This window comes from Plectropomus leopardus, chromosome 1, assembly GCF_026936395.1.
Source record: "Plectropomus leopardus strain MGB_pleo_1.0 chromosome 1, ASM2693639v1, whole genome shotgun sequence".
NCBI lineage: Eukaryota > Metazoa > Chordata > Actinopteri > Perciformes > Serranidae > Plectropomus > Plectropomus leopardus.
The window spans coordinates 16,259,744-16,384,428 of NC_142176.1; the positions used below are offsets into that span (position 1 = coordinate 16,259,744).

Below are 124,685 nucleotides of genomic sequence, written 5' to 3' on the forward strand. Positions count from 1 at the left end.
AAATGACCAAAAAAAAGCAAGGCTATAGTATGGCAAAAATGTCAAAAAATGATATTTCCCAAAAATTGCTGAAAACTGCTCAAAACAACACTAAAGAGCCTGCCAAGGCAAGCCATAGAATAGAATGTTGCAAAAAAGCCAAAAACAGCAGCATTTGACATGTCGAAAAAATGACCAAAAAAAGCAAGGCTATAGTATGGCAAAAATGTCAAAAAAGGACATATCCCAAAAATTGCTGAAAACTGCTCAAAACAACACTAAAGAGCCTGCCGAGACAAGCCATAGCATAGAATGATGGAAAAAGAGCCAAAAACAGCATCATTTGACATGTCGAAAAAATGACCAAAAAAAGCAAGGCTATAGTATGGCAAAAATGTCAAAAAATGACATATCCCAAAATCAGCTGAAAACTACTAAAAACTACATAAAAGAGCGTGCTGAGTCAGGCCATAGCATAGAATGGTGCAAAAAAAAGCCAAAAACAGCATCATTTGACATGTCGAAAAAATGACCAAAAAAAGCAAGGCTATAGTATGGCAAAAATGTCAAAAAAGGACATATCCCAAAAATTGCTGAAAATTGCTGAAAACTGCTCAAAACAACACTAAAGAGCCTGCCGAGACAAGCCATAGCATAGAATGATGGAAAAAAAGCCAAAAACAGCAGAATTTGGCAATGTCGAAAAAATGACCAAAGAAGCAAGGCTATAGTATGGCAAAAATGTCAAAAAATGACATATCCCAAAATCAGCTGAAAACTACTAAAAACTACATAAAAGAGCGTGCTGAGTCAGGCCATAGCACAGAATGGTGCAAAAAAAAGCCAAAAACAGCATAATTTGACATGTCGAAAAAATGACCAAAGAAGCAAGGCTATAGTATGGCAAAAATGTCAAAAAAGGACATATCCCAAAAATTGCTGAAAACTGCTCAAAACAACACTAAAGAGCCTGCCGAGACAAGCCATAGAATAGAATGATGCAAAAAAAGCCAAAAACAGCATCATTTGACATGTCGAAAAAATGACCAAAAAAAGCAAGGCTATAGTATGGCAAAAATGTCAAAAAATGATATTTCCCAAAAATTGCTGAAAACTGCTCAAAACAACACTAAAGAGCCTGCCAAGGCAAGCCATAGAATAGAATGTTGCAAAAAAGCCAAAAACAGCAGAATTTGGCAATGTCGAAAAAATGACCAAAGAAGCAAGGCTATAGTATGGCAAAAATGTCAAAAAATGACATATCCCAAAATCAGCTGAAAACTACTAAAAACTACATAAAAGAGCGTGCTGAGTCAGGCCATAGCATAGAATGGTGCAAAAAAAAGCCAAAAACAGCATCATTTGACATGTCGAAAAAATGACCAAAAAAAGCAAGGCTATAGTATGGCAAAAATGTCAAAAAAGGACATATCCCAAAAATTGCTGAAAATTGCTGAAAACTGCTCAAAACAACACTAAAGAGCCTGCCGAGACAAGCCATAGCATAGAATGATGGAAAAAAAGCCAAAAACAGCAGAATTTGGCAATGTCGAAAAAATGACCAAAGAAGCAAGGCTATAGTATGGCAAAAATGTCAAAAAATGACATATCCCAAAATCAGCTGAAAACTACTAAAAACTACATAAAAGAGCGTGCTGAGTCAGGCCATAGCATAGAATGGTGCAAAAAAAAGCCAAAAACAGCATAATTTGACATGTCGAAAAAATGACCAAAAAAAGCAAGGCTATAGTATGGCAAAAATGTCAAAAAAGGACATATCCCAAAAATTGCTGAAAACTGCTCAAAACAACACTAAAGAGCCTGCCGAGACAAGCCATAGCATAGAATGATGGAAAAAGAGCCAAAAACAGCAGAATTTGGCAATGTCGAAAAAATGACCAAAGAAGCAAGGCTATAGTATGGCAAAAATGTCAAAAAATGACATATCCCAAAATCAGCTGAAAACTACTAAAAACTACATAAAAGAGCGTGCTGAGTCAGGCCATAGCATAGAATGGTGCAAAAAAAAGCCAAAAACAGCATCATTTGACATGTCGAAAAAATGACCAAAAAAAGCAAGGCTATAGTATGGCAAAAATGTCAAAAAAGGACATATCCCAAAAATTGCTGAAAATTGCTGAAAACTGCTCAAAACAACACTAAAGAGCCTGCCGAGACAAGCCATAGCATAGAATGATGGAAAAAAAGCCAAAAACAGCAGAATTTGGCAATGTCGAAAAAATGACCAAAGAAGCAAGGCTATAGTATGGCAAAAATGTCAAAAAAGGACATTTCCCCAAAACAGCTGAAAACTGATAAAAACTTCATAAAAGAGCATGTTTAGACAAGCCATAGAATAGAATGATGCAAAAAAAAACAAAAGCAGCATCATTTGACATGTCGAAAAAATGACCAAAAAAAGCAAGGCTATAGTATGGCAAAAATGTCAAAAAATGATATTTCCCAAAAATTGCTGAAAACTGCTCAAAACAACACTAAAGAGCCTGCCGAGGCAAGCCATAGAATAGAATGATGCAAAAAAAGCCAAAAACAGCATCATTTGGCAATGTCGAAAAAATGACCAAAGAAGCAAGGCTATAGTATGGCAAAAATGTCAAAAAATGACATATCCCAAAATCAGCTGAAAACTACTAAAAACTATATAAAAGAGCGTGCAGAGTCAGGCCATCGCATACAATAATGCAAAAAAAGCCAAAAACAACATAATTTGACATGTCGAAAAAATGACCAAAAAAGCAAGGCTATAGTATGGCAAAAATGTCAAAAAAGGACATATCCCAAAAATTGCTGAAAACTGCTCAAAACAACACTAAAGAGCCTGCCGAGACAAGCCATAGCATAGAATGATGGAAAAAGAGCCAAAAACAGCATCATTTGACATGTCGAAAAAATGACCAAAAAAAGCAAGGCTATAGTATGGCAAAAATGTCAAAAAAGGACATATCCCAAAAATTGCTGAAAACTGCTCAAAACAACACTAAAGAGCCTGCCGAGGCAAGCCATAGAATAGAATGATGCAAAAAAAGCCAAAAACAGCATTATTTGACATGTCGAAAAAATGACCAAAAAAAAACAAGGCTATAGTATGGCAAAAATGTCAAAAAAGGACATATCCCAAAAATTGCTGAAAACTGCTCAAAACAACACTAAAGAGCCTGCCGAGACAAGCCATAGCATAGAATGATGAAAAAAAAAGCCAAAAACAGGATAATTTGGCAATGTCGAAAAAATGACCAAAAAAGCAAGGCTATAGTATGGCAAAAATGTCAAAAAATGACATATCACAAAATCTGCTGAAAACTACTAAAAACTACATAAAAGAGCGTGCTGAGTCAGGCCATAGCATAGAATGGTGCAAAAAAAGCCAAAAACAGCACGATTTGGCAATGTCGAAACAATGACCAAAAAAGTAAGGCTATAGTATGGCAAAAATGTCAAAAAAGGACATATCCCAAAAATTGCTGAAAACTGCTCAAAACAACACTAAAGAGCCTGCCGAGACAAGCCATAGCATAGAATGATGGAAAAAGAGCCAAAAACAGCATAATTTGGCAATGTTGAAAAAATGACCAAAGAAGCAAGGCTATAGTATGGCAAAAATGTCAAAAAAGGACATATCCCAAAAATTGCTGAAAACTGCTAAAAACAACACTAAAGAGCCTGCCGAGACAAGCCATAGCATAGAATGATGGAAAAAGAGCCAAAAACAGCATAATTTGGCAATGTCGAAAAAATGACCAAAGAAGCAAGGCTATAGTATGGCAAAAATGTCAAAAAATGACATATCCCAAAATCAGCTGAAAACTACTAAAAACTACATAAAAGAGCGTGCTGAGTCAGGCCATAGCATAGAATGATGCAAAAAAAGCCAAAAACATCATCATTTGACATGTCAAAAAAATGACCAAAAAAGCAAGGCTATAGTATGGCAAAAATGTCAAAAAAGGACATATCCCAAAAATTGCTGAAAACTGCTCAAAACAACACTAAAGAGCCTGCCAAGGCAAGCCATAGAATAGAATAATGCAAAAAAAGCCAAAAACAGCATCATTTGGCAATGTCGAAAAAATGACCAAAAAAAAGCAAGGCTATAGTATGGCAAAAATGTGAAAAAAAAACATATCCCAAAAATTGCTGAAAACTGCTCAAAACAACACTAAAGAGCCTGCCGAGACAAGCCATAGCATAGAATGATGGAAAAAGAGCCAAAAACAGCAGAATTTGGCAATGTCGAAAAAATGACCAAAGAAGCAAGGCTATAGTATGGCAAAAATGTCAAAAAATGACATATCCCAAAATCAGCTGAAAACTACTAAAAACTACATAAAAGAGCGTGCTGAGTCAGGCCATAGAATAGAATGGTGCAAAAAAAAGCTAAAAACAGCATAATTTGACATGTCGAAAAAATGACCAAAAAAAGCAAGGCTATAGTATGGCAAAAATGTCAAAAAAGGACATATCCCAAAAATTGCTGAAAACTGCTCAAAACAACACTAAAGAGCCTGCCGAGACAAGCCATAGCATAGAATGATGGGAAAAGAGCCAAAAACAGCATAATTTGGCAATGTCGAAAAAATGACCAAAGAAGCAAGGCTATAGTATGGCAAAAATGTCAAAAAAGGACATATCCCAAAAATTGCTGAAAACTGCTCAAAACAACACTAAAGAGCCTGCCGAGACAAGCCATAGCATAGAATGATGGAAAAAGAGCCAAAAACAGCATAATTTGGCAATGTCGAAAAAATGACCAAAGAAGCAAGGCTATAGTATGGCAAAAATGTCAAAAAATGACATATCCCAAAATCAGCTGAAAACTACTAAAAACTACATAAAAGAGCGTGCTGAGTCAGGCCATAGCATAGAATGGTGCAAAAAAAAGCCAAAAACAGCATAATTTGACATGTCGAAAAAATGACCAAAAAAGCAAGGCTATAGTATGGCAAAAATGTCAAAAAAGGACATTTCCCAAAAATTGCTGAAAACTGCTCAAAACAACACTAAAGACCCTGCCAAGGCAAGCCATAGAATAGAATGATGCAAAAAAAGCCAAAAACAGCATGATTTGGCAATGTCGAAAAAATGACCAAAAAAAAGCAAGGCTATAGTATGGCAAAAATGTGAAAAAAAAACATATCCCAAAAATTGCTGAAAACTGCTCAAAACAACACTAAAGAGCCTGCCGAGACAAGCCATAGCATAGAATGATGGAAAAAGAGCCAAAAACAGCAGAATTTGGCAATGTCGAAAAAATGACCAAAGAAGCAAGGCTATAGTATGGCAAAAATGTCAAAAAATGACATATCCCAAAATCAGCTGAAAACTACTAAAAACTACATAAAAGAGCGTGCTGAGTCAGGCCATAGCATAGAATGGTGCAAAAAAAAGCCAAAAACAGCATAATTTGACATGTCGAAAAAATGACCAAAAAAAGCAAGGCTATAGTATGGCAAAAATGTCAAAAAAGGACATATCCCAAAAATTGCTGAAAACTGCTCAAAACAACACTAAAGAGCCTGCCGAGACAAGCCATAGCATAGAATGATGGAAAAAGAGCCAAAAACAGCATCATTTGGCAATGTCGAAAAAATGACCAAAGAAGCAAGGCTATAGTATGGCAAAAATGTCAAAAAATGACATATCCCAAAATCAGCTGAAAACTACTAAAAACTACATAAAAGAGCGTGCTGAGTCAGGCCATAGCATAGAATGGTGCAAAAAAAAGCCAAAAACAGCATAATTTGACATGTCGAAAAAATGACCAAAAAAAGCAAGGCTATAGTATGGCAAAAATGTCAAAAAAGGACATATCCCAAAAATTGCTGAAAACTGCTCAAAACAACACTAAAGAGCCTGCCGAGACAAGCCATAGCATTGACTGATGCAAAAAAAGGCCAAAAACAGTTTAATATCGCATATTGAAAAAAATGACCAAAAAAGCAAGGCTATAATTTGGCAAAAAAAAGTCAAAAAATTACATTTCTCAAAAATAGCTGAAAACTACTAAAAACTACAAAAAAGAGCGTGCCGAGTCAGGCCATAGTATAGAATGATGCAAAAAAGCCAAAAACAGCATAATTTAGCATTTCGAAAAAATGACCAAAAAAGCAAGGCTATAGTATGGCAAAAATGTGAAAAAATGACATTTCCCAAAAACAGCTGAAAACTGCTAAAAATGACATAAAATAGCATGCCAAGACAAGCCATAGCATTGAATGATGCAAAAAAAAGCCAAAAACAGCATCATTTGACATGTCGAAAAAAATGACCAAAAAAAGCAAGGCTATAGTATGGCAAAAATGTCAAAAAATGACATTTACCAAAAACAGCTGAAAACTGCTAAAAACTACATTAAAGACTGTGCAGAGATAAGCCACAGCATAGTATTATGCAAAAAAAAGCCAAAAACAGCATAATTTGGCATGTCGAAAAAATGATCAAAAAAGCAAGGCTATAGTATGGCAAAAATGTCAACAATTGACATTTCTCAAAAACGGCTGAAAACTACTAAAAACTACATAAAAGAGCGTGCCGAGTCAAGACATAGCATAGAATGATGCAAAAAAGCCAAATATAGCATAATTTTGCATGTTGAAAAAATGACCAAAAAATCAAGGCTATAGTCTAGCAAAAATGCCAGTAAATGACATTTCTTAAAAACAGCTGAAAACTACTAAAAACTACATAAAAGAGAGTGCCGAGACATGCCATAGCATAGAATGATGCAAAAACAACAAAAATCAGTTTAATATGGCATGTCGAAAAAATGACCAAAAAAAGAAAGGCTATAGTATGGCAAAAATGTGAAAAAATTACATTTGCAAAAAAACAGATGAAAACTGCTAAAAACTACATAAAATACTGTGCCGAGATTCGCCACAGCATAGAATGATGCAAAAACAGTTGAACAGCGTGCCGAGATGCGCTATAACACAGAAAGTTCCAAAAAGAGTCAAAACACCATAATTAGACATGACTAGCAAGACTATAGCATAGCAAAAAATGACAAAATTTGACATGTCCCGAAAAACAGCTGGAAACAGCTCAGAATAGCCTGCCAACACACGCCATAGCATAGAAAGTTACAAAAAAGGGCCAAAAACATGTTGGAAACTTGTTGGAAAAATTACCAAAAAAAGCAAAAAATGTTAAAATTTGACATGTCCCAAAAACAGCTGAAAATAGTTAAAAGCTGCATTAAATAGCGTTCCGAGACATGCCATAGCGAAGAAAGTTGCAAAGAGGGCCAAAACCATCAGAATTGAGCATGTTGAAAAACGACCAAAAATGCAAGACTATAGTAAGGCAAAAAATGTCAAAAATTTGACATGTCCCAAAAGCAGCTGGGAACTGCTTAGAATAGCTTACTGAGACACGCCATAGCATAGAAAGTTGCAAAAAGGGCCAAAACCACCATTAATTCAATTCTTCAATTCAAAACTTTATTAAAGACTCAGCTCAAACAGTATACAGTACATACACATATATACATACATACATACATGCATACAAACATACATACCACAGTGAATCAAGCATCAGCACCAGTGGCTCTGAATGACACACTTAAACCTCAAATAGAGCCAAAATAATGCCATTTTCAGATTTTCCCACTCTACATATATACCTATAAATCATCTTATTACAGCAGAATAAGTAAGAACACCAACACTGGCGAATATTTGGCTCACACTAGAACTCCGAGCAGCTTTCAGCAGCAGCCTCATACTGTCATTACAGGCCACAGTCAGTCTCTGCAAGCTGTCTTTTTTGTAGTGACGCCACAGATGGGCCGTATACAGAGGCGTACAGAAAGCTTTAAACAGAGAGATTTTCACAGGCTGCGTACACATACTAAATTTACGAGCCAACATGTTACCTTGTGCGTATAACTTACAGCGCTGTCTGAGTATATCCCAATCATCTGAGCGATCACTGCTGATGTAATGGCCCACGTATTTTATCTCATCACACACCTTAAAATGTGTACCCGACAGGAGGGAGTCAGGGAATACCAATTTTCTGTCTTCCTTGCTTCTGATAATCATGATATTACTCTTATTTGCATTATATTTGATGTCAAAATCTTTGCCATGCTGGATAACTGTTTAAGTCCAGCACTATACGGAGACAAAATGACCAAATCGTCTGCATGCATAAGGTGATTGATTAGAGCTACCTACCATAAACCCAGAGTCACATCTGCTTGACTGCATTGACAATTCATCCATTCATTCAGTCAGTATTGTCTCTAACTGCTTGTCCTCGCAAGGGTCACGGGGGGGTGTCATCGGGCGGACAGTTTGCCAGACTATCGCAGGGCCAACACATATAGACAGACAACCTTTCACGCTCTTTGACCCCGGAGAGAACCCACGGAGACACAGGGAGAACATGCAAACTCTGCACAGAAGGACAGCAAAGCAAACAGTGCTAACCACGATGCCACCATGCCGCCCCACAATTCATCCACCAAGATATTAAATAAAAACGGAGATAAAATACCACCCTGTACTCACTTGAAACGGGGCAGATACAGAATGTCACCATCTTATTTGCATTGTCTGATGTGCATACCAAAACACCAGGATTCGTACCCAGGAACCATGGAAGCGCTCTTCGCAATTTCTGCAGTTCTTAAATAATTTTTCATGATTTACACGATCGAAGGCCTTCGATGCATCAATAAAACAAACAAACACTGAGGAATTTTGCCTGTGATATTTGTCAAGGATTTTCTTTACAGCAAAAACGCACATATCAGCGCCATATTCACGCTTAAAGCCAAACTGATTATCGGTAGTGCAGGTGTCCTGCTCTGGCCTGGACAAGAGGACTCTCTCCAGCACTTTGGATGAAATACTGGTCAGGGCTATGGGCCTGTAGTTGTCTGAGCTGTTCAGTTTAGCAGATTTATCTTTGATAACAGGCACTGGTATGACAGATAACAGAGTCTGGCAGGATTCCATGGACTAAAAAACCTGTGATGCACAAAGATAACAGGATAAAGATTTTTACATGCAAATTGTAAGTGCTCTGCAGTTATGTTATCCATGCTGCACACTGTATTATCTTTTTTTTTTTTTTGGCATTTTAGCCTTCATTAGATGGGACAGACCAATAGCGTGAAAGGGGGAGAGAGAGTGGGGACAACATGCAGCAAAGGGATTTGAAGAGGAGCTGAACCCGAGGCTGCTGCGACAATGACACTGCCTTTACTCAAGGGGCAGCTGCTTTATCCACTCAGCCACCAACGCCCCACACTGGATTATCTTTTAGCTTAAAGACCGTTTCTTGTATTTCTTGAAGAGTAACAATCACACCTGGATTTCTCTCTATGTTTCCCACCCTAAGTGTATTGCTTTTGATACAATTACTGTTAATTATTTTTTGGGGGGGGGGGCATGTACAACTTATGATTTCTATTTGGCTAAGTAGAGGGGCACACAACTTTGAATGGCTGTATTTTTTAAATTTATTTTACATTTTCTTGTCTATTTTAAAAGAAAACATTTTCCAGCATTTTTTCCCAAGGATTTTGCCATTTTTTCTTTTATTTTTCTAGTTAATTTTAGAGATTTAATTTCTTTAATTTAAAAAAAAAAAAAATCCGCCCTCAGGTTGGTGCTCGGGCTCTCATAATCATTCCTTCAGTTTTAATAGGGGTGGGCAGCACTAATCATTTTAGCAATTTTAAGAGGGTCTTTGCTTCGCTGACGGAGAAAAAAAACAACCTTCTGCATAAAAGCCAGTACCATGAGGATGTGCTTTTGCCGTCCATCATCTGAACATTGTAGTTTGATCACAGCAGACTCTCATCAATGAGGTGTGGTCGTCTTTTCCTACGTCCTGATGAAGTCTCCTCATATCTTTCCTTGACCTCATGATGTTTTCGGTGGAGAAGAAGGTTAAGTGGAAAGGAGATTATTTAAACTTTTTGACCGTAGCCGAACACTCTCTACCACTCTAAACAGAGAGCGTTTGCGGTCCCTACTGGGTAATCAAGTCAAATTTATTTTTAAAGCCCATTAAGACAAAACATGGTTTTCCTCAGAGGGCTTTACAGCATACGACATGTTTTGCCCTCAGACACTCACATCACCTACGGAAAACTTCCAAAAAGAACCCCTTTAACAGGGGAAGAAAAAGGAAGAAACCTCAGGAAGAGCGGCAGAGGACGATGAGGGATCTCCTTTCCAGGATGGACAGACGTGCAGTAGATGTCGGAAGTATGTAAAAATGTTGTGGTGTCTACCCGCAGTACCTGAAAAAACAAAGTATTTGTTTTGGTATGCGAGGCAGGCACCGGCGACCTTCGGACCACAGCTTTTAGCAGCCGCTTCCACAATGGAGGTACTGAACATGGACCATGTTCACATCCTCCCCGGGATGCACGGGATATAGCCCCTCAGGAGGAATCGACGATGCCAGGGATCAGCATGCCCAGGGCACCCTCCCCTTCATGCTGCATGGCTGCCCAGCCCTGATTACAACCCTGCGGGCCATGGACCCACTGGGTGGTGACAGCATGTTACTTATTCGGGGTAAGCCCGACTGGGCCCTGTGGCCCTTCAGCTAATCCTTAAAGATACTGCAGAAGTAGAGAAGCGTCTTTCAACCTACCGTTGAAGCTGACGCTGCGGATGTAATTGAGGAGTTTCCTCCCTCCTGTCAGGTCCATCTCGGGGCAGATGCTGGAGTTTTTGGGACACAGGTCACTATGCATATTGTGGAGGGCGTGGGCCATGGCGCACACCTCGTCAATCACACACTGGACCTTCCCCTCCTGCTCGTACTGGGAAACGACGCCGATACGCTCCTGACCTGAGAGACACACACAGAGAGGACTTTTCCTCATTCCTGTGGAGCTCCCCCAACCCCGCAGACAAAATGGTACAAAAAGTTAATACTGAAAAAGTGGAAATAAACTGTCATACAAAAAAAAAAAATAAAAATAACAGTGACATGAAGATTGTCATCGACTTCTGGAAAACCTCCCGCTCAGCCTCCCCGGCTCTGAGGACTCACTTGTTGAGACGGTAAGGTGCTACAACTACCCGAGAACAGCGACTGACACCCTGAACTTTTACTGTTAATAAAATTTAATTAGAACTTCAGTAAACAAGTATCTAAACCACTGACGGCCAAGTGTTTAGAGAAGTCCGTCTTGTAATTCTAACATGAGGTTTGTGCCTTTTCTTTCTCAGTCAATTTTCTTTTAGAAAAATATCACAAAATTTGTCATCAACTGCCCAAAAACCCTAACAAACTGTCAATTGTTCGATGATTCATTGATGCCTCAGTTCATAGGACACATCATGCTTCATCGACATCGACGGGTCATGCATTCGCATATTAGACTGTAATTTCTTTCTTTATTTTTTCCAGTATTTTGTTCATATTGCGAAGAATGTTTGATATCAAAGTGACGGTCAACAGGCTGCGGAAATAGTTTCTTTTAACTTTTGCCTTAATTTTATACATTAAGATTATAAGAATTTCCCCCTAATCCTCAGACAAACGGTAAAGGTTTTTCTCTGACTTTTGATAGCTTGTAGAAATATCAAAAAGTCCTAAAGATATTTCCTGTTTCAGTGACCTGATGTCATTTTGACAATAACAGGTATTTTAAACTGTTAACTGAAAAAAAAAAATCCTACCTCCATTACAATTTTCAAATATTCATTCGTTTCAATTGCTTTTTTGTTTTGTACTTAAGAGTATGAATTTCACCATTTTGCTTACACAGTGTATTTTAGACTTATTGTTTGGAACCGAGCTGGAAATACCAAGATTATACAAACATACATAATCCTTAAATGTAACCAAAATGCATGAACACAGCCAACATTATAAAAAATAAAAAATGAAAAGCGCATAACATGCACTGAGCAGTCCCTAAGGGGTTAACACAATAACAAAGCAGACACTGCGGTTTGAAACATAAGCACCAACAAACAAGGCAATTTTTGAAACACCAGATAGTCCACATCTATGAGGAGTTTTACTAAGACAAATAATTAATATTTAACAACTTACCCACGATGTTTTCATCCGGTGGCTGTTAGCTTGAATCCAATCCAGCAAAAATGACACCAAGTCCACTGGAGCCTGTGTGAATGTCCACAATGTCCAATGGTTGAACACGAAAACTCCCAAATATTCCCAAAACTGTCCATGGCGATGTCCTCTTCTCTCTGATTTAGCGCACTTCAAATCGTCTGACTTGAACTTTTTCGTTATCTTTGCTAACACACGGCTAATTTTAGCTAGCTTACCCCCTACATAAAACACACCCAACCGCGCTTCAAGTTCCCCAGACACGATCCGGGCTGACGTCGGTGACGTTAATTTTGCCTCCGTTTGATTTTAAATCGACTTCGGAATTATTATTTTTTTGGCGTTTTTACCGATTAGCAGCAGTGAAGCAAACAGACAAACACAGCTGGCCTTTGAGATTTGAAAACTTCCGTTTCCCGCGTTACGTCACAAAGGGGTGGGGCCCGTTAAAGGGGGTACTCCCGCGCTGGAATCAACGACAACAGTTAAGGAAGCCCTTCACTGCAGAGAACTTTATTTGTCTTTTTTTTTTGCAATCAAGACACAAACTTTAAGATATTTAACTAAACAACAAATATGCTTGTTCAGTCAGACTTTGAGTGACTCCGAGAAAATGCATGAAGTGTTCATCCCATATGATATGTTCAAGGACAATGAAATTTAAAAATTCAGCGACAAATTCTTGTTTTTACAGTCTGTGGCTTTTATAACTGATACAATTTTGGCTTAAAAATTTTGGTGGGTTCACAGGTTTGGAAAGCATGTTATCTTTGAAAAATACCCAAAACATTTTAAAAGAAAAAAAATCACAAAAAATGTGATGGAAATAAAATCCCTATTTTTTAAATCACAGAAAGGAAAGAACAAAATTAAAAGAAAAAAAAATATATACATGCCAAATCATGGTGTTTTTTGCTCTTATATATAAGAGCAAAAAACACTATAATTTGGCGTATCAAAAAAATGACCAAAAATGCAAAGCTATAGTATGGCAAAATTGTCAAAATATGACATGTCAAAAAAACAGCTCAAAACCAAATTAAACCATATAAAATAGCCTGCCAAGACACACCATAGCAAAGAAACTTGCAAAAAGAGCTAACAACACCATAATTTGGGATGTTGAAAAAATGACAGAAAATGCAAGGCTATAGTATGGCAAAAATGTCAAAATATGACATCTCCCAAAAACATGATTATTATGGTGTCTTTGGCAGTTACTCCAACATACTATGCTATGACGTGTCTTGGCACGCTGTTTATGCTGTTTTGAGGTGTTTTCAGCTGTTTTTGTGAATTTCAACATTTTTCGCCATACTATAGCCTTGCCTTTTTGTTCATTTTTTCAACATGCTTTATCGTGGCGTTTTGGGCCGTTTTTGCAACATACTGTGCCATGGTGTGTCTAGGCACGTTATTTTATGCTGTTTTGAAGTGTTTTCAGCTGTTTTTTAGGACAGGTCACATTTTGACATTTTTTGCCTTTTCGGTCATTTTTAGAACAGGCATGCGAAATGCTACATTCTAAGATTTGGCGCACCTTGGCAAGTTGCTTCATGCTTTTTTGAGTTTTTTCAGCTGTTTTTGGGACATGTCATATTTTGACACTTTTTCGCCATACTATAGTATTGCATTTCCAGGCCTTTTTTCAACATGCTATATTTTGTATTTTTGCCTGTTATTGCAGCATTCAATTATATGGCATGTCTTGGCATGTTATATTACGCAGCACTCACATGGAAGAGATGTTTTGCTCAGCAGGAGGATCTGACGGCCAGAAGAATGGTGATCTCTCTCGATGGAGCTGAAGCAGTAAAACACCACACAGCCACAGGCAGGTGAGTTATGGACGTACTCCGCCCACAGGAGCTGCTGTGACCAGGAGGATGGATCCAGAGAGACCAAGCAGCGAAGAGCTGTATACATCTCCTGGTTCTTGCCTTCGGTCTGCCCATTGGTTTGGGGATGAAATGCGGAGAAGAGACTGGCAGTGGCTCCAGTGAGGCTCCAGAGTTCTCTCCATAAGACAGAGGTGAACTGGGGAAACCGGTCGGACACCCCGTCTACAGAGAGACCATGCAGGTGGAATAGCATGGAGCAGGACCAGTTGGCAGCTTGGGCAGAAGCACGCAGTGGGCCATCTTACTGAAGCGGTCGACCACAGTGAGAATGAACGTTTTGCCGCTGGATGGAGGACGGCCTGAGACAAAGTCCAAAGAGATGTGCGACCACGGATGATGCAAGACTGGCTATTTTATATGGTTTTCAGCAATCATGTCATTCTTTACTATATTATATACTTTGACCTAAGTATGACATTTTTATAAGATTCTGGATGACATGCTATAGTATGACATTTTTATGAGATTTTGCACGACATGCTATAATATGACATTTTTATGTGATTTTGGATCATATTATACCTTGTTTTTCAATGATGTGCATGATTTTTACATGACATACCATACTATGTACTTTTTATTTTACTTTGGACTACATGTTATAACCTCACTGTTTTCTGCAATTTTGATGGACAAACTCTACTATGACTTTTTTATGGTATTTCAGACAATCCCAAATTATACTATGATTTCTGTGTAGTACATTATATTATGTTCTGCCCGAGGACAGCTGGGATTGGCTCTGACCTTATTGCAATGTGATATTTATTTTTTTGTAAATTAAAGGTTGAAAGATGTGCTTCAGTTTTGCATTATATACAAAAGTGCTTGCAGAGGACTTTAGACTTCAGTCTCTTTGTTTACATGTTATTTCCCCTATATTATATTTGTTACGGTACAAGGTAACAACTCTGTGAAACAGCGTGTTTCTTGTCAGTAACATCTTTACTATCTACTCCTAAAGGCAAAAATGCCCAAAGAAGACAAACTAAATGAGCTATAGGGTCCTAACAGATTGAGATATGTAGTACATGGAGTAAAAATGATTAGCAACAAATTTTGGGGTCCAAACCGAAAAGTGAAATTAAGATCCCTTGAGCCTTGATGCTTAGATGGCTAAAAACAGACAAAATACTCATTAACTGTCATCAACAGTTTATTTCACAGTGAAACATGACTGACTAGATTGAACATTTAACAGCTAATGTATCTCTCTCTAAAGTTAGAGTCACAAGTAAGGAATGCAATTACAGTGTTACAAAACTGTGCATTAGTGACCTCTACACTTCAGCATGATGAGAGTAGGAATGTTTTGAGTATCATTAGAAAAAGATTTTGACTCCAATGATGCAAACTGTGAGTTAAGTGTAGAGAGCATTTGGAGAAAAGCAGAGGCGCTCAGTGGTGGAAGAGCCGCATTTTGGTGTGCACCAGAGTGATTCCTTGCTCATTACAGGCATTAATCACAACCTCGTCAGCAGCAGAGCCCGCTGGAGCTGCAATGTACTCGACACCACTCTACAGACACACAGAGGTGAGAAATATTTGTAACAATGGCTGGAAGGCTCGTCAGTAGAGTTTCCAAAACATAGACTTTAGCAAGCGTCCGCAGGATCATTCCCATGCAATTTCTTAATAAACAGCATACATTACATAAACATTACATTTACTTTGTGTAAAATGTGTTATATTATATTTACCCGTTTGGCTCGATCTATGTTGTCCCTGAAGGGGAAGAAGGCGTCCGAGCTGACAGCCACGGCCTGCAGGGAGCTGATCCAGTTCTTCTTCTCAGTCTCTGACAGACGCTCGGGCACCTCCTCATACATCGACTTCCAAACGGCCAAGTCTGGACCCTGTCGACACACACATTATACACACAATACGGGAATTTTCATTTGTTTTCAATATCTCAAAAACTGAACTAAGCCAGTGGTGGACAAAATACACAACTCTATTACTTGAGTCAAAGTATTCCTGGTCAAATATTACTACAAGTAAAAATTACTGAGTCAAATTATTTTTTTGACTTAAGGTACTGGAGTACTTTCTTTAAAAACACCACTACGGTAACAGAAAAAAACATGTCTTTTTGAATTTTGGGTTGAACATCGTTACCTCTCCGATGGTGTCGCTGACATACTGGTCGATTGCGTTGGCCATCTCCGCTCGCTTCACACCACTGCGAAACTTCATGTTCAGGACACAAGGGTGATGTCTCAGCCACCAATTATCAGCTTTGTCACCTGCCAGTCGTGTGCAGTGGATACGAGACTGCTGACCCGCTCCGATGCCAACAACCTGCAAGACAAAAGGACACATCAGACAGGGCTCCCACACATTTTCGTGGAGACAATATTAAAACTTTTCCATGACTTTTCAAGGATCCAAAATATTTTTCTTTTCTTTTCTTTTCTTTTCACACCTGCTGTTTTTTCAAACATAAAAGATTCAAACTCTATTCAAACATAGGTTCTGCATCCTACATGATGTGTTCAAGGACCACTGGAAATGTGAAAATCCAACAATTTCCGTTTTTACGGTTATGATGAATGGTGTCATGACAGCATGCATTTCAAAAATTTGTTTTTTTTTATGTTTTAAAAATAAGACTTTTCTACAAAATCAGCAAAGAAGTTTAAATTTAAAAAATGGCAAAAAAAAAAGAATAAAATAAAATTGCCCCAAACAAGAAAAAAAAATCTCAATTTTTAAAAGTTTTCTATTAAAAAAAACTGCCAAATTGGTTTTAAAAATATCTGCCATGCTTAGTTGGTATACACAAAGGGAAAGAATAAACAGGCATAAACATCCAAAACACTGTCCCACATCAACGCATATTAACCCTACATTACATCGTCAGCTACAGAAAAAAAATTCACCATTATGTTACATTAATGTTATCTAATTTATGCCAAAAAACATATTTCCATGATTTTTCCAAAACTCTCAATGATTTTTACCATTTCATTGACTTTTCCAGGCCTAGAAAATATGATTGGGAAATTCTGTGACTTTTTTTTTAGGTTTTCCATGACAGTGGGAAACCTCATTGGTGGAAAACTTACGGCTCATTCAGATCCCACTCTCCTTTTATCTGCCTGTTCTCACCTGTCCGTTTTTAGCGTAGCACACAGAGTTGGACTGAGTGTACTTGACAGCGATGGTGGCCACAGTGAGGTCACGCACAGCTTCCTCGGACAGCTTGTGGACACAGAAACAATCAGAGGTATGAACACTCGTAGCTACGGTGGGACTGTATCCATTATGAGAGAGAGATTCAAAACGACAAAGCAGAAAAAGGAAGCAAAAAAACTACAATGCCTTACCGAGCCCTTGGAAACAACATTGCTGAAGAACTCCTTATTGATAAGCGCTCCATTCCTCTTTTGTTTGAGGTAGAGACCAAACAACACTCTCACCTCGGCCTCATCAGGCTCATAGTCTGGATCCATCTGAACAAACACACACGTTGTTAATGAGAAAATGTTACTAAACTCTCAAAAATAATGACTGATATAAAATCTCTCACCTGAAGCACACAGTAGTTGCCGTTCTTCTTTTTGGAGAGGATCTTGAGTGCCTCCTCGTCATAACCAGGAGCGATGATGCCATCTGACACCTGAGAGCATTCACATTAAATCATGGTTAAAACTATGCTGCAGCAAATAAAACCACTCATTCTTTTTTTAACTGTATTTCTTCTTCTGCATGTGGTTTTACCTCTCTTGATATAATCCTGGCGGTTGGAACGTCACAAACATCTGACACAGCAATGAAGTCTCCAAATGAAGACATTCTGTCCGCCCCTCTTGCCCTGGCGTAGGCCGTGGCCAGCGGGGTGAGATCCTTCAGCATGTCATGCACCATGCACACTTTGGCTTCCTCCTCAGTCAGAGGAACTCCAACTGCAGCTCCTTCAGAAGAAACACGAAAAAGAGTGATATCAGTTTCAAGGCACGTCCAAGTCCATATATATGTTATATGTTATATATGTTATTAACGACTAATTTCATAACTAATCAAGTAATAATGTAGTTAACAAAATGTCAGAAAAATGTTTATTACAATGCCCCACAGCACAAACCAACATCATTAAATAGCTTCTTTTGTCCAACCAACAGTGCACAAAACAATGACTCATCTTAATATCATAAAAGACCATAAAATTCAGCAAATTATTACATTTAAGAGGCTGGAACCAGTAAACATTTGACATTTTTGCTTGAAATGTCTGAAAGAACTAAAATAGTTAGTTTGTTTAATATTTCATTTTTGTCTGTAAGACTATGTATCAATTTATGTGTCTTTGCTGTGATGATCTATGCATATCTTGAAACCAATTTAAAAAAAAAATCATAAAAAAAAGATGACAGTAAATTTTCTTTCAAGTGACTTATCATTGCAGCTCTACTTTGTACTGCTAAGAGTGTGTTGTCTGCGTATGTCTTTTGGTCTCACCAGCAGGGCTGACATGTTTGAAGGACGTAGCAGCAGACATGCCGAGGGCGCTCTTTAACTCTCTGACCAGCTGCCAGGCGTTCAGAGCATCACACAGGTTGATGAAGCCGGGGGAACCATTGACCACTGAGAGGGGGCAAAATGAATGATGTTTAAGGACAAACATACTGTAGTTTTCTCCCTCTCCTCGTATTTTGCTGCTCTCTGACATGGTCATTTTACGATGGCAGGGATATCAACTGTCACTTCAGCTAAAATCCCCGCTGTTTTTTTTTTCATCTACACTAAATCTGTTTCTGGCAGAAAGTTAAATGAGAAGATCACTCTCATATTTTTAAATCTGTCTGTTGGCTTTGTAAAGGTAACAAAAGCCACTTACCAGCACGTCTAACGCTGACTAACTCTCTTGGTATATATTGTTTGTTTAATTCAAAGTGTAGAAATGACAACTTACCATCTTACCGATGTTAATCTAATGGACTGTTTCACCGCTCCGAGACGTTGCCAGGTGTAAAATGGTAAATTGTCATTTGTCAAATTGTCATGTGCTGGTAGGTTGATTTTGTTACAGAGCCAGACCAGCCATTTCCACCAGTTCCAGTCTTCATGCGACGCTAACAGGCTGCAGCTTCATATTTAACCGATGGATGTGAGAGTGGAATTTATCTTCTCAACCACATCTCTGCCAGTAAGCAATTTCCTAAAATGTCAAACTATACCCTAAAAGACAAACCGCTAAACAATGCGCCGACACAGTGGCACATTCAGTTCAGTTAGGACAGCTGTGATGTGACGGGGGTCTACCTTTGAGGGGGAGGGCTGGGCGCAGGGTGTAGAGCTGAGCAGGGGCTTGGTGAGGGTTCATGCCGTAGCGCAGAGGCAGCTGGGAAACACCGCGGCTGTACTGCCCACGAAAGTAGTCTGATATGGCCTCATCGTACTGTGCTGTGTGTGTGAAGGCCTGAGCAGCAAAGAACATCAAACACACTCTGGTGACAAAAAATAACATAAGACCATATTCTATTGTGTACCAAAACACAAATTATAAACCTCAAAGAATTTACAGTTTAGCACGCCACGATGACGAACATAATGCAAGTTAATTACTATTTTACAAAGACTGTATCCGCATAATTTATTTAGCAAAACAACCCAATTTCTGACCTTAAACAGGTCTAATCAGCTCAGTTTGACCATAAGATGAACGTTTAAACGTCCTCAAATGCTGAACTCTGTAACATAAACACACATTCCAACACCTGTGATAAAGCGCCCACTCCGGACTTTGTCTCACGCTGACCCTCATCTCTGAGCAAACAAACAAAAAAAGGAAAAAAGAGAGGACAGAAGCAACACTGTTGAGCTCGGTGACACCATCAACATGAGTGGACTTTAATTAGTGCTGTAAAAGATACCGGTTGATTATTATAAAGAAGAATAGTCTAAACTGGCCTTTCCTTATGTTTTGTAAGAATCTAACAGATTACTATTATGCAATCATCACTTTAAGACCTGCTCACTCTCACTCAGCCACACTTTAAAAAGCCAAAGGCAAGATTCACCTCTTATTCCAAGACTCAGAGTCTTTGCTTACAACTCAGATTAGACCGGAACAAGTCTGAACAGCGACGGGGCGGGATTAAAGGTAGATGTGACTCCTGAAGTCTGAGAGTTACACACAATTTACACCTTCCAACTTTAAACTGCCTCTTTTAAAAAAAGTGTCCTGATTGTGACAGTCAGTAAACAGTCTGTCCCCGTCCTTTTCTCCAACCTTGTCAAACGTGTTGTTGTTATACTTGAGGAGGTGCAACAACAGATTTTAATGTTGGAGGTGAGAAACAGACAACGCAGAGACCGAATCCTGGTTTATATCTGATCAGCGTTGCTTAGTTTTTCAGTTTGATCCCTGTTTCTTCAGCCTCCGTTATCACCGTGCAGGAACGGTGATAACGACGCCCGCTTTCTGTTCACGAAATAACACTATTACAGCTAACCAGGGTGTTAAAATATGTGTCTGAAAATATTTTCGGAGAGAATTGGGCAGTGCTGTAACATAATCTTAATTTATATTCGATCAGCACTGCCTTTCCCACTGTTAATCTCATCTACATATCGCTGCTGTCGGGCGCAAACTCTCAAAAATTGCTATTTTTCAGGAATTAGAAAAAACGCAGTGTTTTTAAAAGGATCGAATGGAGAAAGGAGGTTTAGTCACAAGCTTTTTTATATACATTTCATTGGTTAAGAAATGGTAAAACCCACTGATAGATGTAGAGGTTGACCAATAGAATTCATTTATATAGATGTAATGTGGTGAAATGTGGAGGTACAAAGTTTGTGCCTGAAAAGGACGATATGCTTCCCTTTTAAAAGACCCTCACGTGTTCAGAAATTCCTTATTTTTTAACGTGGAACCCTATTTCCTGTAAAAAAAACAATGATTTTTAAAACTGGTCCAGTATTGAAAGAGTCTGCTGCTGACCGCAGAGGCAAATCAGAATAAAATGTAATGCACACTGTCAATTTATGTCCATTAAAAGTTTTTGCGATAAAAAATATTTAATTTCTCTACAGGGTCATTTCCAAAATGTTGTCAGACACAGTCTGAGCCTGTCAGTAGCAAATAAAAGCACTTTTAATGGACAGTAACAATTGTCCACAGGGATTACATTGCAGCTTGTTTCTCCAGCACTGGACAAATGTTGTCCACACCTCAGTCCAGACCAGTCAGTTAGACACAAAACATGAGTAAATAGTGTTCAGGTTTAAAAGTTTCCTTTTAGGGAAGAGGAAAATATGTCAATCTTGTGCATGAACGCACTCCAGAAAGTTTGTAGCACAAATTCCATTTAAACACTTGTAAAGTTGAAAAGAAATGAAGAAAAGTCACTTTACTTTTAGAGCCAGAGTCCTGCGTGTTTCCAGGTTTGTATCTTTGTCTCCTGAACCCTCCATCTCCTCGGCAACCAGCGAGTAGTCGGCAGGATCACACACTATGGTGACCCGAGCATGGTTCTTGGCCGCTGCTCTCAGCAGAGTCACACCACCTGGGAAGAAAGAACGAAAAAGTTAGAAAAACTGTTTAGGTACATGCTAATGAGCACAAGATTTTTCTTTCAACATAATAGCTTTATTTGGATTTTAAACACACATCACAACCTTAAACAATCGACAATTGGGGAATCAGAGGAAATAATTTAATAGTAAATAAAAACGTATAACATAAAATAAAAGGACGGTTACCTTATTGTGAGAAGTTTCAAGGGCTTTTAATGAGACTGAGGAATCTGTTCAATCTCATATTTTATCTATCAATTTCTCACAAGCTTATCAGCTACGAGAATCACACTTGTGCTGGAGGTAAATCAACACATTTCTTCTCTTTAACATTTATCTTTCTACCCAACATAATTGCTGTGTGAGTCATGTCCGCTAGAGGTGTTTGCTTTGTGGCGATGGATCTCACAGAATATACAGAAAAGGTGTGTAAGAAATATCTTGGCCTATGATCTGCCTTATATTTTCATCGATAGCACGAAATAAAGCCTGTACTTTGGGATATTCCCAGACTAAATTAATAAGTGTACCATGATCATCCCAGCATAGAATTTTCAATGAAATGTAACACATTTGTCTTTGGTCTGATTCGCACAACTCACCGATATCTATCTGCTCCACGGCATCTTCCACGGTAACATTCGGGTTAGAGACAGTCTTCACAAATGGGTAAAGGTTGCACACCACCACTCTGAAATAGAGCAAACAAAGAATTAATGTCACGGTCTGCATAAAGATTGTTGTCTGTCTGAAAGAAAAAGCCCATAACAATAAATACATTACCGAAATATATGCATATGTATATACATACATGCTGACTGTACTTTTAACAGTCATTTTATTGAAGTTTTAACAAAAAAAATGCACATTTATGTACAAATATTCATCCCCTCACATTTCCAAAGACAAAAAATAATAGTAATAAAAAATGAACAATGACAATAACAATACTAGATTACAAATAATCTGAAATACCTAATTTACTTAAATTGTATATAAAGATAAAGAAATAAAAAAAAAATAATAATGATGAAATAGAAAAAAAAAAAAAGAATAGCAAATAACATAACAATGACAATAACTCTTTATCGCATGCACACAAAGCTAAAAAACACTCCATACTAATGTGGAAAGACAAAGAAATAGATATTCCTGTGTGTCTATCAGATTTTTAATCAAGCGTGCAGTTAAACTCTCTGAGGACAGAACTGTGAAATCTCTAATCTAATCACGTTCTTGTCCTATGCAAATAAGAGTCACAGGACGAGCTTTTAGCAGGAACAGCACTTTTCCAATTAACCAGCTGCTAAATTAAAGACACATGCTTCTCAACGGGACAAATACAAGTCTACACTCTTAACTTTATTAGCTTATTATCTGCCTCAGGTCGCACGTGCTCTTTGATTCAACTGCTTTGTAGTTATTACTTAAAATTCAGCTTTTTCATTGTTTTTTTTAAGTGAATTTCCATTATGTTACTATAAACCTCAGACTATTTTAAAATGTGAATTAATTAGGGGTGGTGGGAAAAAATTGATACAGTTTAGTATTACAATATATTGTATGGTGCAATTCTATCAATATTTCATTACAGAAACGTTTAATGTTTCAAACACAGATTAAACTTTTGGTACCCACTAGAATAATAAAATTGTTTTTTTCAGTCCACTAGATACATGTTGCTGCAAATGAAATGACTGAAGCAAGAAAAACAGACTGAAAACGTAATATTATTGGATAAAAAGGGACGCTGAAAAAGCTTTTCCTTAATTTAAAGTTGAAAAATGGTAATAAATTGCAATAAACGCTATTGCAATATTCTGCTTATAGAGAATCAATTAAACTCTTAGAAGTGGAAACTCGTGTACAAATTCAAAAACTTGATGTGTTGGAGGAAATTGTCCATGGGTGAAGAAAAGTGAATTCCTTCACACTGATCTGTTACTTGCAATTAAGTTAAATAAGCAAACAACACTGCGATCATCAGACCTTTAGCCAGACATTGTTTGTTGAGTAAAGTTTATTACATGTAACAGGACAGTGTGCAGGAATTCTCTTTTATTCAGCTAGAAAAAATTAAAATCAAAATAATGTTTTATCGTGACCCAAGTAGGGGTCGTCAGATTATTTGGGCCGATATTTGGCATTTTGCTGATCATCTGTATCTGCGTTTTATTATAATAATTGCTGATAAAATTAATTAAAAAGCATGGGAAGAAGCTTCACTTTGTAAAACCTCAGGAAGCTATTTTCATTTATTCACGTTTTATTTAAATTTGCACATGACTTTATAAAAAAGTTGCTGGGAATTTGCTGTACATGATGTTGACAGTTTCAGTTTGGATTAAGCATTTGCTAAAGAAATTTAAACAAAGTTTTGTGCTGGAGTTTTTTAAATTCCAAATTAATTTCATTTTTTATTGTAGATGCATATCGGTTCCAAATATCAGTTATCGGTCTCATCAACTACTAACTACTACTCTTTAATATCATATTGCGGGGTTTCTGTGGATTCCCACTCTGAGGATTTATGTGTTTAAATGTTTTAGATTTGTTCTCACCTGACCAGGCTGTAGCCCAGCTTCTCCATGTCTGCAGTGTCAGTGGGGGTTTTCCTGGCCAGGATGCCTCCATGCACAGCGGGGTGCAGGGTCTTCACTCTGCCCCCCAGCATCTCTGGATGTCCAGTCAGCTCAGACACATCCCTGACACACACCAGAGGCACGCACAGGTTAGATCCGCCATCAACAGCTAGCTGCTAGATATGGTGAGTTTGTGAGGGACAGAAAAACTAGATTTCAGCTTTATTTTTACGACTATTTCTGCACCCACCTGACAGCCAGCCCAGCATCACGCAGGGCTTTAGCTGTGCCACCTGAGGCGACCAGAGACAGTCCAACATCCACCAGCTTTTTGGCAAACTCCACCAGCCCAGCTTTGTCTGACACACTCAAAAGTGCTGCGAGGACACATAAAGACACTTAACAAACATCTTCACTCGTTTTTACAGACACTAAAGAGAAATAAAGATGCGTTTTAGCGAGGCAAAGCTGACCACGCTGGCTAATGTTAGCCAGAGAGCTAGCATCCTGCATGTCGCACCAAACTTAATGACGACAGCGAATTAATTCAAATCTGAATTAAAAAACAAAAAACCTCTTACCAAGCTGTGAGGAGGCCATGATTACAGTCACAGTGTTACTCTGCAGGCTGTGTGTGTGTGTAACGATGGTTTCAGCTCTGGTTTCACTCAAATGAAAGTGTAAACTCTGCAGCGCGAGACTGAGCAGGTTGAGTCAAAATGTGCAAGCTTTTCATGACTTCATCATGTGCTTCAAAACTAGAAAGACCCGCCCTGCTCAGGTCGCCCCGCCCCTCACACACAAACGCACCCAAAAGAGCCACACGGCGCAGAAAATGCGCATTTTCACTCGAAATTGGATATATAGCTATAAATTTGAAGTAGCATTCAAAATTATTATTATTATTATTATTATTATTATTATTATTTGAATTGTGGCTAGAAATCAAATTGATATCTTCTGTGTAGTTCTTACCATAATCAATTATAATTTAACATAATAGTGCACATTTCATTCTCATATTTTTTTTATAGCACTAGGGTACTTATATAATAATATATTTGTATATATTTATATTTGTATACATTTTACTTTTTTTACTCTACTAGCTTGCATTTATGTTACAACATTAGTCAAGGCTACTTTTCAGACTGAAATTATCAGTAGCTACAATGCATTATCTAGATAAAGATAAAACTTGACTGATTACTTGGAGATATTTTAAGGCTACCCATTAGTATACACTGTAAAATAATAATAATAATAATAATAATAATAATAATAATAATAATAATAATAATAATAATAATAATAATAATAATTTATTTTAAAGCCCAGTCTTTACCAGGTGCAAAAATGGAGCAATGTTCACATAAATCTATCAATATAAAATAATATTATATAGAATATATATTATATAGAAATATAGAAAAACAATAGCCTCTAAAATATTCTGAAAGGGTCCACTCTGCATTATGAGTACTTTTACTTGTTGTTCTTTGGGTATGTCTTGATGTTACTATTTTTGTACTTTTATAAAGGGTAAGTAAGATTTTGAATGCAGGACTTTTACTAATAACAAAATATGTATATACTGACATGTGGCTGTTTAATTAATATCACTTTACTAGCCTACTTGTTATTGTTGCTATCTAATTTTGACTGCGTATTTTACAGCAGCCATTTTTGTCCATCAACCAATTATGAGTGACAAATTGTGGTTTTGGACAATTAGATTAAAACTCAGTCAACTTAGAGCTGCAGAAGCAGCCTGTTCAGACAGTTCATCATCCTTTCTAATGACTTGCACAAACGTGTCGGTATTTGATCTTTTAGAATATTCAGACGTTAGGTAAAATGTGCTCTTTTATTTTGCCACAAGATGGCAGACATGGGCTTGAACGTTTCTTTCTCTCTCCAAAATGCTTCTGGTGACATTTGTGCAATATATTCTTTTTTCTTCCTTCACATATAATCCAACACTTAACACGTTACCCTATTGACAAAACAGGCAGAATACATGTAAACAAAAACTCTGAACAGGATATTTTACTCATAATTACAGAGTTCTGTGCATATTTTATTTTAAATGATTATCTGATTATCCCTTGCTATCGCTTTGCTCTTATATATCACAGAGAATAATAATAATACTAATAATAATAATTAGAATAATAATAATAATAATAATAATAATACTGTATTATATAGATATGTTGTCTGGATAATACCTTTTTAAAAAAGCCATTACCAGATGCAGAATTAGAATGATGTTCATATTGATTAATCAATTTAAAATTCAATATACCTTAGCCTATATAATATTCTGAAATGGGCCAGTCTACATTTAAAAAATAAAAATAAATAATAATAACTTAAAAAAAAACAAAACAGGTATGGTTTGTGCATTATTTTGTCTATTTTCAGATGAAACTGATTTACAATAAAATGCCTCTGCCTTTGGTATTTTCTTTAGTTTGATGCAGGTTAAATATTTTTTCGCTGAACAGCAGAATTGAAGGTTACACTGACGCGTGACACAAGAAGTGTCACGCGCATCACTACGTCCACATTCGGTATAACACCTGTAACATACATTTCCTGCAACAATAAATGACGCTCATGAATACACGCCACGCCTTTTCAATAAACTTTATTGGCAAAAAACGGTGCGTTTTCCCTGCTTTGGAACAGCGTTTTAAGTCGGACAGATGCGAATTTATTGGGCCCCGTCAGTCACTCCGTCACGCGCCCATTAGTTAAGTGACAGGACAGGGCGCGCGGAAACCTGCACCGATATGTGTGATTACGTTAAAAGATCGCACAATCTGTTCATATTTACGTAATGAGCCCGACATTTTCCTGATTGATTAAACTACAGGGTGTAAATATTTTAAGGGCTCTCTGATTTATAATACCACAAAGAAAAAAAAAAGCGGCGGATTTTTTGTCTAACTATGAAAAAGGGAGTTTCTGGTAACTGCTCTGTGTTTGAGAGGCCAGGCTGACATCTCAGGGGCGAGCTGAGTGATTCAATAGACAGTGAACCATTTTTATAGAAAGACACAGGCTTCACTGTGCATTATTGGTTCAAAAAAAGAAAGATGTAGGAAGGCCGTCAGCACTTTAGTCGAGCCGGCTGCTGAGAAAACTGACAGCATTATCAGCAGCCACTGTAATTTACGCGGGGAATTTTTAATCAACATGACTGGTGTATTCAGATTAAATTAGAAGAGGAACGGAATCAATGACCTCCATATATTGCTATCAATTAGCTGTGATTTTTTGTACTGTGTCAGAGGGGCCTGTGTCATAAAACAGGCCAAATGGTATTTGTCATGCAGCTGACAAGTCACACAACTAAATGAGCTCCTATTGATTCGCATGATTTTTCATCAGCCAAATTAAAAGCTGCAGTTTGATGGCGGTTCAGTCTGCGCACTTGTTATGTATTCTATCCAAGACCTATTAAATCAAGCCTGAAAAGTTCAGTGAAAACTCCTATGAAGCTGTTTAAGTTAAACATGTACAGGAGCCGTTAACAGTGCCGGACCTAGTACCTTTGGCGTCCTAGGCAAACCCCCCCCCCCCACCCATAGTATGATTATGGTTATAATGATTGTTACGATTATGATGACTATTATGATTGGGATTAAATATTCTTGAATTTATTACACAAAAGCTGAAGAGAAATCAACATAAAATAAACATCTTAGCTAACAAACAATAACAATAAAAAAATAAACTATACAAAATACAGAATGTACAAATTTCTGGTTTTCTCTTTTCTTTTATTTCTAAAAATTATTTATTTTTTTGTTTTTGTTTTTTGTACTGTCTCCCAGAAGGGTTTTGCCTTTTCATTTTGTTTTACTCTTATGTTCTCTATTCATTCATTTATTTATTTATGTGACATCCAAAAATAATAATTTGACAAAAAAAATACAAACTTGAATGGGGACAATAATTATTTTTGTTGTGCAGTTCTTCAGAAGTACTGTCAGATGGTATGGATCAAATCCCAATAGTGATTTACTTTTTACAAGAGTTGTGACAATCAAATAAATGTATCCACTGATTTACAGATGTCGCTCTCACAATGTAAGTCTATGGGGGGTGGGGGGGTGGGGGAGTATTTTGGTGCCAAATGACATCACCTGACATATGCGGAAGTTGTAATTCTCTGTTTTGCCACCATATAAAATTGGCTTTAAGTAGCCCATGGTCTATAAGCCAAACCCTAATTTTAAAGGGCCATTTATATTTTTGCATCGCCCACTGCAGTTCTCCTGTTGAATGAAGTTTCAGTTGGTTGCAATTTGCAACCTCATCACTAGATGCCACTAAATTCTACACACAAGACCTTTAAATGACAAAATAAAATGAAGCACATAGACTTGGGAATACAAATGGGGGATGTTGCTGATAAAATTAATTGAATGAAAATAACAGTACATAATCGTATTTGCCTAAACCTCCAGATAACAGAGCCATCAAACTAGTCTCTTGCTGTTTATTTTCAAACCAATGCAGCTTCTTTTAAAATAGTTTGTTGACTTATTTATCTCGGTTTGGTGGCCATTGAGCTGTAATAAATGTCTATGGAAACCTAAATCTCATATCTGCGTAACAGCAAGCTTGTAAAATCATAAAAGTGATACTTCAATCTGCTTTTGATGGTAAATTGAGTTTTGAACTCTTCACTGGAAGTCATACATTCTAAATTAAATCTGGCATTATGTTTATTTCTGTTAGTTCAAATCCCCTCCATAGATATATTTCGACTAATTTAATTGATAAAAGCTGATGTAAATGGACACAAATTATGCATAATAACCTTGAGACTCAGTTTCTATCAGAAGAGACGTAGTCTCTCAGTTTCTTGTTTTTGAGCAAAGTACATGATAATTTAAACAAAGTCAGTTCTAAAAGTCCTATCAGTGTTTAAAGACACCTTTAATCCTTTCACTGCTTTGGGGGTTTTTTTCACCAGAGGGGTGTGAGTGTGTGTTCAGTCAGTTAAGACTGCATTTTATCACTATATAAACATGTGACTGTGGTCTGAGTAGGGGCTAAATGACACTATACTGCATGTCCTCCAGTCTGCTCTTTAATAACAACCCTTACATGGGTAGCCATTAAAACGCCCCGCCGCAGTTACACACACTCATCATGCTGTTGCTCTTGGAAATTAAAATGGGCCCGAGTGACATCACCATCAGGCTTTTGATTGCTTTACTTCCTCTTCATTAACTTAATTATTTGGCTATCAGTAAACCCCACCGAGTAATTAATATCTGAGAGCCTTTGCAATAAATTAAAACTGAATTGCTTTTGCTACCAGAAGCTGCACGGTAGCCAACAGGGAGGAGTTAAGAAGAGGAAAGTTTGTCTTGTCCATTATTTCAGATTGTTAATTTAAGCAGATCTGTCTGTCTTTTGCTCACAAGTTACATTTGTTTTTATAAAAGTTTTGATGGAAATGTTGGTTTGGCACTTTGCTCCAGACTAAATGTTTTGTTCATCGGCCCCAGACAGTTAATCTTAATGTCTTTAGTGGTCCTCTGACTTTTTATCTAGGGTCACCAGCAGGTTGACGTTTATAGTTGTTTTTTGTCCAATTTTAAGTGAAATTTCTCTACAAGTCTTGGATGAACTGCAAAATGACATTTCCATCAGCCTCAGCTTTGTGTTTGCCAAATGTTAGCACGCTAACATTTGGCAAACTAAGATGATTAACATGGTCAACATTGTACCTGCTAAGTATCAGCGTACAGGCGAATTCACAGAGGATGGATAGCAGCCACTGATAGCATCATGAAATGTGCATCACCTACAACTGCTATCTAAGGTCTAATTCACTAAAAAGAGTGCACTAATAATATGACAGTACAAACACGCCCATGAAGTTTTGCAGATAGGTGCAATTTTCTCCCTTTTTAAATTCAGTTATCCATAAGGCAAAATAAAAATGTTGCCTTTGTGCCAAGAAGGCAGAACATTGGAAGAAAGAAAGAGAAAACTAAAGTTTTCAGAGCATGCACTACAGTTCCTGACCAATGAGGTGCAGAGGAATTCCTCAGAAACTCAGGTAAGGAATTTAAATATGACAGAGAAAAAAATTGGGATGTAATATCCAGTCTGTCAGGGCTGTTGGTGTTATCAAACGCACACCATCAGACTGTGAAAGAGGATGGTTGTAACACACTTTAGAAATATGATTTAGTTACCTCCAACATTCTGAAGATGCTGATCGGTTCACTGCATGAGCCTATGAGCACTGATCCTTGTGAATTGGACTGTTTTTATAATGAGGCTCATTTGCAAAGAAAAGAGCCAGTTAGTAACTTACTTACCCTTAATGTTTGATCTTTTCTTCTTTATCTCATGAACGCGTCTCAAGAAGAGCACGCTAACCTCAGCTTTGACTTTGGGGACAGCTAGCTATGATATAAAGTCTCATTACCAGCTGCACATACTTGCTTTTTGGCATGGTAAAGTTATTCTGATCATCAGGGGCTTAGCACTAAATTTTGTAGCCTGCACATGTCCAAAGACATTCTCTATGGGCCTCTCCATAAATGCACAGGTATACGGTCTGTTATCTTTATCCTCATTCCTACCAAGCAGTCCAATTCAGTTCAGTACATTGTAAAAGTGATTTTGGGTATTTCCATTGTCAGGAGTTGTTGATGGTAGCAATAGAACAGTTCCACTCAGTCCTTTTTTTTCTTCACCTCTCTGTTCAAGTACCTAGCATGCTGATCCAACACTAAAAGGTGGAGCAAGAAACACTTCAGTTTGCTGATTAGTCAAGAGAATTGTCATTATTACTCGACAAGGACTCAATGCAGAAACTTGTCTATGGATAAACAACAAGGTTGACATGTTCCTCTGCATCGCCGGTGACACAGAAATACAACAAGACCTCGATGGAGCAGTGACGCAGCTGTTACCATCTGGTAACAACCCTGCTCATACTGAGGGTCCTGTTTGCGGGGGAAATGCAAACAGGGTTGAGGTACATGTCTTTACAGGTTACATACAGATTCTAATAGTATTATTCTGGCAGTGTTTGTTTGAAACATGGCTTTTGTGGACCCTCCTCACATCAGGACCCTCTGTACGCAGCCCCTATTACATCCTTCCTTATCTGTAATTATTTTTATCCATTCATCAGCTTTTAGTGGGACATACTAATCATGAACACTGATCAATAATTTCTTTTTTTTCCAGTTCTTTTTTTAATTTCTTTTTTCTTGTCACATTTTTATTTCACAGTTACACCACAAACAAGTTTAAGATAAATACAAGTATGATTCATCTTTTCAGTCCTTCAAATAAATTAAGTTCTTTAACATGTAAGTGACGAGAACAAATTCAGAAACATCCTCAGGAACAAAAATAATAACAATAAACATCAATATTTATACATTAAATGCACAAAAGTAAATGTAATACATGGGATGTTCTGCAAAGTATTTGTCCCCAAAACATCTGGAGCAGCAGATGTGTCTAAGCTTATTTCTTCAGTCTCATCTCACAACTTTAACTTACATCTTCATGATGCAGCGACAGCTGCACATTCTCACGCTGTCTGAACGTCCGATAGTAAACTTGTTTTACTTCATCCATGTGGGTTCACTGGGTGGAGCTCCTGCTGTCAGTGGATGGAGCAAAGATGATCAGAAGGTGTTTGGCATCAAAACAGCTAAATTTAGGGAGAAAATGAGCACCTTTTTTCTTGGCATGCTATGAAATGTACAGTACTTAGAGATGATTTGTTCACAGATTATTTATACAGTGTGTTTGTGTGTGTTTTGTGTCTTCTCTACTGACCACAAACAACGATGTGTCCCAGTATTATCTCTCTGTAACACTCAGGAAATCAAAGCGACATCTCCTGAGTGTCTGTTCACAGTCCTGCCCCAATCTTCCTGTCACCTCCTCCTGCTTGCACCCCGTCAAGCTCCTCATCAGAGAAAGGGCTGTGGGGATTATAGCCAACGTCGGCACTGCGCTGCAAGAAGTCCGTGGATCGTGGCATCCCAACAGGAAAACCATGCTGGGCTTCCTCCTCTTCTTCCTCCTCCTCCTCCTCCTCCTCTTCCTCCTCTTCTCCATCCTCCAGATCCAGATCTATCCCTCTGTCCTCTGGGTTGACAGCTCTTCTGTTCTCGTCTGACTTGTCAGTGGTCGTTTTTCCTCCACTGCGTAGTCGCTGTGTCTCAGACTGGGCTGAAGCAGTGGCCTGCTCCTTTGCCTTCCTGCTTCGTTTCCACTTCATCCTGCGATTTTGGAACCAGATCTTGACCTGCCGAGAGATGGCAAAGCAAATGTGTTCAAATGATGGTCACATTTGGGAAATATAGTCGAGAGTTTGTCTGAACAGATTTTTGTTTTTTTTATATTTAAAATATCTTCTCTTAATATACTCATTGTGGAACAGGTTTCTACCTTTTTCCAGTTTTGCCAAAGCTGTTCTGCCTGTAAAAATGTCTGAGAAAAATAAAATAAAATATAATAAATGAATGAATCAAAAAAATAGAACTCACAATTTTCTTTTCATTTCTAACTGACAATAAAAACCAAATAACTAATTTTGTCTCCAAAAATTCCACCACAACTCAAAAATGATTGGTAATTCACAAAAAAAAATCCCTCTTTTTTCTTCTGCATTTGTTAAGGACATACAACAATCAAAGCACCCTACTTTTAAACAATTTCCTTGAAATATATCACTATTCATGATTAATTGTACTGTAGTTACAACTGATCCACACTAGTATCATGAAGGAATATGCAATAAAAATCTAAACTCAAAGCAAAATTGCACTAAAATCTTTGTTCAGTTCTTTGGGAGATAAACCCTCGAAATCGTCACAGATGGTTGACGTCACAGCAATAATCAAATAACATAAAGTTGTGACACATAGTGATTTGTCTGTTGTACAAAGTGCACCTCTAGATGACTTATTTGACCTTTATTTCATTTAAACTCTGTCATCACAGTTTTCAAGTTTGTTTTTATTTAACATTTCACAATACAAACTACACACTGCTACTAAGACTTATTTTAGGCCTTTAGACAGTTTATGGTTTGTTTTGTATGTTTTTTGGGGGGAACACAGGGGACAAGTTTCCCTCAATATTTAGAACATGGGCATTTGTCCCCCTGATTAGAAACATTAAAAAAGCAGAGGAATTTTATTTTGACAAAATTGAATACATGGTCACCTCAATGCAGAAAAGGTATAAATTGGTGCAAAAACATTTACCAGAAATGCAGTGAATCAAGTGTTTGATGATCAAAATTTTCTGGCAAAGGACCCTAAAGCAGCCTGTTTCACGTGTGTCCTGCACCCAATGTTGAAACAAAACCTACACCCTTGTTGTAATCTTTTACATGATTGTATTATAAATTGTGGCGTATTTTGTGTTATTTGTCTTATGCTGTTTGTATCTCATTATCAATGCTGCATACATCAGCCAGGACAGATAAACAGAAAAACAGATTTTTGATTTCAATTTGGCTTTCCTGGATGAATAAAATAAAATAAAATAAAATAAAATAAAATAAAATAAAATAAAATAAAATAAAATAAAATAAAATAAAAACCCTGTTATCTCTAGGAGTTATCCCAAATAATGTGCTTGCTCTTAGTTACTGAAGAGCAAGTCTGTTACACTCCAGATCTCCTGCTGAATGGGTGTGCTGTATTTGTTGTCTTTTACTTTGATGAAAGCTGAATCAAAATATTAAAACAAGTTTGTTTCTGGCCTCATTCTTGTTTCTATGAATAACCTGTTTTTTGTTTCTACCCTGAGTTAAACCTGTTGGCTGATGAGGTGCACTGCTCTCTTCTTACCTGTGTCTCAGTCAGCATGAGTGAGGTGGCCACCTCAAAGCGTTTGGGTCTGGACAGGTACTTGTTGAGCTTAAACTGGTTCTCCAGCTCCAGCAGCTGCTGACTGGTGAAGGCGGTACGGGGCCTCCTGCACTTCCCCAACAGACCAGACTGAGGACCTGCTGGAGGAGGAAGAGCAACATTATCAAACTGTGACTCTTACATTTACAATTACTATTGATTTTATTACAACTTATTTCTTTTTGATATCAAAGCATCATTATTATTTTTTAGTGGACTTTTTTGATGGACCATATAATGTTTAACACACAATGCCAGAATATTTTGATATCTGTCATAATTCAGCTTATTATAAACTATCCCCCCTTTAAAGAAGATTCAAGTCTCAATGAAACATTTTTGCCAGCAACTGCTTCTAGTCTTATTTAATACCAAGGACATAGGAAGTTCAATATAATTTTGTGGGTGGGAACAGGCGCACATATGCCCGCACTCTCCCGCCATCATTAACTATAATAGCTTTACTCCAGTTTATTGTTGACGGGGGGACACGGCAGCAGCGGGCGCAGAGGCCATAAAAACACAGGCATGCCATTAACTTAATGAAAATTCAATGAAGGCTTTGGGGATTTTATTGATGAACTACAGCACGTTTTAGGTGTTTGTTTATAGTTTCTTCGTCACACAAAGACAATTTTCATCGGGTTGGCGTTTATAGAGAAATAAATGGGCCAAAATTAAATCATGACAAGCAGTGCGGAGCAGTGTGTTGTAAGGGACAATGTGCGGCTGCTACTGATAATATATTAAGATCCCTTGAATTATCTTGAATATTATACAAAATACACCTCTGAAAACAAAAATAGGTTGTAAATTATAATCATTCTGAATGAAATGAATGGAGGACAGACTACGTTTCTTTATTGAATAAAAAATAAATTAAAAAAAACCAAACACTTAAGCTGCCTATTTCTGTGTCGGATCTTACATGATAAAATCTAAGTTATATTTAATTTTTCTAATAAAAAACCCCAGAAAAACAAAAACTTGCTGATATATTGATTTGATTTTAATATTAAATCAGTGGCTTTGATTATTCTGGACAAATATGAAAAGAAAACAAACAAGGAATATCAAAGAACAAAGAACTAAAATAAAATAATTCTTTTGGCCTGTTAAATTCTCTATCATAATTGCATGTAAAAATACACATACAAATAATGAAAAAAAACAAAGACAATAAAATAATAATAATAATAATAAAAATAATAATTTAAATATAACATAAATCGAGTTTAGTCAAAACTTAACTTTGTTTCATTTGACAATAAGTGTCTGTGTTTATGAGTTTACAACACCTCAGCGGCTTTTCAAAGGTCAAATCATTTGATCAAAAACTGTAAAACCTGTCAACGGAAAACGGTTCATGTGTGTCTGTCAACTGAGTCTTGGGAACATAAAAACAACACTTTTACAATATTTTTTTGGAGAAAAAAAGAAGAGAGAAGACAGTGGATATTTTATACCTGTAAAAATAAAATAATATTATAACATTAAATACTTACTGCTGTAGTCTGGCAGTCGTGGCATCATGATCCCGGCGCGGATCCAGTGCTCCAGGGGCAGAGACCCCGCCATGGCAGCCGCCTTCAGGTGCTCCGGGTAGGTCTGTGTCAGCTGTGTGAAACCGGTGTATGCGAACGCGGGGTGCTGGCCACCCAGTGCGGATAACGGGTACATGGGTGCAGGATACATGCTGGGAATTGAAGCGAGTCCTGGATGCGGGAGGTTTAGGACACCCGGTTTGTGGATTATTCCTTGAAGTTGTACGGCCCGCGGGGACGGTGTGTCCGCGCGGCGGCAGGACACCGGGCTGCCTGCTGGGCTGTCGCTGCTCAGACCCGGGGAAAGGTCTCTGCTCACCCGGTTGGTCTCATCAGCGAGCAGCGCGTCAATTCTGAAGTTTTTCGATTTCTCCATGATTGCTTCACTCAGCAGGACTGCAGAATCTTCAAAAACAAACGCGTGGAGGTTGGTGGGTGCGCACCTGTGCCGTGCGTCAGCGCGCGGACAGCGGAGCCTTTTCCAGTCACAAACTCATACGTTCTCCTTGTGTTTCATAAAAGTTCAGCACAAGTTCTATTCAATGCAAAAACAAGCATTAATGCGTTTTCAGCTTAGAAAGACTTGACAGACTCTACTGATGTTTGCATCCCTCCATCTATTTCCTTGAATTGCACCTGCACATGTCACTCTGCAGCATCGCGTCCGTCCCGGTGTTAAACACTAACTTCACAAAGAGGCATGTGTCTCACTCCATCAGCCGACCTTCTCCACCCCTGCAGGCCGGTGTGAGCTGGGATTGGCTGCAGGCTGAGCTGCTCTGACGGGCCTCTAATCAGCTAATTACTCGCTCGTTTCTCCCCCAAGAAAGCATTCAGAGTGAGGTAATGTCCAACCCTTGTCCCGCCTGCAAACACCTTCAACTGCATCAAAGCGCGGAGGTACATTAGAAGATTAGGCGATTGTATTTGCAGTATCTATCTTACTGCCAGCTCCTCATACCCACCACAGACTGCAGCTACCTTGCCATAAACAAAGAATTATATCCACTGATTTGATTGTCTAAACTAATTATTAGTGCTGCAAACATCCTGCACACCTTAGGCCCGAATACTGGCTGCAGTCTGGATGTTTCTGTGTGGCTTAATGGATGATATTTAAAATACCAGTGTGCACTCCAGTATTTAAATCATTAATATTACTGGATTGTTTCATTCTCATACTCAGGCCATACCAATGCCATTAAATTTTATGACCAAGAATTGCACACAAACCATATAAAAGTGTAATGACTTGGCAGAAGAGGCTATAAGTTAATTGGCCTTCTGCATAAGGTGAACTAATGTCATTTTAAGACCTGAAAAGGCGGGGGTGCATCAGTTAAAGTTGAGTCTGACTTTTTCAATATACCTACATGTCTGTCAGCTTAATGCAAACTTCTTGTTCTTTCACAGATATAAATAAATAAATAAAAAATATACTCAACTTGCATTCCAAAATGACAGGAGGCCATGAGCTAATAAAACAAATTTAAATAATATTTATCAATATATATAATAATGCATTGCCTTTATTCAACTTTTTGTTTGTTGTCCTCACTCCATCTTTGTCAAGTGGCAATTCCTGTCAAAGCAGCCCTGCACATATACAGGGGTGTTTCTAGGTTTTCAGCACTTTCAGGACCCCCCAAGTGAATAAATGTGTTTTTATTGTGAATTAGAAAATGATCGGTGGGCCACCCAGCACCCAATAGCAGGCCACAGCCCCTTAGTTGAGTTTCACTGGGCTAAAGGATAAAGTCCAAAACCCTAAACTGTGCTGACACAATCAGTTTTTTAGAAATGTGAATTGAGAAAATGCTTCTTATCTGACACTTTTAATGTGAATCTGTATGTCTATGCAAATAAAAAGGGCCAACAGTGATTTGTGATTTAATAAGATAATTAACTTTTTCTTGTTTAAGAGAATTATTCTGGATATAGTGAGTTTTTATGTATTCTTATTTACTTACTTTTTGTTGAACTAAAAGTAACATAAAATCTGAATAGTATAAAAATACTGTTATCCTGGAGGCTTATACCTGTATATAAGTCTTTAGCTATAGGCCTACTGTAAAAAGAATGATACAATAAAAAATAAATGAAATTTGTATTAATTTATCTATACAGTTTAAAATAACAAGGAAAGTGTGCATTAATAAAAAAAATGCTGTAAATGTGTCACAATAGCCAACTCGGCTAATTTTCACCTGTAGTCCCTGACATGACCTCCTCGGACCCTGCACATGTGTGACATTTTCTTTTGTATATTTAGTTTATTTAACAGAGGCCATGCACAGCAACTGTTGAGCCAGAGGTAGCAATATTTCTAATTTGCATCTGTGGTCACTGACTTTAATTTCTGGAAACATGGCACAAATTCACTGGTTCAAGCTCCTTGAATGTGAATATTTTCAGATATTCTTGGTCTCCTTTGAAAACAGAATATCTGAGTTTTGTATTGTTGGTCAGACAAAACAAAACATAATATTAAGCTCTAAGAGTTTATGACAAGCCTATTCTACGAATATTTACCAAGATTTTAGAAAACCAGATGATCAATCAAAAAATAATGATGGCATGAATCGATAATTCAAATAATTGATCATCGCAGACCTGACAGTATTCACTATAATTAAAAATTGTTGCTCAACTGCTGTGGGTATCACTGTCAAACACCGTCCTGTGTCTTCATATTAGTACTCTCAAATATATTAAAAAGTGAAAAATAGAGTTCTACACAATACAAATATATATATACATATATAGTAATTAAATAGTCACAGTAGTATGTCATTTGTAAAAGTCATTAAAAATGTCAGTAAAATGTCATAGTGTGTGTGGCCCTCAATCAGATGGAGGCTCTCTAAAATGCCACTTAGTCATCAAAACTTTAAGAACCTCTAATCTAAAATTTTAGCTCTAAATCCTCTGAAAAAAAAAAAAAATCACCCAGACTCCCCTTAGAGAGTTGAGTTACAGGAGGTGTGGTCCCCCCAAAATCAAATCGTGATTACAACCCTGACTAAATGTCTATTGAAGAAATATCTGAAGCTGCTGTTTGGGCTTGACGACGAGTTTTAACATTTCTAATCGGCTTCATCTTTTCATCTCCCCAAATAGCGTCAGTAACAAACATCTGGTGCGGAAGTCACAACCTAATCCAGCCGCAGCTCCCGCCTCCACCCAGAAACCCCCCTCTAAATCGTGTCTACAGAAATTGGTATCCATTCTGCAGATATGAATAAAACACTAAACGGGAGAATCTGTATAAGACCTCCACTCATGATATGTAATTGGCTGGTGCACGTGCGTGTGTGAGCGCGTGTAGTTGACCTCCAGAAAATTGGAGCGGTCTTTGAGGCCCGCCCACCTCTCTGTCCCTCTCACTCTCTCTGTGTCTCTCCCTCCTTCAGCAGTGCGTCTCTGTGTCTCTGTGTCTCTCCCTCCTTCAGCAGTGCGCCTCTGTGTCTCTGTGTCTCTCCCTCCCTCAGCAGTGCGTCTCTGTGTCTCTGTGTCTCTCCCTCCCTCAGCAGTGCGTCTCTGTGTCTCTGTCTCTCCCTCCCTCAGCAGTGCGTCTCTGTGTCTCTCGCCCTCCGCCTCTATCAGCAGATTACCGCCTGTCTCCGGCGCTGATATAGAGGTAATTTGCTCCAGGGAAATCAGTGCTGCTTTCTGCCTGTTTCTCTCAACCTCTCCCCCTCTGAAGCCTCGTTCCCTTGCTTTTATGATTTGAAAGTAATTTAAATAGCCAGGCCACGGGTAAATCCGTCACCCGGGCCTGTTGACAGAGGCGCACAAATTAAATTGAATGGGTGCCTGAAACTCCGCTCCGCCTCTAGTGTCAGCTGCCTACTGAGCAGCCCTTTGACTCTCTCCTTGAAGAGAGCCATGACAGTCCAATACTGGTATTTCAGTAAATTTAAAACAGCAAAAAGCAAATGAATGCCTTTAAGTCTTTGAAAGGGTTATTGAGATGAACAAAAGAACCTGCTTTTGTCTCAACTTGTAGGGGTCAGCAGTAAGAAGGGTCAATGGTTAGGTTTAGGCAATAAAACTACTTGGTTATGGTTAGAAAAAGATTGCATCCGTTGGTAAAAAACACCCTAATTTGTCATGGCTGTCAGCAGTTAGATTTAGGCAACAAAACTACTTTGTTAGGGTCAAGAAAAGATTGCAGATGTTGTGTAAGAAACAACACTTGAGTGCCAGAAATGTCACAACCAATGTTGTTTGGTGGTCTCAAACACTGGTATATTGGGTCAAAGTCTAGTGTTTTGGGGCGCCAAGCTCAGTTGGTGGAGCTGGTGCCCCATGTACAGAGGCTGCGTCCTCGCTGCAGCGACCACAGGTCCGATTTCAACCTCAGCCCTTTGCTCCATGTCATCCTCTCAATCAAATAAAGGCAAAAAGCAAAAAAAGTCTGCTGTTTGCTCGACCTTGGACTTTCAAGCTCTTTTAATTAGGTTATAGCTCTAAGTGTTGAAGTATGAGTTTAAATTGAGGTTGGTGGAAAGACTGGTGCTTCTCACACAATTGTTAAACGAGAGGAGGCTAAAAAAAAAAACAAAAAATAAAGCTCCTGAAGACAACAGTTTACAGTCAGGAATTTGCGTCTATCACTTCTTTTTTAATTTCCCTACATGCTAGAGTTACATGTATGGACATCATTTAACCGGAGAAGCAACTTGCCATTCAATGAGAAACTGAGGGTTCATGACTCCATTTTTCAAGCCCAGCATTTTCAGCCACGCTAGCGTAGTGGCAGTGTTGGTTGGTCGACAACTTTGGTCCAGAGTGGAATATTTCAACAATGTGGCTATTGGATGGATGGTCATAACATTTCTCTCTTATGCATCCAGCACCATCATTAGGTCAAAAGGGTTTAATTTCTGCAAAACTAATGAGGCATGTTGATATTTTGCCTGACAGAGCTGCTAGCATGGTTGCGGACTCTTTATTTTATTTTACGTTTGCTTCACATCCATAAATAGCAGAGATAGTAATGTGATCCTATTGATCCATCAGGCAAAACCTTTCAAACGTCAGGGTGAGCCACAGTCCAGCACAATCGGACCAGTCCAATTTACTGTGCTGCAGATGCACACTTCAGCAGTGTGGATGGTGCTCACAACTGAGTCAAAAAACAAAAAGAGCAAGATGCAGTTCATCAGATGAATTATCTGAAAGTCTGATGTATTGTGATATTGACTCTGATCTGACCAGCCTAAACTCTCACAGTCGTACCTCCTTTGACTTCTCCCAAACATGTCCTCACATGCACATGCCCTCTTGAACCCTTCGCAGAGCTCTCAAAACGCAGCACACACACCCTTCACACCGTGAGAAGACAATCGGTTCAAAGGGGCCGCCGGCCCTTCACGTCGCACTACAAAGCCAGAGTTTATTGAAGATTTATGCGTCAGTAAACTCAGAGGCCAACAGGACTTTACTGAAACATTAAAGAGCTTATCAGCAATTACAGGCATATTTTTCAATCATTACCACAGCTCTGAGACAGCCTGCCCTGTCCTAAAACTAATCCCGCTGTACACTTGTGCTCTCTGTGTATCGTATGAGTCTGAACATTATTGCCTCCCACTGGGTCCCTGATTCTCACTGGTTTATTTAACCTACTGATAAGACCCTTCACACTGTTGATAAGTGAGACTAAAGAACGCTCAGTAGCTCCTACAGACCGTCAGTCTGGTAGTACAAGTCATATGAAAATATGTCGACACTATATAACGGATCATGAAAGATTCACTGTAGGACGACTTTTTTAGATGTGCTGAATCATCCTAACTTGCTCCCTATGTGAGCATTTTCCTGCACATGTTCCCATATCTGCTCTTCCTCCAGTCTTGTCACATGTAGCTTTCAGGGACGCTGTCCACCAGGACCAGTATTCCCACCTGGACCAGTATTCCCACCAGGAGAACAACGTCCAGACCGCGGCTTTGATAAATGATTCGTGTGCACAATGGGCTCTCTGTGCAGTGAAAATCAGCTCTCTGTACCCCTGGTAATTAGACTAATTCCCACAACGTAAAAAGCAAACGATTAATCAGATCGCTCTCTGCCAGACCTTGAGACCAAAATTAATGTTGTCTCATTAAGGAGATAAAAGTAATTTATTAGAGTTTTAGTTCTCTTCTTGGTCTCCGTTCCCTGTCCCCATCATTTATTAACCAATATTGAGCTTTGCCATATGACATCCAGCCCTCTGGATGTGAATCTCCTGTCTGTCTTCGCTACTTTGGCCTCTTTGCACTCCTCTCATCAGGTATGTATCAGCACTTTCAGGAGCTGCTGGTGGAGTGAGAACGCACTTGTTTGCTGAGCCTGGAAGTATTTTAAGTAAACAGTATCACAGGTAAACAGGTTAATAGGTAACAGATTAAGTATGAAAGGGGCATCCTCGAAAGGTTCAGTCTTTCACAAGCAAGGATGGTCACTCTGTAAATGTGTGGACAAACTGTGAGGGCAAACCAACAGCTTGAGAAAAACGTTTCTCAATGCACAATTGCAAAGAATTTAGGGTTTCAGCATCTACAATACAAAATATCAGCAAAAGATTCAGAGAACCCAGAGAAATCTCTGCACATAAGGTACAAAGCTGAAAACCAACAATGAATGCCCATGACTTTTGACCCCTCAGGCTCCACTGTATTAAAAACCAACGTGATTGCATAATGGATATTACTACATGGGCTCATGAACACTTTCGAAAACAGCTGTCAGTAAACACAATTCATCTCTGCATCTGCAAATGCAAGTCAAGACCCCACTATTAAATTTGAAAGCAAAATATCAACAACATCCAGAAACACCACCAACTTCTCTCAGTCCAAGCTCATCTGAGGTGGACTGACTCAAAGTGGAAAAGTGTGTGGTGGTCTGAGTCCACAATTGAAACTGAAGAAGAAAAAGACCATCCAGATTATTGCGAGTGCAAACTTCAAAAGCCAGCACCTGTGATGGCACGGAGGTGTGTTGGTTTCCATGCAATTATGGGTAACTTGCACATCTGTGAAGACACCACGAATGCTGAATGGTACATACAGGTTTTGGAGCAAAGAGGTAAAGATGCTGCTGTCCCATCTTTTTATAGAATGTGTTGCAGGCGTCAAATTCAGAATGAGTGTATATTTACTACTCACTACTACTTTTTCTCTCTCTCTGTATATACATATATATACACACACACACAGTATATATATACACATATACATGTAAACTTTCAAAACCATTTTAACTAATCTAACTTTCAAAGATGTACATATTAATCTGATTTTAAATTTAAATTAGATAATTTTAAAAATACTTATATAGGAATGATTTGTCTTCAAGAAGCTTCAAATAAATAACTGCAGTGTATCTTAGTATAATAAAAACATTAAATGCTTTTAATACTTACTCGACTTTAAGTGGCACATATATATATATACATAATATAATATATAACATAATATATATATAAAATACAATGATTGTACATTGAATAAAACATTACAAAAACACATTTGCACATATTAAGATATTTAAATGAATTGTGTCTGCATTAAAGTTGCCACTTTGGTGTGTTCATCTAATGACAGATCATCTGATCTAAATTTCTCCCTTGCACCTTTCTGATATGATCTAAGCATATCAGCGGCAGCTTAATAAAGTGGACACATTTGATAAACCACAATAGAGGCAGACCAAATAAAACAGCGAAGGGTCCAGAGTCTGCTTTGCATCTAAATTGGGGAATTCCACTCCTGCGACTCTCCCTGATCCCTTTCCCAGATCACCTGTTTATTTCTTCCTCACTGGAAACAAAAGCTTCCTTTCAACATAATCCAGTCCAGTGTGAGTTTTATGACCATTTAATGGGTCCTTCCATCTAACAGCCCTGTGTTTTACCATCACCAATACAAGGGCCCCATTGTGCACAGACATGGGAGATAGGAGATAAATAGACCTTATCAGTCACAACAAGAGATCATTACTTTCACCCTGCTATCTTACTGGCCCTCTCCACCATGCATTATCTGCCCACTTATGAGGATATTCAGAGCCATCAAGTGCTTTGAAGATCTCCGCCAGTTGGCTGTTTGGTCTCACTCTTTCTTCTTTCTAAATATCAGCTCAGTTTCAGTGGTACAGTGTTATAAATGCAATGTCTTTCCATCATACTTTGCTCTCAAAACTGACATTTAAATCTGCGCCTAATTGCTACTTTGGGTTTGCAGCTTATTGCTCATGATAGCACATCTTCGTCCATGCTTTCCGCTTTGAGCAAATCGTCTACTGCCATTAGCACTCAGGTAATGTCCTCTTATTGCCCAATTTACACGTTAACAGTAACCAAAGGTTACTGAGGAGAGAAGGACAGACAAGCAGTGAAAGATAGAGAGAGCAAGACAAGAGCAGTTTTTTTTAAAACTTTAAAATAATTATTCCACTTGTAATAAATGTACTAACAAAATACATAAGAAATTTTAAGACACATCAAGCAAACACTCCGCCACCAGTTAGCATCTGTTGGCCTAATTTTTGCGGTGTGTCCTGCACCATTGGCAAAAGTCGGCTCTTGCCTGCTTTTGTTCAGTCAATTCAGCATTTTGAATCGACTTCAGCCACTCTGATTGGCAGTTCAAGTCAGTGCACGAGAAGAGAAACGGATGTCAGGAAAGCAAACAAACAACTAAAGTCAAGAGTGCATGAGATTGAAACAAACTTCTTATATTAGCTGAGATTTATTTATTTTTTGCCACTGAGCTCTTCAGCAGAAACAATCACTGTAACTGATCACTAGCGCATGCCTATATCGTTGTGTTGGTAATGTGCTAAATGGACATCTAGCATCAGTCTATCTTGTTGGTCTTCCCTTTTTGAAAGACAAATTCAGACTACACACACCTGCTAGTATGAAGAGTTCTGGGATGTCAGTTTGGTGTGTTTGGGCTTTGGTCCAAAGAGTGTTTTGAGTATTTTGCATTGCCTGGGTTTGACTAGCACTCAAGGAATAATACTACTGCTTTTAAACATGTGATAATGCTGAGAAAAAGTTTTTCTTAGTCATGTAGCAAAACTGTAAAGAAGGCAGTCCATCTGTTGACTCGTCCACCACTGACAACCATTGGATGGATCACCCTGAGAATTTGAAGATCCCCTGACTTTTGCACTTTAGTGCTACAACGAAGTTCACATTTGTCGAGGGATAACCATGAGATTCACTACATAAATATATGTCCCCCTCTTTAAGATTTATAATAACTTTGGTGATTGCATAACTTTTCACTCAATGAAATTTTAAAAACTTTTTAAAAAATATAATACTATTATATATTTGATTTTTAAAAAGCAATTCAACAGTTAAACACATGTATAGTAATCCTGATGTGACTGTGTGCTTTTACCGTGGCTAAAAGTTTAGAAGAGCCTCTTAACATAACTGGGAAATTAAAAGAAAATAACATAAAATATAATATTTCTTCACTTTCAGTTGTCAACTTAAAAGTTGGCTTTTTAGAAAAAAATTGACACAGCATCCCTGTTAAGACTGAGGCTGCATGTTCACTGGTGCACTAATGCAGAATTAATTTTTAATTCATTTTTATGCTACCTGGTGGCTCTTATCCTTTAAATCCAGTGTTTTTATTGTTTTGTTGATACTGAATCTCTGTTTCCTCTTGTGCACACAGAGCAGCAACTCATCCACTATCGACTTGTGGAAGTAAAGGATATAAAAACAAATGCTCTGACAGCACTGACAGCTGCTGATTCTGAAGATGTGATGATTCTGAAACATGATGCATCATTAATAACACGTCGAATTAAAATGATCAGAGGAAATTTAAGATTTTTTTGCTACTTCAAGGAGCTGTCACACAGATTAGAAAACTAATTCAATCACACATCAGGCTAATCTTTTAAGTAAATGAAAGCCTTTGTGGTAATAGTGCCACCTCCCATCAGATAATTTCTGTTAGGACGCAGTCAATATTCCAAAAAAATTGAAATGAATTGATCAGTCACTTGACTTTGTCAATAGACTAATGGAGCACTGCTAAAATCTGTCAATCTATGAGATTGTGGCAGAGGTAAATCACAGCGTTGTGGTAGATTTTAATGGCTCTCAATTGATCAAAATGTCATCAGAGGTGTAACAAAGTGCAGCCAGTCCGGCTCTTTGACAGCAGCTCTGATGAAGTGACACAACAGTCAAAATACCACCACAGAGTACCAACGCTCGCCATCTAAGCACAATACCACACATCCAGGTAAAATCAGATCTGTGAAAAATAAACGTAGCCTTTTTCTAAAGCACTTTTTAATTTGATGTTTTAGCCCTGATTCACAGCGCAGTATACTGAACCACTGACCATCGGGGAACAATGAAAGTTTAAATACAATCGTCTTTGCCTCATTCACTCCTCTTTTCTTCAGTCCTTGTTCAATTTGTTTGTTCTGTTTATGGCTACAAGGGTAGAGAGGTCAGGGAACTCATCCTTCTCTGTCAGTGTGCTAATTGGTTTAAATAAGCTGCCCCTCCTGCCAATAAACTATGTGTGCTCAATCTTTAAGGTAACCTAAATCATTTTTATGTCACAAATAAATAGAGAAGGATAAATCCTCACTTGGTTGAAATAAAAAAAGGCTTTGCAGATGTGAAAGAGTCAAACTTTGAGTCTAATCTCTGCTTATTTTGTTTTAAGTAGAGAGAAACAAAAGCTCTGGGTATATTGTTATATTTAAAGTCCATATTCATTCAAAGACATGGAGACAGTTATCATGAATTTAAAAAAGACAAAATCTTAACCAGTGTCAACACTTGCATTTTACAAAATATATCAGAGAAAATCTGAACAGGTGAATTTGATAAACCGTCCAAATTATGTCAGAATGGCAGATCTTTGATATTACTGCACAATTTTGCTGTTTCAAACTATATTCTTATTTTAATATTATCATTACACATTTAAAATGATGTCACAGAATTATTATCATTTTTAAGAACTTTTCAAGTCTTGTTTGCCTTGCTTGTTTTTTTTTTGTGTTATTTTGATTGTTTAAGATCTTTTTATGGCGCTCTCAAGGCTCTGCTTCTTCCACATATGCCTTCTCTAATTTGGGTGTCATACTTGATTAATATTTCCTTTAAAGGGTTGTATGAGCATATTGTATTTTCTCCAATTTACTTTATGGCCAAAGGTAAGAGTTTTTCAACTTTCACAGCTGGTCATACACACATTTATTTTCTTTTGTTATTCAGTTATAAGGGAATCTCTCAGTTGACCCAAAAAACAAAATACAAAGAGAGGAGAATAAGCGTGCATGTATTTGTGCCTCCTCTCACTGGTTGTCTGTAAGTTTTAGAATAGATTTACAAGTTTCTTGATCCTTTTCTTTCAGCACTGTTCTAATATAACCTAATGATTCTCTCTAATGACCTTAATCTTTGATATTGTGCTTTACTGACGTTTGGAGTTTTTATGTCATACAGTACTTTTTAAAAAAATAAAAAATGTTCTATAATTTACATCCTCTTTCCACATGTCCCAAAATGATCCTGGGACACAGAGTTCTACATCTGACATATTTACACAGCTAAATCACATGTTTATTGACATTTGGTCTAGTTCAAATATCCTTATGAGATTAGCACTGTTTGAGATATTCTGTTTGCTCTTGGTGCACTGACATGTGGAGTTTCAGGAAACGTTCCAGATGTGCCAAGCCGAGACTGACTCCGAGTGAGCTAACTGAGGAATTAGCAATTCCATAATTGGCCGTTCTGTCAAAGGTTCTGACAAGCCGAGATGATGAAGCGGTCACTAAGTGATTTGTCTCCCGCTCTGTCTCGCACGATGCCCGACACAAAACTTCAGTCCATAATTAGAGTATCCACATCCTGCTTTTCAGACTTCTTTACTCTATTTACCTAAAATATCTGATGCTGTCCTGAAAAGGACCAGACTCGTCTTCAAAAATGCAAACCCAGCTCTATCACGACACCACCCCAAGGCTGGGGTAGAGATGCATGGCCAAAAGAAGCCCACATTTCTGGTCAGTAGAAGAAACACATCTATTTTTAAACATCATGAAAAACTTGATTATTAGCAAGATTTTGATATGCACAAATACCACAACTGCGACCCTTTCAAGAAGGCGGTTGAAGGAATTAAAGAGGATGGTGGGAATGACCAAGGATGATAGAAAGATTCGCAAAAATTTGTTTTATTGCAAAGAAACAAAATGGCACGAACTGCTCTAGCCATTTCACTCGTCTACATTTTCATTAACCATGTCAACAGCTTAGTATGAATATTGTCTTTTTGGAATTAGGGCAAAAAGCGAAATATTTTGTGCATGCAATCATACTCAGTGATGCATTTGAACTTTTAAACTGGTGAATGAAGTGTAACATTGCTTTAAGCTTACTTTTTGAAGTGCCCCTATCTATGTGATGCTTCATATTTTGGTCAAACAAAATATTTCTGATCAGTGGTGTTCAGCTGGGTATAAATCATATTTTAACAGCTTGTTCCCAATCCTAAGTCGTCAAATACCGCCGCTTGGTCAGTTATTTCGGTATAAGACACAGACGTAAATAAGCACCTTTTGTGTCTGTATGATATGTCACCGGACAGCATCAGTTTATACTGCCACCGACGGCATTAGTATGAAACACAGGAAACTCCAGACTTTCACCTGAGAGCCCGCTGTGCTGCCTGTATGAATGTTGAGCCAAACCATGCTGTATTTTTCTCATATATATCTAACCATGTGCTTGTGTTAGACATGGAAATAAACGTACATTTGAGGTGCTTTATCTACATTGAAGTGTATTTTGAAAAAGACCCTATGCATCTCACAAGCAGAAACTGTATATTGAAACCGGAGTGTATTTTGAAAAGACACGATGCATGTAACGGGCGTAAATTGACATGTTGTCCTGGAACGTCAACAACAGATGCAGGAGGATACATAACGTGGATGTATGTACCAAGCAGCGATATTTGACGAGTTGGGATGAGAATGTGATTCTGTATTTTTTTAAAAACTAAGGACACATCTGGAACAATGAGCCTCCAGCCTTAAAAAGTTCCATTTTATGATAGGTGCGCAGTGTTTTTCCCACAATAAACTGAAGTTAAAATGTCAATAAAGGTTGGCCTCAGTTGCCACTTAACGACTTTAGTGCTGTAAAATGGGGATGGTTGCCACTGGTTTGGTTTATTGTTGTACAGTTGTTGCCGGGATTCCAGATTAAGACTGCAGAAGCATGAACATTAAAATTACAAGATCCTAGTTCATCATCACTCTGTCCAGTCATTAAATATCACTATGGATGTACCCACTATTTTTTTCAAAACTCACTGAATGTGCCTTTAATGCCCTTCACTGTCCTTTCTGTTTTCTTGCACCAGCTCCCTCGCTCTCCTGTTTCCCCTCCCTGATGCTGTGCGCTTGCCCTGACAATGCAGCATTATGGAAATAAATTGTTCCATTAGGTGCATTGTGTTCTGTCATCAGGCCAACCATACTGGGTTATTAATGGACACGGCCTCTGCTTTGATTAAGACTGAAGATTTTTAAATAAATAAAACTACAACTACTGCCTCGCAGTTGTATGCCTCTGCAAATCAGTCAGTTACAGCTTACATCCATTTCTGTGAAAACATGGATGCTTCACAAGCATCAGTATCTGACCAAATGTCTCCCTTTCTGTTCCTAAAATATAACGATGAGCAATGTCCAGAAAAGCAAAAGATTATGATGTCAGAGTAAAGATGAGCTTTGACCCTTTGGATATAAAATATCATCAACTCAACATTTTATCATTTTATTATTTTTCTGAAATTCTGTCACAATGAGTGTATGAATTTCATTACGGATTACATTTCATTATTGACCTTTGACCACCAATTCTAATCAGTTAACTCTTAAGTCCAAGTGGACATTTGTGCCAAATTTGAGAAAACACCCTCAAGGCCTTCTTAAGAAATAACGCTCACAAAAATGCGACAGGGTCACATTGACTTTAGCCTTTGACGTCTAAAATCTAATCACTTTATTCTTGAGTCCAGCCGGATGTTTGTATTAACTTTAAAGAAATTCCCTGGTGTTCTTGAGATATCGCATTCACGAGAAAGCGACTAACGGGTTAACAATGACCATGACCTTGGACAACTAAAATCTGTCAGTTTTTTCTTCCCACGCATTTGTGCAAAATTTGAAGAAATTCTCTTAAAGTGTTCTTGACATTATCAAGCTCACAAAAATGGGACATACAAATGGACAACCCGCAAAGGTAATGCCTCCGGACACAACAATCGTCAGCATAATAACATGCACTGGCGACGTATCACCCAACATACTTTCCTTCACTATGTTATGTTACACCACACAGGAAGTGACCTTATGAATGGAAGACCCTGGATATAAATATCTATATTTGACCAAGAATCTTTGGGGCTGAAAACAGAGCCAATGCAGAAGTGCTAAAAAGTGCACTTTCTTAAATGATCTATCCCCACGGACACCCATGTAAACGTATATGTATGTGCATGTCTGTATGTATATGCATTAAAGAGTGCATGTAAGTGCAAGTGCTTACTGGTTATATGTATGTTCAAGTAAAGGATTCAATTTTGGCCTAGGCTGCTTCTCATACTTAGTAATTTGCTCTCTACAGCACAGGTAGGTGTGTGTTTGTGTGTACAGTTGTGACTGATCCCATTCATCAGGCCAGTTAACCCTTGGCAGCAGGTAGTAATACTGAGCAGGAAACCAGAGGGGGATGCAGGCACTCGCTCTAATTAAATCCCCCCTCCACCTACCCACCTACACAGACTGCCTCCCCTCCTCCGGCAGGAGAGACTCTGACCTTCCAACCCAGCCTTCACCCTGCTGCCTGCATCTCCCACCTCACTTCTGCAAGCTGCAAAGTGCATGGAAACAGCTTTCTGTTCTAATGGGAGTTTAGACCTCAATACTAAAACAACACAGTTTAGATCATGATTTCATTTAAATAACTAATTTGTCACATCCCACTTTGTCAATGAGAGACATGTTTTGTCATTCACTGCTCAGAGTTGAGAATAATAATAAAAAAAATCATGTCTACACTTAAAGGATCAGTGTGGGGGATTTAGGTGGATGTATTGGCAGAAATGGAATATAGTGTAATGAGTATGTTTTCTTTAGTGCAGGGGCCATCAGCATCAGAGAATCGCTGATTTGTGATGTGAAACACTGCTTTATTCAGTGTTTATCAGTTCTATCCCTTTGAAACCTGAAGCAAGATCACTTTTTAGGGCTGCTTTCAGAAATCTTTTGCAAATATTTATATCTTTGAACCCTATTTTGAGATAAAAAAGGCAATGAGCAACTCAGACATGCTGCAAAAATGGCAAGAAAGTAACAGATTTAGAAAATTAACTTAAAAAAAGCTACAGAAATGTCAAGAATACATAAGCTAGGTGAAAACTATATTTACAATTATGATAATTTCATAGATAAAAGTATGTTACAGAATGTATATATTTGTAAGCACTTCTCCCAGGTAATTTATGTATTTGTTTGTTTATTTATTTATTTTTACTTATTTTTCTCATTTTTTTTAACCTCATTTTCAGGCCATTTCCTTACTAATTAGGTTAAATCACTGGGTACACTTCCCTTGGAAAGGAGTGACCTTTGCAGATAATTCCAGTAAAATCCTCTTGAACAATGAACACTAAAATAATTATCAAGTTTGAGCTGGTTCCAGTCTGCAATCCTCACCACAACGAAATCCTCCTAAATCTTATGCGCTTCACCTTTTAAGGTCATAATACCCCGTTATAAACATAGTAAATACATCAAAATCACTGAGACCTGATCAGAAATAACCATCATGACAAATGACAAAGTAGTCTAAAAATTATGAACACTATAATGTGTTTAGGTTTTCAGCCATGCTAGTGGGATGGAAATGTCAGACAGTCCAGACTGAAATATCCAAAAAGAAAAAAATTGGATGGCTTGTCATTACATTTTGTGCAGCCATTCATGGTCCCCAGAGGATGAAGCATGGGAGCCATAAAGAAAACTGGAGACTGCACTGGAGATGAGGCTTCGTTCATTCCTATGGAAGTAACTCAGTGGTGCATGAAACAAAAAATTTCGATTTTCCTCTGTGTAAAATTAGCCAGATTTTCACTTTTTTAATGTCATCAGACTAAATGGATCAAACCCTGAAATGAAATGAGACATTTTTCTGGGGTTGTGGGGATCATAAAAAAAATATCCATTGATTTAGAATTTTTTCTGTAATTTAAATCTATGAGATGAACTCTTTCTTTGGCCCACTTGCATCACGTGACGGACCCGAAAGTGGTAAATCCACTGTTTGGCCACTACGAAAATTGGTCTCAAAGCTTGATGCACTTCCTAAGGACCTGGAATAAAGCCTACAGACTTTTGTGATCGTCTGTCCTTTACTCTAGCGCCACCAGGAGGTTGACATTGGGACACAATGTAAAACATTCCAGCTCAATATCCCAACCATTTGGTGGGGTTTCTGGAAATTTTGCACACATTTATGTTCCCCAGATGATAAGCTACAGCAGCTTTGGTGAACCCTTATCTGGTGCCATTAGGAGTTCAAAATTTCCATGTGTTTAGTGCGCGTCAGAAATAGTTCGTATGCTAGAATCATAGGAATTAATAAAACCATTAACATATCTCCTAACAATCAGCATGAAGGTGTTGTCATTGTGAAAATGTTAGTACACGGACGTGAACATTTAACACAAAGCATGCCTATGCCAAAGTACAGCCTCACAGAGCAGCAAATGAAGCCTTTTAAAGTCTTCCTACATTGATCGTTTTTTACTTTTTTGTTGTTATAACTGTATTTGCTTTCCCAAGGCTCTTAGCTAATCGACATATGATGATGATGCTTTTCCCCTTTCAACTATGTATGCTTTCACTGAGCTGTTGACCTTCTCTAATCCAGGCTGTTTTCAGTGTGAGTGGCATATGATCTTAATGCTGACTCAAAATAAATGTGTCCTTTCTTCACTTGTGAAGTAATGACAGTGAATAAAGTAGCATTAATGTGAATAAGTGTTTGCACTGGTGTGATGGCGCACAGCTGGCTTTTGTGTGGCACGCAGGGTTCAAAAGCGGGTTAAGAGCAGGGTAATCTGTCTGGCTGACAGCATCAAAGCGGCTGGCATCATTAATACAGTCACTGGCGGAGGCGTAGTCACAACGGCTCCATCCACTATTTGTGAAGGTTACACATGAACTTGCATGCCCGTATGAACGTACAGGTACTTGTATTTGTGTGTGCAAATTAGAAGAGAAATCCAGCCTTAACTGGTTAACAATGTACTGTGTATATATTTTAAGATAATGGTGATTTGCATGTGTGGGCTCATTTGACTTTGGTATTAATGGTGGATACCATTTTAGTAGCAAAAAAAATAGTGACTATTATTAAAACTTAATTAGCCATTACAAAATGTTATTGTGCAAATGGCTGCTCAAGACTTACATTGCACTTTGACACTCTATTTAATACAAATATCCATGACAACTGTAATAAATGTTGCAGAAATTGGTACTCGGACTTACAAATTATATACTGAAACCTAATGTGTTTCTCATTGACGCTAAATAATCATTTTTACATATGTACCCTGAAGATTAAATGTAAGAAAATGCAAACTAATCTGATACAGGGCAAACATGTAATTGCATTAAACTGTAAGGATATTACAATTCTATTCAATGCAATGGCGATGTCTAACACATGGCATTAGAAAACCAGCACGTGATGTAGAGGATAGAATAAAGGTATGGGTGCCACTCTAACAAACAATGAATTCATAGATATTGTTGATCTGACAAAAACTTAGTACTATTGTAGTCACTATAAGGTATTTGTATACTTGCACTACAACAGCAGTAACACAACTACGAACAGAGAGAACAGGATGATGCCCAGATTGTACAACACATATATACGTATTTTTGGTTTGGATCATGCGTCTATGCTTCCATTTCATTTTTTATGATTCTACATCTATTTGTTTCTTTTTCCTCCCTTGTAATTACTTTTTATATTTTATTTTTTATTTAATGCTATTGATTTTTGTTTCTTTTACTGAGAACACTGAATTTCTGAAAATGTGGGAAGAAATGAAATAAACAAAATTCAATAAACATTATCTTTTTTTAAGAAAATGGCAGCTAATTAATTTCTTCAATACACTACAAAGCAGTACAACCACAACACTGTGCACTGCCTTCTCACTTTCTTATATGCTGTAACTGTCATAGTGGGTGCTCTGCTTCAGCACTTGACCGTATGAAACATCTTGCAGACTGTCAAGTGCAGAGACTCTAATCTCCATCAGCCAGAAATTAAACAGGAGCAGGTAGAGTGGCAGAGGAAGTGGTACCAACTACTTGCAGAAACACTTATCGGGTAGAGCAATCTATTAAAAGATTGTTTTGGTTTATATGAAGCTTTTGTTCAGCCCCATTAAAAAAAGTCTTTGGTTTCATTTACATCCACTGATGAAGTGTTTCTCAAACAGTGGGGCAGGCTCTCCTGAGAGGGCACGTAGCCACTGCAGGCGGATGACCGTGGAAAAATCTGGAGTGAAGCAATGAATGGATTTATAGAAGAAAAACAATCAAACAAAAGTTTGCTAATGCTATCATGTTTACCACAATTTCACCAAAACTCACCATGGATCCTTTTTTATTACTAGCTTCCCCACTGTTATCAATGATTGGTAAAAAAAAAAAAAAAAAAAATTGTGGGTTGAGGAGGCATGAGTGCAAAAGTTTCAGAACTACTGTGCTTAAGTCTCCTTGCTACTTTCTCATGATAATATAACACAACTACTTTAGGAACAGTCTCTGGGGTGTTTTGAAAAGTGTCTCAAGAAATATGGAACATAAGTCAATTTAATATTAAATTAAAAATACAGGTTTTGGGGGGGGGGTTTAAATGAAAGCAAACATGCCGAAAAATAACATTTGTGACAAATTTGATTGCACTACAGAGAAGTGTAGAAGTATCCTATTATAAGTTTTTCTTGTGGAAGATAAAGGTAAACTCAAAACATAAAGACAAGTAGTTTTTTAAGCAATCCTTAGCTTTTGCTGTAAATTGATGAAAAGAAAACAGACGCAGTCAGATTCAATTTAGATCTGCTGCTGTTGGACGTTCTCGATGAACAACAACTTAAGTGTTTCTTTCAACAGCAAACATGTTGGATTCAGGTCATTTGCTAGATTTGTATCCTATTTACATAAAGCCAAACACATAGCAGTGTGTGTGTGTGACTATGTGTGTGTGTGTGGTGTGTGTGTCTGCATGCATGCGTGCATATAGAGGGTCACGTCAACATCTCATTTATGTAATGGCTCCACATTTATCGCACCCTGACATGACTGACAGGTGGAAATGACATCACTAACATTTAAATTGTTGTCCTTCTCTCTGCAGAGTAATACATCCTAAGTGATGCATATTCAACCAACAAGCTATTTCTGCACTCATCTACACCATCTTCACTCCACCTTTCTCTCTCACACACACACACGCTTTAATCCCCCTCTCACTTTCTGTGTTTCATTTTACTGTCCCCCACAACCTCACAGTGTCACTGCGCTATCCAATTGGCATAATTGAGCCAGGTCAGATGATAAAGAGACCTATAACAATCAATGCAGGTGAAATAAAAAACAGCTCCCACTTATTACTTTTGTCCTTTTCCAGCGTCAATCAATGCCCCTCCCCTACATCTATTTAACACACTGGAACTGCTGCTCTTATTTTGAGGAGAAAGGTTTGACATCTCAGACGGAAGGGTGAAGAGACGCAAGGAGGTGGAGGCCGCAGAGGAGTGAAGACGAAGAGGAAGAAGAAGAGGAGATGGAGGTTCGGGCAGTATCAGAGCTGAGATAGATGAGATGTGACAGGCTGCCACTCTTCTCATCAGCATGACACAGCTGTCACAGCCCTATTTCAGGAAAATTAAACAGCCTTACGGTAAACTGGGCTGCCTGGAGGGAGGGGCTGGAGCAGTGTGTGTGTGTGTGTGTGTGTGTGTGTGTGTGTGTGTGTGTGTGTGTGTGTGTGTGTGGGTGGGTGTGTGTGTGTGTGTGTGTGTGTGTGTGTGTGTGTGTGTGTGTGTGTGTGTGTGTGAAAATGAATAAACTCGTAGTATGCAGATAGGCTTTCTGCTTCTCTCCTCCCCCAATCTGTTCCCCTCCTTCCAGCACCATCCTCTCCTTTTGACATGGTAATGGCTCCAAATTGATGAAGACACTTCACTCATTCAGTGACAACTCTACTGGCAAGCGACATAAACACTTCCTCTACGCCTCCTCATCCATCACTTACGAAGCCCCTCCCCCCTGCCTGCTTAGCATTGCCTGGGCGGGAAGTTGTTCAATCAGCTAATTTGCTCTTCTTTGTCCGCTGTTAATGACCGCGTCACCTCTGGATTATCTTGTCATCCCATCCTCTTAATCAGCGCTGATGAACTGCTCATCAAACTATTAGCCTCCGCTTGCCCTTTGTCGTGCTTTGCAAAGGTTATGTGCCTGTAATTAAAACTAATCTGTTGGGTCACATTTCTCTCTTTAATTGGCAGAATAGTTGCCATTCCAGTAGTTTTTATACAGGGACTGAGGAACCTCAACGCACAGCAAATTCAGAAAATAAAGAAAATGTCTGGCAGCATATGGGGGATATAATGTCTTTAGTAATGTCCACATCATCCATGTTTTCGCCTTGTGTAAAGGAGCCACATAAAATCCAGTTATAAATTTTGTAGCAGAGGATGACAAAAAGTTTTAACTGTTTCAATTAGGGATGTCCTGGTCATTTTTTTTTCAGAGTCCTGATCTGATACTTTTGTCTTCCTAGAAAATACAGCTGCACAGTGTAAACTTTAAGGCTTCTTTAGAAATACTTAAAAAATACCTGCATCCAAGCTGTTCCTTGATGTTTTTTTTTTTGTTTTTATTTATTAGCTTATTACTTTACTTATTTTACAAAATAAAAATGACAAACCCTCCCTTGAATCTTGTTGACCTTCCTTCTATCTCATGGGAATATCTCTGTCCATTTAAGAGTCCAGTGATTGTTGCTGCAGTGCAGCCTGTGTCTCAGTAACCAGAAAGATCTGGATTCTGTTGACTGTAAATTTTCCTTTTCTGCCCATCTTTTGAAAGGAATTACCTCCTCATTAATAAATAAGCCATGTTAGTTTTTTGCTCACAGGGCTTTTGTTTCACCTCACAGTGGCGAGTTCGGCTGTAGTACGCTGCGCTTCGGTCTCCTCTGCTCTCTCCTCTGAGCGGATTGAGGAAACAACACGCGCTATAGCTGAAAGCAAAAAACGAGACTTGCAGTGAGCTAAATGAAACGGGTGCTCATAACTTTGGTAAATAACATAACTAAACAGTCTCATAATGTGTTTTAGTTTATGATATGTGGTGTTTCGCAGCTGGCGGGGCTCAGCTGCTGCTCTTAAGTTCAGCAGAGAGAAGAGACAGACTGCTCAGTGGAGAGGTGGTGACAAAGGCTGCGCTCTGCGTTGCTCTGCATGAAAGTAAAAAAATCTGTGTGATAGCTGACATAAAACAAAGGATTGGATGCTCTATAAGCTAAAAATCCCTGATCCCTATCAGTCAATAATTGCCTTGATCAGTCCCCAAGTTGATGTTTGAGATTGGATCAGGACATCTCTAATTTCAACTTCAAAGAGTAATGCCGTCTACTGCGACCATTGCCAAATTATTTTTTTTATTTTGTCCACCCTCCAGCTTGCCATCTACCATCTCCCTGATTCCATGTGAATGCAGCATTGGGTGACTTAATTAACTATAATCTATCACTATCATACAATTCAAAACACGCACTAATAATTAACTGCAACAAGGGGGTGATGTGTGCAAGAGTCAAGGTTACCAGTCAGGGCTGCTGGATCAGTGTCAGTGCCAATACTATCGTTTTTATGTAGATCAGTTATCGGCCATGACAGAGTCTCGTGTTACTGTAATAAAAATGATCACACACTGTTATACACATTTTAAACCTAGAAATAAAAGGTGTGATTATCAAATGGTGACTGATAATCACATACCCAAAGTTCAACCAAAAAGTTGCACCCTCTCTTGCTCATGAGCCTGCATGATGACCACATTTGATATACATCCCAATATAGGTTATATTGATCATTTTATGTACCAAGAAACCTGTTTTTCTCTACAGAAAACTGCAAACATTTTGATTATTTTTTTGACTGGGGGCCACATTTAACAACAGCAAAACTATATCAAACATCTGATTACAAACTCTCACAAAACTCTGCTGTATAATCCAAGTCATGTGTATTCAGTGGTATGCTCAGCGCTTCCCAAACACATGCATTTTCACTACAAAAAAACAACTTAGTATGGGGGTCTGAATTTGAAGAGAGCACAGATAAATTTCATTTTCAAATCAGTTTTAGATAGAAAGGTTTTTCTTCGTGAATTCAATGTAACAAATGGTTATTTTGTGGGTGAAGTGTTTTCTTAAACTCCTGGAAACATGAACAAATTGGCTTATTTTTTTTTTTTTCAAAAACATGGGAAGAAGCAATGAGCAACAAGAAATGACCCAAACAAATAGTGAGAAATTAGTAAAGACTACAAGAAAATTACCTGAGAATTAGTTAAAAAATAACAATAATATTAATAATAATAATAATGAAGAAAAAACAAAAAAAGGAAGGAGGAAAGGAAATTGTTACAATGTTGTTACAGTGAAAAATTCTGTACCATAATTTTAAATGTGTAGTTATAACAATTAGCTATAAATATTGTTTTTACATTGCTTTTTTAAAGTAAATTTTAGAATAATTTTCTAAGTCTAATAAATTCTTGCATTCTGTGGAACATTTGTGACAAAGTTGCTTATTGGCTTTTTTCCATGTTTTTGAAAGAAATCGCACCAATCAGTCATTTCTTTTAAAATGGAAAATAACACTTGAAATAGGTATAAAATAGCAATTATTGACTGAAAAACTTTTTAAAAAATGTGTTGATTGAAGTATTCTACATTTCTGTTTCAACTTTTCTGATATAAATCAAATTTTGTTAAAGATGGCAACTAACATTAACTACACAGGCATCTTTCTAGTGTACATACACACTGTTTGATGAAGTATCTGTCCAAAGCTCTGCAATTCAGACCAGCTTTCACAGCAGAAATGAAGGAATCTATCTCTAAGTGCTAATTTGTGTGATTTAGGTAAACTAGAACCCATCCAGTTTGTCAGACGTTTGAGCTGAAAATATTTTCCTAGCTGCCTGTTTAAGCCACTTTTTGCTGTTTCAGCATAAGCATGAAGCACTTTCACTGTAGGTGAAAGAGTTGCGATGCCTTTAAAAGAATTCATAATATCCAACCTGTACTGACCTTAGACGGCAAATAAAAACTATCGATCCTCCCTCCCCAACTCCCACTTTAAAAGACTTATTGTGGAGCTCCATTTCATCTAATCACTTGGCAAAAGAGTCCAGGGTCTAAATAAAGAAAGAATAAATAAAAAAGTCCTCGGGCCAACGTGTTGCTCTCACCTTTGCAGATGAAATTACCCGAAAAGCTGTTACAAATCAATATAATCAATGCAATCAGCTAACTGACACAGGCAATCTCCTGCCAGTAAGTAAAATACCCCCGACGGAGATCTTTCAATCTCTAGTGCCATAATTGCCCCCAAGGGCGACGTTAGGGTGTAGCATTTTGTACACTTAATTAAATTAGTGAGCTCTGTCGACAGGGTGGGTTGCTGATCTCACAGAGAACGGATAGATCTGGCCCTGAGCCAGTAATTAAGGCAATACCTTTCCTGATTACGCCAATCCCCTTTAATGAACTCATTATGCATTTTAACCCAAACACTCCCATGAATTAATGAGCACAAAGAAAGCCCCTGGATGGAAAGAACGCCTCAATCACAAACACAAGTCATAACTCATCCACTCAACGGGGCAGACGTAATGTCCATATTTCTCCCTCTTTCAGCGGCAGCCAAGGCTAATTTGGACTTGAGTGACAGCAAAAGTTCTGGGTCTGTACACATAAAGCTTTAAAGAAATAAGATCCCTCGTCTGGGAAGTAACAACCGAAACTTTACTGGGCGACTTTACAAGGTCTAACAGGAATCACGTCCGAATTCACTGTATTTAGAAAAGTTTTGCACAGTTATTTTGCACAGATGAGACTCACATGCTCACATCCACATGAGGTCCAAAACATATGTGTGAAATGATTTAAAGGGACCTAGGAACACCGCAGGATGGGAGCAGCTCTGTGCTGACCCATAATGCTTTGCTAATTAAATAATTCACTAATTGATTCATTGCCAAATCAATAAAGCCTGCAGATGGTTTATGGTGTGAGAGCTAAAGTGTGTTTGTGGACTGGGGTGGGGTTACAAATGAAACACACACACACACACACACACACACACACACACACACACACACACACACACACACACACACACACACACACACGATCCAAACTGCCAGTGCACCCCCCTAACTGAACGATAAGCAAAAGCACATGAAATTGGTACTAAAATGAATGCAAACATTGAGTTGACCTTGCGCTTGTGTTGTATGACATCATTTCAGCCCCTCACTGGGAGATGATAGTAAATATAAAAAGTGTGTGTGTGTGTGTGTGTGTGTGTGTGTGTGTGTGTGTGTGTGTGTGTGTGAGTGCATGGGGGGGGGGCACATGTTGGACCCATAAACACAGCTCTGTCCTAGACCCAGTCCCAGGGGAGTCTGGGATTTGTAGGTGGGCCTGTGGAAGAAATCAGCTGGGATATCATTAATTCAAGTATAATGAATCCTTAGGGTGTTTGTGTATAAAAGGGCATATGCACTGTAAATATGCAGTATGTTATGTATACTTTATGACCGGTCATTGGTGTGTGTGTGTGTCTGTGTGTGTGTGTGCCTGCTAAGGTCGAAATTACCTTTGAAAGTAATTGGGACAGCAGTGAAGTGTGACATCTCACTGATCTGAGTGGACGTAAGGGTTGTAAATCCTGCTACATGAGCAGTTTGATATTTGTTTCCAAGGATGTGTGCACAAACACGCACGCAAACACACGCACGCAAACACACAGCGAGATGCAGAGAATGGCCACCGGCGCTCAAAACACTTTCAGATGAAGGTTGTGTTTGTCTGCCATGGAAAATGATTAATCTAAAACTGAAGCAACTTAATGAAAAAAATAATTTCTCATTTAATGTGAAACTGCAAAACACACATGAAAAATGTGTTATTTTAAAAGCTCCAATTAAACAAATAATTAAAAAAACAAAACAATACTACATTATTAGCTAACATAAAAGAATAAAAGGATGTGTTTTCAAGAAAGGAATGTCACCTTTAACAGCACTTTTTGCTACTCTACATGGCCAAAACTATGTGGACACCCAAATTTTTCCCGCATGAGCATTGTATTCTAATGAAAGATTCTTAAGGGAAGGTTTTACAAAAGATTTTGGAACCTAACTGTAGAGATTTGCTTCCATTCAGCCACAAGAGCATTCGCTTACAGTCAGAGGCCCCTTTGCAAATACCAACCTTATCTAGACTTTATCCGGAGAAGCTGTGTGTGAGAACGCAACTGTCTAAATCTGTCTTTACATTGATATTGTGATGAGACTAGATATTGTTTTAGATTGGATATTGTAATAATGTAAGTGTTGCCTTTTCCTGGTTTCGGAGGCTGCATTACAGTAAAATTAAAAGTTATTTTCTAAAATTACCAGATGGTTCTAGCTGTTCTATTATTTGCCTTTACCCACGTGGTAATTACATACACATTACTACAAATTATTTTAAAATAAAAAATCTAACTGTATAAAATATTGCTGCAATGTCGATATTAAGGTATTTAGTCAAAAATATTAAGATATTTGGTTTTCTCCATATCACCCAGCCCAAATTTCTGGTACAATTTAGTTCGGGGGATGTCCAGTTGAGCTCATGTGTTAATAGAGCAGGTCAGTGTCCGGAGACTTCACAGTGAGCCAGTGGGTGTGTTCATGACATTCCTATCATGCAAGTGGTGTGAAACCATCTGTCTTCATTTACATGAAGACACCAAGAAAGTGTCTAACTGGAGAAACAAAAAGATTCAAGAACTATTGTCAGTGAGGACCGTCACCAAAATCTTCAGACAAATTCAAAACAAAGGAAGAGATTCTGTTGTTTATGACCAAACACAAACTTGCTTCATAACAGATCACTGCGATTTCCACAGTTACCCTCTGTGTGCAGCTGGCTGTATGTGCAGGGACTGTCTACAAAGTACAACACCTAAAAGAGATGACCTACTGCAAACATGTACCTTCACTTTTATACAGTGCAGTCCCCGAAAATCACCTTACACATCAGTTGTCTCCTGTTGGTTACACTACAACACTTAATTTGAGAAAATGTGCTTTTGCATAATTTGGTTAAAGTTTTATTTTAAAAAAGTTAATTAACTTAACTAAATACGGTGCAGTGTCACCAAGATCAATTCACAAACATTTACTGTTATTTTCAGAACTCCTGAAATATGCCGCCATGGCACGCATGCACGTGTGTGCACTTGATCAGGATGTTACCACCTCATTTTGAGCCAGGAAAATCCCTGTAATAAAACACTCAGAGGGCATTTTTTCTGGATTATGAGTATTTTAACTTTTCAAACTTCATATACATTTAGCTAGTAATACTTAATACTACATTTTCTGGCTGACTGAAACTTCCTTATTGAAATGCATCTTATAACACTGCCACGCTCAAAGTCACTGAGCTCTTCACTTACTTTTACTGTAAATGTTTGTCGCTAGAGATTATATAGCTTGATTTTGTGTAGCTGAACCAACTAATTACAAGTGCCGTCCAAATACATATAACGATGCTGACCATGTAATTGCATATAGATCTCATACCTTTCTTGACCAACTACTTTTTAAATTTAGGATGCTGTTTTCATTTTACAATTATGTTAAAAACTGTATACAGAGTGCTACATATTTCATATTTATTTATCCTTAATGTGCAGTGAATAAAATAAAACAGACTTAACAAGATTTTTCATGATCAAATGACACACCCCAGCTTATTAATATTTTTGAACTCCATCAGTATACTTTAAATAAAATATTTTGTTTACCAACTCCGTGATACCAGTCTTCATTTGCCATTAACAAAAACAAAAAAATTCATACTCGATATAGTTAAACAGTATGCCAATTACCATTCCAACATCTAACTGATTAAGTCAAGGATTTGTTTAGTCCTACTATGGTCCAAATAACTGCAATACAGAGTCACAGAAGCATTCATCTTAAATTAAATGCCCAAAGTAACATTTAAAAGTACCATTTAGGTCTACTGAATGTAAGACTGTCAGCCCCTTTGAGATGTGGGTGAACCCTGAGAGAACAAAAGTGTGAGACGACATTCACACGACAGAAACATTGAATTTAACACAAGCATAGCTGGAATGAAAAATATTGTTTAAAAACACAATACAGTGAAAGGTGAAGGTTAGACTTCAATGGCATATGACACTGACTTAATTAATAAAAATAAGTTGTTCCTTTAACTGATTAAAGGTTTGTTTTCTATTGTTTAGGTGTGTTACAGTAGCGCCTGACACCTGTTTCTTTTTTTTTTTTCTTCTTTTTTTTATAAGCGGACACTCTTTGCTGTGTTTTACAAAGAGCTCGTTCACACATCATCAACTGTACCAACAGAGACATGACAGTATGTGGAGCGGAGGATTGTGATGGTGGAGCACCTCTGTGTGTTCAAATGCAGCATTGCAGGTGAGGAGCATTCTGCCTCTGAACTTTCCCCCAGTGAAGACAAACAGTTCAAGTGAAGGATGTGGAGAAAAGCTGAAGGCGAAGTTGTTGATTACAGCAAACGTGTAAACACAAGATTTTACACACACAAAACCCAGGAATAGAGATAAAGAAAAGTAATGGGAACTGGACCATATTCCTTTTTTAGTAGGGAATGGATTCTGATATGTATTCAACTCAGGTAGCTTTCATCCACCGGAAAGTTTGGCAAAGCTTCTGTTATCCTTTATCTTGTAAAAGAAAAATGCAAACTACAATTTTAAGACAAGAATCTTTTGTTTTTTAAATGCATATTTAGAAATATGCATATTCACCAAGGCGACAGCCAGCAGCTGGTTAGCTGAGCTCAGCACAAAGACTGGAAACAGGGACAAACAGCTAGCCTGGCTCTGTCCAGAGATAACAAAATCAGCCTATATGCATCTATGAAGCTCACTAATTAAATGTAATATGTCTTGCTTGTTTAATCCAGTCTAAAACTTAAATATAAAACAAAAGAACCACCCGTTGTCATGTTTACATTTTGGTTTTCCTATAGATTAAGGAAACAAGATATAACATGATAAGATTAGATTAAGATTAGAATTTTGTTCCCTTTGGACGAATGCAGGTTAGCTGTTTCAAGTCTTTTTGCGAAGCTAAGCTAACAGACTGTGAGCCCCAGTTTCACAATAACTGGGCCGACATGAGAGTGGTGTCCATCTTCTCATGCCACTCTTGGGGAAAGCAAATAAAAGTATTTTGAAAATTGCTGAACTATCCCTTTAAGGAAAAGCGTGGACCCTTACATAAAGCATTATACTGCAGAGTGAAATTACATTTAAGGCGTTTCAGATTCTTCACATAATTTAGTAAGTCTATAAGGACAGCAAGAGTCCACTGTGATACACAGGCCTGATCCGCTGATTCAAACTAAAATCTTATACTGTTGCCAAGCTCCCAAAACTGAGTGAAAGTCTGCACCTAGGCTTTTACACCAAAGTCAACAAATAAAATAAACATTTTTAAAATCAAAAAAGCAGAGGTTCATTTATGTGTGCAAAGGTTTTGAAGACCCCACATCCAGTGCACCGTGCAAGATCAGACCATGTTGGTTTGAGTGTTGGGGCTGCGACTCTGCAGGTCCTGTACCTGGTCAAGAACCCAGCTGATGTTTGGCCTCTCCTGGGGATTCGACACCATTATGGAGCTCAGCAGCATCTGCAGGCCCTCTGAGTAACTGATCACAAGACAAACAGATGAGTTAACACAACGTTAATTTGATCTCTGTTAAACCTTAATAAGTGACTATTAAAGTTTAGCACAAGTGTGCATCAATCACAGGATCATTATTAATAATACGTATTCTGTTTAACAGGAAGTGACATTTCCAGGATGGAGCTGACTTAAAAAATTAACCCAAGTTGTGTTTTCACATGGCAGTTTTGTTTAATTAGAAACGTTTAAAGAAAGGGCCGCATCTGGGTGAAAACACCAGATTTAAACAAGAGGCAGAAGTGCCCCAAAGCCTGTAAGCTTGCCACAGAGCCCCCTGCCTGCTCCGTCAGCCTCCCAGCGAGCCAAAATTACCGCAGCAGTGTCAATCTGCTGCAATTATTTTCTATATTATTTTAACAATATCCTGATATTACTAGATGCTAAACACTGGGGGTGGGAATCACCAGGAGCCCAACGTTACAATATAATCATGACACTTTAGTGACAATACAATATTATTGTAATTTTAAACATTCAGCAACATGCTGAGTATTGTGATAATATATATTCTGATATATTGCAATTTGTGTGTCCCTAAAGGAAAACTTTATCAATATTTGTTTTATCTATTAAGTTTTTAAGATGAAGCTTTCCACTTCAGTTATTTTTATACCAGCAAAATGTATCTTGTGGATGCATGTACACACACACGCACAAGTGGACAGACAGACAGAGACAATATGTTTAGAAACGAGCAGCAGAGTAGAGCTGCTTTCTGGTCCACTACATCAGCGCTGCAGCTTGTTCAAAAATTACATTTTAGTTGTTACAGAGAAAGTAAAATACCAAAGAAAAAAGCACTGTTTGGTGCCGCTGCCAATAACAAATGTGAACAGTACCCAGCCCTACTAAGTTACTTTTGCTTAACTTCTCAATAGAAAAATGTGAGGATTACTCTTACCACTATCGACTGGAAACTTTCTTCCAGTTACTCTGTAAGATGATGTTATAGTCTGAGGACTGACCTGCAAGACTGTGGGATGGTCACTGGATTCTGGACAGCCAGGGCAACGCTGTCCCCCTTCTGAAATACCATGTCATACGGCCCCTCCAACATCATCATGCAATAAAGCACACAGCCGAGTGACTGGAGGAGTACGGAAAATATAAAAAGACGAGAAAAAGAAGTAGTCAGTGAATGATCCACAGTAACTTTAGCAATTGGTTTCTGATGCCGACTGATGTCACTTAAGAAAACACCAAGCAGAACATACAAAAATGATACACAATGCATAGCTTTACCCAGATATCAGTGCGCTCATCTATGATGCAGTGGCTCTCTACATTGAAGAGTTCAGGAGCTCTGTAAGAAATGGTGCACCGCTGGGCTGCCCAGTCCTGTATGGTCATAGCTTCTCTGCTTCCTCTAACCTGAAATATGTTCATTAAGACAAACCTTTAGCAACACAGACAGCTGAAAATAAAAAGCAGTTATGCTGCCCGTCTCTCTTGGAATGATATGTACTCATTCTATGACAAAACTCTTCCCCTTGTAATTATTCTAGCTGTTTAGTGGAAAAAAAAAAAAAAAATATATATATATATATATATATATATATATATATATATATATACACATAAAAAAATAAACTTGCTGTGGAAACACGTAAAAGACAAATAAGAGCAACAAACATTGCACTTAAGAACTATGAAAAAATAATTCCCCACAGAAAACAGTGGAGGTTATTGTGGTTGCATTATGGTTACTGGTTACATCTATTAATATTGGTAAAACATCCAGAAAGTTCAATGTTGTATTCAGGGACATTACAATATCCAGTGGGTGTTTTGAATATGTTGCTCACTAGAATTAAAAATGTTACTCTGCCATCTAGAGGTGGAAATCAGGACCTTCTGCCTAAAACAATTTTAGGTACAGAGATTATAATTTGCACAAAAAACAAACAAATAAACAAACAAAAAAAGATAATTACAATTTGAAACTGAAAGTTCAAGTTTTGATCATGAGTTATATATAAATATATATTTAAAATAATTTTCAAAATAAAAATTAGCATGGGAAAAGGTTAATTTTTCAATGTAAATATAATTTTAATTCTGATATTCTTTTGAATAAATTATTTCTTTCAAACTTTCACTTATATATAATTTCATATTTGAGGTAATATTTTCTTCAATTGCAGATATGTTTTCAGATTCAGATCTTATTTTTTTTGCATTCAAATCTCATAAGTTAGTTTCACATTCTTTATTCACTTTCAGCTTGTATTTTTTCAGTTTCAATTTTTGTTTCTGTTTGAATGAAAGCTCCAAATAAAAAAAATATAACAGTATCCATAATTACATAGTATAGTGATCAGTTAAATTCAACAAACTCTTCAGACCCTGTGCCCTTACCTCAATCCTTGCACGATTCATGGAGCCCAGGTCCATCAGAAGAGGCCTGTCATCCTCATCCAGAAGCACATTTGTGGGCTTCAGGTCTCTGTCAAATTAGAGCAGACACATTGCGTTCAGTGTTCAGAAGTTTCCTTGTAGAAAATGAGTAAATGAGCATGAAGTAAGGTGTAATAACTTTATGAGGTAAGACCTATATATGCCTGCAGAGATGGCGGTGCTGGCTTGGCAGCGTCCAAAGCTTCTGGGAAAATGCACATCTTCCATTCTCATTAAAAAAGACCCAAAGCAAATGTATAAATTCTAATTCAAAATACATAAAACTATACATTGCCAGTTTTTTTTCTAAGCTGCATGGTCTCTAGTGTTAGCCACTCTAGTGAGCCAAGATCAGTGTGTTCATTACTTACAATATTAAAGAGGTAATGCAGATTTTATTTTTTGTTTTTTGAGCTGAAAACTAGATAATATGACTGTACTGTGATGAAGCATTTCAGCGCTGTTATAAATATTGATATTTCTTACCAAATTTATCAAATCTGCATTTCATGAGCTCAAAATGGCTCAGTCACCACCCCATCCTTACACCCTCCAGAGCCCATGGAAAATAAGAATTATTTAACCAAACAGTTTAGACCTGATGTGTCTTATTGTGCTTTTCTTTAATCGCAGTGCAGGGTGTGCAGATATCAATAAAGTTAACGGGACTCCAGCCAGACACTGGTGTGGCACTCCAAATCAGTACTAGTCTTTATACTTGTCCTGTGCATCTTAATGTTTGCTGTATGTGTGTATATGTGGAGATATATTACCTGTGTGCATAGCCTTTTTCATGAATGGCCTTGAGTCCAGAGCAGATGCCACGCAAGATTTGCAAAATCTGTTTTTCAGGCATTAAGCTTCCCTTGTCTCTTAGCTTCTCGAGTACAGACCACAGGCTGCCTTTCTGTTCACACAAACACACCAAAATGTCAGAGTGAGATCATTTCCCTCAAGGTTAGTCTGGTCATACTAACTGCTTTATCAACTTACTCTAATATAAGGCAGAAGTAACCAGGCTTCAGTTTTGCCTCCGCGATCAACAAAGGCGTGTGCAGCCAAGCTCAAGACATTGGGGTGATTAAACATCTGATGCATCTCCACCTCTGTCTGAGCCTCCTGACGGCCTTCGCGGTCATGGCATAGGATCCTCTTCAGGGCATAGAAGCGCCCATCCTTCGCCCCCTCTACCAGATCAACGTAACTGAAACCGCTGAGGAGAGGACACAGAGAGATTAGAGTTCAGGGAGAGCAGGAGTTTTTCATATTGACAATAAATGCCACAAGATGCCACAAAAATCAATTATGCATTTGTCCTATCTCTAAAGTCTTTCTGAAACTTCTCAGATATGTTTATCACAGAGAAATAAAAGGTGCATTTTATGGGGACTCTTTTCAACTGACATTTTGTGAGCTAGTTGTATGTACTGCAGAAAGTGGATATTTTTATGACTGACAGAAATGACAAACACTGCCCCTGTTGATTGTAATAAAGACGGATGTCACCTGTCACCCCTTCCGGAAATACACTACACCATAGTACCTTGTTACTGATTTATTTATTTTTCTCAGCAGCACTTCATTCAACTTCACCATCATCAAATTCATCAGTAAAGAACCATGGGGCCATGTACTTCCTGAAGAGAGTGACAGTCAAACTCACTAGCTGCACACAACAGAGGGAATAAGTCCACTTGGAGCAAAAATAAAACTTCAAAACAGGTGAGGGAATATTACCTTTCAACTCTTAAACTTTTAGGCAGAGTGTAAAACTTCTGCCACTTCATGTGGCTTCTTGGAGAAAAAATGTTGGAACTAAATGTGTCCCTGCTGCAACACAGTATGCATGATTCATGGTTTCATGCACATGGAACATGGTTCCTTCATAGTGTTAAAACGAAAATATTGTTCTGGTGTGATGTTACAAAAAAACAAATCAATATTCATGAAAAGAAATCACATATATCATATGTGTGACTAAACATTTAATAATGTTGTGAATAATAACTGTGGCAGTTAAATCACCCGTTGCAACAATGAGGCTCAGTCGTGTGTTTTCTTTTTTTTGTTGTTTTTTTTTTTAGTTTTTGGCTTGTAGGATCTTTTTTCTTGGGGATCTGTTGACACACAAATATAAAATAAAACCACACTTAACCTTAAAGACTGAGTTAAGTGGAGTTTAAAACAAAATGTTCTCTTACCCTTCGTCTAGTTTCTGGACAAAGTAATATTTTTTGTTATCAATGGTGAGGGAGCCACGAGAGCATATGCAAAGGGTCTGCCCCATCTTGACTGGTACATTTTTTAACGCCAAGCTTTTAAGGGCCTAGAAGAAATGTGAAAAAAGAAGTTATTTTAGAGAGACAACCAGAGAGATACATACAATAATGCAGTGTTATTTACGAGTTTACACATTAATTATTGAAAGCAAACTGCGAGACAAACTTTGGGTCTATCGTAACGAAACATATGGTAAGACAGCTGACTGACAAAGTGTCAACAAACGTTTTAACAGTTAGCTAACAGAGCACATCACCGACATACATCGTGAGCTTTTAGCAACTTCAACGCTAAAACAGCAAAAACGAGACGTTAGCGTCGATTTAAAACGTTAGCCCCGATCACAGTGTAACTTTAGTTGTCCTCTAACACAATGACCAGCTAAATATAACAGACCTATGCAATAGTTTGTGGTTTTACGTCTTTAATCGTACCGGCTAGCTGCGTGTTTACCAGTTTAGCTTACTGTCATAGCGCTCCATCTTCTTCTTCGGGGTTTTTAGCGGCGGTCAGCAAACACCGTATAAAGTGCAACACCGCCGCCCTCTGCTGCCCAGAGAAGAGCAGCGACCAAACACCAAACATTTACCCTGTTTCTCTCACAAAATCACAGATGTATTGAGTATTGAGTAAACATACTCAATTACAAGTGAAAGTCCTCTATTAAAAACATTACTTACGTAAGAGTAGGTGGGTATAATCAGGAAAATAGGAACTAAAGTAATATTAAACGTAAAAGTAACACACTAAATGCAAAGGAACAACATAAAATAAAATTAAAAAAATTATTTTTAAAATAGAAAAATGCATAGATACAGGGTACCCACAACAATGAGAAACATCCTTAAGAAATCCTTTATTTCTTAGTCTGTCATCTCACTACACACATAGTTTTATCAGATGGTGAGTGCTGCGGTTTCTCACGATATCTGATGCATGGATCATTTGAAAGATAGTGATATAAACTAACCATTTCCTAAAATCATCCGATCACCACAATAAACAAAATTTTAGATGTCCTTGTTCCAGGATAAAGCCAGGGTATATATATATACATAGCTTCTGAAAGGCCTCTGAATGCAGCACAAGATAACTGATTATATTATCTTTAATAGCTGCAACATTCGTGTGTTTTACAAATCCTGTCACTTTTGTTTTTCCCTGTACATTTAGATAACTCAGAACTCCTCTCCCTGATTAATATACCAACAGAAACAACCCTTTTCCCAGAGTTTAACTAAAACTGTGTGGAAATGGAAGAAAATATGGAGCGATAAAATATAACTGGGGTTTCGACATGACGTTAACCAGTTATCAGTTATATATATATATATATATATATGTGTGTGTGTGTGTGTGTGTGTGTGTGTGTGTACATATGTGAAACGCTATAGTTCTTCCTCGTGTGTTATAAACAGTGTGTGTAGGGTGTGTTGTTTGGCTCACAGCGCCAGAATAAAAGCAGCGGCCTGAGCTGGTATATTTCAGATTGATAAATCATGGCGGATTACGAGCATAACAGAAGAGGAGGCAGCGACGACGGAGGTGATATTTGTGCTGTTTTAACATCAATATTGTGTCTGACAAATTCAGCAGCATTTAGCGTTAGCTCGATTTACTGCCTATCTATTAAACCTGACCCCAGCTAATGCTATACAGAGGGAATAAAACTTCACTAAAACAACTTACTGTTAGCTACGTTTTTGGCTAGCTCAAGCTAATGCGAAGTTTATGTCGTATTAACGTTTTCTATTTTGCTATGGAGATAAGATTAACGATTGGGCTTAATTTACTGCTAACGTTAGCATTAGTCAGATAATACAGCAAATAATGCGTATAACAGACATGTCTCTCGATAGCCTAGCTAGCGTGCTAATAGCTAACATAAACTAGTCAGCGCAGGTTGACACCACATTAATAACAACGTTATTATTATTATTATAATGATGTGCTCTCACCCTACAAACAGTACTCATGGGTTAACTTAACCCCTGATAATGAAGGTGGTTTCTGCACACACAGTACCCAGGGCCCAGTTGTTCAAAACAATTATCTGGATCAAATTGATCCGCAGTTGGGAATCCGATGTGTTGCTGTCCAGGATCAGCTAACCCATTTTTACTTTTGCATCAGTTTTTTCAGAACAACATTTGATTGGATCATCCTGATCCAGATACAAACTCTTAAAGATACCAAATCTGGATTACCAGTGCTCTAAAAAGGGATTAATTTCACAATGTAGGCTACTGGCTATGTAAAAGTACATAGGAAGAATATCCAGCATATTCGCTTCTATTTGAAGTGACAGAAAAACATGTAAAACAATACAAACATCCCCTGTCAGATTCACTTTCTTATTCGCATATCCATTGTGGATATTTTGAACAATCGTTTTAATCGTTAGACACTACTTTTGATCGGATCAGTGTAATTAATTAAAGTGTTAATTGTAAGTTCAAATACATTTTGTTTGATATTGTTTGCTAATTTGGGACAGAATCCTTTTTATACTTTTCTTTACTGAAAGGTTTAGTGGGTAGCATAATGTCTACTTTATCACTGTGACACTAACATATCAAGTGCAAAACAGAAATAAATGTATATTTACTACATGATAGTATGGACCAACTTAAACGCTCTGTTTTATTTTGTCTCTAAAATCCACCATTAATCCTGATTTTGTGGATCAAAGGTATCCCAATCCCACTAAAATGCTTTTAACAACACACTTCTTTGTTTTATTTGAATTAAATTTCAATTTTAACAACAAAAAGTAAAGGTTTGATCCAGATTAAAACCAAGTTTGGATTATGTGATCTAATCTGATGTCTGAATCAGTTTATTTTTTTCCTTCTGAACACCTTATTTTCAAAATTTCATCTAGTAGTTTATTTTTGAACAACTGAGCACAGGTGGACTTTTATAACACTAAGTAAAATGGTAAGAACCGAAGTTACATTTAGTTAATGTCAGATAAGGACTAGAAACGTAACGTTAGCCTCACAGGTAAAGGTGATAGCTTTTATTATTATTCTCCAGTTCCCAGGAAACAGTTGTTCACCTTGGTGAGTTGTCTTGCCTCAAGCAGGGCCGGAGGAGGAGGGAGGCAGAGTGAAAACTAAGCCTGTCTCTTGTAGCACTGTGGGAGGAGAGGGGACAGCAGTCAAACGCACATCCCAGCATCTCACACCTGAGGATGAGGACGAGTCCTCAGCAGACCCACCAGCACCCCGCAAAGTCTCCAAAATAGGCTTTAGCATGAGCAGTCAGATGGGGAAGAAGTCCAACCCCATATCTATCAAACTTGGAGCAACAGTGAGTGTGATGCAATGCATTATAAAAGTTTGAACACACACTGTTTTAATGCCACTGCAAATGGTGTTTGAATAATTAGTTATCTATGAGTCCATTGTTATAACGAAATAAACCCTTTGAAACCTGAGCAAATTGCTTGATTTCTTTTAAAACCAAAGGAAGAAGTAAAAAGTTTTGCGTAACACAGAAAATTAACTGAAATTGATCCTTTTTTCTTTTAAAAAGAAAGAAAAATGGTTAACAAACAAAAAAAAAACAGTGAAAGACAAACAAAATAAATACAATATTTAATAACAGTTGAATGTAGTTTTCTGGACATTTTCCTTATTTTTATTATTATTCACTTATAATAATTTCTCAATCTCTTTTTTTTAGAAAAAACTAATTTTCCAATCATCTTCATGTCACCTTTTCCTAATTTCTTGCAATTTCTGGGACATCTCTTGCCAAGTAGCCATTGCCTTTTAAGCCATGTTTTTAATGAAATCCAATGCATTTTCCCAGGTTTTAAAGGGTTAAACATTTACATCAGAGCAGCAAATCCTCACTTTTTATTAGTTTAACCAGCTTTTATGTTCATTTTATAAGGAGATTGAAGAAGTTCGACACCTTTCTGTTTCCCTAATTTTTGTATCTGCAATTTGTTCTAGAAACCCAAAGAGCCTGCACCATCAGTTCCACCAAAAAAGCCAGGGCTGGCATCTGTTTTTAATGAAGATGATGATGTAAGATGTAACACACACACACACACACACACACACACACACACACACACAGAGTGATCTCATTGTTGTATAAATCCCTAAATAACAAATGCAGAGTCTTACCTTAACTTTCATTTGCCATGCAGAGTGAACCTGAGGAGATGCCTCCAGAAGCAAAAATGAGGATGAAGAACATTGGCAGGTATATAGACACATATACATGAAATATTATTATAGTTTTCTCATCAGATTTTATCAGAACATTAATCTTTTAATAATAATAATAAGTTATGTAGCACATTTAAAAACAGCGTTTACAAAGTGCTTTCATAAACAAAGCAAAAGCAGAAATCGGATACACAAAAGGCAATACAACAACAGAAAGTCAAACAGACTTACTGAACACAAGTGAAATGATATTAGAGTAGAGTTTGGATAAAATTAAAACAAGAGGACAAACAATTCAGGATGCAAAATGTCAATATGATATAACCAAAAACATCAAAAGCAATAAATGCAATAAAAACACCATAAAAGTACATAAAATAAATGAAACAGATGTAAAACATGTAAAGTAAATAAATAATCTTTGACTCTTTTTCAATTAAATGGTACATTTCACAGTGAGCTATTTGTGAAGTGACTAATGTGCAATCTTTTCAGGGAGACGCCAACATCTGCGGGACCAAATTCCTTTAACAAGGGCAAGCAGGGTTTCTCTGATCATCAAAAACTTTGGGAGAGGAAGATGAAAGCCCAAGCAGACAAACTGTAAATCACTACCACAGTTTTTGTCACTCACTGATAATTTCCTATAGTTTAAACCTTGTGTCAAAGATATCTTAGAAGGCTCAATTTATTCTTCACTGCAACCTCTGTTTTGATAACTTCTCAACTTTGGGGACATTGAAGAATACTTTAAGTCTTCGATGATACTCAGTGACTGAAATCACATTTACATTTCTTACCACTACCGACCGATGCTAACTGAGAGGTACCAGAGGTGTGAGGTGTGTAAACCCTCTGTGGTGAGAGGTGCAGAGAGGGCTGCTGGAGATATGGGACAAACAAAGTAGCCAGAATATTGTTTAAACTGCGTAAAGAGAAAATCTGGCATCTTAGAGCCCTCATGCCCCCTTTTTGACATGTTTGTTCCTATCTGAAGCTGGTTGGGTTTGATCCTGAGCAAGATCTGAGTGTCGCTTGTCAAATCTTTATGTAAAAAATGTACATAGAAGTGTGATGTTTTATTTTTTAATCGACAAATTGGAGTGTGTGAGTGTTATGTTACTGTGCATGTGCGTGCGGCATAGATTAGACGTACAGATGGATTGTTTTGTTTCATTTAGTTTCTCAACATCAATGTACAACCCTTTTGTTTTCACCAGCTGTGCCACCTCATAGGTAAATTGTTTTTGTTAGTTTTAGGTTTGTGCCAGTATTTCTGGTTTGCTTTGTATTTCTGTTTGCTTCTCTGAAACTGAAACATGTGGCTGTGATCTTTTTAATGTTCACAATGGAAGGATTGCTAACGTGTTTTTATTTGACACCTGTGTGAAGACAGCTGTCACATGTATACCAGGGTGCTGGTAACACTCAAATAATTTACAGGAGGTTAAAAAACAAGTTACACTTTTACAAACTCTTTTTATCACCACTTTTACATCAGAAAGCCCACAATACAGAAATATCCCTTTCTGTCAGATAAATGTTGTACCCCAGTGATTCCCCCTGTGCCTGACTGAAAGTCCCCTCGATTCAAAATATAAACTGAGTTTCTGAGTTTCACAGTAATATCCACTGCTACGACCTGTTTTATCAGACAACTCTCAAGTACATATTTCAAAGTCAGTCAAATAAAGGTTTTGGGTAATCTGTATGGTATCAATGTTTTTTTTGTTGTTGACATGCCTGCTTTGACAGTCCATAATGAACTACAACTCAACTTTGCTATACGAAAACGGCTACATTAACAACATTCATAAGGTTATTACGTTTGTTTGTCAACCCCCTGAAACCTGGAATGACATTACCCTCCTTGTGTAAGTATTTAAACCTCTAAACTCTGAGCACATTGGTGTGATTTCTTTTCAAAACGTGGAAAAAAGGTGATAAACACTTTGGTAGTAAATGTTTCACACACTAACCACTTCCCCTCTGTCGTGGAGTGTCACTCTGTAGTCACCTTCACAGCTTACTGAAGCATCCTCCATCAGGGTGTAAGGAATAAATACAAACTTCCCTCTCTGCCGCAGAAATGCAGAAGGCTGCAGGCTATATTACTGTGTACTGGCATTTTGGCAGGCTATATTATTCCTTTGCGGTTAAAATAGATAAATGAAACGATAAATAAGCAAATAAATAAATAAACTATACATAAATAGGAATAAAACTTAGTCCTGAGTTTCATTGGCGATATTTTTCTTTTTCTTTTGTAAATGTCTCGTTTTTCTCTCTGTAATCTGGTCAGTGCAAGTTCCTGTAACACATTAAACAAAATTAACACTTTTTTTTCAAGGGGGAACTAGTTAGCCTACAAAACAATGTCATCCCAGGGGCACTTCAACTCCCTGTTAGTTGGTTTGGAACAGTGCTTAATGTAGCAAACACAAACATGGAAACAAGAGTGGAAATGGTTAGATGAAGGGTGTAGGGGATGGTTTGAGAAAGGCCTCAATACCGAGAGATGCAAAAGACTTTCCCCCATATATATAAAAATAAACATAATGACTAGGCATCTCTGCCATCATGGAAATAACCTTGACACACTGGTTCATGTCTTGCCTGCAAACAGTTCCAGTGTGCAGAATGCAGAAATACAAGCTGTGCTCTAAAATAAATAGGCGGTACATCATGTGAGGAAAAAATGTTTTTGGTGTCTTAAGTGTGTTATTTGTCCTGCATGAGTGAAACCTGTCTCACATTCTGATTGGGCATGGACCTCCTCAAAGACCTCCAGAAATCGCTGGTGGCTCTGGACGGTTTGCCTGAGGTCCAGTCCAGACTCGGAAGCACCTTCAAGGCTCTCTGGACCAGTGTGGGCAGCGGGGGGTCTGGCTGGATGAGTGATGCTGAGGCTCTACAGGTCCATATTAGCAGGAGTTTTAATGTAGAGCTTTGCAGCAAAGCCTAAAAATATGGACCAAAAAGCACAGCAGTGATGAATTGTGTTTTTTTAAGTGAACTGAAAGGATAATAATAATGAATAATGAATTAAAAGTTGATTGATGATCAAGGAAAACAACTTACTAGAACTCTGAAGACAGACTTTCCTATCATTCAAACAGCTACTGGTTTCAGTTTATGTCAGTAAATTGTTAAAATGAAACCATTGTGGTTATGTGACAGTTGAATTTAGGATTTACACTATTGGGAACCCACACCAAGAAGACATTAGTTTCTTGCAAACAAAATGGAAAATAGTGGCTGGATGGAAAGACGAAGTATAATTGGAAAGGTTAAAGTAATGTCAGAAAAGCGGTTGTCTAAGTGTCAGTGATTAAGTGTATGCCATCTGGGAAACTTTTGTATTTTTTAACCTGGACCACATTTACACACATTTTTGTGTTGAAGTGACTGATGGAGACAACAATTTTTGAAGTTAGTCCAGTATTGAGAGAGAGGGCTGCAGCCACAGCAGTGAATCATGCAGGAATGTATCTCTACAAGCAATAACGCACCATTAATTTACATAATTTAAAATGCTTGTTTTTGCCACTGGCAGGCCCAGTTTATTATCATAAGTGTCCATCAAGATTATGGAGAGGATCCTACAGAGAAATGAAACATTTTCCTTTATTTTCACTTGATGTGGTCTGTTTGTAACTGTGTGTAAACAAGTCTTAGTAAAGATGAAGTCTTGTTCTGAAATCTTGCCAAAGGTAACTTGTTGCAGAAGAAACAATGGCAGAAATGTTAGTTGGGGAGAGAAGTGTTGGAAAGAGTTCAGTTAAATGTTATCTAAAATATTTTTGATGTCGTGGCTGAATATTTAGCGGATTTGAAAGTTAGGTGGGTGTCTTTTTGCAGTCAGTCTGCCGTAGTGGAAGATAACTAATAGCAACATTCAAGTGCAACAACAAGGTTTCAACCTGTAGAGGACAGTCTCTATGTATATGTATACACGATATGTAGAATTGTAATAATTTGCACTCAGATTTGAAGATTAGGACCTGAATCAATCAACAACACCAATAAATACCCATATATATTGCTTTTCCACTGAAAAAAAGTAGTCTGGGGTTTCAGTTACTCTTTAAATTTAAGGGTAAGACTTTTCTTCAAGCGAGACTTAGTTATGCACACTAACAAACAGACTGGACCAGCGAAAGGTGAAGAAAAGCATTTAAATTCTCTGAAGGGTCTTTTCCATAATGCTGTCAGACACTTCTAATAACAGTCTGAGTTTGTCTGTGGCAAAAACAAAGAATTTTAATGTGTGTAAAGTGATGGTGCACAATTGCCCACATGGATTCATTTACATTGTGTTTAGCAGCTGTTGGCTGAAGCAGTCGCTCAATTTTGGACCAATTTCAAAAACTGTTGTCTCCATCACTCACATTGGAAAAAAAGGATCAGGATCAAAAGTACCAACGTTTTCCTTCAATCATTAGGCTAAAACTGTAAAAGTGTAAATATTGTTTGTGTTGCCAAGTAAGTTCAGAAAAAGCAGGCAATGGCCTTTCCAGGTCTGGAAATGTCTTAATATACTTTTCTGGCTCATGTCGGAGCTTTCAGAAAAATTTCCCAGTTGTAAAGCTGGAAATACATAGATAAAACATTATCTACACTCATTAAGACATGAATGCAGCATTAGTCTTAAGCTCTTGTTGAAACATTGGCCTACCTGGACTGCCGATTCCAGTTCAAACACAGCATTGCTGTTGGAGAGGTAGTCAGCTGACAGGACACAGATTAAGATTTGGCTTCTCTGTATTGCAAGGACCACATCATTTGTATATGCTGTAATACACAAAGGGAATTATCATGATCATTTGCAGTCAACACACACACATTTACACACACGCACACACAGAGTTGATCCTCTGACCTCCTCCAGGAAGAATGTCCCTCTCAGGCAGACAGAGCCTATAGCCCCAACGGCCCTCTAACACTTTGGGTAGCAGCACTTCTAGTGGTCCCTGGGCGACTTTACCCTCCTCAGTGTCCAGCAGGTCCACACAGGACAAACATGCTGCCAATTAAAGTAACTGTTAATTTACGTTATCGATGTGTTTACCAATCTCCCATTTTTTGTTTTGTTTTATTTTTGCTCATTTTCAGTTTACGCAACCAACTAGTATATTAAGTAATTAAGAATGAGCTCCACCTTTACCAGCTGCAACATTAAGGTTTTGACACATTAATGCATTAATAATTAGAATTCAATCCTATAATAAATTTCGTTTTGAAATGGGCCATTCTGCATTATGAGTACTTTTACTTTTTGATGCAAACACTTTCATACTTTTACTTAAGCACAAATTTGAATGCACAATTTTGACTTTTACTTGTAACGGAGTATTTCTGCATTGTAGTATTTATACTTCTGCTGATGTAAAAGATCTTCTTCCACCAGTGGTGATTAACTGAAAATGAAACCTAGATGTCCACTAAACATGTTGGCCTACCTTCATCATCAGTGTCAGGTCCTTTTTGGGAGGAAAAGGTCAAAACTCCCTCCACCTGTGCTGAAGAAGGGCTCCACACACACGACAGAAACACATCAAACTCTTTCTCACCTGTTTGGTGGTGGTGATGGATGTGAGAAACAGTTTTGAAACCAAAATGTTAGAAACTGAAACCTGGATTCTTGTGCATATTTTTGTTCTATATGCAGCTGTAGTAACACTTAGATCAAGGTTAGTTAGTAGTAAGATTGTCATGTTGATTTTAGTCACCAGGCATGTGTGTTTGTCTACATTCTGACCTCCAACATCTTTTCCATGTAGAAAGTAGGATCTGTAGATGAGCTGTATTTCCAGCCATTTCACATGCAAAACGATTCCCAGTCCAACTACCAGCAACAAAGACGCAATGGGATACCCAACCAGTGATGGCCATTTTTCTGAAACCCAGGAAAAAAAGCATATTAGATTATATTATTTTTTAAAGCAACAATAATTGACTTTGGAGGCAGCAGAAATGGGCTGTAAACACACATTTTACATAATATCACCTCATACTGTTGATATGGTGAACTTGTTCGCAGTTAAACATCCATTAGACACAAAGCAACATAGCATTCAATAAATGTCCAGTTTGTGTCCATCTGATTACTGCAAGTCCAGTGTTCACTTTTCTTTTGGCTCTATTTTTTCTGCATTTCCACCACCTTCCTCAGAATATGTTTCCAACGTTGCCTGTCAAGCCTGTTCTCATTCTGAACATGTAAAATACTGCCACTTTGACAGTGCTTTTTATTTGGCGTAAGATCGGGACGCGAAAGCCACCTTTTGCGTCTGCATGAAATGCCGCTGGATGGCGTCAGGTGAGAACATAGGCAGACAGAACCCATGACCATGCTATTATACTCCAGTGGACAACTGAATGGCACCTGCCACATCTGTATGAAAGGCGGCAGGACAGCGTCAGGTTGAAACACTGCCAGTGAGGACATATTAGAAGTGTGAGGGCTTCTATAGGATGAGTGGGAGGGGCGGTGGATGGGTCCAAAAAACCCAGGAGTTTAATGTGGGAGTCTGGTATTCGCTCCCTGTCTGAATGTGATGTTTTTTCATTCCCTGTGCTTTCTTTCCCTAAACCAACCATTCGTGCCAGCATGTGCGTTTGTTGATATCCCGGCACTAGTTGCCATGAGCTTGTGTTGACATCATGGTCCATGCCTTCTGGAACTCAAAGAGCAGATGCAGAGGCAGTGTTTGCCCCACTATGTTAGAGGCCCAATGAGACCCCCGGCGAGACCCAGATGTTTGTGGGGTTTGCGTAGGGCGGCAAAATACACTGTATTTTTTCCCCTTAGGAGGTGTGTCTGTGCCTTCATTGATTATATTGTGTTATAAGAGTGGCGTGGCTCTCACACGGCAATGTGTGTATGTGTAAGCATATGGTGTGAGTGGTCAAGCAAACGTGTGTGAGCGGGTGATAGGAGTGTTAGTGAATGCATCGGAGTATAAGGAATATAAATATTTGTACCTGACAAAATTACCTTATCCACATTAAACTAGATTTATACAGGTAGTTGTCTTGTCTGACAATGACTAACACTTCCATTAGAGACTCCTCGACCCTTAATTCCCTTCCTGCGCAGTAAAACCAATTAAAGCAATACAAGGAGGCAGACAAATATGATTTTTTTCACATATCACCACCTGTCTTGTGTTCTGTGGGTATTGTGACAGTTTCAGGCAATATGACATAAGGTTATTTTTATAAACGTTGCCAACTAGAGCTTTAAGAATCATTGTTTGATCAGTTGTAAATATACAAATATTGGTTAGTGCAACTTTAATTGTGGCCTTCACAAGGGTTAACCCTAATGTATCCAGCCACCAATGATTTGTAGACATGACTGTGTGAACACGGATGTTATGAAAATGGCAACAGAGATAAGTTTCCTCATAGATGTATCGCCACTGAGCTCACTAGATTGGGTTGCATATTTGACCCCACTGGATGAAATGTTTTTAGTCTGAGCGATGATTTTCATTTGAGCTACAACATAGCAATGTTTTGAAAAGTATATGAACACAACACACACAATGAGGTGACAACAGAAACACTACCTTTAATTTTCTCCTCAAGCTTGATGGTGATGCTGCTGTTTCCAAAAGTATTGCTGGCGATGCAGGTATATGTGTGGTTCAAGTGTTGCAGAGTCACCTCTTCTATGATAGCTCTTCCTATGACTTCATATGCTGTAAATGTCACTCGCTCTTGTCTGAGTTAGGGAAAGAATTTCAGCTTCTGTGCATTTTTAATGAACACTTATCATGCAAGGTGAAAAATAATGTTTGCAGTTTTACAAAAATCTTTGTAAGCACCGGTGCTGCACAATGAAAGACAAAAGACAAAAGAAAACATTTTCAAAGGGACTGCATGGACTCACTGTTGCTCCTCCATGTGTAGTCGAGTCATATTCTCCATGTTGCCACCATAATTCCTGTACCACTGCACCTTCCCTGAAAACACGATCTCAAAAGGAAATTGTACTTCACACACCAGAGTGTGAGACTGACCTAAAGGTACAAAAACATGCCAATTATAATGCAAGTTATTAACTCAGATTGATGTGGGATTAGCACATTTGGGCACACTTACCGAGCTCCACTGCCTCTGTCTTGTTGTGACTGTGAATGCTGGGAGGGTCACATTCTGGGGAAGCTGTTTGGACAGGGAGATAAAGTCACACAGTTCTGTATTATAATCCATGTTCTTAACAATGTGTCTGATAAACATACAGTCTCTGTAAATCAGATCTGAGTTTTATTTTGACACACGGCATCATCCACATGAAAGAAAAATCACTTTATATGATGAGAGTAATCTAAATGAAAAAAATTCAACAGAAACTAAGTGAAAAACAATACATATTGTTGCACGTATTTCCTTTCAATGCACAAATAAATGTACTGAATCATAATTAAATGGGCCGTCTAAACAGTGTCATGACACCCCAAACATTTCCTAACTAGCTCCAAACACAAAATACAACTGAGGATGATACAAATAGTTTTGCAGGTATTTGGTCTTAAACCAGTTGTGGACTTGCCACAAATTCGCCCTGATGATAGCACTGAATAAAAAGTTCAATGATCCCCAAATGCTATATGAGGGGTGCATATGAATGTCTGTCCAAATTTCCCGAAAATCCATCATTGTTGTGGCTTCTCCAATGGTTAACCTGATTTACATATTGTTAAGAAAAGCAGTTTTCTTTTTTTGTAAGTGGTTACCAAAGGGTGGCAATGTTGAGGGAGATGGCTTTGTAGGGAAATACTGTTTGTAGGTTTTTAAATAACAGCAGTGGCCCACAGAAGTTGTTACTTAATTAAATATCTGATTTTAAAGTTTTGCCTTCATAACTTGCTTTCCTGCACAGCAAAGTGTAATTGCAGACACTATGCTGATAGATAACCATCCTGCTGTGGAGGAAGCCCAGTGGTTTTTATCTTAGCAGTCAGATATGAATCAGTTTTCTGATAAGGAAAGAGAAGTGAGCGTATACAAAACCAAGATTATGTGAATCTGTGAAAAAAAGTAAAAAGTGTGAAAAAAACCTCTAAGCTAATGCTTATTTCTTTCTTTGTACGAACTTTAAAAGCAACACAAATTACCAAAGACCTGCACAATAATGAGTTTTAACTGATCATATGTCTCAAATAACTATTTAGTGGATTATATTATCAGGCTTAGGCTACTGTATGTTCAGGTGTAGACATTCACATTGTTTTTATATATTTCCCACAACCAGTGCTTTGATTAATAATATTTTTGCTTTGAATTCCAAGGAAAGCTGAATTATGTTTAAAAGCTTTAAATACTGGTGAAATAAATAAATAGAGCAAATAAATAGAATTACATCTTTCCACCACAGTTATAAAACTGTCAAAACTATAGCCATTGTGCTTGTGCATGCATGCTTGCGTGTCAGAGATGTGCTCTGGTACTTGCACAAATAGCACTATACCCCTTCACAGAGGGTGCAGAACAAACAGTCAGTTTGTTTTTCATGCTCTCTATTTGCATAGATACAGCCCTCCTCAAAGAGTGCATCAAAGAATTAGGTGGAAGTGTTACGTTTTGTTTTAAGTGAGGCATCAGAGCCTCGCACCTGCCGGCATAAGCTTCACTCAGCCCTACACTGTTACGCCACACCTGCCTGTAAATATAACTACAATTTTTTTCTGACAGTGTTTTTTAAGTGTTTGATGTTGTGCCACACTTTGCTCAATGACCACTGAAGCACAAGTTAGGAAGGCAGGTGTGCTGGTGTGCATGTCTTTTGATAGTTTCCACCCCCCATATAGTTAAACTCTAACACACACACACACACACACACACACACACAAAAAAAACAGATAAACAAACCCAGCACTTACGTACAACTGTGACGTTAACAGCCCTCCTGAATGTCCAGTTCACTTCTCCATCATTCATTTTTCTATCACAGAAATATACACCTGTATCCTGTTTATAGACTTCGCAGAGATGTAACCGTCCATTCCTCTGACAGGAGGTTCTGTGCTGCTCAGACACAGCTTCGTTACCCTGTAAGAAAACCCAGTTGCGAGTTTTTCACTGAGATTCCTGTTCCCATTGTGAGATGGATAATCCTGCTGTGTATTTTACCTTGTACCAGATGACACCTGTGTTGTCACTACAGTTGAGACCTGGGCATGAGATCACCCCACCTTCACTCACGGTCAGCATCATACGGCTCTCCTCAGGCTCAAAGCATCCCAGACTGATTCTCTTCACCACCTGAAGATGAAGGAACGACTCGCTGCCACTAGACAGCAAACAAGTTCAATCACATGCAGTCTACACAAAGAAGAAATTCTAATTCCCTATTTAGTGTACCAAAAAAATGTTTTTAAAGTTGCTATTAATGACTTTAAGTAATGTATATTAATACTTAGAAAAACCTTTTTATTTATTTATTTATTAGTTTGTAAAAAATAAAAGTATTTTGGGTTTAAGAAGTTACTGTAAGTGAAAATATAATCATTGAATTAAATCTTTAATCTGTCATTAGTGTATTCCCAATACCACCAAACTACTGCTTCTATTAGAGTTCATGAACATTCAAGATTAGGCCAAACATGTCGATGCTGTGTAGTGAGACTTGAAAATCAGACCCATACAGGACTCTGGACTGTGGTGACGCCATGCAGACAGACTATCACTAAAGTGGCCTTACCCTTAATTATGTGGACATTTAGCCTTAATTAAATCAGAATTCACTCCTGTACAGTTGTCATGAATGTTTAAATGAGCTAAAAAGACGAAAACTGTTTTTTTTTTGCACCAGGCTGTAAACATGTTTCTTTCTGCTGCACAATTGAGCATTTTAACATAGGGGTCTATGGGGAATTACACACTGGTCACTGGTCACAAGTCATTGCTCCATAGTGCTACTGGTTAGCATAAAAAGACTTGCAACTCAGCTCTGACAGTAACTCTTGAGCTCACTTAAACTTTAGATGTGTATGTAGCCTTTATTATTAGCCATAACAGTTCATTTTCTGGGCAACAGATAGGTCTCCACTTTGAATCATTTCAAAAACAGCCAGTGACAGGAAAAGTCATGTTTTGCATTGTAGAAGAGTACACAAAGTACAAATGAGTCGCAGACAAACCAAACCAAGGCACACCTAGTCATTTTGCTTTTGAATGTTACACCTACTATTTGTTTCTAAAAAGTATTTATTTCTTATACCTCATTCCCACCACAATGGGACCTGCTAAATGGCTGTATTCTCACTGCCACTGAATGTACCGCTGGACAGCGAGTCTGCCTTTCAGTCAGCTGGTGTGTGTGCGTGTGTGTGTTTGTGCGTGTGTGAGTGCACATTGTCTTGTTGATGTGTGCGACGTCACAGACAGGCAGGAGAACAGGTAAACTGTAGACAGCAGCAGTAACACAGGTCTTTGAAAACTTTTCAGTGGTTTCTTCTCTTTATATACTGACTTATTAAGTCCTCCTTTCAAACTCAGTGCAGATGTGTTTGGATGGGTATTTTAGCGCTGCATCGGAGGACACAGACAGCACATCATTGTATTGCACCGGTTGTGGAGCTTAAATTAGCCTGTTCACCCAGGCGTTGCTTTCCCATCAATGCTGATCGGAGCCGGAGGCAATAAAAACCCATGTCTACTGCAGAGTCATTTGAGCCAGGTGTGAATGCCGATGGAATGCATTCCCATTGCATTAAAAAGCCAGATGTTATTAGGTAAGGGCTGTTTTTTGCGCAGTGGGAATGAGGCATTATCTAAATAGTCTTGCATTTGGTAATGACTCAAAAGCCCCTGTCCCACTAAAACCCACTTACATCTGTTGACATCTGGCTTTTTGCTCAGTGGCAAAGATTACAATCTGCATAGACATCTAGGTCAAATGACTCAGTGGATGTTAAGGGTATTTAGCAGCTCCAACTCTGATCTGCAGTTACTGAAATCCAACCGCTGTGTGAATAGTCTAATTTTAGCCCCTCGAAATTTAGCACACAAAAATGAGTTTGCACTGAGTTTGAAAGAGAGACTGAATCAGTAAGAAATAAAAATAAGTAACCACTGTTACATTTCCATTGGCCTCCATACTGCTTTCTACTGTTTACATAACTGTTTTTCAGCTTGTCTCTGACATAGAACGTGACACATCACTGAAAAAAACAAACAGAAAGGCATCCTGGTATCTTGTTAACACGGCTATGGTCTACTGGAAATGGCAAATGAGTCTATAGCCTATTTTTAGACTGTTACCCTGGGTTTAAAAAGGAACTGTGTGCACGTGCCAGTTTTGGTGGAAAAGGGGTCATAATTACTTATTAGAACTTTTTTGAGTTGTCTTGAAACTTGAAGACTTGAGAAACAATTTTTTGTCATTATTATTGTTTCAATGTACATATCAGCCTGTGAGTGTTGTCGTAAGACAGATTTTAAACAATTATTACACCAGAAGATATTTTCTCCAATGCAGTATCACAAAGAAAAAAACACAAATGAACTGTTTGATTACACAGTTTGTTTTAAAGACATTAATTTAAGGCATTAAATATTTCAAAATGTATTCAGATGCATTAGATTTAGAGATAAAATATGATTTGTTTATTTTTCTGACCTGTGTGTGTACTTTCCAGAATGTTTTGCTTCAGTTATGAACTCGCTTTCACAGACAACGGGCGGGACCTCATTTCCTCCTCCGCCGTCTTCGATCTTGGACCACGACACCTCGGTGCGCCAGCTCACAGTTTTTATGCACGGCATCATGAAGATTTCCCCCTCCACAGCTCTGTAGTACTGGTGTGAAGTATCCTGCTGAAGAACTAGAGAGAGAGGTGTTTTTGTTTCATTTTCAGGCTTAAAGGTCTGGGTCTGGCTATTTATGTTTACATGCTTGCTTCTGTTTAAACACACACTAAAAAGCACAGTCTCAGCTGTGATATTGAAATACAATTTAAGTCTGAAAGACATACCTGTTTGATGGTTTCCAACACAGCATCCCTCCAAGAAAATGGGAAAGACAAATAAAAACAGAACATATCCAGTTTGCATCTTGTGTATCAAAATCTATAAGAAATTAAGTCATGAGGCTGACCAAACCTCTCTACTTTCCGGAATTTTTTCTGTGTATAACCACAAACAAAATACCCAGAACCTGGAGTTCTTCGAGTTTGTTCACACCTTTTTGCAGGCGGCGACACGTGGTGCAACCTTTTTCTGGGGACATATAGCTGCAGGGGACTGTTTCCTGTTTGGCTCTGTTAATTTAACCAGAAACTGCTTGTTTTCTCAGAATTGTCAACCACTTAGGAACTACATTACAACTAAGAGCTGATAGTTTGCCATGATGCAGTGCAGTATTTTACTATTTTATTTTAAGTGCTAAATTAGTGGTCTACATTAACAGTCAAAGACAGAGAAGGTTGGTTTCTTTAAATAACATATGTTTTCATGTGTTTTGTGTGATTTTTGCACAATTTAAAAAAATAAAATAAAATGACAACGCAAAAATAGTAGACAGTGCAAGGAGAAGCAGAAAACCGAGTCAGCTTGGGTTAAAATGTTATAATGTTACAAGAAACACAAAAAAGAGAACAGAAATTGACATGACAACAGAAATGTGATCAAACTATTATACATTTATATGTGGTATGTGTCAACAACAATAACAATAATTTAAAAAGTCATTAAAAGCAGAAAAATATAAATGAGTAATGTGTATTGAAGTGTATATATGCATGTGAGTGTGTGTCTGTTTGCATGCATGTGTGTGAGTAGGTCTTCATGAGAGGGATATTATTAGAGGGAATTAGTCCTCACTAATAGCAGTAGCTACAGGTCACTGTAAGTAAAACAAATAAACATTGATACATGAGGAGAAATACATGGAGAAAAGTAGTTAAATCAGCTTGTCAGTTTTTTGGTCTTCTTTTATAACCTTTTGAAGAGGAACAGTTACTCGGAAGGTGGGAAAAGTGATTCCATAACGTGGCACAAAGAAAGTCTTAAAATGCTCAGGAATATTATTTTCACTTGAATTTATCTCAAATAAAATCACAAATTGGAGAAATAATTATGTAAGAGTCTATGTTAGAATCTGAAGTTTCTCATGCGGTTGCAATCCTAACGTTTTTTGTGAAGAGTAGTAGGAAAAACACTCACCCAAATGTTATTACAGTACGAAAGACAGGCAAAAACTTGATCATAATATAGAGTATGGAGATGTAAATGCTTACATATAGTCATATGCAAGGCATACTTTTTGATATAATAAAATTCAGATGACAAAACTAACAGGCACATAAACAGTTTTCACAGACTAAATTTAGAGACAGAAAGTGCAGTGCATATGCTCACTGCTTTAAGCTGTGGTATGTGGTTAAGACCCTAATTTTCTGGGGCACACCTGTACTTTCACTGACCTCATTTCTAATCCCAGCACACATTCTGGCCTACATCCCCACCGTCCCCTTCTACCTCTAATAAAGTAAGATTTTATTCAGCTAGCACTAGTCACGGCTATGTTTGTTTGGACTGTTTTGACTATTACTAGGCTGTATATTATGTTAAAAGTACTTGTGTTACTTTGTATATATGCGTGTGTGTGTGTGTATTTGTTATACTATACAAATATACCTTTAATCTCATGCCATGTCTTTCCCATCATACTGCTGCACCAGATGCAGTCATGCCATCCAGCAGTGTGTCATAATGCCACACCAGACTCTCAACATGTTTATTTCTGCTATAAAGCATTTTAACATGTGGGTCTATGGGGACTTTTGGAGCCAGCCTCAAGTGGCCAGTTGATGAACTGCAGTCTTTCAGGCTTAGTTATCACAGACCGTAAGCAGCAGATACCTTGGAGAAAAAACGCAAATGTAGAGAGGCAAAACGCCAAACAAGAGTGAATCTGCACTGGGCTTTTACAGGTGAGCATATTTACAAACAGTAAGTGACAATTATAGCCCTGATGCACTTGGCCAACTGTTAGCTATTGGTCAGTGTCAGGCTGGAGAGTTATGGCACAGAGCCTCTCACACAGGTGCAGAACGTACACCGATTAGCCAAAACATTGAAACCACTGATGGATGAAGTGGATAATACTGATCATCTCGTTATAATACAATGCTTTGCTCGGAAACCTTTGGCTCCTGACATGCATCACCGAAACACTGTTACAGACCAAATACATCCCCCCATGGCAGCACACTCCCAAATGGCAGCAGGACAACACACAAACACAAAAGGGAGCCAGGAGTACGAACAAAAAGCAAGCTTCAATGCTGAAAGTGTAAAAAAACCCCAAAAAACCCAAAAAACAAACAGGTATCCAAAAATGCAAAATACAAATGAAACACAAAGAAAAACTAAACTGAAACCAACCAGATAACGGAGAGAACTTGGGTGAAGAACAGGGCAGGAACACTGCAGGATACAGCAGGGAACAATAGGCAGGACTGACTGCAGAGCAAACATCTGCATGTACAACAGACTAACTGACAAAAGGAAACACACAGGTATATATACACACATGTGGAACTAATCAATACAACAACAAACACCTGAGTTGGGTGGACACAGGAAAGAGGAGGGAAACATAGGGATTGGACAGCAAATGAAAGTGAGGCGGGGAATACAAGGGAGGAGCAAACAAGACTGAAACAGAGCAGGTGTGCAGGGGAGACTAACAGGGGAGTGCAGGAAAGACTGATAAAACACAAGTGAAACAAATCAGGGAGACACAGAGACACATGAGGAGTTAAAAAAAACAAAATAAAACAGGAAACAAGGAAAACAAGAAACAGGAACAGGAAACCCCAAAACAAAATCCACTATAAACTCAAAATATCCAAATCATGAAACCATGCCAAACCCTAAAAACTGCTCAGGAATAGCCTGAGGGATGTGACAAAGACGTGAGGGCATCAACCAGGTCTCCATAGTCCCCAGATCCAAATCTGATCGAGCATCTGTGGGACAAGCACAGTAACATACCTCCCAACCTACAGGAATCAAACGGTCTTATGCCACTGTCTTCACACCTCAGGACACGCCCCAGAAGTCTTGTTCCTCCCTCCCATTTTTCAAGTACATTTTGATCCACTTCATTTTAAAAGTGGAATGCAGTGTCAGAGTCTAAACCATCAAATGAACCACCACTGAGCTTGTAAATCATTACATTTTTTTAAACGAGATTTCCTTTTTCTATATAAAATCAAACAAGCTCTTGTCCATTTTTGTACGACATCTTTTGAGAAATCGAGAGATGATGCTGTGCTCTTCCACCAAGCAATTTATTTGAAATACACTTCGAATATATATTTTGACCCTGGGCTTCACAGTAACACATTTGAAGATACAATACCTGCAGTGATAGAGGAAATGAATAAGAAAGATCAGCATGACAGTGGCAGTACAGATATTAACACAAATGTATGTTTTTGTTTCCCACAGTACATAGTTGTATGGCCGAAAATAATAATAATAAAGTAAAAAAATCCATTTACGCCACCAAGATATGAAAGTCATTTTGATTAATCAGAAAATATTAAAAAGAAACACCTCAACTGTGATGGGAAAACACTTGTTTTACATTTCTGCATTTGTCAGCTGTGTATAGACTGATGTACTAGTTTATTTCGAATTTGATTTCTTTGCAGCTGATAGGGAGAACTGCTTGCATCAGCTGCCATACGAAAAAGGAAACAAAGCGAGGGTAATTCAACAATGTAAGTTGGTTCATTCAACATTAAAACACTAAAGTTAAATTATACAAAATTAATTCTGACTCATTAATGATGACAAATTAATTCTGTCTTTGACATGCCAGTAATGTCTTTGCCTAAAAATATATATTTTCGAAACTCGAAATTTGTAGAATACAATTATTAATGCAATATGGAGATAGATTTATCTCAATATTATTTGTGTGACCAGATCAACAATCACTGCGTAACTATAAATATATAAAACTTTCCATAAATAAAAATATCAAACTCACAAAACTATTTTGTAAGTATAGAACAGATCTGCATATACAAAAACAAATTAGACAAATAAAATGATATCAGTGTATACATTTAATAAATAAATAAATAAATAAATCTTCCCAGTAGTCACAACTTTTTAATATTTAGGACTACTTTTTATTGGTGAATTTCAATTCTGCACTCGGAGATTTGCTTTTTCTGAACACTGAGTCTTTTAAAAAAAAATTTTAAATTGTGCAATCTCTTATTTCTCTCTATATTTCAATCTTTATATTTGCAAAATAGTTTTGCAAACATTTTTACAAAACGCTTTTGTATTTGTGAAAGTTGTTTTATACTTACAGATTAAATATGTACACACAAATATCTCCTTGCACAAATAATAGTGGAACAATCTATATTTAAGCATATGAGCTATTCATTCTGACTTAGCCAAACTTTTCACCATAAAGTAACATCCTAGACTGTCTGAGGGAAAAGGCTTATTTTTGGTGAGCGCTGCGGGGCAGGTAGGTAATAACGTAGCTGCTTCCAAAAGGAGGAGGAGGGCGGCATGAAGCTCGTGCCTTTCCAAGTGACACGGTCTCCAGCCTCGCTAAGAAGCTGCAAGGCCTCTTGTAATGAACCAGATCGTAACACTTCTGTTCCCTCAGTTTTGATGAAAATCAAGCGAGTCTGCCGCTCCACAAGAGCTGCATGGATGGCACTCAGCAGGCCAGACCCCGGACCTGGATCTGGAGAGGCGGGAACTAAAATCACGGTGCGACTTTGCTCTACGCTGTCCAACACTGCGTCTGCTACAGCTGCAATCAATCAGAGTCCACATTTAATATGAGTTCATTAATATTTTTAGGTCAAATCTCTGCAGAGTACATGTTAAATACATACCTGTCCCCAGTGAGACGTCACGATCATAAAGACAGAGACTGTAACCAAACTTTTCTTCTAAAACACTCTCCAGCCATTTTCTGTCACAAGCATTGAGTCCTGCGTCTGTGTCGCTCTTGTAATACATCAAAAAGGCATCATAGCTCTTTCCATCTAAGCAAACGACAAAAAAACAAAAAAAGTTTTGCCAGTACTGTCACATTGTGTTAAGTCAGAAGAAAGAAGATATTTTCCACTTAAACAAATACTTCAGCCACAAATGCCTCATTCTTCATGAACTGATGTAAACTGGGACCATGCTTAACTATATTATTGTATTAACTATATCAAAACATTATTTTACAAACCCTCACACAACTTCTGCAATATAATATCAGTATACATAAAGTATAAAGTCTCATTTATCCAGTTGTATGGTCAGTATTACCCAAACACATGCTTTTTTTTTTTGCTAAAACATTATGATTTGAAACATTTCCAATGATGGGAAGCACACTTCAAGTGTACCTTAACATGCATGTGCACTTGAGCTCCGCTTGAGCAGAGTTAAGAGTCCTGACAAACCAAGCCAACAGTCCGTCACTGGTCAGCGTTGGGTTGTCATGGAGCATCTTTCACTCTATGAGTCTTGCACCACCAACATTAGTCAGAGCCAGCGGAGACATCGGGAGAGATATCACTCTGAATATCAGTACAGCTCAGCGCACAAGAGGAGAAACAGAGGTGATGAAAGCAAACGGCTCAAGGCAAGAGGGCATGAGATCTAAACAAACTTGCCATACATCTGTCTTGTTGGTCTGCTGGTTTTCCTTTTTTATCAGAATCAGAATCAGAAATACTTTATTGATCCCCGAGGGGAAATTGCCTAATTGCCTTAATGATGAATCCAGACTCTTATTGTTTGCTGGAACTGAGAGTCATTTCCTTTCATGCAGGCACAGAATGTACTTGCTAGTTGGCTGTAGTCTTTGCTGTGTGTTCAAGTGCAACTTTTTGGCCAAGACGCATGTTACAAGAGGCGATGCGTAGTTGACCTTCATCGCCACTTGTTCTTTGATGTTGGTTTGGTGTGTCTGAGCCTTAAAATGCATGCATGTTCCTATGCACATTATTTGGTTGTGCACGGGACCATTACTGATGTTTGAAATCAAAAATGTTTTAGCGAAACTGCATCTGTTTGGGAAATACTGAGCATACGACTGGATAAATGAGACTTGGATGGTATTGCACAAGTTGTATGAGATTTTGTAAACAGATGTTTGAATATAGATTTTTTAAATATTATTTATGGCAGTCTTTGCCAGTATTGATAGAACAGTTGCATAGACAGGAATGGGGAGAGACAGATTACATGCAAGAGCCATGGCATGAAACTGAGCATGGGCTACTTCACAGCACTCAGCCTATACGGGGCTTACACTCTACAACGTGAACTAGAGGCTAGTATAGTTCAGTACAATATAGTTTCTCTGTAGTTAACCATGGTCCCTGTTTAGTTTAATTTATGAGGAAGACATGCAAGAAAATCAATGTTTTCGACACAAATTCAAGGTCACACACAGTGAGTAACTAACAAACAAATGGCCATTTTGCAGGTGAAGTGTTCCTTTAAAAATATACTAGTGGTGAACCGAAAACATGACTCCCACCTGAGGTGCGGCTATGGCAGCCAAGAGTGTCTCTTAGGAACAGGGTGATGTCAATTTTGAACCTCACATAGATAACTTCTGTCAAAACCATCACCACAAAAATACCAGCAAAGCCAAGAAACTGTGGCAGGTTAGAATGGCGAGCTGTAGGAAAATGTAGGGAGAGAATACATTTATTACTAATTGAAACATTCATTAACAGTAAAAGACTGAAAAAATGACACTTGAATGTGCGAATGAAAGTGAGCTCAAATTTAACTCTGAAATTATAAGTCATTTAATCTGTGAATAGACTGACAAAAAATATGTTCAGGCTTTCCTGACATTTTTTTAAACTAAACTAAACAATGAATTAGTTACCATTATTATTACCATTACCATTGTTACTGCCCTGTGATTGTATGCCTCCAAGCAGCAGTCAAGTCTCTCTTATAGTTTAAATCCATATCTGTGAAAAAATGGATGCTTCACACCCATCTTTTCCCTCAGCAGCACAGAAGATCTACACAACCAGCACAGTTTGAAGGTGGACACTCAACATTAGGGTCACCAATTCAAAATCTGATCAATTATCTCCCCTTCTGTTCCCGAGATATGACACTGAGTAATAGTTGGAGAAGTGTTTTTGCAGAACATTATGATGTAACAATGAAGTTGACCTTTGACCTTTTGGATATAAATGTAATCTCTTCAGCAGTACAATGTACATTTCTGTGACATTTGCTCATAATTAGCGTGAGAATTCTTGAGTTATGGTAAAAAACATGGTTTGTGAGGTCACAGGGACCTTGAACTTGTCATTTGGGCCATCGAATTCGAAACAGGTCATTCTTCAGTCCAAGTGGATATTTGTGTCAAATGTGAAGAATTTTCCTAAAGTGTTATCAAAATATTGTGTTCACAGAAACAGACAGACACAGTCACAGTGACCTTGACCTTTGACCACCAACATTGAATCAGTTCAATCTTAAGTCCAAGTGAGCTTTTGGTGCCAAATTTGAAAATAATTGATTTAAGGTGTTCTAAAGAGATCTCTTTTTATAAGAATGGGACAGACATGGTCACAGTGACACTGACCTTTGACCCCCAAAATCTAATCACTTCATTGTTTAAACCAAGGGGAGGTTTGTGTCAAATATGAGGCAAATTCATCAAGGTGTTTGTGAGATATTGCATCCATGAGAATGAGACAGACGGACGGACAAACTGAAAACATAATGCCTCTGGCTACGGCATAAAAATGACAATGGTTAGTTGCAGTTCCACTCAAAAACTTGATAGAAAACTTAAGTAAATCCATCTTGCATACGTTTTTGCGCCAAGGTGATGGTGACTTGCTTTGGTCTGATCATTTCAGAATCAGATTGAAGTTTACAGGTGTAATTTTTTGATAGATCATCTTTTGACATGTTTCTGAAGACTAGAGATACTGTTATCTTTATTTCCCCAGCATTGTCTTCTCTGAAAAGGAAATTGAGAAAGAAAAACAGTTATATGTGTGTGTGTGGTCATGTTAAACATTAATTCCAAAATTGGTTGTAAGAGCTGGTATGGCTGTGTAAAATCTTTACCGTGTGACATTGTAGTAAACTGGAAAGCTGCTGTTCCTTTCCACAACTGATTCCCCACTGTGCCAGAAAACCTCATCACTGTCTGAGTGGATGACGGCTTCGCAATCTATCACCTTTGGTGCGCCTAGAAAAAAGCCATGTTTACACAAGTAGTCATTTATAAAGATAGTAAATGCTTGTATTTATATCCAACTGTTTGTATTGATGCTACAATGAAGCTCACCCAGATCTACAGGGAATCGTTCCCCCTCTTTTGGTGAAGTGATGCTCCCAGGTTTTTCAGTTTTTTCTGTGTGCAAAAAAGGGAGAAAATGCTTTACATTTTTGTTTTTATGAACACATAAAGATAAACATATCAATAAAGAAAAAAGCTTTTTTCTCACTCTTTGGTTGAACATCAAGCTCCACTGTAAAGGTCATGTTATATATTTGACCGTAATACAGGTAAGATCTGGTACAGGTGTAAACACCCTGGTCTTTCTTTTCCACACGTGAGCGGTAACCATCTGTTGACCATGACTCGCCCTCCTGCAAGATGGGATATACATCTTAATTATAAAGCTCGAAATGAATCCAGTAAAAATGTTGCAACAAATTGTGCATGATGCAGTTTCATCAATTACATAATCAAATTTAATTTGTACTGAAAGTTCGGCCATGTTTACATACCTTGTGCCAAACAATGCCATTGCTGGTAATATTCGGGATATTTGCAGCTGGAATGTTTACAGCAGGGCAATACAATGTGCAGGCCTCTTGTGTATTACATGGTTGAAGGTACTGGGTACTCTTTTCCTTCTGTGTTGTGTAAACTGTCAGCCTGAACCAGGACGACCTACCGGCATTCCTGTCATGTCAATAAATGAAAAGAAAAGTTACTTTATAGGTTTCACATTACCTTTTAATCACAACCACTCACTATGAATGTGAAAGGAGGCTTTAAAGCAGTGGTTCCCAACTGTTTGGCCGTAGTCCAAAAGTGGGTTGCAGGTCCACTCTGAAAGGATCGCAAGTAACTTGTGAACATGTTAAGTTTGTGAAAAAAATTAGATTTTAAGGTACATTGAATCATTGGCACAGAGATTTTATTCTTAAGTGCCATTTCTGTTTATCCTTGGAATATGTTTTATTTCTTTGTGTTCTTTGGCAATGTGTTTACATTTTGTGGACTACAATTGAAAAGTGGTATTTCAGCTTATGTGTTAACCTTGACACAATGACTACAGAAAAAAAGGTTAATTCTTAACACTCCATAAATTAGTGAAAGCATATATATTTAGTTTTTGAGATATTCTAATTTTATGAGCAGAGTGCCAAGGCATTGTGACTTCCGTCACTATGTGTTTTTGCACCACATATAACTTAGTGCAATTACGTCATTATAAGCGTACATCATGATGACATGGTTGACAAAAGCCTTAATTTTCTGCTTCAGAAATGTTTTGCTGTCTTTTAATGTATTCCCAAATTAATCGATAGTTCAATAATATATCATTTTCTGTGGAGGCATGCAAGAAAAACAAGGTTCTCTTCACAAATTCAACTTAACAAGGCATGACTAATTCACGTGAAGTATTTCTCTTGCCACACATGCATACAAAGCCTAAACATTTTGGAAGATAAAGTATGTGAGGGAAACAAAAATTCAAGATACTACTTGTAGGATATAAAAAAGAAAGTCAGGATCATTGTAGGACTGACTGGACTGGACTTTACCCATGAGAACATGTGTAATTCCCCTCATGTTTTACAGAAGCATTGAAAACAACAAGACTCCTTCCATGAACCAGCAGGCCCATCTGCCTCTGCTGCGCTGATGACATGTTGGACAGATGAGTCTCCTGGGAGGTGTAACTGCTCCAGGTCACTTCAGCATCACCAATGTTAGTTCCTCTGCCGCATGGGCAGTACAGTGCCACCATCTCACCCGCCTTGACATTTATCGCTCTGAGTGTCTGGGGACACACACCTGCAAACAAGTGTCACAAATTTTTAGTACATTTTATAAAACTGACATGAACTTGTTTGTAGAAATTGAGAAAAAGTCTCAAAAAATCCTTGTGTTTGCACATCATCAAATTTTGCATTTTAGTATTATTTTATTATTGTATTACTTATAAGGCTTCTGTTATAAAACCGAAGTTCAGTGATAGTCTACTTGTGGCCCGGGTGCCATGTGGTCCCCCAAAACATTTTCTAAATTACGATAGAAAATAATTTGATTCAGTTTTTTTGTACTTTTTTTTCAAATAAGGTGCCAGAGAGCACAAAAAGCATCAAAATATAGCTTGTTCATAAAAAAAATATAAATAAAAACAAATAGCCAGGATCCTCCACACCCCCTGACAGAGGTACAGACTGAGCCCCGAATGTCCTCAAACCCTATAAACGCCCCTGTGTACAACTGATGCAAGGGCTGCTGCTACTCGCCCATGACCTTCTGTCATTTTGCAGAAGTGGTAACACAAGCTGACTAACCCTACCATAGTTCATGACAGTTTCTGCAAAATTCCCACACATTACATTGATTAGTAGGATTACTGCTTTCTTTACATCCAATAAATCTTAATTTTCAAATTGTCCTGTCCTAGATTTTCAATGCTGTTGATATATTTAAGGCTGATAAGAAACATTGAGAGCCCCATGACTGGAAGTAAGATGTAGACATGCTATTTATACAAAGCTGAAACAGTTTCATTTGGATCCCACTTGTGAAACAGCATGCACTTGGGCGGCTGCGACCATTAACAAGTTCTTACCCACATCCTAATTTTTTTGGTAGCCAGTGATTTGAGAGTGATGGAAAATGTGTCATGCTTGTCAAAGTCAGCACAAGTGCATTAAAAGGAAACAGAGAGGGATGTGGCATATCATTTAAAATGTTAGATAATGTAATATTTTCATAATGGTTAATGTCTATGACCTGCATGCCACAATGCAATATGGAAACAGTCCATGTTACTTTTATAATTTGGGGCGGTAAGATTACGAAAATAAATTGTTAACTTTCATTGGTTTTGTCAGTCAAGTACATAATCTCAAATACTCCACTTAAGTACAATTTTGGGGTATTTATTTAAATAAATACTTCCATTTTCTGCTACTTCATATTCATATTCTACTATACTTCTGCTCCAAATATTGTACTTTTTTCTCCACAACATTTCTTTCATAGTTTTAGTGAGTAGTTATTTTGCAGATTCATTTCATTAAAAAATTTCAATCACAAAATAAATTATGATATAGCCTTTTATCTTAGGGTTAAAATAAGACAAACTCAGAAGGTTCCCAGCTGTGTTTTAAGTAAGATAAATCCCACCTTTACCAGTTGCAACAATAAAATAAAGTGCACATGAATATCTATCTATCTATCTATCTATCTATCTATCCATCCATCCATTCATCATCCATTCATCATCTTCAGACAACATACAGTATATCATTGAATGTTCACCCTTCTACATCGTTGTCTTACCTTGAAATGATGCAAAGAGGAAACACAGATGGAGCAGCAGTACTTTCACCATCATATCCTGTAGCACTGCACAACAAACACTTTCGAGCGCTGTCAGAATCATTTTCTGGCTACACGGTCTCCACATGCAGCTCTGCTGAGTTCAACATTTCCTCAAACATGTTAGACCGCATGCAGTGATGATATATGAAACTTAAGGAAGAGCGTAATGTTGTAACCGCAGTGCAAACGCCCCTCTTAATTTTTGGTGATATGTTCCAGAGATATGGTGTTAAGTAATGCCCTGAAAACATTATGGTGTTACAGTGAAGTTGATCCTTTTTGATTTAAAATGGCATCAGTTTATCCTATTAGATGTTTGTGTGAATTTTTGTCATAATCAACACTTGGATTCTTCAAAACAATTTTAATCAAAATATTATCAGTTATTCAATGAGTCAAAGTAGGCATTTGTGCCAAATTGGATGAAATTTCCTCAAGGTGTAACTGTGATATTGTGCTCATGAGAATCTTTTCACTGACGAAGCTTCTCCACAGCCACTATCTGATTTTGAGTGGAAAATCAGTGAAGTTTCCCTTTAAAAACCAGGCTCACATATTTCCACTCATAACCTGCAGTAGGTGACAGCTCTGTTATTTTGGACATTTTTGTAACGACACAAAAACAACCCTCTATTACTCACTGTGTACTTGAACAGTAATGAAATTAGTTTTAAATCCTAAACAGATACACATATCTTTTAATAACTTATCAAGTTTTTTAAGCCCAACCCAAAAGTGAAAGGCACAATTTTGTTATTTGTTGAAGCAAGAAATTAGAAAAAAAATAAAATAAAAATAACAATAAAAGTACCTGAAAATATATATTTTTTTAATGAAAAAGAAGCTAAAAACAACAAACAAGGAAATGGCCATAACAAAACGTTTTATAATATAATATAATATAACATAATATAATATAATATTTTTATAATTATAATAATTATGTTGCATGATTTTAAAGATAATATTCAGCAGACACGCCTCCGTGTCCAAGAACAGCTTATTTTTTCATAATTTTTAAACCTTAAACCTTAAAAAGGAGTGCATTTGCCAAAAATATGCCTCCCTTGGTCAGTTGGGACAAAAAATTGTTGCTTTGAACACCTTATATTTTTAATGTCACTTTACACGGCACCTCCCATCCTTGAACTTATTTAATTGTCTCCTGACAATCTATCAAATGTTTTAGAGCCCGACCTGAACATGACAAGTACAATTCTGTAAAATCTACAGGGAGTGAATTTTCCCCAAATTTGGGGAAGTGTCCTCTCCAGGACACTTAAGATGGTGCAGATGGTCTGTTGAGACACTGTGCTCAGGGCTAAAAAAAAAAAATCAAACTGAAAAAAACTGTGGTCTAAGTTTGAACACCTTATATTTACAATTTCACGTGTTCAGGCATTTCTTCAACATATGTATAAAAAAGATTGGAAAATTATGTTTTCATAAAATACTGGGATATGTCAATCAAGTCTTCATTTCATTATAGCTTATTGTGGTTACCATAGTCTACATGTAGTTTATAGATTTTATGTAGGCTAATGAGCTTGTTTCATTTTGAAATTAAAAATCAATAGTAACAACTTGAGAAATAAAAAAAGTAAAATTGAGTAAAAATGTGCGCACTGAAAATATGCTCAGGGGTTGTAATGTAGTGAAGTCAAATTCAGATGAGTGCTGTGAAAAGCTGAGCATGTGCTGGTAGAGACGGGAGAGCTGCAGTACTGGGGCTCACCAGGAGGGGGAATCGTTGCACACTGTTTTGATGATATATTGAGTGGTGGGGGAAATAAATTACAATGGTGAGGAAGCGAGGGGATGGAGAACATATTATTAAAAATATTAAAACAATTACTGAATTATTAAGTTAAAAATGATTTTGTTATAAATAGGGATAGAGAACATATAATAAACAACATTAAAACAATTATTGAATTATTAAGTTAAAAATGATTTCTGTTATAAATAGGGATGGAAAACATTCAGTCAGTCAGTCAGTCATTTTCTGTAGCCGCTTGCCCTCGTAAGGGTACGGGGGGGATGGAGCCAATCCCAGCTGTCATTGGGTGGAAGGCGGGGTACACGCTGGACAGTTCGCCAGACCATCGCAGGGCCGGGATGGAGAACATATAATTTAAAATATTAAAACAATTACTGAATTATTAAGTTAAGAATAATTTCTGTTAAATGATAGTATGATAATACTATCTAATATAAATACACTTCAATATAGCAGTATAAATAAGTAATTTACTAAAAACATTGAGACAGTAGTTTCATTTTGACTAAATAGCTTACCAGCTTTCCTGGGTAAATATCTGAGGTAAAGAGCTACAGGTTGAGAATATTTTAGATGCTCTCAGGGGGAAAAGGAGAGTAGCATGGAGCTTATGCTTTTCCACATGGCACAGACTCAAGCCTCGCCATGGAACTGTAAGGTGTTTGGTAACAAACCAGATCTGGACACTTCTGTTGCCTCAGCATGTGTGGCACCCAGCAGGTCGGGTCTTTAAGTAAACAACAACTGTTACAACAATCAGCACCCCGATGCCAAGAATGCTGAGAGCCAGGGGGAGGGAGGGTGACGCTATAGGGATACAAAAGACGTAAAATTATAATTAATTTTAAAAAGCAGATGCCAGATGAAACTTCCCCATAATTTAAACATGTGCGGATTAGAGATGTTTGTCAAGTGCAACTAAATGGATCTCAGGGTCATCAGCTGACCTGGTTCATGCTTTATAATAGTGAATTACTGGAAAAATACACATACAGTAGCAACAAAGTTAAAAAAAAAACCAAAACTCTATCCATTTACCTTGAATATGTTTTTGGGCCAAGGAGATGGTGACAGAGCTTGAAGGTGGAGACACAGATTGAAGTTTACAGGTGTACGTTTTTGATAGATCCTCCTGTGACACTTCTTTGAAGACCAGAGATGCTGTCATCTTTATTTTTCCAGCATGACTTTCCCTGGAAAGAAAATGAAAGGAAAATGAAAAATGCAAAAGAACAACTGTTAGCTATAACATCTGTGTGTGACTGTACACACAGATGGACAACTTGTCTCCACACCAAACAAGAATGAAGCCAAAATATCCCAGATATTGCCACTGCCATTTTGTTTTGGTAAAATCATTTGAAGTTGGAGTCTGAGCAGAAGTGATTTCCAGCTGGTTCTCACTCACAACTCAAACAATGTCACTTTGTCAGTGATGTCAGCGTCAAACACTGACGCAAAGAGGTATCTTTAGCAGCAGTATGATACACACCAGGTACGTCAGTTTTAAATGCAGCGGGCAACAACCCAACTTGTAAAATACCGTCATGTTGTCAGTGGATTTGGCGTCAGACACAGATGCACCAGGGCTCTTTTCACAGCGGGATGATAGCCACTGGACGGCAACAGTTTGCAGCACAGTCAGCAACTACTGTGGTATGAAAAGCTATAAAGTCTTCATAGAGTGGGCGGGAGGGGAGGTGGGTGGCTCCAACAAACATCAGACTTTCACCCCGCCGCCAGCTGTTCACTTAACGTGTGGATGTTAAATCAAACCATGATGTTTATTCCTAACCATGTGCTTTTGTTGCCACAACCAAAGAGAATAAACATCCAAATGTGTTTCACCAACACTGTAGGTGTAGTGTGAGAAACAATAAAATACAAACAAACATGATTTCAGCTAGCTGCCATACAGGGAAAGAGTAAACATGGGGAGAAAATGAAGAAACGTATATAAACAAAACGTCACGCATTGATGTAAAGATTATCCATGACCGTGGGAACCCTGGGTTTATGACCTGCACTGCGAACAGCCACCGGGGGGACTTTGAGATATTGTGGCTTTACTTCTGGGGATCTGTCATGTCATCCATTTTTATTTGCACACTATGGTGTGTATATGAGGGCATGTATAACATTTTTACTTACAAAGCTAATTGTGAGAGCTGGTACAAGTGTGTAAAATAGTTACCGTGTGTAATTGTAGAAAACTGGAAAGCTGTTGTTGGTCTCCATGAATGATTCCTCACTATACCAGAACACATCATCAAAGTCTGAATACATGTCAGCTTCACAATCAATCACCTTTGTTGAGCCTAGAAAAAACAGAGTTTACACTTAGTTTATTTTTAGTTCATTCTAAAGTTATAGCCAAGTGTATGTATGTGAATGCATCTGCATAATAAGACAGAAACTCACAGAAGTCTGCTTGCCTTAAATTCCAAATTGCAACATAATTATGTGAATTTACATTTACATTTGCTGTTTTTTTTTATATTTCTATTGGACAGTCAGTACTTGTATAGGAAGCATTCTGTGATTAGCAATTTTGGACCTTTAAAGCATACTTAATGTGTTGTCCTGTCTTAGCAGTTTACATTAAGATGAATCCTGAATGTTCCGTATTTTTTCTGTTGTAATGATTGATTTGATATTGTTGTAAAAACAAACAAACAAACAAACAAAAAAACACCTGTTTCACTCACCTAAATCAACAAGAAATATTTCCCCTTTGCTTGGTGAAAGTATCACTGATGGCCTGGATTCTTCTGTGCAACAAATTGATAAAAAAAAACCAAAAAAACGTGTTAAAGTCTATGACGGGTTTTATGAGCAACAAAAACAAAACAAACATGTCTCTCTCTCTCTCTCTCTCTCTCTCACTCACACACACACACACACACACACACACACAAATGCATTAAAATCCATGACGATAATCATATTGAGGGAAAAAATGCTTTTTTCTCACTCTTTGGTTGAACATCAAGCTCCACTGTAAAGGTCATGTTATATATTTGACCATAATACAGGTAAGATCTGGTACAGGTGTAAACACCCTGGTCTTTCTTTTCCACACGTGAGCGGTAACCATCTGTTGACCATGACTCGCCCTCCTGCAAGATGGAATATACATCTTAATTATAAAGCTTGAAATGAATCCAGTAAAAATGTTGCAACAAATTGTGCATGATGCAGTTTACACAATCAAATTTAATTTGCACTGAAAGTTTACACACCTTGTGCCAAACAATGCCATTGCCGGTAATATTTGGGATATTTGCAGCTGGGATGTTTACAGCAGGGCAATACAATGTGCAGGTCTCTTGTGTGTAACATGTTTGAGGGTACTGGGTACTCTCTTCTGTCTGTGTTGTGTAAACTGTCAGCCTGAACCAGGACGACCTACCGGCATTCCTGTCATGTCAATAAATAAAAAGTTAATACGAAAGTTTCACATTTAGATTTTAAACATTTTGCAAAGGCTGTGAATGTGAAAGTAAAGACAGCTTTAATGATGAGTGTGTAACATTAAGAGGGATTTAGTGGTGTCTGGCAGTGAGGATTGCAGAATGCAACCAGCTAAAACTTTCCCAGGATTCTTTAGTGTAGATTGTTCAGCGAGTTTTTACAGAGAGCCAAATTATCCACAGAGGTCTCTTCCTCAAACCAGTAAAAACACTGAATGAAGCAGTTTTATGTAACAAATTAGTGTTTCTGCAGTTCTGTTTGGCATGTAGGAGATAAGCTGCCAGTCCAGCACCTGCTAATGTGAGCTCACCTATTTTCTCTACTAACTCAAGATCCAGATCCAGGTTTTTACTGAGCCAAATTACCCACAGAGGGCTGTTTATCTCCAAAACAAACAGACCAGGGGATTTATTCCGATAAAAATGCAAAATTGAGCAGTTTCACATTAAATAAATCAATGTTTTTCCTACGCTTTGTCTCAGAGGGCGTGCTAAATATTGTGGCCAAAGCGAAAATGCAAATGGTCCTATCTAGGATTTGGTTTGGCCAATCTGGGCTACTGTAGATGGCAGTGCAACAAGGCCATCTCCATGGAGGAGGACCTGGTCCCTATAAGATATAAATGACTCAATGTAAGGTAACTACAATGCATCAACTCTCATTTTCAGGTGATTATACACTGCAGAAAATATTTATCATAAAAAAGAAAGAGATTAAGGGTTGCTCTGTAGACTAAAATAAAATGTAAGTCACAGACTTGTATCAAGTGCTCATGGAAAACAGGAACCAACAGGATTAAACGGGAGGGAAATCCAGGCACTCCACAAGTGTGAAAAACATGAAAATCAAGGAGGAATTAGTTGAAAAAGCCCTAACTGTGGTGTCTAAATCTACAATTAGGGCCATTTAATGAAATTCTTCTTCATTTTTCACATTTTTCACACCCTTGGAGTGCCTGGATTTCCTTCCTATTTAAAAAATGTACTATATTATATCATATTTCTGCAAATATATCCCCCAAATTCCAGATTTCCCTCTTAGCCAGGGTGTCATTTGTACATACAGATGGTTTTGGTGTCATTTGTCAAGATCTACAGATGTCTGCCATCAGCACATTACAACCTTTAGTGGCATATGGTTTGTGGCTGGCAAGGCTTCGTGCTGCAAAGAACATAATAACATCAAAACTGTCTGGATGACGAGGCAAATCTCTGGATAAGGACCCTTTTTAACCCACCCTGTCGCTCTAAGAGTGGCAATGTCAGTTTGTTTTTTACTGTTTGATTATGTTGGATTAGACAATAAACATAAAACAGGACAAACTTTGCATTAAAAATATGAGCTCTAATATTTTCTAATATAGCAAATATATACTGCAACTACACTCTATGTTCAGTAAGATTTTACTGCTAATGGAATATAAGATTGTAAAATCTTGTCCACCAGTGATCTTACACAAAATAATCCCTTTGGAGTAAAATGTGTTTACATGTCTGAACTATTTATGCCATTTTTACAGTCTTGTCCCAAGTCAGGAACATTTTCAATGTAGTTTCTGGGAAAATCCTTCTAATAGAGAAATGCTGCCTGTGTGTTTGTTTATTTCTTACCCCTGAGAGCATGAGTAGTTCCCCTGCTGTTTCACAGAGGTACTCAGAATCACAAGACTCCTTCCATGAACCAGCAGGCCCATCTGCCTCTGCTGCGCTGATGACATGTTGGTCAGATGAGTCTCCTGGGAGGTGTAACTGCTCCAGGTCACTTCAGCAACACCATCATTATTTCCTCTGTCACGAGGGCAGTACAGCGCCACCATCTCACCCACCTTGACATTTATCTCTCTGAGTCTCCGGGGACACACACCTGCAAACAAGTGTCACACATTTTAGTATATTTTGTAAAACTGATATGAACTTGTTTGTAGAAATTGATAAAAAAAGTCTCAAAAACTGTCATTATTGTATGCTCACTGAAATATTGCTAGTTAGTCTTGTGAATTAAAATTTCTGCTTTTTAGACATCATTCCTTCACCACTATATATGCTGAGCTCATGTGATATAAAAATTATGACATACACATGACTATTTCTTAATGGCTAAATTAGTCCCATGATTTCATTGTCATCACACTTCCTGTGCACTAAGTCCTCATTTAGTTCTGACCATCAGTTTAAAGTCCCTCCTGTTAAGTTTCTGGAGTCAAACAAACAGCTGAGAAAACAAAACACACACAAACACACACACACACATACACACACACAGCTCACTGCCACATCCAGAAATATACAAACTAATGTTATAGTCTACAGCAGGTATGAATAAATATGCAAGACCTTTGTAAATAAAAGAAAAAGATTTCTAGACTTTTTAAAGCTTTCTAAGCCTTTTTTTTCTTCTTTGATTTGAGGGACCTAATTTTGGTGCTTCTCAAGATGTTTCAAGACCTTGGTGAAAGGACCATTACAACAATTTAAAATAGTATAAATTCAAACTCGTACTTAGATAAAGCAACAGAAGTTTTAATAGCAAAATATTAACATCCAAAATTTAAGTAGGCTTACACATTACACAGTCATATATTATTTTACAGTTGTAAATGGTTGAGGTAGAGCTTGTTTTATTAGCATTCTTTATATAAGGTTAGGTAGTTTAGTTTGGTGGTTCCTGACCTTCAACCCACAAATAAAGGGTCAAAGGAATTTAAAAATAGAAAAAAAATCATTACAATTTTTTTGTATTTTTGTGAAACATCTGAGTATAAACAATCTGAGAAGATAAGAGGGGTGGTGACTGGTAAAAAATGCTAACAGCTCAAACATGACAAGGGACCCGATTTGGGAAGTTGGTATCATTTATTTTTACCTTTAATAATGTATTTTAACTTATAAACCTATGCTTTTATGTAAATTATAAACTAAAAAGTAAGTGGTAAATACATCTGTAACATAGGCCTAAATTCAGTTGGGTAAACACTAAACACGTCCCTCTAAAATTTAGAACAGTTCACTAAAATATTTGGTAGAGTAAGTAAGGTAGTTTAGCATTGGAGTAAATGATTTAGTAACTAACCGCCACTAATTACTGCTATTAATATGTCCATGTGTACATTAAATAACAGTAGATAAAGATTAGTTAATGATGATCCACATTTTGAATGTTGAGAATTTAACACGTCATATAGTCTGAATTCAGCTGTTACGAGTGTTGGGAAGGTTACTTTTGAAATGTAACAGTTTACAGATTACAGTTACCTTGGTAGAGTGTAATAAGTTATGTAACTACTTTAATTATTTCATTAAAGTAAAGTACCTTATTCCATTTGACTACTTTTTGATTACTTTTCTAACAAATGAAGGGCAACTAAAAAATATCTAGAAATGGGCAATGCCAAAGGAAGGCATCCCTACACAGACAAGAGACGCAAAGCGACAGAGTTAATGTTATGTGTCTACATAAAAAAAGAGTAGATTAGTATAGATAAATATGACCCCTTTGTAATAATAAAAAAACCCAATTGGGTTAGTAACTGTATATTAATCACATGTTTTTGTTCTCAGTAACTGTAACTAATTACAATTACATTGATTCTGAAATATAATTAGATGTTACGTGTATAATTACATGATTACATGTAACTAGTTACTCCAACTTCAACTAGTTTCATGTAACAATCAACCTCCCTGACACAGCTCGTTGTGCCAACAGATTTAAAAATGAAGCAGTGATTCTCTTACCGGACAGTAATGTGAAGAGGACAGTCAGGAAGAAGCCTGTTTTCGCCTCCATTATGATGCTGAGCACGTCACGTCCAGGATCCAGGGGAGTCCTGTCCCCACAGGAACTTGTCGGTCATTATAAGCAGCAGGTCCGATTCTGCAGGAATACAAGGAAAACCTGACTGATGTACTCACCATGGCGAAAAAGAAACTCGAAGGAAAAATGACGCATACCCACCCAACGCATCCTGGAAAATGTACCAAGGACCTCTCAGCCTAGGCGCAAGCCATAACCACATTTCCAGTTTATATTCATGTAAACCTATGCTCGTTAAACTCGTAAATATACCCGCATTGCGTGTTTCCCTTCATAGCAGGACACCCCGGCGAAGTAAACGCCCAGGGGCGTTTCTATTCTTGGATTTTTGGATAGTGTAACAGGGATTTAAAAAAGCAAACAAACAAAAAAAAAAACAAACAAAAAATGTCAAGAGAAAAAAATGTAACCTTACCTTAACCCCTTTAAACAAGGAGCTGATTTGGCAAATTTACACAGGTATAAGCCTATATGAAAATTAGAAAGAAATTAGTAGATTTAGAAAATTATTTTTAAAAAGGTAGGAATAAATGTCCAGGGAGAAAAGAAAAAAAGCTATGAAGAAACTATAGCCTATGTATATTTATCAGTGTTAGTGTAATGAGGTATAGCACCTGACAGTTGAGTAGCGCTTGTGAGCGCACCTCCAGACTCCACTCCTCAGTAGCTCCCTTAATCACAGCCAGCCTATATAAAGGACGAGTGAGCACATGCTCCTTCCTCTTGGCTGCTGGTTCCTGTGTGTGGTGGCTGCTGTTTGCTGTACTGGTAGGTACGGGAGCCCTTTTCAGTTTAGTTGTCATGTTTTATTTCTTTCCTGCACTTTTATTTAAAACCCCCTTTTTTCTCTCTGGTAGGCTGGAGGTAGCAGTGGTGTCTGAGCCTTCCTGCTGTAGTGGTCTGGTAATCCAGGTGGTTCACGTGATTTACTGCTGTTTTGCCCTCGTTTTGCTTCTGTTTTGTTGTTTGGTTTCCTGTTTTGCTTTTTGTATTTTGCTCTTAGTTTTGCTTTCTTATTCTGATTTGCTTTTGCATCCTATGGAGTGATTTCTTTTGAATATATTAAAACAATTGGGTTACTGTATTTGTTAATTTTGTTATTAGTATTTTTCTTTTAGTGAAGTGGAGCACTATTTTGTTGGGGAGGCAAGGCACCCCGGGTGAGGTTCCTACACATTGCATGTAAGTAAAGGCACTGGGACACGATTGCTGTGAGGTTTGCTGTGTTTCACTGAGGTGAGTAGTGGTGGCACCTTTAGGCACCCCTCCATAGTAGTCTGCCTCCCCGCTGATGGCCTCTGCTCACTCTTTTATTTAGGTTATGTTGGGCTGAGTTTTTTTGATATTTTACCACATCTCTGGTTTTTAGACTGTATTTGTTAAGGCCTTTTTTAGATGACTTTGTAATAAAAATATTTTAATCCCTTTAATGTTTGTTTAGTGATTCAGTTTATTTTGACTAGTTAATTTTTCCCTCTTCCTTTGCAGTTCCAGCCCTGCCTGTTTATTTTGATTATCAATAAATATTTGATTTATTTGGAAAATACGTCTCTGTCCTGTTTCAGAAACGAATCTGTGTGCCTTACTGATCTTCCAGAATATTTTGAGGTATTTCCTGGGGCGCAATTCCTCAGGTGGTGTTGTCAGTTCTCCCCCTTACATCACCTAGTAAACACACACACCTCACCACGCCACATAACTGAAACTATAAGAATTACATAATTAGGCTACTAGGAATTTAAAGCTCTTCCCCCCAGATAAATTCCTTTTTTCTTTTTATTAATTTTTAAAAGTAATTTTCTTGGATACTTTTACTTTTACTTTTTCTTTTTTTTTTTTTTTTACTAATTTCTTGCTAATTTTCGGGTCATTTCTTATATAGCTCATTGCTTTCTTACCATGTTTGTGAAAGGAAAAAAAAGGTGTCAAAGGTTAGGCTAAGTGGCATTCACCTGTAGTAATGCCCCCAGCCGCACAATAATGAAACTTGAACTGAAAAGCTTTGTTGTAGTTTCTCTTCAGCCGCAGTGACACAGGAATTACTGCGCTGGAGACCGTTGCTACGGGCAACCGCGGCTCTCAGGTGCTCGTCTTCATCTGTGTGTAGCAGCAGAGACGAGACATGACCTGAAGTGAAACGTTTTTAAAGCTGCACACTGTGAAGACTTTTCTGACGGAGATGACTGACATACTGCGGCTGGTGCCAGAAGCGGACAGACGGATTTTACCAACTCTCTCCCGGCTCTCTGAAAACGGTCAGACAACAATAACTTTTTAATTTTTTTTTTTTTTTTTTTAAAGTTGTGACTCTGTGGTGAACTGTTTTTTCATCTGATGGTGGTTAATCTTCTGTGCGCATGCGTCGCCATTGATATTTAACAGTGTGTTGTTGAATTTCAGATATTAACTGTATTTGGGCTGATGTATCCGGATACATTGAACGTCACATGACCTTGCAGAAGGTTTGTCAGTCTTGGCCTGTCTATCTATTTACCTATCTATTTATTTAACAGTAGGTAAATTAAATTACAAAATAAATGTAGGACTAACTGTAATCATTTGCAGTTACTAAAAAACTAAACAAACTAAATACAGTTACTAATCAAATTGTTGGTGATTAGAAGGGTGTTATAGGCTAGGTTATATGACAATAAATATTTTCAGTAAAACGTTCATATGTTGAATATAACATTTATTCTGTTGCTTTACATCTTTGCGATGTGCAGGAATGCCTTTTTTGGCATGTTTTTGGGAAGCAGTTGGGACAAATTTGAGCACAGCATTTATGCACTTATATTTTCAGGTTTTTTCAGCTTTATCGTCGAGTTTAAAACATTTGCAAGAAAAGTAATCAAAAAGTACTCAAGTGTAATAAGTTACATTACTTTGATGAGGCATTTAAAACAGTCATTAAATGTATTGCATTTTTAACAGTGTATCAAGTCATCTGTAACCTATTACATTTTAAATGTAACCTTCCCAACACTGCTATCTATCTATCTATCTATCATTGATTGATTAATCCATTTCAACAGGGGGTCCACCTGGCAGGACTGGGGACCTTCACCTTCTCTCAGCAGAAGTTGGATATAGGAAACAAATTCAGAATGATCCAAAGACCCATCTTCCTCCTGACTGGAAAACTAGTCCAGTCTCTGGGTTTAAAGCAGGTCAGACCCCTGGCTGCAGGTGAGCACATTTTAGAAGATGAACCTGAGGGTTTATTTCACCATAAACTCATGTAACAATATAAAGAAAAAAGGAGTGCCACCAATTGGATGGATTATAAACAGGACAGGAGAATGACAGGCCCTGAAAATTTTAGATTTGGAGACATTTGAATTTAATTTTATCAAACCACACAGTCCTGATAAAGCAAGTTGAGATATTTAGTGGTAAACTCTAATAAATAATAGATATTTTTTTACTTTGATTGTTGCGTACTAATAAAGTTACAGAGGTTAGATTTAGGCAAGTTAAGTTGCTGAGGGAAAACAAACATGTTGATGACGTACCTTAAAATAACTCAAAGTTCATGCGGTTGCAAATATTGGTCTCCTGTGAAAAGTCCCCGTTATGTGACCCATCTACCACCACAACCTGCCTCATAACCATGGATCTATAAAGAGAACTGGATAAAGTGCTGGAGATGGGGCTTTGTTAATATGAAAGTTGGTCAGTGGTGCATGAAGCCAAAAATTGTTTAACTGCTGCATTTAAATTTACCCGGATGATTGGCACTCCTTCCTCACAGTGCGTCTAAAATGGATCGAATGGATTAAATTTTGATTTACAAGTCATTTCACAGGAGTTGTGGCACTCAAATATATTCATCCACAGATGTGGATGAATATATGTAAGTTAGTGGAAAAAGCTTTAGATTTAGAGATAGTAAGTTAGATAGTAAGAAAGCTGAGATATTTAGTGTTAAACTCTTGAAAAAACTTTTTGTTACTTTGATTGTCCCATGCATATATATATATATATATATATATATATATATATATATATAAAGTCAATAATATAATTAAAGGGATTTTGTGTGTCCTTTGCAGCGACACACCTTCCAGTGGTGCAACTGAACTATGCCGCTGTGTCACAAGAGACGCCTTTCAGTCGAGATGTAGTGGAGGGCTGCGTTAAAGAAACTCTTCTTCTGCTCTTCAGAGCTTTGGCCTCTGAACAAAACATATTTCTCACCTTCCAGGGAATCGGAGTTTTGTCCTTTAAGAACAACAAGGTGGCTCGCGAATACTGTATTTCTTAGTTGTGGATTATGGCCACTGGTTTTCTGTTATATCTAATCTCATGTGATGGTATTCAAAGGTGCGGATGAAGTTCAACAGAGATTTCATTAAAGCCATGGATGGAAGTGGTCAGCTGTTGTTAGCCTTTAACAATGTGAGTGTAAAACAGTGCTTGTGTTTGCATGTTATAGAGTATAAGAAATGTACAGTATATACTCATACAGATCATTGGTATGTTTGCCTCTGCAGAGACCTGGGAGCAGTATCTCTTTACTGTCTGGTGGCCTGTCCAGGCTCCAGAAGCCACAGACTGCCATCACCCTGCCAACTGTCTGCTCTCCTCAGCCTGACAACAAAGCTGGTGACACAGATCTATGGTCCGTGTCACCAGCTCCAGACGAGAGGAATGCAGGAGGTGAAAGAGCTTCTTGCACAAGGCTGACAATTTGGGGTTTGACAGCACTTTAATGAATCGAAATTAAGTACTGAATCAAATCCAAATCCTTTCAAATATCTTAGCAACGTGCTGCAAAGGAAAAAGACCGTTGTTCTCACTGTGAGGCTGAGCTGGAGCTGCAGTAGCTGTAAACAGGGGTACTCAACTTGTTTTGTTTGGGGGCCACTTTTGTTTCTTAAGGACATTTCTAGGTTTTTGTGATGTTTCTAGGATTTTAAGACATTTCTCAGATTTAAGATCTTTTTTAAGGGTTTTAAGACATTTCTATGACTTAGCTAGGACCTCTGTTGGTGAGTGCGAGGGATGACTGGCACTTTTTTTTTTTTTTAAAAAACAAGCTCTATTTTTTTTTTGCTGTTTTATGCAATCTGGCACCTTATGTATACTAACAGTACAAATAAAAATCCCAAAGGGAATCACTTTGCTTTTGTGATTTAGAAAATGGTTGGGGGTCTATCAGGGGCCAGATTTGGTCCACAGACTAAGTTGAGTATCACTGCTGTAGCTGCTAAGATAAACAAGATGTGGTAGTCATTATGTAAATTCTTATTCATCATACAAGCAATGTTCACTAATTGCTTTTGCTGTTTGGGAGAGTTGTTATTGCCATTTTGGGAAATAAGGCTCTGATTTCTTACTGAAATGTTTGCTGACTCTGTGTTAAATACAGCATGAAGCTGAATGGCAATTATCTTAGCATAAAGACTGAAAGAAGGGGGAAACAGATTGCTAACCTGGCACTTCTAAACTCACTAACAAGTCATTTTATGTAAGTTTAATCTCCATGCTGTAGCTTCATATTTATCAAGCCTGTTCTTATTCCCAAGTCGTTAAATACTGCCGCTTGGTCAGTGATTTCAGTGTCAGACACAGATGCAAAAAGGCATCTTTCGGGGGCGGTATGAAAATAGGTTCATGATTTCTGGAAAGAGACATTGCTATTCAAATCTATTTTTAGGGCACTTTCAGCACCACGAGCTGAGTGGCATCTAGTTCCATTATATTCAAGAGAAGGCAAATATCTCTATGGCAACTCACACCAAAACAATCTAGGTCGATAAACACCACTTTAGGTAACAGGAAACATGTATTTTTATTTTGGGGGTGTACTGCCCCTTTAAGAATGAATGACAATAATTAACAGCTAATTCTCAAATACTGGATTTGTTCTAGGCATTTTAAAGAACAGGAGCTGGCTACTGGAACCCATCATTTTAAATTGGGTGCCAGATGTTTAGATCCTGCAAAGAAAGAATAGCTATTGAGACCAGAATTTTAGTATGACAGCCATATACGTAGAGTGAGATAAGTGCAGTTATCTGTAGGAACAGTGAACCGACTCAGAGTGTTGTGTGTCTCCACAGAAGTTCCCCAACAGAGAGAATCTAAATCCCATCAGCCACTGCAGCCAGCCACGATGAAAGCTGTCAGCCTCTCTGAAGAACTGAATCCAAACCCTCCCATGGAGGCCACAGACAAGTACAACACACACAAAGACACACAAACACACACACACAGAGACAAGCACACACACACACACTATGGAGACGTTCAGTTTGCAGTGCACAGAGCTGTTGTTTGCAGGTAGATGAGTCAGCGAGAGCTGAGAGCTCAGTGGTGGTCTTATATTGTTACTGCCCTGAGGCAGCGTCCAGCTCCATCAATGATGCACAACTTCCCGTGGGACAGATTCTTCCTCTGTCATCACCACCCTGCACTGTCCACACACACACGCATGCACGCACACACACCTGTAAACTGTCATGAAAAAATAGAACAAAATTAAGACACTACTGGCAAACTAAACAACAGACATCACTATTAAACTTTTTAAAATTTTGTATTCCAGTTTTCAGCAAATCTATATTAGTTATTTCCTTATTTATTTTAAATATGCAAATGATTCATTACCTAATCACACATTATTTTTGCATAATTTCAGAAAAAAAGAACTTAAATAAACACCCAAATCTGTAGTTTGAACATTTTCTTTTCGCTACTCTGAAAGAAGGCAAAATAGCCCAAAATCTCAAAAAAGAAAAAAAATGGTTTCACCTGTAATGTCTCTCCTTAATCTACTGTGAAGTCAAAATTAAGTAACAACGCTTCAGTCTGGTTGAATAAAATAAAAAAACAAATGTGTAATCAATCAATCAGACAGCATGAGCTGCGATCGCAATCAACTCAACAGTGTGTGCTTAGCCTATTAGCAAGCACGCCAACCATCAAATATGTTACTTCACGGCAATGATGCAACAAGATACACACGAAATAATATAGTTTAAAAACAATACAGAGTAAATAATACAAAGAGTAAATAATAATTATTAAAAAGATAAATAATGTGTAGAATGATATGGAAAAACCAGTACAATAATCAATGAATAATTTAAATGTTAAATGTTTACATTTAATTTAAAACGAAATCACATGGTTATAATCCAAATTATTGCAATAAGACATCACCAAACTGCTCTTGTACAATGGAGTCACTTTCTATGATGATATGGTAAAGAATCTGTCTTTACTCCCAGGCCTTCTGCCTCCACCACACCACCAGAAGTCACACCCAAACTGGAGGAAGCTCGTGGGAACGTTAGCTGCTCTGGTCACACCCGTGCTGGACAGGTGTGTGTGTGTGTGTGTGAGTGTGTGCATGCGTGTGCTCATGCATCTGTATACTATAGATCTACTCTTGCTTTTATCATAGTCTCCAAAACTCAAAATGAGAGTTCAAGTTGGATTCTTGGTGGAGTATCAAACAATGCATCATCTAAAAAATATCTACATTGGAAAGTCTGCACGTAAATTAACAATACCTCTACATAACTTATTACAGTGTATGAGTGTAATAACTGTCACGTCATCGTAGGAGCTGTGCTACCTTTGTATGCAGCGAGCCCTACGAAATGTTCCCGTCTACCTGAGGGAGCAGCAGCAGGCAGAGGAGAAAGCTCAGGAGAAACTCTTACTGCTTAAAGAACAGCAAAGAGATAAGCAGTACATGGACAGAGAACAGGTGGGTGCATGTTGTATGCACTTGGTTAGTTTGAGTGTTAGTCTGTTGGCTGTTGGCTTGGTGTTCAGATTACATTTACGCAAATTTTACTGGTGAACCTTTGATCCTGTAAGCTGTAAACTAAGCTTGCTCGAAACGGATGTGCCATGTGTCGGTGGAAATGTGTCGTCTCTGTGTGTTTTTGTTCAGCTCAACCTCCGACTGATCTCAGAATTCACAAGGAACTCTTTTTGTATTTTCCCCCAGTCTTTCTTCTTGTTCCTCATGTTTGTGTACATAGAATCATAAAGCATAATAATAAGCACTCAAGTTAACACACTTCCAACTTCCACAGCCACATTTTCACCCCAATTAGCAGGCAACTAGGTGGTCACCCCAGTCTTTTCATTTAATGAGTATGCAAAGTAAATGGAAGGAGTACACCTCATGCTGTCTCAACACACAGTAATACTATATAGCCACAGGGGCATGTTGGGGCAGTTGTACATAATTGGTCATAAACCAAAGTTTTGGATAAAAGTAGGTTCTGACCTGATGATGTGGCTAGATGAAAAGTCAAGGGATCACCAAAATTATTGAGATCCTGAGGGGAACAAGGAATTGGAAACAATTAGCAATCCATGCAACGGCTGTAGAGACTGACCAACGGACATAGAAACACTGACATTCACACTGCTAGCATGGTGAAAGACTATGAGTGTGCAGGTCACATGGGAAAGAGCATTAGTAATGAAAAAAAAAAAAACTTAAAATATGTCTGCTTCGGGATGATGGGGTATTTTGTAAGTGCTTTGGGAATTTTTTGTGGTCTTTACACAAGACGAAAAAGGGATCAGAAAACAACACAACACAAAGGCTGAGGGTGTAGAAAAAGCCGATTCTGTGGTCAAAAGTTTGATAAAAACTCAAACCATTATGTCCAGAGAAAGTAAAAGCAGCAATAAAATCAACAACAATAAAAACATCTGAACAACTGAGAAGTTTTGGGTGGTTCCAGACTGGTTGGGGCCAGAAAACAGCTTTGTCCTCTTTACAGCTCTGGAAAAGAGGTGTGGGTCATGTGGTATTAAACTTCAAAATGAAACAACTTACAGTGCTTTGCAAGTTGTTTTTGCCAACATTCAGTAAAAAGTTCATTTTTTACCATGGTGAGTAGGCTATATCTCACCCTCTCAATGCCTCTTCATTTTCAGTCAATATGATGATGATATGGTGGTGTGTTTTTGTGTTCATCTGGCAGGAGAAGCTGAATGAGCAACGTGAGCATGCAAAGCAGGTCGCCACATTCAACCTGCAAATGTCAGAGAAGAAAGAGAAGATTCCTTGCCCTCTCTTACCTGTGAGTGGAACCTGATGTTGAAGTTGTGAGATTTTATTGAGTAGTTTGTTTCTGAAAAATACACAGAAGGGCATCTGTTTCCACAGCAGCCATTAATAGCATAGAATGTGAGCCAGATTAGGCTTGAGTTCATAAATAAATCTTAAAGTTGTGAGAAAAAGGCATTTTGAGAGTATCTAGCTTCAGTATGGTGATGTATGTCTGAGTGAAACAGGAAAGGCAGGTGGGATGATGTTGAGAGGAAGATGATTTGATAGCTGAAAAGTGGGCAGGTCTGAAGTAAGGCCCTGACGGTGTATATTCTCCCAGTGGCCACACTCGGTATTGCAGCAAAAAAAATCCACTGCATCCCAAAAATCATTAACACCTCACTCTGCAGACAAGGTCAATTATGAAGTTAAAACTGTTACGTAATCACAATGTAAAGTCTATGAGCTGAGCGGAAACTCGACAGTGTGGCCGGCATTACAGACACAATGGTACATACTCAGTGCCTACTGCGTTAGTTGACCCAGAAGCTTATTTTTTGTGGAGTAATCTCCAGGTTAGGAGTATCCATCAGGGGGAGAGAGAGAGAGAGAGAGAGAGAGAAGAAAGAAGAAAATACATCAAAAGCTCCATGTAACATTAGTTGCTTAAGCAGTCCACTAAATGCCTCGCTGTCATCTGGAGCTGTCACAGTGTTTAAAGTGTTTAAATGCTGTAGCGAGAGGGCCAGTAAACACACGGTACTTTGGGAGAACAAAGATACACCAACACACCATGTTGTTGTTAGCTAACTTAATCATAGCTCTTTGCCACCAAAAGTTGCATAATGATTGATGGATGGATGTGATACTATTGGCTGAACCTGGTCAGTACACATCATATTTTGTTTTGCAGGAAGATGACTAGATTTTCATTAAGAATATGAGAAAATGCTTTTTTTTTGTGCATATTTTTTAAATAGTTGCACAATATCGCTTGGAAGGGTTGAAAGTGCATTATTCATGTCAAATTAAAGCATTCTTACTTTTGGAGCGCCCAGTAGTTCACCTGGTAGAGTGGGTCCTACATGTACAAAGATTATGTTCTTGCCACAGAAGCTGTGGGTTCAAGTCTTACTCGCTGCATGTCAAAGATTTCTCTGAGATGTTTGTGTTTAGACTTCGTTCGTCTTCCCGGCTCGGCCCCTCACTCCTGCCAGGAGGATCCAGCAGTATCGTTACAAGAACGATCTTCAGAGCCAGATAGAGACCCGGCGGCAACACGAGGCTCGAGACCAGCAGAACCGTCAACTAATGGAACGTCTAGACCAGGTCCAGCTGGTCCAGGAGTGAGTCTGTAGCTGGCATTTTAAAACATCCATGAGCCATGAAGGCAGTTTAACAGAGCCAGGCTCTCTCTGTGATTTTATAGCTTCTTGTACAGTCACTGTGGACGAGAACACTGCAAGCACAATCAGATGTTCGCAAAGAGCAACAACAGCAACTGTGTAAATAAAATAAACAATGTTCTTGCTCAGATTTACTTCATCACTATTCAACTGTCGGTTTCCATTTAAAAGGAAAACAAAGCATGATGCAATGCATATAGTAAGCAATACTGTGTCTGTGCAGCTTTGTTTTAGGAAAATGTATGCAATGTGAGTTTAAAATATTTCTCTCAGCGGAGAATCTGTATTGCTCATATACTGACACTGATTAGAATGACGTTATTCAAAGAAGCTGTGAAAGCTGCTTTTTAACTGCGTGACTTAAACTTCAAGACAAAACACGGAACGTAATATGCTCCCGACCAGTTTATGTTTGCTGCATAAGTCACCGTGGCAATCTAGCCAGGTTAAAACAGATCCACCTTCATAGGACCCAAAACTTTAGATTCAACAAACCTTGTTAAGACACTGGCCTCCCTTCATGGTACAGCCCTCTGTGGTGATAACTAGTGTGTCACATGATGTGTGTGTGTTTCAGGGTAGCTTTGCAGAAGGCCCAGCAGCTCCAGCAGAAACACGAGAGAACTACACATTACAAGAAGGCTCTGGACGCACAGGTAGAAAAAGACTGCACAAAGTCAACCTCAGACCTCTGCAAAAGATGCTGCTGTAAATATTTTTTGTAGTTTTCTTATTCTAGCAGAAATTCAAACAAAGCAGCAGGAGCATTTACATACACACAAAGATTTGAGATCATGAAATGAACATCAGGTTATAAACGTTCTCAAATTTCAGCATGTTTTACTAACATTTGCACCCAGTTATGGCGAACACATGTTATTTTCATCATAATGTTAGTTTTATTCTGGTAAACATAATAGCTGTGGTGTTTATAGGCTTTAAAATATATATTTTGAGATGAATTAAGGTCTTTTACACAAATACTTTTGTCCCTTTCTGTATTCCTCTGTGATTTCTGAAGAACCTTGGCTTTAATGTGCGATTATGGATGTTCAGCTGTGCTGTTATGTTTAGATTAGGGAGGTTTGTAGGTCAAAGGAAGGCAGCAGAGTGAAGCTGACGCCCATCCTGCCAGTCAAGGGCACCAGTGCACACAGGCCGCACAAACAAACTACTTAAAGCCTTAAAAATAGCTTAAACTAGACCTGGTTACAAGGTTGCCTGGTTACTTGGTTTATTGCTGCATAAGGTCACATTGAGTTATTAAACTTCAAGTAAGATAAGCCAGTTCTGCTAATATATATTCTCTGAACAACAGCAACAGCATAAATGTATAATTACCAGATGTAAGTGAATCTTGCTTCGACTTTTATCAGATAATTTTTTATCAGCTTATGCTTGTGTCCTATATTCAGCATTTGCAGTGTTGTGTACAACGCTACTTAAAAACAAGAATAAGTAATTTTAAGTAGGACTTCTACAGATCTGCAGAATTATCCTATTTTTGGGATATCAACAAAGAATGCCATGAACAAAATTTTAATTTGGCTTCGTCATAGCATCTATCACCTGGCAACATCTGGACCTGTGGGCTGTATTGTGCCGAGGCCTACGCTACGATAAACTTACAACTGAAACTGTAAGTTGATCAAGACTATTCTGTCCTTTTAGGTAGAAGATAAAAAGAGCACAGACCCTCCAGAGTGCCAGGCTGAAAACTCCAGGTTCAACCGCTGTGAGACACCAGCCAGCAACACAGAGAGCCGGGAGAGGGCACAGAAGGTCACCTGTTTCTTACTGCTGCCATTAACCCTTTCATTTTGACTTGTGGCTTCATACGGATTGGCAGAAATAATCATTCATAGTTGTTAAATTAGATTAAAGTCTCTGCATTGTTTTTGTTTATTGCACTGTAAGAGGTATTCTGTTTTTTTACTATATGACATTAGTTACGCTGCAGAATAAAATTAATGTTCTATCATTATTTTTTATTCTGCTGCAGTTTTTTTATGATGCATTAACATGTAAGCAGCAGATTCATGTTGCAGCTGCGGTGTAGCTATTTTTTATTACTTTACATATGGTAGCTGAAACTTTAAAAATGCATAGGATTTTATTTCTTGATCAAATGTTTTAGATGTAAAATTTTGGCCTGCAAAATTACCACTGACTACAAATGTTAGTTAAATGTAGTGGAGTTAAAAGTAGCCCACCACTTTAGAAAAGCACCCTCCACCTTGTAGCTGTGAGTCTTTATTTATTTGTCTACTAGTTATTGAAATTGATGTGATGTTATTGTACATACTGGCAGCTCTTTCAGATAAATTTCAGCACTGCCACTCAGAGGAAGAAGGAAGAACTAGACAACCGCCAAAAACAGCTGGAGAAGGAGAGAGAAATTCTCAAAAACAACAAAATGGAGTGAGTAAAAGAAGCAGACAAAATCCAAGAAACTGATAATATTGAGGATGTCGAAAGCATGTCTGTCTTGGTCTGGTATGTTTCCTTTGCAGGCTGATATTAGACCGCATTAATCACTTTGAGAAAAGAAAGGACTTCAGTAAGTCACTACGGGACGAGTGGGGTCGCAGCGCAAAGCTCAAACACCAACGGGAGGAAGAGGAGAGACGCTTTCTGAGGTGTGTGGATGTAGGACCACTTTGACTCTCCATCAGCATTCACCCATGTGCTTACATGAAGGCAACCAGCACTTAATTTAGCGAGTAATCTAAAGTTTTGAAAAAGTTCACCAGTCAGTCCTACTCACCGTGCCAAATCCAGAATGTAAAGTTTGTATGCAAGTACATTTTACCTTTATAGATTATATGGATGCTGAATTGACAAAAATACTGTTGGCATATGATGCCTCTTATCTTGTGTTTGGAGAGTTATGTGTTTTTACAGACATGAAAGGAATTTTCAATATGTCACATTTCTTAAAGGCAGTTTGGCGTAACACTCTCCACCAGGCACAGGATGAAAAATAATCTCAAAAGGAATCTACTGCTGTTGTAGTGTTGCAAATAGTGACTCTGCAAGATTCCCAGTCTTTGCAAAAAAAAAAACCTCACATTGTCTTTAGATGTTAGAGGATGTCAGATTTGAGTATTTTTAAAGTCTATGGTAACCATAAGTTGGTTAACCTTTCACATACTCACTTAAACAATTTGGCACTTACTGACTGACCAGAAAGACACGCCATGACCTAGATCATTCATGCGGGACGGCACATTTTCCTTTTTTCCTGGCCATTGATTTATTATTTTTTTCATTTATCCTTTACTTTATTCTGTCTCCCTGTGGTCAGGTCTGCTGGTCAGCTCCTGGTAGATAAACTTGCACAGTACAGACGCTGCTGTCAGTGTAAGAGGAGGACCACCAACTGCGGAGAGACCAACATCTGGAAAGACTCTCATTACCTCTCTGGCTCACAGTTCATGATCTGAGGAACATTATAGCCTGCAACAGCACAAGAACATCAATACCTCAAAGCCTCAGCAAGACCTCTAGCCTGATAACTCCTCATGTCACGCTTTTTGAAGTTTTTGGAGTGCAGTATCCTCTATTTTAATGTGATTTATTCCTGCTCCTTTCTTAATTTAGTCTTCAGAGTTCATGTTTGCTTAGTTTTTTTTGCAAGATTAAGGTTATCAAAATATATGTCTTAAGAATGCATGTTAAAATTCTCACCCATAACATATCCAGTTAATTAACATTATGTTTTTTTTTTTGTCACTATCTTAACCATTTTTTACACACACGTGCACACACACACACACACAGAGTTTCATGATAATTAAACACAACTATATAAGGCTTGTCAAAATAGCTTGTTGAGATTATCAATCATTTTGCAGAAAAAAATAAATTTTATTCAGTTCAATGATTGTTACTCAGTAATTTTGTCATTGTTTCAATTTATATCCCCAATTTTAACTAATATTTTAAATTTCAGAGGTGGAGAGAAAATGTTGCTAATATGTTAGCCTTCTGCTAACAGAAGGGGCGGGAGCCTCAAGTCTTTGTGCATCCTCTACCTTAATCCTCACCACTACAGACCACCTTGATGGAGTGTGAGCAGGTAGCAGCTCCAGGGACACACCCCCAGTCAGTGGCAGCAGCAACCTGAATCCAGCCAGTGCAAACTCCAGTGCCGAGAAACTGGGCAGCCCTGACTCCCAGCCGGATCAGCAAACTTTCTGTTGCTGCCTTGACACAAGTTAAACTAAGCCCTGCTATTGGCCACCAGCCCGCTGTGATACCCAGTGCTGGGGATTTTGCATTAGCTAAATTCAAGCTGCTACAACTACAGACCAAAGACGTGTCTCCTGAGCTGCTGCCTGCTCTTCTCCCAGGGAAGTTGTTCATTTTGAGCAACTGGTGAATAGACTAGCTTGCTAATTCTTGTCTCATTTGTCAGCAAATGAACTTTGTGCAACTCAACAATGAAATAAGACAAAAAATAAATAAATCAATGAATAGGGAGAGCTGCAGGAGGAAAATGATTTTTCAAAATCTGCCCATATATATATATATATATATATATATATATATATATATAGGTGTTCTCCAGATTTCTGCCAAATTAAACTTTAACAGACAAACCTTTTTGTAGACTAAAAAGTTTCCACTTTACAGTACTTTGAAAATGTATGGTTTCATCAGTGCAGTTCATGAGCAAAGAAAGTAGAGAGACTGTCTGCGGTGTCCGTCCCTGTCCATGGACTTTGATGGGCGGCTGTCCCATATCTGACCCTAACAAGTGACGAGGGATGTTGTTTATGCTACAGTACATACAGAGAACGGCATTACTTACATTACTTACATGAAAAGAAAGGGGGTCCCAACAGGGCCTCAAGTTTGTGAGGATAGAAGAAGTGAAACATGCACACACAAAAAATCATTATACATCATTGTGTGTTCCTCCAAAAGTCATCATAGGTTGAAAACAAATTCAAGCAAAGAAAAGAAATGACGAAAACAAAACAAGATGGGGATGAAAGAGGGTTTGCTGATTTGATATGGGAGGACGGGTTCATGCGGTGGGGGAGTTTCTATAGATGATAAATGTGCTGCCGGATCATGACAATATTCCTCTGGCTGTAGGCCCAGTTCCCTGTGAAAGCATAACTCTCTTATAATGAGCTCATGGAGGCATTTTGAAGGTCTTTGTGACAAAACAGATGCACAATTAACTGCTCCACACACTTTGGCTGATTAATTTATGAATTGGGGGTGGGGGTGGGGGTGGGAGCTAGTATGTGTGTTGTTGTGTGGTGGTCCAGAACCTCTCACACATGCTGTATTTATAGGAAAGAGATATGTGATCCAGAACAGGATCCACCCTGAAAAACATCTACAGACCCACACAAGAGACTCGGCTCTCTCATTAAACGGGTTGATGCACAATAAATTACTGCTGCAGACCCACTGCAAGGTCACAGAGTTATGTTGAAAACACTGTTTTTTTGGGGTGTGCAGGTGTACATAATTTAGCAAGCTTGTTAAAAATGGCCTCATGAGATATACATGGGGAGACAGACAGAGAAACAGCGATATCTGTGCCAAACTGCAGATCTGAATTTAATTCAGTGAGTGAGACTTTCCTCAAAATTCACTTGTCTGTGTATGACCCACCCATCTCCTGCAAAGTGTTGTGGTGTGTTTTATGAGTGATTTAATAAGCCCTGGTTGATTTACCATTTAGTGATGTTCCAATACTCCGAGAGCTCAAGTGGATTTGAAAGGAATCAGACCTTGAAGAACTGAGGGAGTGAACATGTTAGCATGCTGACATTAGGGCTTGTGCTTAAGGGCAAGGATGTTTTATTTCTAGGTTCAAGTTTGCACATAAACTATGAACAACTCCCCAACAGTTGGCTAAAATGTAACAAAAACTCTTTGTGCTCTTTTCTAGCACTGATTACTTTCTCTCTGGGTGGTTTCTTGGACTTAAATGTTAAATTAAAGGTCCATTTTGCAGGATTTAAAGGGATTTATATGGAATACAAAATAATAAGTATGTTTTCTTCAGTTTATCACGTGAACTAGAAAGTACTGTGTTTTCATTACCTTAAAATTAGCCATATTATTGGAGCGTGTCTTTGCCCACAGATTTCTCCATGTTGCACTGCTATGTTTCTACAGTAGGCCTGAATGGACAAATCGGAAACACCGGCCAAACACTGGCTCAAGATAGATGGGGCCATTTATGTTTTCATGTTGGCCAACTGTAGATAGCAGAGCCTCTGCTATGAAAGCATAACCCTCCCTCCCTTAATTTTTAACGTGAAACTGCTTTATTTAATATTTTTAACCAATTAAATCTGAATAAAAGAATTTTTTGAGACAAAAAGCCTGCACATGTAACGATACTTAAGACTCTGTATGAAGGCAGAGCAGGTATGCACTACACCATAAAGAAAGCTTAAGAACCAGCCTCGTCCGATCATTATAGGCCACATTAAGTCTCTGCATGATGCTTTTTCTATAGGGGCAACACAAGTGGGCAGTATATGACAGGGTAGAAATGCTCTAAAGAAAGCTATCTTCACATTAACAAAGCACATAGGAATTTATGAACAAACATATTAGCTTCCACATACAACTTGCAACACTGCCAATGGATTTCTTTATCATCAGATAAATCATAGACAATATAATGGCCAAATATTAACTTTCATCTCACTCTTCAAGAGCAATACCAGATCAGAAGAAGTCAGGAAATACTCATTTTCTGTCTTCTTTTCCTCTAACAATCGTAATGTTACTTCTTTCAAAAAATAGTCCAGAACATTGAACACTGAAGGGATCCTCACTGCTGGTGCCACCAAATTCCCCTAAATCTACACACCCGACCTTCAAATGCAGATGATTTAGGAATTGGAATCAATATGTTGTGACTAAACCACACTAGTTGTGGACTGACTCATTGTTGTGTTTGA

General features: G+C 38.0%; 8 protein-coding genes and 1 long non-coding RNA gene across 18 annotated transcripts; 2 read left to right on the forward strand and 7 right to left on the reverse strand.

Annotated features, from left to right (window-relative positions):
• Positions 1-9,401: 9,401 nt before the first annotated feature.
• Positions 9,402-12,434, reverse strand: LOC148190386 (uncharacterized). Its single transcript, XR_015777437.1, has 3 exons — positions 12,037-12,434; positions 10,621-10,821; positions 9,402-10,261 (listed from the first exon to the last, which is right to left on the reverse strand). It is a non-coding gene; the product is annotated as an uncharacterized LOC148190386 (long non-coding RNA).
• A 2,667-nt stretch (positions 12,435-15,101) lies between these two features.
• Positions 15,102-24,806, reverse strand: atic (5-aminoimidazole-4-carboxamide ribonucleotide formyltransferase/IMP cyclohydrolase). The gene is made up of 14 exons (XM_042486080.2): positions 24,643-24,806; positions 24,312-24,438; positions 24,041-24,184; positions 22,082-22,170; positions 21,318-21,469; positions 19,224-19,380; positions 18,420-18,545; positions 17,682-17,875; positions 17,491-17,580; positions 17,288-17,413; positions 17,070-17,162; positions 16,077-16,259; positions 15,659-15,814; positions 15,102-15,476 (listed from the first exon to the last, which is right to left on the reverse strand). The coding sequence occupies exons 1-14, from the start codon at positions 24,659-24,661 to the stop codon at positions 15,357-15,359; spliced, it is 1,776 nt and encodes a 591-aa protein (XP_042342014.2). The 5' UTR covers positions 24,662-24,806; the 3' UTR covers positions 15,102-15,356.
• A 6,486-nt stretch (positions 24,807-31,292) lies between these two features.
• mnx2b (motor neuron and pancreas homeobox 2b) lies at positions 31,293-36,435 on the reverse strand. Of its 4 annotated transcripts, none has more exons than XM_088081948.1 (4): positions 35,496-36,435; positions 33,931-34,088; positions 32,519-32,560; positions 31,293-32,375 (listed from the first exon to the last, which is right to left on the reverse strand). In XM_088081948.1, the coding sequence occupies exons 1-4, from the start codon at positions 35,908-35,910 to the stop codon at positions 31,977-31,979; spliced, it is 1,014 nt and encodes a 337-aa protein (XP_087938074.1). In that variant the 5' UTR covers positions 35,911-36,435; the 3' UTR covers positions 31,293-31,976. The 4 variants fall into 4 exon arrangements, with proteins under 4 accessions (XP_087938074.1, XP_087938068.1, XP_087938077.1 ...); XM_088081942.1 differs by having other exon boundaries at positions 33,931-34,091; positions 35,496-36,427; XM_088081951.1 differs by lacking the exon at positions 32,519-32,560 and having other exon boundaries at positions 35,496-36,422.
• A 26,204-nt stretch (positions 36,436-62,639) lies between these two features.
• stk16 (serine/threonine kinase 16) lies at positions 62,640-69,973 on the reverse strand. Of its 4 annotated transcripts, none has more exons than XM_042493057.2 (8): positions 69,883-69,973; positions 69,338-69,462; positions 68,130-68,349; positions 67,910-68,043; positions 67,098-67,185; positions 65,982-66,110; positions 65,705-65,826; positions 62,640-64,701 (listed from the first exon to the last, which is right to left on the reverse strand). In XM_042493057.2, exons 1-8 carry the CDS (start codon positions 69,886-69,888, stop codon positions 64,563-64,565), a joined length of 963 nt encoding a protein of 320 aa, XP_042348991.1. In that variant the 5' UTR covers positions 69,889-69,973; the 3' UTR covers positions 62,640-64,562. The 4 variants fall into 4 exon arrangements, with proteins under 4 accessions (XP_042348991.1, XP_042349000.1, XP_042349009.1 ...); XM_042493066.2 differs by having other exon boundaries at positions 69,851-69,903; XM_042493075.2 differs by having other exon boundaries at positions 69,870-69,888.
• Positions 69,974-70,871: 898 nt separating this feature from the next.
• On the forward strand, positions 70,872-75,312 carry pcnp (PEST proteolytic signal containing nuclear protein). The gene is made up of 5 exons (XM_042493106.2): positions 70,872-70,961; positions 72,505-72,731; positions 73,382-73,456; positions 73,582-73,637; positions 74,099-75,312. Exons 1-5 carry the CDS (start codon positions 70,916-70,918, stop codon positions 74,208-74,210), a joined length of 516 nt encoding a protein of 171 aa, XP_042349040.1. The 5' UTR covers positions 70,872-70,915; the 3' UTR covers positions 74,211-75,312.
• On the reverse strand, positions 74,959-89,408 carry LOC121947905 (interleukin-18 receptor accessory protein-like). 2 transcript variants are annotated; one of them, XM_042493093.2, is made up of 13 exons: positions 89,006-89,408; positions 86,593-86,620; positions 86,238-86,442; positions 83,747-83,906; positions 83,497-83,665; positions 81,716-81,778; positions 81,504-81,633; positions 81,181-81,335; positions 79,365-79,502; positions 79,066-79,176; positions 78,486-78,629; positions 78,282-78,397; positions 74,959-76,564 (listed from the first exon to the last, which is right to left on the reverse strand). In XM_042493093.2, exons 1-13 carry the CDS (start codon positions 89,153-89,155, stop codon positions 76,325-76,327), a joined length of 1,809 nt encoding a protein of 602 aa, XP_042349027.2. In that variant the 5' UTR covers positions 89,156-89,408; the 3' UTR covers positions 74,959-76,324. The 2 variants fall into 2 exon arrangements, with proteins under 2 accessions (XP_042349027.2, XP_087932619.1); XM_088076493.1 differs by lacking the exon at positions 89,006-89,408 and having other exon boundaries at positions 86,593-86,802.
• A 1,429-nt stretch (positions 89,409-90,837) lies between these two features.
• LOC121944830 (interleukin-18 receptor 1-like) lies at positions 90,838-98,912 on the reverse strand. The gene is made up of 10 exons (XM_042488749.2): positions 98,196-98,912; positions 96,437-96,689; positions 95,390-95,567; positions 95,104-95,248; positions 94,944-95,009; positions 94,721-94,844; positions 94,459-94,610; positions 93,150-93,293; positions 91,501-91,653; positions 90,838-91,415 (listed from the first exon to the last, which is right to left on the reverse strand). Exons 1-10 carry the CDS (start codon positions 98,320-98,322, stop codon positions 91,072-91,074), a joined length of 1,686 nt encoding a protein of 561 aa, XP_042344683.2. The 5' UTR covers positions 98,323-98,912; the 3' UTR covers positions 90,838-91,071.
• A 133-nt stretch (positions 98,913-99,045) lies between these two features.
• LOC121947919 (interleukin-1 receptor type 2-like) lies at positions 99,046-107,640 on the reverse strand. Its single transcript, XM_042493118.2, has 9 exons — positions 107,446-107,640; positions 107,226-107,364; positions 105,102-105,354; positions 103,260-103,437; positions 102,992-103,136; positions 102,726-102,788; positions 102,212-102,335; positions 101,056-101,210; positions 99,046-100,824 (listed from the first exon to the last, which is right to left on the reverse strand). The coding sequence occupies exons 2-9, from the start codon at positions 107,275-107,277 to the stop codon at positions 100,715-100,717; spliced, it is 1,080 nt and encodes a 359-aa protein (XP_042349052.2). The 5' UTR covers positions 107,278-107,364; positions 107,446-107,640; the 3' UTR covers positions 99,046-100,714.
• Positions 107,641-107,968: 328 nt separating this feature from the next.
• LOC121943969 (coiled-coil domain-containing protein 81-like) lies at positions 107,969-121,624 on the forward strand. Of its 3 annotated transcripts, none has more exons than XM_088076465.1 (17): positions 107,969-108,072; positions 108,162-109,559; positions 109,705-109,766; positions 110,340-110,493; positions 111,360-111,544; positions 111,631-111,705; positions 111,801-111,966; positions 113,373-113,487; positions 114,543-114,636; positions 114,881-115,027; positions 116,268-116,366; positions 117,512-117,681; positions 118,319-118,397; positions 119,413-119,523; positions 120,053-120,162; positions 120,255-120,380; positions 121,049-121,624. In XM_088076465.1, the coding sequence occupies exons 2-17, from the start codon at positions 109,484-109,486 to the stop codon at positions 121,185-121,187; spliced, it is 1,908 nt and encodes a 635-aa protein (XP_087932591.1). In that variant the 5' UTR covers positions 107,969-108,072; positions 108,162-109,483; the 3' UTR covers positions 121,188-121,624. The 3 variants fall into 3 exon arrangements, with proteins under 3 accessions (XP_087932591.1, XP_087932606.1, XP_087932595.1); XM_088076480.1 differs by having other exon boundaries at positions 113,376-113,487; XM_088076469.1 differs by having other exon boundaries at positions 108,055-108,076.
• Positions 121,625-124,685: the final 3,061 nt, after the last annotated feature.

What these genes read in the sequence shown, in the direction of transcription:
- atic (XM_042486080.2), bottom strand. An exon ending in GATGCTGGGCTGGCTGTCAG is followed by an intron (nt 24,185 to 24,311) that starts GTGGGTGCAGAA and finishes GGTGTGTGTCAG; the next exon opens with GGATGTGTCTGAGCTGACTG. An exon ending in TCAGCGACACCATCGGAGAG is followed by an intron (nt 15,815 to 16,076) that starts GTAACGATGTTC and finishes GTGTGTCGACAG; the next exon opens with GGTCCAGACTTGGCCGTTTG.
- mnx2b (XM_088081942.1), bottom strand. Translation starts at nt 35,910, where the DNA reads ATGGAGAAATCGAAAAACTTCAGAATTGACGCGCTGCTCGCTGATGAG. An exon ending in ACGACTGCCAGACTACAGCA is followed by an intron (nt 34,092 to 35,495) that starts GTAAGTATTTAA and finishes TTCCTCCTCCAG; the next exon opens with CAGGTCCTCAGTCTGGTCTG. An exon ending in TTTGGCAAAACTGGAAAAAG is followed by an intron (nt 32,376 to 32,518) that starts GTAGAAACCTGT and finishes ATCTCTCGGCAG; the next exon opens with GTCAAGATCTGGTTCCAAAA.
- stk16 (XM_042493057.2), bottom strand. An exon ending in ATGAGCGCACTGATATCTGG is followed by an intron (nt 65,827 to 65,981) that starts GTAAAGCTATGC and finishes GTACTCCTCCAG; the next exon opens with TCACTCGGCTGTGTGCTTTA. An exon ending in ACCATCCCACAGTCTTGCAG is followed by an intron (nt 64,702 to 65,704) that starts GTCAGTCCTCAG and finishes TCTTGTGATCAG; the next exon opens with TTACTCAGAGGGCCTGCAGA.
- pcnp (XM_042493106.2), top strand. Translation starts at nt 70,916, where the DNA reads ATGGCGGATTACGAGCATAACAGAAGAGGAGGCAGCGACGACGGAG. An exon ending in TTTTTAATGAAGATGATGAT is followed by an intron (nt 73,457 to 73,581) that starts GTAAGATGTAAC and finishes TTTGCCATGCAG; the next exon opens with AGTGAACCTGAGGAGATGCC. An exon ending in AGGATGAAGAACATTGGCAG is followed by an intron (nt 73,638 to 74,098) that starts GTATATAGACAC and finishes CAATCTTTTCAG; the next exon opens with GGAGACGCCAACATCTGCGG.
- LOC121947905 (XM_042493093.2), bottom strand. Translation starts at nt 89,155, where the DNA reads ATGTGTGTATATATACCTGTGTGTTTCCTTTTGTCAGTTAGTCTGTTG. An exon ending in TCTGGAAAGTACACACACAG is followed by an intron (nt 83,907 to 86,237) that starts GTCAGAAAAATA and finishes TTTGCTGTCTAG; the next exon opens with TGGCAGCGAGTCGTTCCTTC. An exon ending in CTACACATGGAGGAGCAACA is followed by an intron (nt 81,336 to 81,503) that starts GTGAGTCCATGC and finishes TCCCTAACTCAG; the next exon opens with ACAAGAGCGAGTGACATTTA.
- LOC121944830 (XM_042488749.2), bottom strand. Translation starts at nt 98,322, where the DNA reads ATGTGGAGACCGTGTAGCCAGAAAATGATTCTGACAGCGCTCGAAAGT. An exon ending in CCTCTTTGCATCATTTCAAG is followed by an intron (nt 96,690 to 98,195) that starts GTAAGACAACGA and finishes ACTTGTTTGCAG; the next exon opens with GTGTGTGTCCCCAGACACTC. An exon ending in TGACGTCTCACTGGGGACAG is followed by an intron (nt 91,416 to 91,500) that starts GTATGTATTTAA and finishes GATTGATTGCAG; the next exon opens with CTGTAGCAGACGCAGTGTTG.
- LOC121947919 (XM_042493118.2), bottom strand. Translation starts at nt 107,277, where the DNA reads ATGGAGGCGAAAACAGGCTTCTTCCTGACTGTCCTCTTCACATTACTG. An exon ending in CCTCTTCACATTACTGTCCG is followed by an intron (nt 105,355 to 107,225) that starts GTAAGAGAATCA and finishes ACTTGTTTGCAG; the next exon opens with GTGTGTGTCCCCGGAGACTC. An exon ending in GGCCCAAAAACATATTCAAG is followed by an intron (nt 100,825 to 101,055) that starts GTAAATGGATAG and finishes GTATCCCTATAG; the next exon opens with CGTCACCCTCCCTCCCCCTG.
- LOC121943969 (XM_088076465.1), top strand. Translation starts at nt 109,484, where the DNA reads ATGACTGACATACTGCGGCTGGTGCCAGAAGCGGACAGACGGATTTTA. An exon ending in AGTACATGGACAGAGAACAG is followed by an intron (nt 115,028 to 116,267) that starts GTGGGTGCATGT and finishes TTCATCTGGCAG; the next exon opens with GAGAAGCTGAATGAGCAACG. An exon ending in TTCCTTGCCCTCTCTTACCT is followed by an intron (nt 116,367 to 117,511) that starts GTGAGTGGAACC and finishes GTTTGTGTTTAG; the next exon opens with ACTTCGTTCGTCTTCCCGGC.